Source organism: Corvus moneduloides, chromosome 3, assembly GCF_009650955.1.
Source record: "Corvus moneduloides isolate bCorMon1 chromosome 3, bCorMon1.pri, whole genome shotgun sequence".
Classification (NCBI taxonomy): Eukaryota; Metazoa; Chordata; class Aves; order Passeriformes; family Corvidae; genus Corvus; species Corvus moneduloides.
In genome coordinates this window covers 90,108,677-90,229,986 of record NC_045478.1, presented here as the reverse complement: position 1 = coordinate 90,229,986, position 121,310 = coordinate 90,108,677, and the positions used below count along the sequence as shown (strand labels likewise).

At 54.2% G+C, this 121,310-nt stretch overlaps 6 protein-coding genes and 1 long non-coding RNA gene across 19 annotated transcripts; 3 read left to right on the top strand and 4 right to left on the bottom strand.

Moving 5' to 3' along the window:
• The first annotated feature begins 12,430 nt into the window (after nucleotides 1-12,430).
• Nucleotides 12,431-24,235, top strand: TCTE1 (t-complex-associated-testis-expressed 1). Its single transcript, XM_032102722.1, has 5 exons — nucleotides 12,431-12,668; nucleotides 16,764-17,022; nucleotides 19,526-20,094; nucleotides 21,167-21,616; nucleotides 23,513-24,235. Exons 2-5 carry the CDS (start codon nucleotides 16,839-16,841, stop codon nucleotides 23,687-23,689), a joined length of 1,380 nt encoding a protein of 459 aa, XP_031958613.1. The 5' UTR covers nucleotides 12,431-12,668; nucleotides 16,764-16,838; the 3' UTR covers nucleotides 23,690-24,235.
• LOC116441128 lies at nucleotides 13,495-16,498 on the bottom strand. Its single transcript, XR_004238905.1, has 2 exons — nucleotides 15,759-16,498; nucleotides 13,495-14,592 (listed from the first exon to the last, which is right to left on the bottom strand). It is a non-coding gene; the product is annotated as an uncharacterized LOC116441128 (long non-coding RNA).
• A 469-nt stretch (nucleotides 24,236-24,704) lies between the features above and the next one.
• Nucleotides 24,705-44,809, bottom strand: TMEM151B (transmembrane protein 151B). 6 transcript variants are annotated; one of them, XR_004238900.1, is made up of 3 exons: nucleotides 44,505-44,809; nucleotides 34,794-37,249; nucleotides 24,705-29,910 (listed from the first exon to the last, which is right to left on the bottom strand). XR_004238900.1 is itself a non-coding variant. In XM_032102721.1 (3 exons), exons 1-2 carry the CDS (start codon nucleotides 44,595-44,597, stop codon nucleotides 35,813-35,815), a joined length of 1,530 nt encoding a protein of 509 aa, XP_031958612.1. In that variant the 5' UTR covers nucleotides 44,598-44,809; the 3' UTR covers nucleotides 24,705-35,190; nucleotides 35,801-35,812. The 6 variants fall into 6 exon arrangements, 2 of the variants coding, with proteins under 2 accessions (XP_031958612.1, XP_031958611.1); XR_004238902.1 differs by having other exon boundaries at nucleotides 35,074-37,249; XR_004238901.1 differs by having other exon boundaries at nucleotides 35,093-37,249.
• Nucleotides 44,810-53,848: 9,039 nt separating this feature from the next.
• Nucleotides 53,849-67,247, top strand: NFKBIE (NFKB inhibitor epsilon). Its single transcript, XM_032102712.1, has 6 exons — nucleotides 53,849-54,559; nucleotides 64,789-64,891; nucleotides 65,416-65,647; nucleotides 65,819-65,907; nucleotides 66,191-66,439; nucleotides 66,759-67,247. The coding sequence occupies exons 1-6, from the start codon at nucleotides 54,216-54,218 to the stop codon at nucleotides 66,822-66,824; spliced, it is 1,083 nt and encodes a 360-aa protein (XP_031958603.1). The 5' UTR covers nucleotides 53,849-54,215; the 3' UTR covers nucleotides 66,825-67,247.
• A 2,029-nt stretch (nucleotides 67,248-69,276) lies between these two features.
• On the top strand, nucleotides 69,277-76,074 carry SLC35B2 (solute carrier family 35 member B2). Its single transcript, XM_032102711.1, has 4 exons — nucleotides 69,277-69,325; nucleotides 72,029-72,222; nucleotides 72,513-72,673; nucleotides 73,950-76,074. The coding sequence occupies exons 2-4, from the start codon at nucleotides 72,045-72,047 to the stop codon at nucleotides 74,886-74,888; spliced, it is 1,278 nt and encodes a 425-aa protein (XP_031958602.1). The 5' UTR covers nucleotides 69,277-69,325; nucleotides 72,029-72,044; the 3' UTR covers nucleotides 74,889-76,074.
• Nucleotides 76,075-77,958: 1,884 nt separating this feature from the next.
• On the bottom strand, nucleotides 77,959-84,905 carry HSP90AB1 (heat shock protein 90 alpha family class B member 1). Of its 2 annotated transcripts, XR_004238895.1 has the most exons (13): nucleotides 84,798-84,905; nucleotides 84,538-84,684; nucleotides 84,151-84,357; nucleotides 83,681-83,840; nucleotides 83,361-83,494; nucleotides 82,568-82,879; nucleotides 81,962-82,127; nucleotides 81,578-81,768; nucleotides 81,159-81,306; nucleotides 80,623-80,891; nucleotides 80,411-80,517; nucleotides 79,863-80,196; nucleotides 77,959-78,534 (listed from the first exon to the last, which is right to left on the bottom strand). XR_004238895.1 is itself a non-coding variant. In XM_032102701.1 (12 exons), exons 2-12 carry the CDS (start codon nucleotides 84,682-84,684, stop codon nucleotides 78,425-78,427), a joined length of 2,178 nt encoding a protein of 725 aa, XP_031958592.1. In that variant the 5' UTR covers nucleotides 84,798-84,904; the 3' UTR covers nucleotides 77,959-78,424. The 2 variants fall into 2 exon arrangements, 1 of the variants encoding a protein (XP_031958592.1); XM_032102701.1 differs by lacking the exon at nucleotides 80,411-80,517 and having other exon boundaries at nucleotides 84,798-84,904.
• Nucleotides 84,906-87,141: 2,236 nt separating this feature from the next.
• Nucleotides 87,142-121,051, bottom strand: SLC29A1 (solute carrier family 29 member 1 (Augustine blood group)). Of its 7 annotated transcripts, none has more exons than XM_032102706.1 (14): nucleotides 120,910-121,051; nucleotides 114,800-114,964; nucleotides 94,717-94,799; nucleotides 94,180-94,261; nucleotides 93,769-93,941; nucleotides 93,399-93,538; nucleotides 93,057-93,191; nucleotides 92,807-92,904; nucleotides 92,388-92,478; nucleotides 92,171-92,259; nucleotides 91,927-92,035; nucleotides 90,564-90,649; nucleotides 88,698-88,897; nucleotides 88,042-88,153 (listed from the first exon to the last, which is right to left on the bottom strand). In XM_032102706.1, exons 3-14 carry the CDS (start codon nucleotides 94,743-94,745, stop codon nucleotides 88,042-88,044), a joined length of 1,344 nt encoding a protein of 447 aa, XP_031958597.1. In that variant the 5' UTR covers nucleotides 94,746-94,799; nucleotides 114,800-114,964; nucleotides 120,910-121,051. The 7 variants fall into 7 exon arrangements, with proteins under 7 accessions (XP_031958595.1, XP_031958597.1, XP_031958599.1 ...); XM_032102708.1 differs by lacking the exon at nucleotides 120,910-121,051 and adding an exon at nucleotides 120,162-120,233; XM_032102704.1 differs by lacking the exons at nucleotides 114,800-114,964; nucleotides 120,910-121,051 and adding an exon at nucleotides 95,492-95,606 and having other exon boundaries at nucleotides 87,142-88,153.
• Nucleotides 121,052-121,310: the final 259 nt, after the last annotated feature.

The window sequence follows — 121,310 nt, the reverse complement described above, 5'->3', positions numbered from 1 at the left end:
CAGATACAAGTGTGAGGGCTCAAAGGCAGAAGGAATGTGGAGCCTTTAGGGGCTGGTGGTGCTCCCAACTGTCCTCCCCTTCTCCCCCAAATCACTGACAGCTACAGCAAGAGTGCAGACCTTAAGCCTTTGGATCAGTAAATGCTGCTTCCAGACAGGAAGCTTAAAGCAGGGCTTATTGCAAAGGGATCTGTGAGCCAAGGTCTCAGGGCATCTGCCCCTGCTGCCAAGAGTTCAGCCATTAGAGGGGTGCATAGGCCCCTTTCTTTCATCACTGCAAGTGGGGCAGGTTGCTGCTCATCCCAGAGCCTGCCTGCATTCCACTGTGGCAGAGCAGCTTGGTGTCTTCTCAAATTTCTTTCCATTTCTGGACGCAGTGGTGCTACTGGTGCTCTTAACATCCCTGCATCTGAGTACTGGGCAGAGCTGGAACACCTAGCCCAGTGCTTTGGGTCCCTTGTGACAAGGCTGGTAGGGTGCTGGAGAGGGTGTGTGGAGTCCCAGAGGATGGCTCATGCCATCAGCTGAAAGCAGCATCGGTGCCCGGTGTTGCACAGTTCCTGTGTTTGACTCAGGCCACAGCAGCACCAGGAGGGGGTGGGAAAGGGCGCTCTGTGTTACTGGGAAAGCGCTTTCCCCGCGTGCTGTTGTGTTACTGTATTAATAGCTGCTACAGGAGATGATGTCTCCTCTAGGTGTTGGAGAGTAGGTGTGAGGAGGAGGAGAGGAATGCTGGCTTGAGCTGCTCCTGCATGATGCTCCAAAAGCAGAGCCTGAGCTTGCCAGCAGCAGCCTTGTGGAATTAACCCGCTTTGGCTTGATTGTTAGCTTAAAAGCCACTGACCTCATAGACTTTTGCCCAACCCCTTAAGGGGCAGAGGTCTGGGTGCTGCCCTTACTGAGCCCCTGACATCACTCTCCTGGAAGGCCAAGGGCTGCTGCTGGAGGTGCCACAGAGCGGTGGCTCTTAGAGCTGTTGGAAGGAGATCCATGTCCACTGTGGGAGCTGCTGAGCTCTCAGCACTGTGTGGTGAGTGAGCAGCAAAGACCTGATGCCTTGGCACTCCAGGTCTGTTTGTCCCCTCCTGTGTTCCATGGGAAAATGACTCTCTGTTCCCAGGGTATTTGCAGCAGCCTCAGCACCTAACACACCCAGGGCTGCTGCATCCTCTGCACCACCTTCCTATAAACCTTAAAAACCACCTGGTCCGTAAGCAGGGATGCAGCTTCTGCAATGGTGCTCTTCTGCCTCAGCTGGGGCAGTCTTGGGAACCCAATTTTCTTCCTCCTCTTTTGCTGCTCTTGGCTTTTATAGACATGAAATTTAGTATTTCCCGTATCCTTTCTGAGCTTGCAAGAATCAATGACATCACAGCATAACCAAATCCTGATTCTGTAAGTCCAGTAGCACTAAAACTGCTCTGGAATTGAAGGAGAAAATGGATCTTACCCTACCAAAGAGTGATTCTGTGGAGGCATCCGTGGTGCCCATATCATCTCAGGCTGGTAAAGTGGGTCGCTGCAGTAGAAATGCTGGCGTTTGTGCTGCAGCCGTGCCAGGCTGCTGCTGATCCTAGGAAAGGCCATTTCCTGTCGTTCTCCCAGTGAAGTCCCAGTGTGCAGACTTACATCCCATCCTCCTCTTTCCCTGCTGCAGGAGGACAAGACATTCACATCCTGTGCTGCAGCTGCAGGAGCTGCCACATTTGTGTCTGGCGTGCCCTGTATGTCAGCAGCAGGGCAGGCAATGCTCAGCTGGGAAGGCTTCAGGAAGTGAAACAAGTTTGAAATAGAGTTCTCTGGCCAAAATTGCAGCCTGCATTCCCTTACAAACACCAAAGAGCTAAGGTGCAAGCAGCATCCTGGGCATACATTTGCACCTCCAAACACAGTGCACACAGAAGGGACAGCAGGAAGTGGGAAACTAATTAAAAGATGATGGGGTTTTTGCTGTGAGCGTGTGCTGTCAGGTTGGCAACACCTTCATAAGGCCAGATGGACCCCGAGGTCCCTTAAGGGCACCTGCAATGCAAGGGCTTGCCAGCCTCAACCCCAAGCAACTACCTGACATTGGCAAAAGGGGAGCAGAAAGTACTTGCACGTCTCTTCTCATGCACTTGGTCCAGGAGCTTCACTCTCAGTAGCCTGGGCTGAAGAGTGGGAGGTTGGCGCACAGTGTCTGGGAGAAGCCCAGCTCTCTCTAGGCACCTCTGCCACCCCAAGCCCTGGGACAAGCTGCTTGTCCCAAGGGCCTTGACATGCTGCACCTTGGGTGCCATAGGACTCCCTTCAGGAAGGTCCTGGGATTGTGGTGGTAGTATCAGGGCTGAGCCATGTTAACAGCTTGCTGAGCCACGGGCTCAAAAGCTGTGGGGCTTGGTCCCTCACAGCTGGAGCTGAGCCGTCTCCCAGAGACACCGAATGTAATGTAGCGTGTCCAAGCTGAGCCCTGCAGGGAGAGAGAGCACTGCAGGGGCAGGGAACCAGAGGTGACCTTTAAAGGCTCTTCCCAACCCAAACTGTTCTATGATTCTGTGATTCTGCCTGCGTAGTGGTAGTGTGCACTGAGCTGGTCACATCCCACATGTACACGTGTAATCCAGGAAGCCACACATCCACGTATCTGTGGGATTCTGGGTTATGTTTGCAGGCTCTCACCCTCACGCTGCCCTGCACTGCGAGCTCCCTGCTCCTGCAGCAGCCAGCACCCACTCGTGGGCAGCTCCTGCACAGCACACACGAGGCTGCAGAGGGGAGCCATGGACTTGGCACCCATGGTGAGGCGAGAGTTCCCATCCCTTGGGAGCAGCTCAGGGCTACGTAGAGCTGGTGCTGCTGCTCACCTTCCACATCCCAGATGCTTGGGAAAGGAGGGAATGGCTCTGTGCTAGAGGAATTCAGCTGTGGGACAGGCACCATGGGCTGGGCAGGGACAGGCCCATGGCTGAATCACCCCTCCAACCCTGGGTCCCCAGCTTCTGGGGAGCATTTTTGGGGAGAAGGAAGTTTCCACTGCAGGAGAACGCTGTCCACAGCCACATGCTGAGTGCCCAAGGAGGCAGGAGAGGCATTTCCTGGGGAATCCCAGCAGCCCGCCTTTGCAGCGTGCCCTTCACGGCCAGCTGGTTCCCTGCATGAGAGCACTGGCACTTTGCATTCAGCTCCTCAGCCTGGATTGCAGCTGGCGTTTCCATGCCACTTGCAGAGAGGCGTGACTTGCTCAGCTGCATCCCAAACCTCCTCTCTCCTCCAGAAAGCACCAGGTAAACCCATAGGGCTGGGAGAATGCTTCTGCTTCCCCCTACATCTGCTCCCCATCACCACCCCAACTGTTGTCAGGAGCACCCTGCTACTGAGCCCGCCCTCCTGACAGGGAGCAGCCCATTTCCATCGAGGCCTCAATTTTGATTTATTGATGTCATTCTGCGTCACTGGAGGGTGGCTGCGGGGTCCCAGTGTGTCAGCACAGAGGGAATGCAGAGAGGCTGCCATGGTATTACCCAGTCTGCATCCAGAGAGCCACGTGCTGCTGCATCTCCCGTGCACTGCAGAGCTGCTCATCCTGCAGGTGTGCAACCATGGCAGGCCCCAGTGGAAAGATGAGCAAAGCTATACCCAAAGCTATACCCACAACCCACCCCAGGCACTGGGGTGCTGCTGCCCACCACATGTAATGGCTCCCTTGAGACTGGGTGGGGGGTGGAAGGTGACCCTGTAGGGTCTGCTGTGGTGTAGACTACAAGGAGCTCCATTGTGCCTGAGTCCCTATTGCACCCAGTGCCTGTGTGTTCACTTTTGTAAGCTGGGGAGTTTCTGGAGTTGTGAAGCCCTACCATACAGTCACTTAAAACTCCCATGGGGGCTGTCAGTCTCAAAGTACTGCTGTAATTCCAGTCCAAAATCCTAACCCAAAACCCCTCCTGTGTTTTCAGCTGGCTGTGGGATCCCTATCCCAGAACTATTGCCATCAGATGGTCTGGTTTTTCTGGGACACTCCACCCTGAGCCTGCTGCAAAAGTCCCTGAGGCTATGCAGACACTGGGTTACTATTCCAGTCCCCAACCAAGATCCCTGCATCTCCTTCTAGTCCCTGCCCAGCCTCATGTCACGCACTTTCCTCTTGCTTTGCATCAGAGGTTGCCTGGGCTTGAGCTCCAGGAACAGGAAGATAAATCTGAGCCTACGTAGACCTTCTTTTCACATGGTGAAAAATTATTTACACTCGGGTTGGGATTTGCTGCTCTACTAATTTTGTTGTCTCTTCGTTTGCCTGTTTGTCCCACATTCCACACAGTGTTTCCTCCCTTCCTCCCTCCCCCTTCTTTCTCTCACTGCTGTCTTTCCTCTCTCCTCCTCCTGGCTGGCCAGGTTAGGCAGGTGCAAGAAGAAGACACCCAAGGAAGATAATCCACCGACTCAAATATCACTGAGTTTCACAGAAAAAAGGGGAAACAGAGGCAAAACTAAATGACCTTTAAAACAAGCAAGTTCTCAGGTTCCCTCCCCCACCCAGAAGTGGCTTCTCTGCTCTGTTATAACCTTCTCCTCCCTGTCCCAGCATTTATTTATAAGCACCATCAATAATTAAGAACCTGCCTGCCTGCTTGTTTCAGCTGCAGTGTTGACAGAGGCATTTCTGACATTTCCTGGCTCAGCCTGGCTGCTTTGCTCACTTGGGCTTTTAATTTTCTTCCCCTGCCTTGTTAGAAGCACAGGAATCACCCACCTGGAACAGACCGGACATCCAGAGAGCCAGGAGAGTTTCCTGCTGGAGCTGCTTGCCCCAAGAGTGACCCAAGAGTTGCTGGCTTTCACAGCACTGCAGCAGCAGGATGAGCTGGGATGTCTGGGGTGTCCCCACCATGGGCACCACCACTCCCTGCCAGAGGGAGGGTCTGGGAGAAGAGACCCCCCTGTCCACATCTGAGGGCCATGGAGCTCGCACACTGGCATTTCTTTGTTGAAAAGACAGCAAGTGAGGGCTCTGCAGCTGGGGTTCCTGCCCTGGGGGAGCAGCATCACCCCGGGCACTCAGCCAGGGAGATGGAAGAAGAAGAGACCCACCAAGCAGTGCAGCCAAAAACCACAGCTGAGCAGGATGAGTTGGCCCTAGCAGGCAGAGCCACAGGCCTTGCAGTAGAGGGGGACAGCTGGACTTAGAAGCAGGGATGGAAAGGAGGGAGGAAGCACCACAAGGCATAACCCAGGGACAGACGAGGCACAGAGGCAGCAGCTGGGCTTGGCACATTGCTGGCACTGCAGAAGTCCTTGGGAACACTCCAGGTTGTTCCTTGTGGGTTCAAAAGCACCCTGCAGGCATCAGGCAATCTCTGACCCCTGAACAAATCCTCAGATGTAGGGTTTCCAGACAGCCTGGTTCAGCAGCTGCAGGCACAGCCTGCAGCGTGTCAGCCCAGCTCCTTTGCCAGTGTAATCCGGATGCAGCGATGGGGCACAAGAGGGAAGCGCAGTGATTCTCCCTGAGCTGCCCTGCAGTGCTGCTGGACACGGCAGAGACTTTCAGGGAGGCAGTGGCAGAGAGTTGGAGCAGGGGGCATCTGGCAGCGGGCACCCAGCTCCCCACAGCACACAGCAAGATGCTTTGGGGCCCTGCTCCACCAGCCTCGCCCTGAAAGGGAACACCAAGGGGACTGTGGCTCTGCCATGGCCCCCAGCCCCTGCAGTGAGGCCAGGGAGTGCCCGGGAGCTGGGTGCAGCAGCAGGAAGCAGATCTGTCACAGAGCATGGCTCTGGAGGGACAGTGATGGCAGCTGGCAGCTCCACAGCTCCACCGGTGCTGGGCTCCGCTGGGTTGGGAAGAGGGCACCAAAGGACAGTGCCGACTCAGCAGCCCTTGGCTGTCCTATCCCATCAGCGTCCAGCTCCCACCACAGCGACCGCCCCGACATTGTTCTCGCTGTGATGGAGTGAACAGGGTCCCCTCCTGCTCCTGCAAGTTGCCCTACACCAGGCCCTGCAGCTCCTGATACAAGATACATGGAGCTGCTCCTGGGGCACACCAAGGCTCTGAGAGATGGAAAATGTGCCTCCTTCCCCAGGTGCCCCCACCTCCCCAGCCCACGCAGCCCAGCTGATCCCCTTCCCACTCCTCTCCTTCTGTGGGTCAGGATCCAGGGAGCATCCTCAGCTCCAAGGGAAGGGGTCTCTACCTGTGAGGCATGTTGGTTGTCTCTCTGCACGGGATATCACAGCCAAGCTGGCCTTGGAGGTAAATAAGGCAAGCAGGGATGTTGCCCTCATTTCAAATATAACCAGGACCGTAGACCTCTGAGCTGCTTTCTGGTTGCCACACAATGGAAGGTGGCTGCACTGCCTGCCCTGGGGTTTTCATGTGCACTGCCTGTGCTGTAGGACCTGATCCTTCTTCACATCCCTCTAGAGCACCTACAGGCTCACAAGCACTTGGATTTATCTAAATATAGCACAAAAAGGAGAGGTGGAAATTGGGGTAGGGAAGGGAATGACACAGAGTCACAAGTTAAAATGCAAATCATGGACCATCCTGTGGAAAAAAGGGACCATGCAAAACCAATGGATCATCTCCATGAGAGTGCTGGGAAACAGCCTCCCACTAACTCTCATCCCCAGCCTGGTAAGGGAAAAGCTTCACACCTGCTCTGAATGTCGTGAAGTCTGCAACAAGCCCAGACAGGAATAGAACTCACTAACTAGAAGCTTTCCCTCCTCCAATCAAATATGCAGCCAGCTCTCCTCTCCCGCATGGCACCCCAGCCTGGCTCACGCGCTCGCTGCCAGGTTTGTCGAGTGCTGATGCCTCCATGTCACAGAGCCCTGCAGCCAGCAGCCATGTGGACAGGGCAGGGCAGAATGTGACCAGCACAACTGAGGGAAGCTGGCCACAGCAAGGACACAACAGCACCCCATCCACCAGGAATTGAGGAGGAGGGCTAGCAACATCTTGGCGTTTCTGTATTAACTACTTCCCTCATGACCTGCCCTCTTGCAGCATGATGCATCTCATATCTTCCATGCATGTCTCCTCCTGGACTCTGCTAAGGGATGTGTCTTCCACATCCCCTCCGAGGAGCTGAGCGACAGCAACCTGGCAGTGAGGAGACACATGCTCCAGGGACAGGACCTGTGGGGATTGCTGTGACACAGTAGTGACAGCAGAGACCCTAGAGCCCAGGCATTGCTAATGGAGATGCCCATCCCTGAGTATCAAGAAGAACCAGGAAAAAGTGCCAGAGTCCCTCCAGGAAAGGAGGGATTACTCAAGGGGCCAGCCAGTTCTGAGCCAAAAGCAGCAGACACTGTGCTAATGCAGCTATCTGAAGCAGAAAGGCTGGGAATATCTGAGCACATCCTTCCCAAGTTCCTTTTGCTGTCCAAACACAGCCCCATGCTCCCAGCAGAGCTCACAAACAGGGTGTTTCTGCTGCCCACAGCCTCTGTAACCCACTTTCTGGTAGGAGAGTTGCTCTGCTTTTCCCCTCCTCCTCCTCATTTCAATATAGGGGGCCTGGGCACTTGTCCTGCCCAAGAGGAGCTTGCTAAACTTTCAGACCTGCAGACCTGCACCTACCCTTGCAGCCAGTTACCCAGTGCTGGTGAGCAACCCCAGACAAACAAGAAATTTTCCAACAAGAAAGGACGGAAGCAGGGCCAGGGGAGCATGGAGGAAGCAGTGGCTGTGGCTGTGTCCCCGGCATCGGTTGTTAGTTATAACACAGAGCTGGGCACAGAGAGGAGCTTCAGAGTAGGTCCTCTCTTCCCTGGCACCCCTTGCTCCAGGGTTGTGCCAGGATGTCCCATGTCAATCCCACCACAACTGGGGCTGAAGACCACAGAAGCTGGCACAAACACGGCAGCCTGAAATCTGGCAGTGCTGGTTCTCTGTCTCTTTTCCGTAGATTGAAGGGTGGAGAGAAAGGGAGGGGAGCCTGGCACAGCTCCTTCCTGAGCCTAGAGGGCCATCTGGCACTTGGATGTAACACAAGGGGCTGAGTGGGAGTCAGCAGAGGGACTTGGAACTTCTGGTCTGACGTTGGAGGGATCTCAGAGAGAGGGAAAAAGAAAGGGCTCCAGAAGCAAGGGGCAGGGGTTTGCAAATGGGAACCAGTAGGACCGTGGGCACAGATCCTGCCTGCAGGAAGCTTTTTTTGATTCAGTCAAGAAAACATATGATCTGGAAAAAAAAATAATTAAAAACTAAGAGGCAAATAAACTGTCTTGCCTGGGAAGTTTCAGCTTGGCAAGATGGCACAGCCTTTTTCCTCTCTCCCTGCTGCAAGCAGCAAGGGTCGGTGAAGGGAAGGGGTTCCCATGGTGGACAGTGTTACCAGCTGCTAAGCCGAACCAAGTGAGGAAAAATCTACGTTTTCAGGGAGCAGTACGGATACACTGAGGCACTGTGGCTGTTCAGGTGGGCAGGACAGCACAGAGGTGGGGTTAATGAAGTGCAGCCTTAGCAAGCATCTTGGGCAAACACTAATGCAGAGGATGTCCTGCCCAGAGCCAGAGTCTGGGATGTACAAGAAAGATTTAACAGCCATCTACATTTGCTTCCATCTACTTGGAGGTGATTCCTAGGAGGCACAGTCTCCCACTAGATGGAGACGACCTCCTGCACTATTTATGCAGTGTTTTTGAAGTAACCTGAATGGAGGAAACCTTCCACCTTTAGAGTTCAGGCCAGAGGTGCAGTGGTGTGAGAAGAACAAAACCACCCCCCTCGTGCAGATCATATCCTGATTGACCCTACGGCAGCTAGACTGTGCCCTGTGGGAGATGGGGGCAAAGTCGAGGAATATTCTGGGACTGGTTTTACACCAGCAAGGGAGGAAGGATACCTCTTTTCACAAACCTTGGGGTGATGCATGATGATGGGGATGCCAACCATAGCACAGGCCAAATCCCCTGATTATTCCCCCGTTTTGTTTCTTTAATTAATCTCAAAGAGAGAGCATCCAAGCCACCTGCACCCTCAGCCTGGGGTGGGATCCTTTATCTCACCCCCCACGGGGCTCCTGTGTGCCACTGGAAAGGCCAGGCTGAGGGGAGCTGCTGCAGCCTGTCAGCTGGTGGGCTCTGCCTCCTGCCCTGTGCCCAGCATCCACAAGCAAGGCCGGTGGGATGTCCCGGGGAGATGATCCTCCACTCCTGCTGTCAATCTTTGCTCCCCACAGAACCAGTGCAGGCAGCAGATGGGCTGGTCTCTCCCTGCCAGCACAGGCAAGGGGGCTGGAAGGTAGGAGGTAGAACCAAATCCAGTCTCATTAAGGGTAATTACCATTCATCCCAGGAAGCAGTAGGAAAAAGAGCCCACGTTCTCCCCATCTATTAATAGCTGTCAGCAGCTGCATGGTTCCTGCTGGGACCCAGGGAGAGCAGAAAGCTTTGGGAGAGCAGCAGCACAGAGAGCATCCTTCTCACCCATCCTTCAGCACTGGCTGTACAGGGGCAGTTTTCCTCCTTCCAGGATGTCATTTGTTTTGCTGCTTCCCCCAGGACTCCAGGAACTGCTAGCTGCTTGTAAGCAGTGTTTTTCAGCAAGAGCTGCAGGGAGCCAGCCAGAGGAAGGCCTGGAAATAGAGCTTTGGAGCCAGTTCCTGCTCCTCAGCATGCTCAATTTTCTGAGTCGCGCCCAGTTTTGGCAATTTCTATGCTCCTCATTGAGAGGGTAGAAGCCATTCATGAAAGAGGACAAACCTTGGCTCCTACCCTAATGAATCCCTTTGGTGTCAGGCAGACATCAAACACCAATGGGCTCCTCTCAAACCTGACCTTCAGCTGTGCCCATGGTTCTTCCCCACGGAGAGATGAACCACATCTGACAGATGGAGGTTACCTTGCTAGGGGCATCAGCTAGAGAGGCTGCCCCACATGGAGTACAGGACTCAAATGAAATTACATCCTGGACTGGTTTGGTGACTTCCGGCCATCATGGTGTGATGTGAGGACACAGGGGGCTGCAGGAGATGCTCTAGCAGAGCTGACCAGGAGGACATGTGCACAGAGAGGGGTTTTTTCCACTCCTCCTACCTCCAGCTGCCACTGCAAACAAACAGCCTGCTACTTGCTGTGGGCAGAAAGCTCACCAGACATGTTCCTGCAGTCCCTGAGGAGACAGCTGGTGCTGGTGCCACTGGAGAGAAGAAGAGAGGGAGAGAAGGAGAGAAGAAGAGGGAGGGAGAGAGAGAGGGAGAGGGAGAGGGAGAGGGAGAGGGAGAGGGAGAGGGAGAAGTGCTTGGCTGCAGGGTGTGTTGGTGGCTGGGCAAAGCCAGGGAGGATAACGTTTCTAGCCCATCATGCTGGGACACTAAAAAAGGTTGTCACCCTACAGCCATAGCTCTGTTTCCAGAACAGCACCTGAACCTTCACATTAGCAGCAGAAGATGCCCTGTGGGATATGTTCCTCCGACACAAGGCACTGCAGGACCTGGCTTCTGTCCAATTTATTTGTTGTGATATGAGGTTTGACTGTTGTTACACTGTCCTCCGACTCCAGGCAAAGCTGGCAGAGCTGATAATGCACAACACCATCACAGGTGCTCTCTGGGGGAAATCTGAGACCTGGCAGCTGGAGGGATACGGAGGGCACCTGGGGTCTGCTGGTAGGACATTGCTTTAGTCACTAGGACCAGGAAGCAGCACCTTCCCTCATCCCCACTCTCAGATGTCAGCAGTGGGGATGGGAATGGATGCAGTGTTTTACGCTGCATCCCTACTCCACAGCATTTAAGGAGCAGCTGCCACTGCACACCCCACTGGGAACAGCACTTATGTCTACACTCCTTTTGACAACAGACCATAATATCGGGCACTGTTGTCTCTGGGAATCAATGACTGGGCAGACTCCATGGGACCATGAAGTGTCCAAAACATGACATTTGCATTATATTAGCTGTGAGGTGGGCTAAAAACCTCAGTGTTGATGGTTTGCTGAAGGCTCAGCTCAGAAATTGATCATTGTTATGCAGGCAACTCAGGGGGGCTATTTCTCTGGATCTAGCTTGGCTATCTCCTTTGCAGTTCAGGAGTCTGGCCAAATGTGTACATGGAAATCACTGCAAGAGAAAATATCTCTAGTTTTATGTTGCTCTCATTTCTGCTTTTCAAGGTCTCAAAAGCCCTGGAGATGTGTTCCCAGGAGTAACATGGCCAGTGTGAGGCCAGCGTTTGTGAAGGGCTTTACAAGGCTTCTGACACCCCCACTGTGTTCAACACCAGCTTGACTCACAGGTGCTGTCACTGTCTTCTGGGGAGCTGAGTGACAGAATCAGGCCACACCTAGAAAAAGAAGTACATTGCTGCCAAGGTCTAACTTCCCATCTTTGAAACTCACAAAGGAAGCCTCAGAGTCTTGACCCTTTTTGTTTTCAATCTATGCCTCTTTGCATTTACTGTTTTGTTGCTGAGCCTTTTGGGTGATCTGGGATCATGTTTTTAAAATCTTCTTCATGACCAGGAGGTAAATTTTATATGAAAGTCAGCACAGCTTCCTAAAACTGCCAGCTATTATGGGACTTGCAGGACTATCATGAGAGCTGGCACCAGTGTTATGTATGCTCCCACAGGGCACAGGCTGGCTGCACTCCTCTTGTGCCCGCTACTGAGTGCATCAGCATTCCAAAGAAGTAAAAGAAAGACACGTTTCAGGCTGGCAAATACTGCAGTGCTTAGATATGGGAAAGAGGAGATGCATGTTTTCATCCTTTTGTTTACTCTGTATATTCCACAGCACGGTATGTGCCTTGATGAAGGTTCTGGTCTTCCCCCACCTCTGTAGAGGATGCTCAATGGCAGAATGAAAAAAAAAACAGGTCAAGGAGAAGAGACAAACATGCAGCAGATGGACCAAGATCTTCTTGCCATCAGTGGAGTTCTCAGATTTGCTTTCCTCCCCCTCAGACCTGCCTATGATGTCATTCTGCTACAAAATATGAGGCCTTGAAGCAAGCCCATTTTAGGCACAGACAGCGTACCTTTAGCAATACAAACATGCAAGGAAACAGGTATCTCGAGGACAGCGATGTATTCACCCTTTGAACACTGCCTGGTACCGAACCATTCACAATACATACCTTGCCCCATTCTTTCCATGATGCCATGGTGTCACAGCAGCTGCTGTTGCTGCAGGAGCGTCCGGGACTTCGGCAAGTGCCCCCCCACCCCGCCCAGCACTCGTGGAGCGTGGTGGTGAGCTCACACATCTCCTCCGTGCTGGAAAAGGGAGCCGGCACTAACTCTCAGCAGCTGCAGCGGGGCGTGGTGACGGGCTGCGCCATCCCAAATCCCGTCCCTCTGCCTTCCTGGTGGTTCTTGCCGCCCCGCAAGCCCTGGCAGCGGGCAGGCCGTGTGGCAGCGGCCGGGGAGCACCGCGCCCTGCGTGGGCTTGGCCCGGACCCGGCCACGGGCCCCGCTCGCCACGGGCCCCGCTCGCCACGGGCCCCGCCCCGGCAACGGCCGCGTCCGTGGAGACAGCGGCGGTGGCGAGCGCGGGGGCCGGGCTGGCCCTGGTCCCGTTCCCTGCCCCGCAGCAGCAGGACAGAGCCGGCAGCCGAGTCCCCAGGCCCAGGGGTCGGGAGGGACCCTCGCGTTTGACGCCCCGGTGCTCTCGCCGCGTTGCCGGGGCTGGGGGCACCCAGTGCCGGTGGCCGGGCTCTTCCCCCGGCAGTTCGCAGGTCTGATTCGTAACGAAGCGGCCGCGCTAAGGGGTTTTCTTCCCTCTCGGGGTCTCTGAAGAAGAGCTTGGCTGGCAGGGGGGAGCGCAGGGCCCGCATCCCATGGAGCTGGGCTGGGGGGGCTGGCGGGGGCCGCGGCGTTCAGCAGCATCCAGGCGTTCTCCGCGGCCGGGGCGGTGGGCAGTGCTCAGGCCCGAAAGGGCTTTCGTTTTTCTGACATCCCGCTGAGGCAGTGGCTCTTCCCAGATCATGCTAAGAGAGATAGATCGAGGACCAGTTTTGGCCCTTCACACCGCCTGGATTACAGCAGTGACATTAACCAAATTCCCAAATGGCCAGCTGGCCTCACTCTGCCCAATCTCCCATTACAGACAAATTTCATTATATCTGAAGCTAAATAGATTCCTCATTTGGTCCTTTTTTTTTTTTTTTTTTTTTTTTTTTTTTTTTTTTTTTTTTTTTTTTAAACTCACTTAAAGCTCATTGCAGTGTCTCAACCCCTGGATTAGCCTGCAACATGGTGTCCTAATGCACACTTAGCATTAGGCTTTGGAAGTGCCACAGAGCATGGCAAGTCCCCACAGGTGTCAGTGGGATCAGTGGTGTTAGCCAGACTCAGGCTGGCTTGCCTGGACTGCAGGTAACAGCACAAAGGCCAGCACACCTGCAGAACAACTGGCATTTTCAGGGTGCTGCTGCAGCGGCATAAGAGCTTCCTCAATTAATGGGCAGATGGAGCTTCAGTGCAAATGCAATCTTGGCTGGAGCATAACCACCCTCAGAAATAATTTATCCTGCTCTTACAAACTCTCCAGTAAACACAGTGTTTACAGTTGTTCCATTTATTGGGTCTCTGTAATGCTGGTAGGAGCATCAGCCAAAGGTCACCAGTTTCCATGCAGCTCTTCTTTTTTGGTCTCTCTGGGATTTGGTGTTAATGAAAAGAGCAAAAATCTTTTAGTTCCAGATCAAAACAAGTTCAGCTGAAGAAGGTTTGTTAGGCATGTTAGTAGCAGCATAATTTGATTGTGTCAGTAGGTTTCTGTTCAGTTCTGTTCAGTTTCTGTTCAGTCAGTTCCTCCTGGGGAAAGGAAGTGTGATTTCCTTTATTTTTTTAAGAAGTTCTAGCATTATTTACTTTTCAGTCTGATCTGGGTGTTAAATGACAAAACCTGGGAATTTACTACATGGTTCCATTCATTGTATATCATCTAATAAATCTTTTTTAGGATAGGTGACTGATAGAGCAGGTGGGAAGGAGCGTGCATTAATGCTGTTGGCTTGGTTTATTGACAGTGAATTACAGTGCTTCCCGGTGTTTAAATACGTGCTTAGCAAACCTGGCTCTGGAAACTGGCTTGGTGTGTCAGCTCTGGCTGGGTGAGACTCCTGCAGCCAAGGCAGAGAGGGTGTGCAGTGAAGGAGGCCCTTCCACTGGTGGTGAGGGCACCTGGCAGGTGTGTTCACCATGCTGGCGTGGTGGCAATGGATATACTGGGAGCAGTGGCTCAGTGTCAGACTTGGCACCACAGACATGGGGTTGATCTGGATGCTTTGCAGCCTTGTTCCTGTTGGCCTTATAGTGAATGACAAGTAGGGATGGTGGAGTCAGCTGAGCTGGCTTGTTCTGGGGCTCAGATAAGGGAAAGCTTCTCAGCAGCCTGGACAGCTCTGCCTCAGGGCAGCTGTGTCTCCTGCCTTGACTCTTGGAGCCCACTCAGCAGCCCTGCATGTGCCATGGGTTACCTACCCTCTGAAAATCAACCTGCCTTCAGTAAACAGGCAATCGGATCATCTGCTGGAACAGACAGGGAATAATCCTAGGCCACCAATGCTGCACTGGCTCCCCCCAACAGCTGGCCTTTAGTGATTGTTTCCAAAAGGTCAGGAAAGCCATCAGAAGCTCCAATTAGCTGTGATTGGCCTGGGGGACAAAATGATACAGATGCTTTTTGAATAGGACAAAGGACTGAGCAAGGAGAAAACAATTTTCCCAGTCACTTCTATTAATGCCACCTCACTGCTTTCTAGCTGTGTTTTGCCCTTCCACTGAAGTCCCTCAAGCACCAGGAGCTGGTTTTCAGCTGTGTTAATGTGCTGTGGAGAATCAGGCCTCTTCTCTTCCCCCTGAAAGGTGGCCCATCGTCGTAGCACCTTCCTTAGGGCATGAGGAGCTTTGCAGGGAAAGGACTCCCAGTCTATCCTCACAGCTGCCTATCACTCATTCCTTCTCCTTCCACATCCACCCTTCTTCAGATCAGGCTCCCTTTTTCTACAGCCTTTACCTTTGTCATCTGTACACCACTGCCTCCCAGGAAATACAGCCTCCCTGCCCTTAGCACCCTTCCTCCTCCTGCTCTAGGCCAGAGAATGCCCTGCCACTGCCATCTCCACCCTTTCCTGACTGTCACTCTCAGGCCTGCCTCAAGTGCATTTGAAGAAGCCTTTGCTGACATATTTGCAGCATGAATCATTTGCTCCTCTCCTCTAGACCTCAGCATTTCACAGATCTCCTCTCTTTCTTCTTTTGCAGACCCTTCCTCAGACGCCTTTTGGAGGGGGAAGGAGCAGAGGGAATAACACTAGCAAAGCCAGCTCCAAAGCTTTCAGGGAGAGAGAGGGCAGTGCTGACAGAAGCTGGGAAGGCAGAGGTGAAGGGAGCAACCTTGTGCAGGGGAAGGAAGGACTAAAATGGTTCGTCTAGGGACCACTGTGTGGGTCACATCCCTCACAAAGGAGCTGGTTGGGATCAAACCATCCTTCAGGTGAGGGATATGGTGGCCAAAGATACTACATGGCAGTTATCCTTCCACAGGATCCTTTGACCCTATGGTGGTGCAAGGCCACCACTGCCCTGAGGAATCCTCTTGGTCTTTCAGGAAGGTGTTCTCACCTCTGACATTGCCATCCACCTCTGTCTCATGATTCTTTTAGGTCTCCTGCGGCAGGGCAGGGCAGCTCTGGTGAACTGCCCAGCCCTGTGCTGCAGCCATGTTAAGTCCAGTTAGCCCCAGTAAGGATCAGTGTGGGTCTGTATGCCCTGGGGGATGCTCACCAGACCTAAATGCTCTTGTGGAACCCAGAACTCACGTGGATGATTCCTTCCTGGTGTCTTTTCTGCCTCTTTCAGACTGGCTGGTTAGAGAACCATTAGGACTTCCAGGCAATAACCACACATGTGGGATTCTGATGTCTGAGAGTGCAGGCCTTGAGGCTGCAATAGGAAACAGCAAATGGAAAACTTTGGTCTGGGAAAGCTCTGCAAAGTTAATAGGACCAGGCATCCTTCCTTCTGCTCCAGGCTTTTAGCTCATATCTGCTTAGGCTCAGTGTGGTCTGAACAGGTCTGAGCCATCTCATCAGTTAATGGATATTTGGAAGGAGTTCAGCTGGAGAATAATGAAGAAAGCAGGAAAAGAATACACTTATAATGTATTCACCTGTAAAGCATCTGTCTTTAGAGAGTCATTAGAACAGGCATACTGGATCAAAGCAGGGGATAGCTGGCCCAAACACCCATGTCTGACAGTGGCTAGAAACAGACACCTAGAGAAGAGTAGAAAAGCAATGCAAGTGTGTGTTCTTTCCTCCAGCACTCTCCCCACCTCTGGCTGTGTTCAGCTGCTCACTCTGAGCCACATGACTTCTGTGCATTTCATCCTTCTCAAAGGGTTTCTCTTGCATGGACTTTTCCTAGAGTCTGCACAGACTCCTAGCATCCACAACATCCTGTGGCAAGGAATTCCCCAGTTCAGCTGCAGCCTGTATAAAGAACCCTTTGCTTTACACCCAGCTCCTGCCATCTTCCCCTATTACTTTTATTGGAAAGACAGTAAACAATCAATTCCCGTCCATCCTCTTCAACAACACTCTGAATTAGCACCACGTTATTATCTCCTTATTGCATGTGGTGCCTAGAGACCTCTTTGCACAGGGCAAGGTATAAAGATGAGGCTGAGTAATAGTTGTTTGGCTGCAGTGCTTCCAGCCCAAAGCAGAGGAGGCAGGCAAAGGTCAAGTGCATTACAGGACAGCAGTGTGAGCTGACCATTCTTATTGCTGGCTTCTTTCTAAAGCTGCCTTTTTCTTTTGCAGGCAGACACGTGGTGGTGACTCTCTCAAGGAATTTTCCCCTCGCTTCTCCTGAAGGAGAACTACGTCCTGAGCAGGATGCAGCAGCCAGCAGCTGGTGACAAGAGCACAGCCATTCCCCCATCATGTCCACCTCAGGCCAACCTCACTGATGGCTCATTCTACACACGCCGCTGCATCACTGAGGATCCCAGTTGGTCCCTGGTCACTGTCCCCCACCTCACTGAGCTCTGCATCCAGCACATCGTTCACAATTTCGAAAGTAAGTGGGAGCACATTTACTCTAGGGCACATGGAGAGAGAGAGGGTCAGTCCCAGAGAGCAGAGGGTCAACAAGGCAGGCAGATGCATCTGAAAGGCAGAGTGTGGCACCCAGCCCTGCCAAAGGAACAGATGGGGAGAAATATCCCCTTGGGCAGCCAGTTAAACAAACTGTTTAGTTGCTAAGTATGCACTTGTATACTCCAGTGATGGCTGTAGTCCTCTGGGCTGCTGTCCAGGATGGGACTCTGTCCTGACCTTGTTCTATCACATCTTCTTCCATCCATGCTCTTTTGGACTCACTTCAACCATGACCGGGGCTGTGGAGTTGCTGTTTCCTGCTCTTGATTCATATACACATTAGGGCAGCGCTCGAGGATGGAGCCCTGTACTGAGTGCTGTACAAAGAGATGGAGAATTGCTCCCTGCCCAGAGGAGCTATCATCTCAGTATTGTACTCACAGGCTCAGCCCTCCTCCATGGCTTTTGGTGGTGATGTGACAAGTTATATCCTCAGGCAGGGAATGTGCTTTTGAAGCAGGTGGACTGATGAAACACAGCAAAACAGAAGAAGCATATCTCGTCTGAGAACTGACTGGGAGGGGGAAGAAAGGGCCTACCTGTCTTTTTGACTGACTCAGTGAAGTGGCAGCAAAGACCAAAGATAGTTTTAAGGCAATGTCCACACTGGGACTGTAAGACAGTACAGAGGAGCTCAGTGCTGCCTTATGCCAGGAGCTGATGGTACTTGAGGGTCTGTGTGGAGGGCTGGGAGCCCTTAGCACAAGAGCCCTCTGCTCTCCCTTGGAGAAGAGAGGTCTGAGGGCAAGATGATCTTCCCCAGAGACAAGCAACCTTCCTCTGGGTCATGGTGAGAAAGTGAACCACCCCCAGCATGCCTTGTTTCTATATGGTGATAGCCTGAACCCAGTTGACTAGTTGGTTTCTACCCCACCCCCTGCCTACCCCATATAACCTCTGCCCCCTAGCCCTGATGTAGGCAGCCTTGTCCCTAGCCACCCCTTCACAGGGGCTGCTGGACAATAAAGGCTACCTCTGGGGAACTGCTGTAAAAGGCTCCTGTCTCTCTGTCCCCGAGTTCGCCTTGGGTGGTTTCACAAAGAGCTGAATCACAAGAGCTGGTATCACTTGTAGCTGAGAAATCGCTACACTTGCTGAAATCACCTGCTGCCCAGGGAGGCCTGCCACCACTCCTGGAAGAGTTGTTCCTTGCAGGACACTGCTCCTGGAAGAGTTGTTCCTTGCAGGACACGCTTTCTAGGAAGGTCGTGGCACACCGGGTTGCCCATCCCCCGGTCTCCTTGGAAGCAACAGGTCTGAGCTGGGACACCCTTGCAGCCCTATCAGCCTGATCATTCAGTTTGATGCCAAATGCATGGGACCTGCATTGTGCACGCATAAAAGCAGTGTGCTCATTGTCATGGGGACCCTCATGCTGTTACCTGAGCTGTGAGGCTGCACCTTGCCCACAGTGTGGCCTGAGGGAGCCCGAGTGAAGCTAGTCCAGCCCTGCCCCTATGTGTCCCACCTCTGCTTGTGTCGTGGGACTCAGCAGAGAAGGTCACTGCAGTGTCAGCTGTAGGACACTGAAAAATAGACTCCAGGAAGAGGCTGTGGTAAAACTGTTAGTGTTCTTAGGAAGGGAATGCCACAGAAACAGAGGAAATATAAAGCTAACCCCACTTTGTGTTTCATAATCTGGTTTCCCATGCACAGACAGGTCTCTCCACTGATGATTTCTGTTACTCAACACAACTGTGTGTATGTAACCAGATATTCATGGTGTGAGTACAAGTGGCTTTTCTCTGGCATTTCTTGTCACAAAGAACTTCTACCAGAAAAGACATCTGAGATTTAGGGCAAGCACTGGGAAAGAGACTCAGGGGAAAGAGTACCTGGGAAAACAGAACTTTTATTTAAACAAGGGGGACCTAAAAGCTAGGAGTATGCCTCAGCAAAAAGGAACAGGAATCAATTTGAGATGAGACCAATGCTTTAGTTAAGATAAATAGGCACAAGGACCTGCATGCAAAGCACACAGTTGTTTTCAAATACTGCTCTTCAATATGCTTAGAAATCAAAAGGGAGAAAGTTCAGCAAATGGCAGGCCAAGCTCTCCCATCTCTGTAAGGCTGAATTAGTTCTCTTGGGAGCAGAATTCCTGCTCTGAATACAAACTGCATTCAAACTAAGTTTAAATAGGGAGCTCGGTTTCTGGCGCAGTTCCCAAATATTATGAGAGTAAACTCAATTACGCTGATGTTTCATTGTAAAAGTTAGAAATCGTATATGGAGATGTACAAATGAATCCTACATGTCTTCTGCCAGCTTAGCTCTATACTCCAGCCTCTAGCAGCCGAGAAGAGAGCCAGTATCAGCAGAGGGGAGGGCATGGCCACACAGCTGGGGGCCCGGGCAGAACCATAGTGCCAGCAATTGTTCCTACACCCAGACTAACCTCTCATTCTTTTTATCCCTTCCAGAGAACCCTATTTTGAACTATCTTCTGCCTGAGCACCAAAGGAAGGTGGTGGACAGGCTCTCCACCAGCCTTCCACTCACTGTGACTGCCAACATAGTAAGCCATGAGGACTACTGGAAGAGGTGCTGTATCGAGCGCTGGCAAGTGTGTGACGTCTCCAACTATGGAGACAGCTGGAAACGGATGTTCTTTGAACGTCACCTGGAGAACATTCTGAAGTTTTTCATCCCCAGCACCACGGACCCCAAAAAGGTCCTAGAGCTCGTCCCGCTCTGCAAAGGCTATGTGCGGAAACTGGAGATTGATCAGTTCCTGCCACCTGTGCAGGTGGATGAAAAGGAGGAGAGCAATGACCTCACTGACACAGAGGAGGATGCTAACTTTAATGAGGCCTACACGCATCACTACGACCTGAAAGATCTCATTACTGCTCTCCCTCACCTTGAAGAGCTTCATCTCACTTATGGTGTGAAGAGCTGTGGCATGAACTTTGAGTGGAGCCTCTTTAACTTCACTGAGCAGGACTGCTTCAGCTTGGCTGCTGCCGTGAAGATGTGCCATAACTTGAAAGTAATATACCCCAAACTGAACCTAACTCCCTCAGCTAGATCTTCAAATTGCCTGTGCATAGAAATACAGGGACCAGTTTTGCTTGCTGGTAACACCCTTCCTTTTGCAAGTTACAGAGTCTGTCAGAGTGCAGAGATGTTAACCTGCTGGCCTGGTGCTGAGTATCTTGTTCTGCCATGTCCTTGTTAGAACAGGTTGTCAGAGGATCAGTGAGAAAAATACTTGCTCCCACAAAACTTGTTGCTTGTAGCATAAGGGACAGCAGCACTCCACTGTGCTAACTCCTCATGTAGTTCTGGGAGGGAGGAGAGGAGAAGTCCAGAGGGAGCCTTTCATAAGGAATTTTTGGTAGTTTTGCTCAGTAAATACATGTCAGCCTCTCCCAGAGGAGCAAAGACCCCCAAGAAGAGCATGGGGAAACACTCACACTTACCTTAGAGCAATGAGGGATTTTCCTCCTAAGCACTAACAATATCTTCAGCTCTGTGGGAACTGCAGTGCAGATACTCAGCCCCCCCAAAACAGCAACGGGCATTGCTATCCAGAGTGGAGCCAGAGTGAGCTGCATGTACTCCCCACAGATCAGCAGGCTTTGGGAAATATGTCTTCACGGCTTCCAGAAGAGAAATTACCTCTCTTGTGACTATTAAGATGCCCTGGCCACACAGGACATTGCACTGTGGTTACCACTGGTGCACATGTTCATTCAGACAGGTTTGACTGTGAACTGGAGTGGGTTCTGCTGCTAGTTGCTGCAAGCATTTGGACAGCTTTATCTTGCTTTAATTTAGCCTCCAGTGAGAGATCTTTTGCAGTCAGAGGAGGGGAACACGCATTTCCAGGAGACAAATCCTTTTTCCCTAGAATAGGCATGGGACATCAGTGGCATGCCCTGCTTGATGGAAGTATCTCCCCACTGAGAAAGCAACTACTTGAGCCTGCTAGCTAAAGGTGTCTGAAGTGAAGGGAGATGAATCCTGTCTGGTGGACCATAGGTTTAGCTCCCTGAGGGTTAGGGACAAAGCTCAGTCCAAAGCAAGTGCTTTAGTGACCCTGGGTTTTATGCCCACAGGTTTTCAAGCTGACACGAAGCAAAGTGGACGATGACAAGATCAAGCTCCTGGCCCGTAACTTGCTGGATCATCCTTGCCTGTTGGAGCTGGACTTGTCCCACAATCTCATCAGGGACAATGGGGCACAAGCCCTCGGCAAGCTGATCAGCCACAGCAGATTAGAAACCCTCAATCTGTGTAACAACCAGATCTGTCACCTGGGAGCTCAGGCTCTTGCTCAAGGCCTGGCTGAGAGCTCCACCCTGACCTCCCTGAATCTGCGCCTCAACTTCGTGGAGGACAAAGGCGGGGAGGCGATCGGCCGTGCCCTGCTGACCAACACCAGCCTGAAGTCCCTCCATCTGGGAAGTAATAACCTGTCAGAGCCAACCGCTGCAGTGTTCTCCCAGGTCCTGGCTCAGAACACCACTCTGACAAGCATCAACTTCTCATGCAACCACCTGGGGCTGGTAAGAGAAGCCTCTTCTCCCTCCCTCTGTGAGCCTGCGTGGTGGCCTTGCAAAGCAGATGCTGAGCCTGTCTCAAAGCCACAGAGGCAAATGCATCCCTCACTTTGCATTCTTGCTAGGATAACAATCAGTTGTGAGCAGGGAAGAGACTAGCAGATGTGAGGAAGGAGAAGGACATCTTCTGTGCATGAACATGCATTTACCTCACTCGTTACATCTAGCTCTGTACATCATAGGGCTGAATCTGTCTTTGAGGCTTTGGGCTTTTGGGCAGAGAGGGGTTTTCCCCCCAGGAAACTGAAAACCAGGAAGCATGTCTGGGAAGAATCACAGACGCTTCGCACACGTGAGCGTAGTTAATGATAGGCGGCATGAGATAAGGGTCTCACGCATATCCTCTGTGCTTTGGATCTGCTGTGCCATCTGTCACTCAGCAGCACACAGATAGTGTCACCCTTCCCAGAATTTCTCCTGTCCATCACACGCTCAGAGGAGACTGTTAGAAAATTGGCTTGGTTGTTGAGCTTCTCTAACTCACCCTGCGGCCCTGGAGCGGTGCGGTGGGTCAGGGGTGTCGTGTCTGTGTGCTTGTAAGTGGCTCCTAAAACACAGGCTTACATTTTCTAGACAGAAGAGCATCCACAGATCTTACTACATCCCTAAGAGCTGCAGTATGCAACATGCCCACAAACCAGACCGCTTCTCTTCTGCTGATTAAAAAGAGCTTTAGAAATCTGAAACTAGACAGCCAAAAGCAATCATGCTGGCTTTTAAACTTTCTGCGCTGCCTCAATTATTCTCACTGTCAAATAAAGAGACAGCAAGACCAGCTGTCCCTGCTGGCAGGAAGATTGGCATCAATGTGTTTGACAAGGGTTTTAAAAGGATTTGATGGCAGAAAACCTTTTGTGAGTTCTGAGTTTTATGGTCCGGGATGTGGAAAACCATTTGAGTCTAATGATACAAGGGGGCAAAGGTTGGAAAGGATAGAAGGACTTTTGTTTAGTAAATAATAATCTCTGTGTTTAGCATCCTCCTTCTGATGAGCTCTCCTGTTACCCATTTGTGAAGTTTCATGGCAGCCCAAAAGCTGGCTGGTAGTATTATCTTCGGGAAAATTGGGGGTTTTGCTAGAGATGCATTCAATTCTGACCTCCATACCCCATTAAAAAGAGACCTCTTCCCAGTCCTTTTTGCTCTGCCCTTTTTGGCAAAAGGGCTAAGAGGCAGGGTGTTGGGATGAGGGGACCATCTGGATGGAGGATATGGGGCAAGAGATGTATTTGGTACCTGAAAGAGAACAGCAACAGCGGGAAAAAGTTCAAATTGTCACATCCCTAAATACAGTGCTTCATGGAAGGGGGGGGGGAATGTCTCAGAGCGAGTTGCCTCCCTAAGGCTACATCACATTTTCTGTCCCATGCAGGCTGGTCTTAAGTTACATGAGATATTCCCCTCAGGAAAGCCAACCCAGCCTGGGAAATGGCATCCAGGCAGAAAACTGCCAGTACTGGGCCTCTCACCACTGCCAAGATGAGGAGCAGCCCTCTAATCCATTTGTCCCCAGCCAGCAGTAAGCTGGGGGAGCAGACTCCTCTCAGGTTATCATTGCCAGACGTGCTATTAACCAGCCTGAGCCTGAGAACTCCTGACATCGTACCCAGAGGGACTCATTAGCATGTGTCATATCACAGAGAGCTACATAAGGTTACACTCCTCCTCTGCACTTCTGTGAGCAACATTTTGGACGTGGGTGAAGGCCTTTATCCCTTTTGGCACCATCTCATGCACTTCCAACTGACAGCAGCAGAAGTTGCCCTGGGGAGGAGGGAAAAGGAGCAATACACTTCTTTTTTGGATGTCCTCCTTTAACCATCCCCTCTCATCCTTTTGCAGGATGGTGGGAAGCAGCTGCTTGAAGGGCTGGCAAACAACAAGACTTTGACCAAGCTTGATCTCCGCCACACAGAGGTGGAACAGGAGACTGGTTTCCTCATTCACCAAATTGTGTGGGCCAATCGGGAAGCAGCGAGGCTGGGATCTCTGCAGCACCCCACTGCTGAACCCCTCTGAATAAAATGCTCCAGGGAGCAATGAACTTTGGGTGTGCAGTCTTGGAAATACTTTACTTCAGGGTCTTGGTTTTGTTTTTCTGAGAAACACTTAACTTGTGGCTGCCACAGCAGCCTTCCCCAGACCCCCATCATCCAACCTGAGACTTAATTGGAGACAGACATTAGATCTCAAGACACTGTAGTGGCACCACAGAGCAATCTGCCCCTTAAGCCCTCTCTCTCACTGCGCCCTAAATCTCACCTCCTGTGATGCTTTTATATGCTCCAGCAGCAAGCTTTCTTCAGGCAACTGAATATTGTTCCACCTGTAAAGCAGCTAAGATGAAGTCTCTGCCACCTAAATGGTCTAGTCCAGACCTAACTTTAAAGTTTTGCTGAGGAGGATGTGAGAGGCACAGAGGATTGAGGGAATGTTGTTTCTAGTTCCTCAGCAGCTTTTTCTGGCTATTGCTCTGCTCAATAATCTATTTGTATTTATAGTAAAATCTGTCTGGAGTCTGATATGGGTGGTGAACAGTAAATAGAAATAAATTCAATAAATCAAGAGGTCTCACCACCATGGTTTCCTGCTTTGGGTTGCTCTGCTTTTGATCAGTGCTAGCCTGCTTTGCAACAGGTGAATTCCTTACAACCAGATGCTTACCTTACCTACTAGTGCTCTTCTGTGCAAACCTGTCCAAAACAATCTCTGTTCTGCATAACTTCAAGCTAGAGGGGTCCTTTCAGGACTGCTGGCCCACATAGCTCACAAGTTTGAAACAGTGCAGCTTCCTTGGGCTTGGAGCAAAACGGAGCAGCTTCCTTTTGCTCTACAGGCTGTGGTCACCTGAGGATGGGACAAGGCACATGCTTGACTGAGTCGGTCCTTTGACCACCCTGCTCAGGAGATATCAGGGAATTAAGCAAGTGGATTGACTGCCATCCCCTCCTGCTCTCTGAGCAATGCAGGAGCTTCCCATGCCTCCCAGCCCGGCCCAACACCAGTGCTCACAGACCCACTGCTGGCAACCACCTCAGTGAATCATCTGAAACTTTTATTACACCGATTTGGTTTACAATCTTTGTACTTTGATATTTCCAACAAAAAAGGCAACATTGTGATATACTGTTTGTACATATATAGAGAGACAGACAGAGCTAGATCATATTGACAGAGTTGAAAAGTAAAAACTGTTTCCCAGTGTTCACAAAAGAATTTATTCACCACGTACCCGCTTCTGCCTTGCCCTGCCTGATGGATACAGACACCGACGGTGCCACCGGCCCCTGGCCAACAGGACCTTTACCTGCACTGTGTCACGCCCATATAGATCAGAAAGGATGGAGTGCGAGGCTGCCCTGACAGCAAGGGCCACACAAGGGGTGCTGACAGGGCTCAGCCCCAAGCCCTCACAGGTTTGTGTAGCTCCCTTCCCAACTATTGATGGATGCTCCAGGGGCTACGTCCAGAAGAATTCCTAACCAGCAGTAGCAGCTGTGAAACCTCCCTACCTGGGCATCTCCCACTACTTGTTTCCCATCCTCGAGACCGAGGTATTGAATATACTTAATTTATTTTTATTTGCATTTACAAAATATTTTCACTGGATGACACACCTCAATGAGATGAGAACTCATGTTCAGAAACAGCAGAAACGACCCAGATCAGCATCAGGCTGATGAAGCAACAGCTCCAGCAGCGAGGGTGGGGGTTTCATGGGGATGGCCTGGTCCTAGGCAAGCCTGCCTGTAGCTCCAAGGACAGGGCTGCAGCTGGTCAGCCAGTTGTGCAATGAAAGCTCATGCTTGGAGGGCAGCAATGAGATCCTGCAGCCATGCTAGCAGACACATGAGGAGGAATTGGCCACCAAAGCCAGTCAGGACAAGGGAAGGAAAGAAAACAGCTTGGGAAAACATGTCATCACCAGATAAACTGCTGACTTGCTTTCCAGGATATTCACTGCTCGTTTTCCTGCAAACAGCTGAGACTATTAACACCACTTAAGCGCCCTTCAAACCCACTCCTGGGCTGCCACACACAGGAATGCCTGGACAGATAGCTGTTGCCTGGAGAACTCTTTGCCCTCTCTCCCATCAATCTCTTGGCCAAAAAGCAAAGTCCAAACCAAGCAGCCTGCACCACTTGCTCACACCCAAGAGCAACAGTCAACTATCTCCCAGTCTGCAAGGGTTGAAACCATTTCAAATGCCACGCACTCTGGCCAGACAGCAACAACAGATTGTTGGAGTGTGAACATTCCTGCTGTTGGTGCATCACTTGTCAGCTCCAGGTCCAGTTACCACAGGGTGGGCAACTGGTAACTCTGTGCTGAGTACAGGGCCAGAATGGATCCCTTAGCTCTCCCATGAGCTTTATCTCCAAGGGGCACTGGCAGGCTTTGAGGAGGGGGGGGTCATTTGTGGGCCTCCATCTAGAGGAGGTAATGAGCTTGGGTAGTGCCACCACCCACCAACGCAGCATGAGCAACACTCAGAAGAGGGACCCCAGTCAAGCTGGGAGCATCCCCCCACCCATGGGTCTGTGCCAGAGAGACCAGGAGAGACGGGGTGGCCGGAAGGTAAAGAGGGGGAATGACACGAGGGCTTGCACTTGGGCTGTGCCGGTGGGTGTCCCACTGGGCTGGAGCAGGGGCACCCGGCTGGCTCCCTCCCGCAGCAGATGGTGAGGCCGGCTTCTGCTGCTCTGAGCAGAGCGCACACGGCAGCAGGAGACAGTGGCCAGCTTCCCAAGCCTGGCGGTTTCTGCTCACAGAGACGCAGGCATCGATTCGCAAGGTGTCACACTGGCATATGTCACAAACAGGATGGCAGGTTGATTTCCAGCACCGACTGGGGGAGGAGGAGCAGGCTGCCACAACGATGAGCACAGGCTGTGCACAGAAATGGTTGCTGTGTTCAGCCTCCCTTTGCTCCCATGGAGCTGGATTTGTCCAGGCTGAGCTGTCCCTGCCTGTTTGGAACCTGCTGGTCCTCTGCACAGTCAGCCAAGGTGCTGGTGGATGGGGTTCCACAGCACAGGGGAAAATGGGGGTCCTGTGCACTGCCTCTGGGACAGCATCGTAGGGTGAGGAGGAAACAGCACGCCTCTAAAACACAGTGCCAACCACTCCTGGCCTGAAATACACCCAGACAAGTGACACAAGCTCTCCCGATCGCTGGGGACCCAGCGCTGTATTCATCAGCCCTACAGCACCCGTGCCCGGTGTGCAGCAGCTTCCCTCCAAACTCAATCACCAGCTAGCCCCATGTACCACCCTGCTGACAGGGCACTTTTGGCTAACCTAGATCCTTTCATTCTTCTTCAGTTGCAGTGAAGAGGGATGAAGCCTAAGCTCACGTGGCTGGGAAGACGGGAAGTGGCGCAGAGCCAAGCCCTGCATCGGCTTCCCTAGGTGGAGGGGACGGCTCAGAAATGAAGCGCTCCTCCTCCCTACAGGGTACGCCTGAAATAGCCAGGCTTGTCAGAGCCCTGTCTCTGGCTGTGATGGATTAGCCTCTCCAAGGCACAAGGCAATTTATTCATTAGTGACATTTACACCTTGTGGCTGCATTACCATCGTGGTTGGTGACACGTGCTCGAGCTGTCAGCGCTGGGCTTGGAGGCGACATTGCTGCTCCAACAGTGCAGCGAGACATGGCCTGGGCACTTCAGCTTAGGAATACCTCCTGCCCGTCTCCTCAGCCAGAGCCTGCACGGATTGCTTTGAAAGCCCACTCTGTTCCTGAGCTTCTCCATCAAATGCCCTGCTCCGTTTCCTCCCCACCCTCTCTCCTTGCAGCACCGTTGCTCCAGCACCGCATCCTCCTGCCCCATTTTGCCTTCTGTCTCCTGTAAAAACCACTGCCTTTGCAAAGCCTTTTACAGCTGTTCTCAACCAGCCCTCTTCTTCCCGTGTCTTGCCAAGCATTCACATGCTATTCTGCCCTCTATCAGCTGCCCTCGGCCCCAGCAGAGAAGCACAGAGCCCGTGTCTGGAGAGTTCTCCAGCAGACATGCTGCTTTCACCACGATGCTGTCCCCTGTCCTGCACTGCCACAATAGCTGACCTGTCTCTCCTCTCCTCCCTGGTCTGGAGACCAGGACCACCAAAACACCAAGACCTTCTGTTTTCTCACTTCAGACAAGTGCCGTGAAATTCTCTGGGAAAGCAAAAGTGATGCCAAAGTGAAGCCAGGATGTGCTGTGGTTGCTCTGCACCAAGCAAGCGGTGGGCATGCCAGGGCAGGGAGCACTGCTGGAAGGCTGTGAACAGGCAGGGTATGGTGAGGTCTGGCCACCAGCATGCCTGTGGTCATCATGCATCTGCTGGCATTTCATGGCTGGCCCATGGCACCCAGCAGGGAGGGGACCAAAATGATGTGAATGCACAGCCTCAGAGGAGTTCAGGCAAGGGGAGTGCTTTGGCTAGCTCAGAGGAATGATACTTTGCACATCGGGTTTGGGGAGAGTGAGAAGAGCTGGAAAGCATTGTCCAGGGAGCAGATCCGGCAGCTCTCCAGTTTCAGGCAGCCAGCAATGGATCAGCTTGTTCTCAAACATAGCTTGCTCCATGCTTTTATCCCTGCTCCCTGCCACTCGCTGCAGCAAATGTGACACTTCACACCATCTCTTCACAGAAACCAGGTCGGGAGTTTCCTCTCACGAGGAACAAGCAATGCTCTGTCACCCTGAAAAAGCCCTTGCCCCAAGGCTGGGTGGGTGTCACCACACCAAAGCCACAAACATATCACCCCTCTGCAGGGCCACAGATCCCAGCTGTGCAGGAGCACGCAGAACCCCACCCTGCCACATGCGGGTGGATGGCCATGTCACACCTCCAGGGGCAGAGAAAGATCTTAAACTCCGGCCTCTGTTTCTGACCAACCTACCCCACTGCAAAGCCACAGGGCCACCATCCTGATGTGCCTTGAGCATTCCTTCTCTACCAGCACAGCACATTACTAACAGAGATGGATAACCCAGATAACCCACATTATCACCAAAAATCCTTTTTTTTTTCAAGCAAGGAAGAGCAATGTCTCGCAGCTGTTAAGGCCTTCTAGTTGCATTTCAGTTTGAAAAAGCTGTTGGCATTTCCAAAGTGAAATCCTGTTATTTTGGGGTCTAGTTGTCACCACTGTTTGCCCAGTCAGCTGAGCAGTGCTGCTCCATCAGACACACTGCTACTCTCACTCCCCTGTGCTCAGCCCCTGGGGACAGGCTCTTCCTGGGGGCAGGTGCAGCACAAACAGAGCCCACCAGCTTCTGCCAGGGCTGAGCAGGAGGTGATGCCTGCTTTCAGCTGATCCTCCCTCTGCATCTGCTTCTGGAAATGTGCATAGACTCAGGCTTGGGATTTCCCAAACTTTCACCCTGACTGGTCCATGGGCTGCCATCCAAAGTCTGAATTCATGTCACGGCAGCTGACGGCGCTGCTAATGGACGTTGGGACCATGGGACTGATACAAAGTAGTACATCACCTCACCACATTCTAGCTAGGCTTTTTCTTTCACTAATGTGAGTAGCTAAGATCGCAGAAGCAGCTTGTGCTGATGGAGAGTGAAAGAACCTCATGTGTCTGTATGTGAAGTTATTTTGTTCTACAAAATCCACTAAATTATAATCACAGTAGGTGATCCATCCATTCACAGAGTTCGAAGGACTGGGGAGGGTTCAGGATGGGCACCAATTTCTCACAAGCTTCATTTCCCCCAAATGAAGTTTATAAAAACCAAACAAATGAACAAACAAAATGGCCCAACAAAAAGAGTCTTCCTGGGGAATGGGGGAGGAATAAAACCCACTTAGCTTTCCAGCAGCCACTGTGCTTATTCTCAGTGCTGGATGGCCATGCTGCACATTGTAATGGGCTCCTGAAAATCTGGCAGCTTCTGGAAGAGTTGCATAGGTGGATGATATACCTTTTAGTAGAGCCTGTTTACCAGCCGCAGGAAGAGGAGCTTGTTGAAGTCCACAGGGAAACTGTCCCTCCCCCAAGACAGACATGAGGTAAGGAGGGAAGGAGGAAGGGCAAGCCACGAGGCCATGGGTCTTGCAGGTTCAGTTCTGTCCTTGGGACCTCTTTTCCCTCAGAGATGGAAAGGCTACGGTCCTGTGGGAGAAGGCTCCTCTCCCAGTGCTGTGGAGGTACTGTGGAGGTCAATTTGCTTGTTAGCTTGCTTTTGAGGGAGTTGATGAGATCACATCCATAGGCATAACGTTCCCCTTGGTGGAGCAGCTGTGATGGAGGCAGTAGAGCAGAACAATTCAACCCACTGCTTGTAGAAACTACAGATATTCAACATTCATTCGTGTTGGCTAAGTCCCAACACAAACTCTATGCATCAAAGCAACACTGTGACAGATCAATTTTTCTGGACTCAAGGATGGACCCCTCGGAGGAGCTGCTAAGCCAACCTCACATTAGTATAGAACCACTGGCTTCAGTAAAATTACACTAGCAATGAACATAGCCCATTAATTTCTACCTGAAGTGCGACTATGCCCTCTTTCCACTTTTTCCAGAATGCCCACAGGGAAAACAACCGTAGGCAGGCTCAGCCCCAAGTCCCCACTGGAGTCCCAGGTCCTATGAACCAGCCTTTGGTCCCATGCATACCTGGTCCAGTGGAGAGTGTAGGCCCAAGTGCATCACAGGAGGCAGCAGCACCAGACAGAGCTATCACTTAAACTGTGTCTCATTTCTGACATTACCTGGATCCAGATCACATTGCTGCAGACTTTATTCTAACCACTGAATATAAATGAAACATGATCAGAAGGACACATCCCAACTTGAGACTTACAACTCTTTGGCAACACAACATCTTGGTGGTGGTGTAGCATTTCAGACCCAGTCCCTACAGCGACTGCAGCAGAGTAGGAGCACATTGCAGCAATCTGTATGCTGCTAAAGGCAGCACCCTGGTGACATTAGACAGCAGTACTGAAGCTGTGGTTGGAAAGGCTGGAAGGAGACCTTAAAAGGCATTATTCGTCCCACCTGCTAATCAGCAGGTGCTGTTTTACTGGCATTGGATGCTACATAACTTTCTTAAACTTCCACTTAATAAACCTTTACCTGCAGTTCTCTCTCCATGGGCATCCATCAGTTATTAAACATCTCTGCAGCCTCTTGAGTGAATGGACAACAAAGAGGGCAGAGACCAGCTGGATCCCTAATGTGCATTTTATAGGGAGTAGAAAGGAAGGGGGGTGCACTTGCTTGACAACAGATGAACAGCAGCTTCCTCAGCCCTAATACTGCGCATTTGCCTGGAAGGCCTGGCCTTGGCCATAGGCTCAGATCTCCTCTCCCCACCCTAACAAATGCCCCTACAGCTGCTCACCCTGACAGGCCTCTCTGAAACCTCCCTCCTTGGTGTGGAGTGAGACATGACACACAGTGGGCTCAAAGAAGTACCACTTGGCTGGTTGGTGTCATTGACAGGTTCTGCACAAGCAAAGGGCTAGGCACTATCTGGGAAGCTTCCACGGTGCTGAAAGATAGATAAATGGGTGGTGATGTGTCTTGATGATCACCTAATCCAGAGCTTCTCACACACTCCTCTCTCTCTTTCTCTCTCTCTCTTTTTCTCTAGTTCAGAAAAGCTGGAGAGCTTTTAAGTACCTGACAAGTATACCGACAGCAACTGGAAACACCAAATAGCCCACACTCATTGTCCAGCCTTGCAGCAGTAAGGACTCAGCCCTCTTCTGGGTTGCATTAGCACCGTGAAGGGCCACAAAGAGGAGCTGGTAGCATTCCTGCCTCCCTTTTGGTATGTGAGGAAAGCCTGCTGCTGAGTGCAGTGCTGAGCCTGACTCTCAGCCCATGGAAAGCTGCAATGTTTGAATGATGTATGGAAAAAAACAAAGCCATCTGACTGCAGAGATCCTCCCAGTTATTGCCCCCATCATACTGACAAGCATCCAGCTTTGACCTTCCCAGAGGGTGATGTGTGCTGCCCTGCTTTCCTTGTGTAAGAGGCCAGCAGCTCTGTATACTCCGCTCACTTTGAGAGATCTTCTGCACCAGAAATGAGGACACAGCCACCCTGACAGACCAAGGCATTGCTTGCACCTTTGGTCCTCTCCCCTTGCCTGGGCCAGGCTCAGAGCAGGAGTGACATACTCACTACACAGTGAAAACTTCTGCATCACCACTCAAGCCAGGGTCTGGTGAGGGAGATCAAGACTCTGGGATTGGTGAAGAGAAGGCTACAGATAATAGGCTTGCTTGTGTCAGGAAGGCCATGAGAAAAAAGAACAGAGCAAATTAGACTCACCAGTCAAAGGAGGAGAAGTAATGGGATTAAGATACAGCAGGGAGAACTCAGGTTAGATATAAGGGAGAAGGCTATCCTGAGAGGAGCAGATTGGGCCATCGAATGACCTGCCAAAGGAATCATCACCACCAACACGGGTACAGCAGAGAGCAGACACAAGTCTCAGGAAGAGCAGACACCTGACCAGTGCTGGGTGACGTGTATGTGCCAGGAGATGGGACCACTCCACCATGGAGAGGCTGTGCGCCAGAACAGGGACAGGCCATCTCTGGGTATCTGTGCTCATAGCCTGAGCCGTAAGGAGAATTATAGCAGCTGCCCTTGGCCCAGGGCACTACGGTCTCTCACCAACCCTTAGGAGGAAACCCTCTTTGCCAGCAGTGTCCCATGCCAGGAGACAGAAGGGAGAGCCCAGTTTTCTGCTCTGAACTTTCCTGCCTGACTAGACATGCCAGGATGAACCCTAGTTTCAGTCTCTCCTCTTCAGCTCCACCACTTCTATGTCAAGCCACCAGGCAGCTCCTGTCCCTGTTGCCCAGCTCCCCTACCATGTCCAAGTGCACCATCCCCCTTTCCTGAGCCTGATGCAGGGCACAAATGTCTTCCCCCTTGAGAGAAGGGAATTGGATAGACCAGGGGGGCAGCTCTACCAGGTGCATTGGGGTAGCAGGGCCAAGAATATGAGGGAGGGGATCTCTGAGAAATCCTGGCATGCAGTGGGGAACACTGGCTAGAGAGGTCCCACTTCTCAGGGTACTGTGGGTCTGGAACAGCCACAGACAGCAGCATTGGGACTTCAGCTGGGACCACACCTGGGACCTGGCTGCAGCTGGCACCATGTACATGGGGAAGGTGTTCAGCAACAGGAGGACTGTATGGATCCCTCAGGTCAGAACAGCAGCTGTGCCTCAAAGATCCACCTGGATAGACCACCTCCAGAATAAGATTTCATAGGTGAAAATGGGGCCAGAGGAACAAGGCAAGGCATTCCCATGGAAAGCCCCAGAAAGAGCCAAGGACACAGTGCCTGAAACTCTGCTGCAGGTGCTAAAAGCCGGGGGGGCACAGAGACCCTGCTAATCTGTCCCTATTGTGAAGACTGTCTGCCCCAGGGAACTAAAAGGCCTGCCAAAACTTAGATAAATCCATCTGTCCATGGCACCTTGGAGGCTGGAGATAGAAAGATGAGCCATTACAGCCTAATTTAAGCAATGTGCAGGAGACTTCAAAGAGAACACATCAGGAAGGACATGTGGGGATCTCATTCCTCACTAATGACCCGTTGCAGTTCCACTGTCTCAATTCACTGGGACATACAGGCACACGCCATTATCTCCCCAGAGTCACGAGAACACTGAGCATTGGCCTTGGCTTACATTAGACCCTTGGAGAGAGAAGCATGAGTGCACAGCAAGCCAAATGTCATTACTAAGCATGGAAATCCCAGGGCTGCTTTCACCCAGTCTGAATCTGTGCCAAAAATAATGAGAACAAAACGCAGAGAGGGATGTGCCCACACCGGAGACCTTATGCTTCTCTGTCCTCCAAGGGACCCTCTTCTTTAAGCCAGCATCTAGCTCTGGTAGTGAAAGTATGGGCAGATGCTAAGACAGAATCATAAACACAGTGAGATTTTAAGGAACTTCAAACCACCGCTGTTTGTAGTTCAGCACCCGAGATCCAGGAGGACAAGGTGACTCGGAGGGCAAGAGACACTAACCAGGATACGCAGGGCATGAAGAGCAGAACAGACTGCTCTGGGGAAAAGACAAGTGGAGCCCTACAACGCCCACAGGTGCTGACCACTCCAGGCTTGCCAGCAAGACATGACTTTCAGAAGAGGACCAGTGTGGTACATCGGGTGCATTTGCAGCCTCCTCAAGACCTGGGAGGCAAAGCAGTACAGCAGCACGATGAGAGAGACAGACTCCTCATTAATAGCTGGCAGGAGGAAGACGGCTGGACAAAATACAGTGCCTCACTGTTTGCCCTTCTGCGACAGATGGGGAGGCAGACACCAAGCTCAAATGCCCAGGTGCCAATGGACTTGCCCTTGTCACCCAAGACCTGCTGCTCTTAGCTGTTGTTCGCCCCAGCTGATGAGGGAAGCGGGGTGAGGCTGAGGAGTAGTGCTGTCTGGAGAAATCGCTGCCCGATTTGGCATGCACTCCCGCAAAGAGCTGACTGGAAAGGAGACAGCTTTTCTGAGAACAAGGACACGAGACCTGGGGATGTGTTGCTGAAGGAGGAAAAGCTGGGTGTCTGCATGCTGCAGACACTGATGCAGCTTCAGTGACACAAGGGCTCTTTGCCCAATGTCACTGAGATCCTTTCCATCAGGGTGGAAGGGACAGCACAAAGCTCAGACCAACCTGCCCTGACAAGAGCAAGGCAGAAGAATCCAGTAGCTAATGAGCTACACAGAAGTCACCTCACTTCTCACAGCCTGACACCTCCCTGCAAAAACCTCTGTCATGCAAAATGTTGAGTTTTAATCAGGTTCTCCTCTAATGTATCCCTGGCCTCTGTTCTACAGAGCAGCCCTCTTGGCAGATGCCTCCTGCACAGGTTCTGCACCAATAGTGGGGTCCCACAGAAAGGGAATCCTTGTGCTGCTCCTCCTTTCCCAAGCCCAGGTTCCCAATGCTCCAGCATGCTTTTGCATTTGTCCCTCCTATCCCCTCAGAACTCTCTGCCAAAATGAGGCTTCCAGGAGCCTACAGCTCAGAGACCCCAGCCACAGGCCCAGCTGGATCTCATGCAAAATTCACTCCTGCAGACATGCACCAACCTGCTGCTCCATTATCAATAGGTGAACTGCAGCTGAACCTACCAGAGACTTCCTTGATGCTTGGCTGAACCAATTAGCACTCACTTCAAAGCCAGGAAGGGTCCCCAGCCACTTGATGTGCCACCTGATACCACGATGTCTGTCCCAGTGCCATCCTCTTCCCCTTCCCCAGCTCACCAGGGGCCTCCCATTTTCTCTTTCCAGCTGAGCCCTTCTCCAGCAAACACACCAGCAGCACTGCAGATCTTTGCTCTTTGCTCCATCTGGATTTGCACATTCATCCCTTCCCCGGTGCTGCATGCCCAAACAGAAAACCCTTTACCAAGGGGATGCTGACTCACAGCTGGCACGCCGAAGCTTCCTAAGGAGCTGAGCCTGGGATCCTCTGGAGGCAATGCCATTCCCAGCAGTGAGAACAAAGTAACAGTCGGAGCATGGTCTAAAAAAAAAGTGGGGAGGGTGGGGAATGGTCAGGGGGGAAGGGGAAGAGCTGGATTTGTGGCTTTCAGCCTTTGCTCTAACCTGCCGCTCAGCTCCATGCGCCTGGGTACCCCTGACCTTCCGTCACAGGCAGCGACACCCTGCTCCCAGGGACCCGTTCTCCTCCCCTCTGTGAGGGGTCTTGCTCCAGTGTGGGAAGCAGGGTGGGCAGAGGTGCAGCGAGGTGCTTTTTGGTGGCTGCTGGTTCCTTGGAGCACGAGCCAGCCTGGAGCCAGGGCTGGGAGCCAAAGCCACCCCCTCCCTGCATCGGGCCTGTCATTTTATTCCCCCCTTTGGGTCTTGATACCATGAATTACGGTTCTGCGGTCGGTTTGGTTGAAATTTTTTTTTTTTTTTTGCATGTGGTCTAGAGTTCTGTGCCGTGTCAGGGGAAGCATCAGCATCCAGCCCTCTGGGAGGTCAGAGCCACAGCGGGAGAAGCTTTTGCTGGCTGCTGGAGCAGGATGCCATGTCCACTCCATCCTGATGTCCTCCTAGGCTACCCCCCTGTGCTCTGCTCCCCAAATCCTGCACTGGCTCAGGCCAGGCAATGGACAATGAGATCTCACCGCCTTCTGCTTTCACAGTGAGGTCTCCACGCAGGACCCATTGCGATGGAGGTGACGGTGGTCGTGGTTCAGGCAGCCTTCGTTGCGGTGTACAATGAGGACGGGGAAGTAGAGGGCATCCTGATAAGGAGGGGGGTCTTCCTCCTCCACAGTCACCTGGCTGGAGAGGCGTGTCTGCTCGGTGGGGCAGCTCTGCTCGTTCAGGCTGCCACTCCGGCTCTGCCAGAGGCAGCTGCGGCGCGAGCCGTACAGGCGGCCCAGGGAGAAGCGGCTGCTGCTGAAGGGAATCCTGGGACTGCCATTGCAGATGCTCAGAGCACTGCGGGAGAAGATGGAGGAGCTGCTTATAGTCCTGTGGCACCGCTCGCAGTTCTGCCGGTAGCCCCCGTAGCGGCAAGCAGAGTAGCTGGTGCAGCTGGAGAGCCCCACCAAGTCCATCAGGACTGCTTCCGAGTAGCTGGGCACCAGCTGCTGGTTGGATCGTATGTGCCACTCCAGCTCGGTGCTGTCCACCGTGTTGACACGGGGCATCCTCCGGCAGAAGGAGCGCTCCTCGGCCGGTGTCACTGCCACGTAGTCGAACCCAAAGAGTTTTTCCACGTGGTAATGGACATAGGAAGTGCGGTACTCATTTAGCACCCGCAGGGGCCAGGATAGGGTCAGCAGAGCTGCCACCCAGAAGACGTAGTGAGATACGTACCAAGGCAGGTTGTCTGGGTCGGAAAAGGCCACCATGTATTCCTTGAAGTCCACATTTTTGAGGTGCATCCCCTCCCTGGCCTCCATGTAGTCATCTAGGCCCTCGTTTTCCGTGAAGAAGCGGGCCCGCTGGGTCAGATAGGAGTTCTCGGACTCCACATTGGCAAAACTGAAACACTTGGTGAAGCGGAGCCGTGTGGCTGGGTAGCTCTCCAGGTCAATGAGGTCCTTGGAGATGTCCTTAACTCCACAGTTGGAATAATCAAACTCAGCCTCTGCCACGTGGGTGTTGACTCGCTCGTGGTACACTTGGGTGGTGGTGTAGGCGTCCCCGTTGCGATAGCGGGTAACCTGCCGAGTTCTGCGCACGTAGTGGTAGCTGATGGCCTTCCACCAGATGCAGGGGGTTGCCTGCTGCATCCGCTGCACACGCTCGTGCACACTCTCCACGTCTACCTTGTACTGCAGCTCGTTGCGTGTGTAGCAGTGCCAGCACTCCACCAGGTACACCACATAGAGCATCACCAGGAAAGCCAAGGGGATGTAGACGTAGCCGTTGGAACAGGGGCTGTCGTGGTACATCATGGACTTGCCCTTGTAAGCACTGTCAAAGGTCAGCCGGGTCACCTTGGTGACGTGGCACCAGGTCATGGCTCCCATGCAGCCATACATGAGGAGGGACAGCAGCAGGCATTTCCAGTGGGACTCTCGGCACAGGGACTTGCTGAGAGACTGCTTCACCGGCCGCTGCTGCTCCGGGGGACCAGGGAGAAGGAGAAAGAAAACAAGAGAGGAGTCAGTAGGCTGCAGCGGCAGGGGAAGGGGAGCAGGCAGCAGGGTGCTGAGGTAGCACCTATATCTCTGCGAACAAACAGCAGATGCCGTGGGGCTCCCGGCCTCGGCGGGCAGGGCAGAGGCCCAGATCTCTCACAGGATGACAGTCATGCAGTGCAGGCAACTGTCACCCCCACTTCCCTTTGTGGTGCTCTGCCCCTCCCTGGGAGACAGAAGGAGCCCAGATGGACATGGGGGAGAGTGGCAGAGGACAGCTCTGTCAGCCACACCCTGGGCATCCCCCTTCTTCAACAGGGAGTAACCCCTACCATCGCCACTTCCCAGGGAGAGGTCATGGAGCACAAGAAAAGAGCCTGGGTGATCTCCTCCACATTCCTCAGCTTTTGCACCCACCCCACCAGCACAGGGTGACGGGGGTCCCCTCTTCTACTGCCTCTGCCCTGTGCATTGAGAATGTCTCCTTTTGCTTCACAGCTGGTTGTGAGTCGTCCCCTCCATCCCTCTCCATGCATCCCAAGCAGCAACTGCAGGTGTGAGCCCCCATTTCCGTTCTCCTCAGGGGCAATGTCAGAGGCTCCAGCTCTAACTGATGTCATCCCACCTAAACCCCTCACCACAGCTCATCCCACTGCACAAGTGTCTCCCCTGCTTCCCAGTAATGACCAACAGCAACATTCCAATTTCTCCCACCGGGGCAGCACAAGCTGCCTGGGGTGCTTGTAAGATGGAGAAACAGACCTTCTGCAGCTGGGAACGTCTGTGTTTGGTAATGACAATTCCCACTACAACACTTGGCAGCCTAAGGAGCTCTGAAGTGCTTCTCAAGTGCTTCATAAACCACACCAATGAGAAAGTACTTTTCCATGATTGAAATGCAGTCACCTCTGGTAGGAGAGAAAGCAAATATGGAGTAACATCCTAAAAAGTGTCCAGGCTGGAAGAGAGGAGCATCATACCAATCTGCAGCAGCAAGGAGAGCAAGAGGCCACTCACAGCTGCTGGCAAATATCCCTGCTTGCACTGGGATTCAGCTGTGACAGCCCACACTTCTGAAAAAACTGCTCTCAGGTCTTTCATGGTGAAGAAAAAGCAAAACTTCAGCAACAGGACTTTTTAAAGGGATTGCACTGGTGCCTTTACCATAGGAACAGTGCAGAGTTTCACACAAATCCACGAAAAAACTTGGTTAAGGAAACCTCTGTCTCTCTGCAACACTCTGAGTCTCAAGTATTGACCCAGCTTTGTCTGTGAGACGTAACATCTCACCCAAAGAAAGAAGAAGCAAAGAAACTATTTGCTTTCTTACACAAAAGATTTCATCCAGCAATCTCCAAAGGTGCAACCTGAGAGAGGGGGTCAAGAACCCCAGCCTTGCACAGATGCCACAAAACTCACTCAGAGGCTTTGAGCTTTGCTCTCCCTCTGCACCTGCAGGCAGCAGCAGCTCCTGAGATCACCTCCACCGTGGCAGGGGCCAACACCAGCTGGAATGACACCACTCAAGGTGCTGCAGTCCAAGCCTGGCTCCATTATTCTCCACTCCTGAGCACGCTGGGCTGGAGAGGTCTCTCATCCAGGAATCCCAAACAACTGAATGGGCTCACACTGTTAGAAAGTGGGAGGGGCACTTTCACTCTGGCATGAAAAGGAAAATTAAAGCAAGAAACAGAGATCACAAGGCCACCAGCAGGTCTAGGGACAGATCTGGGCCTCTTCTTTCCTTTAAGAAATGCATCTTGCTCTCCTGAAGAGCCCCTCATTCCTGGCTTGGTGCTCTAGAGCCCCACAGGCCAATCTTTCCTCCCTGTCCTTGTCAAAGCCTGCCAGTGGGACTTCTGTCACTGCACTCAGCAGGGCTGGATCCAGCCCAAATCTCTAGCAGAGGTTTCTCTCCTAGAAGCATGGAGCTCCCCTGTCTGCCCAACCCAACAGCCAGCCTGTGATGAGAAAAGCAGGTGGCACAACCAGAGAAACCACTGTTGGCAAGGGGAATGGTGGTACATCCCACTGGCAGTCCCGAGCATCAGCTGAGCTCCCCTCTTTGAAGCCACCAGCTGAGAGCAAGAGCTGGAGACAGACAGAGCCCAGGGCTGGCACACAGGGTCGTGCTGGTCTGCAGGCAACTCAGAGAGGTGCAGGGTGGCTCTGCTGGCAGTGCTGGAATGAACACACGTGCAGCCCAGTCTTCCCAGTGCAACTGACCACTGCAGCAGCCTCAAAGTCATGGGGCAAGAAGGGAACCCCAGCTAAGAGAAAAAGGAGTGAGGAGAAAAAGAGAGGGCCTTTCAGGAGACAGAGCCAGCCAGCTGAGCTGTGCTCTCCCTCCTGAGGTCAATGCTGCAGTTACAGGAGCGAGCTCAGATCCCTCTGTCTTTGCTTGGTTGCAGCACAGCTCTCCCATGCTGGAATACTGTACCACTGCCCAGGCAGCTAAAGGTTTCCTCTCTCACTGCTGCCTTCTGCGTTGCAGGCTTTCCCTGGCAGCGGCAGCTCTGACTGTGAGGATCTAAAGGAGCTGCTCAGCCAAAGGAGGAGCATGGGGAGGGTCTGAACAGGGGCCTTGGAGTGGTACACACCAAACCCAGGGTGTCTGTGGGGTGTAAATGCTGAGAAACAGCACCTTGTTCAGGAGGCAGCTCTGCAAACGGAGCACAAGGAATAAAGCAAAGCATCCAGCTCATTCATTTTCCAGCTGAGGAAGGGGCACCGGAATGACAAGTCTTTGGACACGTCTGTCTCAGAAAAGCAAATTCCACCTCACAGTCACTCCCCAGCCCTTCACATTCCGCACTGCCTGTGTTGCGGGAGAAGGGCGATGCTGGCTGTCACCCTGCAGAGATGTAGGCAAGCCCCATTGCGGTTACCCACCCAGGGCAGGGAGCACGATGCAGCCCAGGCTTGGTTCCAGGAACTGTGTTAGCAGGGCTCTAGTCCACGCATTAGTCTCCTCCTAGGACTACGCAGTACTTAGATACTGCGGTGCTTTTACGGGGTCACACTAACCCCTGCTGTAAACTGTTTACAACCCGGTTTTGTCCTAGGCTTTTGAGGTGAAACACATACACCTCAGCGACACTGGTGGGGTTTCCAAAAGCTGATCAAGTGCCAATGACGGGATATAACCACAGCAGAGACGGAGGAGGAGCCAGATGCAGAGTCTAATCCCAATAGGAACTGCAGCATCCCTGCTCCTCTCCCAGGCTGCATAGGGCTCACAGGAGCAAACAACCAGCTCCACAGATTCCCCCGCAGAAGCAGCTGAATAAGGTTGTCTCCTTGAGCTCTTAACCAGCCTCGGATAAGTCCAGCATAGCAAACAAGCAGATGAAAAAGCTGGGGAAAGAGAAATCTGTCTCAGAACAGTGTCACTAGGAGGAGAGCAGGCACTGATATAAATGCCATCGTCATTTGCCATTGCTGCAGTCTGATGGAACGAGGCAAAAGACTTGTCCTACTTCACCGCAAACAGGGTTTCCCTCCATCACCGGAGCCTCCCTCACTGCTCAGACTCCAGCAGTGGAGAGTGGTAAGCAAATCTGCTACTGCAGGTGCACTGAAACATCCCTGCAGTGCTAGGGGGTAAAGCTGGCCATAGCTTGGCTGAACCTGTCGTGGGATCTCAATCGGCTCCCTTCTCTGTGCTTCAGTTCACCACACAGAACGCACGGGGCAACCCTTAGCAGGCGCTAACTGTGACACATCTCGGGAAAGGCAAGTAGGCTGCTGCTAGGGCCTCCCCTCCCTCCTGCCTGGCACTGGCCTCTGACATTGCCCCTGAGGAGAATGGAGATGGAGGCTCACACCTGCAGTTGCTGCTTGGGATGCATGGGGAGGGATGGAGGGGATGGAGGGGACGACTCACAACCAGCTGTGAAGCAAAAGGAGACACTCTCAATGCACAGGGCAGAGGCGGTAGAAGAGGGGACCCCCATGACTGCTTGTGCTAAACTCCTTTGAGATATGGGGGATCCTCTTCTTAAAAAACAGCCTCAAGGGGACCAACATGCCCAGCACACCAGTGGTCAAGCTCATGGGTCAAAATCCCTTAATCACCCCTGCAACCTTGACCCTGCAACTTTGAATACTGAAACCCTTCAAGTTCTTCAAGCTCCTCTCTGTATCATCAGCCTGGCCCAGGTCCCATCCACTGTCCCCTTTTTTAACATGTGTTTCCATGCTATCACCTCCCATGCCTCTCACCCGCCTCTTCCTGCAGAGACCTCCATGAAATCTCCGATTCATCCCCAGAATGCTAATCCTTCATTTCCCGAGATGGCCTAGGGTTCAGAGGGTTAGGTGTCCTAGAGACAGCCCCTCTAGAGGGCTGAAAAAACAACCAAAAGAAGCCCCAGAGCAGCAGCCCAAAGGCCCAGGTAGCTCCCGAGTGCCAGGTGGTGGCAGCAGCTTGCAGGGGACTCCAGAGGGACTCCTGAGCATCAGTTTCCATGGCTCTTCCCTAGGATTCACTTACATCATACAAGAAATGAGTAAGCCCTGATCCCTTTGACCTCAAATCCCCAGAATAAGGGAGGTAGGGAGGATCCAGTCATTTCTAGGAATTACCACTGTCTTCCAAGGCTCTGGACAAACACTGGCAACTCCTGGCCAGGATGGTCCCAGCAAATACCCACATCACATACCCCATGCCTACAGCCCCGGTTCAGGAACTACCTGCCTAGAAGAAAGAAGTGGCTCAGTCCCAGGCTGGCAGTGTTGCCAACTGCAGAGGACAGAGGAAGGCTGAGCATCTACAAGCCAGGGAATCCTGCCAGCAGTCAGATCCTGCAGTGGTACCAAGGTCTCCATTTTACACAGCAACTTGGAGGAGGACTGCTTCCTTCTATCAGATCCCACCTGAGCAGCAGGACAAGGACATATTTTTGCTTGTTCCCAGGCTGAAGACCTTGTCCCTTGACGTTTCCTACCCTCCAAGTACGAATTGATGAGTAAAATTCAGTTCACCACCACTAAATGTAGGTGTAGGCGTGTGATGCCAAGAGGGAACAAGGGCTCAGTCAGCTCTGGCTAGTAGCTCTTGCTACTTGCCTTGCTGGGACAAGCCGAGGAGCACCTGAAGCCCTGCCTGGTTTCCTGGCTCCTAGACACAGCAACCTGATATCAAGATGAGGCACCTTCAAACAGGACAGAGCACATTTCCCATTTTCCAGACATCTCTTCTGGCTTCCCACTCACCCTGGCCAATGGACCCTGACATGTGGGATTCAGCCACACTGCAGGGACATTCAGCAGTGCTGGCACCAGCAGTTGGTTCTGATGGAAATGAGGACATTGCACAGCCTGTATGGCATTACATAGGAACTAGAGGGGAGGAGGAACATTCTCCCCTCCTGATAGTTCTGAAGACAAGAGAATTGCACTAGTCAGTCCATGAATCCGAGCTCGCCACTAAAATCTCTCCTCATTGCATCAGATGAGATGCCAGCAAGCATGGCACTGTCAGGAGAGGCTGCAGCTTCCCTCTCCTCCGTCAGCTGCTACATGCAAGTCTGCAATAGCTTCTGGCCACAGGAAGGATGCCCTTAGCCTCAACAGAGCAGGTCATGGACTACAGCCTTTCTGCCTGCTCCCATGGAGTATTACAACACTGACACCATAGTGGGCAGCCACCGCGGACCAACCGAAGCCTGGACAATCTCATAATCCCTGCAAGCCATGGGGCACTGTAGGTGAGGGAAACTCATCTGGGTGCTATCCCTGCTACACTTCTTTCACCCAAACTGGCTCTTGCTCTGGCACCCTGAAAAGTCTGTGCTGTCTTCAAAGTAGCACCAGCACTGCCAGAGCAGCAGCAGTAAGAGACCCCATCACAGCATGGCACAAGCATATCCTTGTGCTAAAAAAGCACCTCACAGTTTAGCTACCCTCATCAGGATCTGTTTGAAGAGCTGGGCTCAGGTCATCAGCAGTTGTTGAAAGGAAGCAGGAAGAGAGGAACAGACACAGAGCAGAGTATACAGTACTTGTACAGCTTCACAGTCCTTGAACTTCAGCATTCCTCTCATGCAATTATTTATATCTAAATATAAATCTGTATATATAGAATAACTGTGCATGGGTATGCATGTTCTGCCCAAGCCAAGGAGGCAGAGAATACCAGGATTATGCAGCACTCACAAACTGCAGCTCCTCAACAGCAGAAGGGGAAGTGATGCACCAGCTTCTGAGTACCCCCCAAGCTGCCCTTTGAGCTGTGGTCTCACCAGACAGGACAGCCCACCACACCAGGAGAACGCTGCCCTTCCTACACTGCCTAGATGCTCTCCATGGGTCAGCAGCCCCATGGCATAAGGTGAGTCTCACTAGTCAGTGCAGTTGCTCTCTTCTTGGGAAGCCCAAGCTGTAAGCAGGAGCTGTAGAGGCAGACAAAAGGGCTGGCACATCTGCCTCCTGGTGCTGCTCCTGAGGCACAGGACACCCCACTCGTGACCCTGTATGGCATCTACTGCCTAGACTCCAGAAAAGTCATCTGGTGAGCGAGACTGCAGCACACCTGGAGGCCAGGCTGCGCTGTACCTGGCCTGCCCCAACCTGCACCTTCCAGTTTCCCTAGATAACCTCCAGCTGGGAGCAGCCACCAGCAACAGCCCTTGACTTTGCCATGTCCCCAAGCCCTCTACCCTGCTGCCCACCGAGTCTTCCCTCACAGTGCCCCAGGCAGCTGTGCCACATTCCGGATGCCCCCAGAAGCCAGCACACAGCAAGGAGGGGGTCTCCACGTCCACTTCTCCCAGGCATAACAGGCTCTGCCCGTGGCAGTAAGCCCAAACGGTGCCCCGCGCTTCCCGTTTGTGATTTTCTCCCTTCCTCCTCCATCCCGGCCACTCCGGCCCCGGCCCCCGCTCCGGACGGCGCTGGCTGCTGCTTCCCTTCCAGCCCCGGAGGCTCCGCGGCGATGCCCAGGTGACGGGCGAGCGATAGAGAAGCGCCGGGGCAGCCCATCGGCTGCGGAGACCGACGGGAGGGTATCCTCGCCCCCCAAAGCTCCCCCCCGCCCCGCCCCGCCGGCCCGCACCGCATCCCCGGGGCCGGAGGGGGGCGAGAGGGGCTCTCAGCGAGCGGGTCCGTACCTGTGCGGGCAAAGCCCGGCCCGGCCCGCGGCGGGGCAGTCAATGAACGCGCCATGCAAAGCGGGCGGGGAGGGAGGGTGGTAGGGGGCAGCCCCGGGCGGGGGTGCGGCCGCTCTCCTCACCTCCTCTCGGGCCCCCTCCGCCTCCTCCTCCGGAGGCACCGGCGTGCTGCTGCCTCCCTCGCTGGCGGCGGCCGCCGAGGCCGGGGGGGACATGGCGGCGGGGGCGCCCCGCTGGCGGTGCCTGCGGGCTGGGCAGCCGCATTATCCCGCCCGCCGCCGGGCGCTGCCTCGCCGGTCGCCGGGCGGGCGGCGGGGCGGCGCGGCGGGCGGGCGGCGCGGCGGCATCGCCCCCAGCCGCGGCTCGGCGGCAGCGCTGGCCGCCCGCCGGCCCCGGCCCCGGCCCCGCCGCAGCGCAGCGCCGCTACACGCGGCGGAGGGCGGGCAGAGCCGCGGTGGGAGGGCCGCGGCGGAGGCGGGGGGAACGGCGCGGGGATGGGGATGGGGATGGGGATGGGGATGGGGATGATGGAGGCACGGCGGGATCCGCGGCCGCCCGAGCGGAGCGGCGGGTGACCTTGAAGCGCCGGCCGGCAGCAGAAAGGGAGGCAGGCAGGGAGGGAGGGAGCCCGATGTAGCCGCCCCTCCCGAGCCCCACCGGGAGCGGAGCTGCCGCCCGGCGCTGTCGGGGAAAGCTCCTGCTCCCAGCCGCGCCGAGGGGTCGTCGGGCTGGCTTCAGTCCCAGCCGGACAGCTGATGGAGAGGCGAGGGGTCCCGTGGGTTTTCCTTCCCTCGGGATGAAGCCGGAGAACCAGGAGCACTTTGCATGTGTCCCGCTTTTCTAATCTGCGGGCACCCCAGCTGGTCGGGGGAAGTGGGGTAGTGGTGACCGTCAGTGCTGATGCTGGCACTCAGGGAAAACCTTAGGCTGGCAGGATCTTCCCTGCTATGGTCTCCACCGGACTCAAAGGTTCTCAGCTAGCTATTGTAGAGCCAGCTGCAGCGTATTTCACCTACAGAGCTAACCTGCTTGGTTACAGGGATGAGTGGAAAAGTCTCTTCAGACCCTCAATCTAAACTCACTGGAGGGACACACACAAAGTTTGGGAAGGCTCCATATTTGCTGAGGTCCAGATATTGCAGGTACGGCCCAGCTCCCTTGACAGTCAGGAAATCAGGTGTCTCTGCAGGTGCTTCCCTAGATCCAAACTGGAGAGAAACATAAGCAGCAGAATTTGCTGGAAACTGCTTCACTTTTCCTGAGTTCTGAGGCTCAGCCTTGGCGATGGGATGATTGGCATGCCCTTGTTCACTGTTGCCTGGGATGAGGAAGAAACAGTGTGTAGGCCTGATGGTCTCACTCAAGGAGATGCATCCGAGGGGAATTGCCAACCCCTGCTTCTTGTGGGAATAGATGTGATGGCCGGGGGTGCTGCTGAAGGAGCTCATCTTCAAAAGAGTCTGGGGATGTGTTTCCTCTCGCCTTTCCCCTGTTTCCATGGGAACAGCAGCAAGCAGGAGCAGCCTGCTTGGAATTTCGCTGCCTACCACTCAGACACCCCCTATCCAATTATCCCGGCAGACTTTGGCTCTTGAGGGTTTCAGACCCATCCTCAAGTGATGGATCCCATGCCTCCAAGGAGAGCTCACCGATGCATGTGTGTCATGGCAGAGCAAGGCAAAGAGGCACAAGCCCAGAGCTGCCAGAATTCCTGTAGCAGCTCTGCCTGATATTCCACACACACTAATAGACAGTTGTAAATGATTTGCATTCCTATATGCATTTCTGCTTTTTATAGGATGTGACCTCAGCTAGACCAAAAGGCGCCTGAGGGATGATCACCCTCCAGGAACAGCCCTGGTTTTACCTCAAATATGTGAATATCACACAAAAAGAGCAAAGCAGAAGGGTGAAGGGGGGGGGGGGGGAAGGTGATACAAGTTTATGTCTCTGCATATAATAGCCCATGGTGTCTTTATGCAAGGAATTTGTCCATTCACTTTTGAAATTTTTTTTTATTTTGGACTTGTAGATGCTTCATGCATTCTGTGCCAAGGAGTTTCACAGCACACCCATGGACTCAAGGAGCTTCCTTTGGTGTGCCCATTTTGGGCTTTCTATCCACTAGGATTAACCCTTGGGAAAGCAGACTGCTGCCATCCCTATGGAGCTACCCACAATGCAATTTATCCTCCACTGGTGGAGTCGGTGGCTACTGGTGAACCAGAGGAAGAGTTTTTTGTGTCAGGCATCTTTGATACTGGTCCTGGCAGCATATCTTGGAGACAACACTGCCAAACACATCACCAGCTGTGCTATTTTTGAGATGAGGTGGCACAAAAGAGGTCATGTGCTCTGCTTTGTCTGAATTGAAGTTGAATAAGTTCTCAGCCACTTTCTGGGGAAAACAGGCATGTGGCAGACTTCGACCCTTGGGTCGTAACCCAAAGGCACGGCTGAAAATGTGTTACAAAGGGCACAGGATTCCCAGGAATGGGAGAAATAAGACTACATGATGCTTAGGCCTTTCAGAAACTAAAGCAAGATGGCCAGCATCCAAGACTGTGTTCTGTGTCATCATCAGAAGGAGAACCCAGCAGTTGTAACTACAACACACTGCCCAATCCACTCAACCCTCCTTCTCTTGGCAGCAAGAGACAAAAATATGTGAGATTTCTCTCCAGTTATTCCAGTAGGTTTCAGGATGCTCTACTGGAAAATCATGTTGGAGAGCAGGACATTTCTGGAATGGAGGCCTTTCTGATGTGACAAAATGGTTGAAGGAAGCAGGGAGGCTTTTAAAGAAGACACAGCAACAGAAGTAGAGGTGGTGCCCTTACCAGGATATCAATAGGTTTGTTCTCCAGAAACCCTGTATCTGCCACCCTGCAGAGACATTCATATCTGTTCCAAGCAGGCATAAAGCATGACATCATATTAGCAGGATTCGTTCACTTTCCATAATGCATCAAACCGCAAAAGGTCTCACTCTTCTGTCTCTGGTAGTTACAGAAAATAGCCTTTTAGTTCTTGCTTAAATATGGTTTTAGTTCTCACCCATGCAGCAAATTTGCATTTAATTTCTAGAAAAATGTTGACGGAGGCTGCATTTTAAACCAGATGGCCACAGATAACCTATCCTTGTGCTGGTATTTGTAGCCTAAATATAAAAAAGGATTTTGCAGCATCATATAGATACATATATCATTGTGTTTAGCTTTATTTTTTCCAGTAGACCAAGTGTGATCAAAACTCAGTCTTTTGTTCCAAAGCAATCAATGATTCCTAGCGGTGTGCTGCTTTTTGTCTCTTTAAAAGATGTGTCGCAGAGAATCCCCTCGTGTTAGGATGCAGGATTTTCTACGCTCAGAAATTAACGCCTATTCAATTTAAAAATTTCAAGGATACTTTGTGCTGGCTGCCTGAGCCTTCCAGAATGTGTCACTCCAATTAAATTATTCCTTATTAATGCAACAAGGGGAGCGTGGGTGAAGGAACACGCCTCTTGCTCCAGTTAAACAGCATCCCTTTGCCAGTGTTGACTGGTCAGTGGTGTTGACTGTCTGGGTGCCATCTACCTCTGCAAGCTTTGTCCCCAAGGAAATATGTGCCATTAGTTATGTTTTCATCTGCTACACTCAGACTTCATGTCTGCTGGGAGGAGATCCAGGTGTGCCTTTTTTATTGTGGGAAGGAAACCCCCAGAGGTCATGAATTTGTGACTGGGAGCTTGTTTCTGTTTAGCATCACTAACGGGGTACACATCACGACTGTGGTCCCCAAACACCCAAAATCCTAAACCTCACAAAGTAGGTGGGTTTGTAGCTGCTGCTCTGGGGCACATTTCACAGAATAGAATTGCTGTCATTGAAAAGTCTTTGATCCCCGCTCTGATCCTTTCTTTTCCAACAGGCTGCCTGCATACAGTTTGTTTGTTTTCCATCCAGCCCCATGAGAGTCTATTTTGTCATCATCACAGCTATCTGTGAGGCTCCACAGAGGTTTCTGGGTCAGGTTAAATCACTTTCCTCTCTGCAGTAGCCCAGCAGGATATCCAGGGCCCTCCCTCACATCCCCCCTAGAAATGAAAAGCGGATTCAGCACTGCCCAGATGCTGTTTGACAGTCCTCGGGACATTTGTCAGACATAACTCCAGAGCAGTGGCAACTGCCCCAAGTGCCTGGAAACTGAGCCAAATCTTCCCTTGGCAAATGTTTTGTTCTCACTTAAATTTTTGGCCCATCACCCCCAGAAAGGAATAAACCACAGAAACCAATGGCTCAGGGAACTTAGTCTGTCTCTAGTTATGGTCCCAGGAGTCACCTCCCTAAAAGAAGAAAATAGGTTTCTGTTGCAGTTTGCCTTCCCCATACTGAAGGCTTGGAGCTGACATACCCTGACCTGGAGAATCATCCTGTCCCACCAAGCTCTCCCCATGGACCTGGCTGGCAGGGAAGTTGCTGTTCTAGGGAAGGGGCTAAAACCCCCTGAATGCTTAGGCATCATTGTATAGGCCAGGTCTGTCAGTCTGGCCAAGGTCCTGGGGAATGGCTGCAATCCTACTTTCTGTGTGCCCCATCACCTGGGCAACACAGACTTAGTAATCACTTTTTCGAGGACTCAGAGCTGCTCTGTCCAAACGGATAGCCACCTGCTCCTGCTCAGCACCTGAATATTTCAAACAGCTCACTCATCCCTACCTCCCTCCTTGCCACCCCACTCACTCCTCTCTCCCAGCCCCTGCCTGGGCTCCTCACTTGCTTTCAGTAATGTGGCTCCACCAGACCTGTTCCCAACTCACTCTGATGCAAGTGTGGAGAGACACAAGCTCTAATTCAGTCTGGCAGCTGGGAGGTTTAACTCTCCTGAGAGCAGAGCCGAGCTTGCATGAGTAATACCTAACCACTCGGAACACTGACAGGAGACAGGGACTGGGCTAGTGGGGGTGCAGGGCTGCGCTGAGGGGCTGAGGTGACAGGGAAAGCAACTCAAGCAGAATCAACTCAAAAATGAGAGTTAACCCATCCTCCCTCCTACCAGCCATCGGGTCCAGTGCGGCAATGCTGAAGCCCAGGATGCAGCACTGGCAGCATCTGTCCTGTGCTCCCTGGCAAGGTGAGCTGAGGGATGCTTGGGTCGGTTGAGGTTTTTGTTTTGTCTTGGATAGTCTCTGCCAGATGAACTGTACTTAGAGAGTCATGAATAAATGATAGCCCGGCGATGGAGCACTGTCTTCCACAGCTATTCCATGGGGAGGGAGGAGCGTTCTTCATTATAGTGATGTGGCCAGACAGAGGTTATCAGAGCCACCCTCTGGAATTGAGTCTGTCTCTTCACTAGCTGTAAAGAGAGCCTCAGGTGACAAGATTTCTCACCTAGGGCACAGTTTCACCATCTATTTAAGCATGGGTTTATTATCAGTTCTCCAAGACCATCTGCCACCCCCTCCCCATTCATAACTACATCTGCCATCTCCTTAGGGAGAGCTCTGAGCACACACACACACACACACACACACACACACACACAAATACATAGCAAGGCCTCTCAGCCATGCAGTTGCCCAGATGCAAGCACAGAACATTGCTGCTGCAGCCACCAGGCTGACAGGAATTACACAAGAGGGATATAATTTAGAATGAAGTTTTGTTAAAATATCTGGGGGGTTTGTTCATTCACTTTATAAGTTCGAGGATTTTTAGCGCATCTTTGTACCAAACATTTTCTGTTTATGGAAGCGAATGCTGTGGCCGAGAGCAGAGTGAGTTAGGTGTGATCCCCATTCAAGGGATTAACCAATCCTCTTGCCCAACTTCCTACACATCATACACACACATACACACAGTGAACAACAGAGGAGGTAGAAACTTCCCTGTTCACTGTGGGACTCTGAGCAACAGTGGGAATCTTCTCAGGAAGGGCGTTAGCTGGGCAACTTGCCGACCACCTACCACATGCAGACAAACCTGATCCGCTCTGGGTTGTGTCACCACACTGGCATGATGGCTCCCATACATAACAGGAGTGCACAACGGAAGGATGAGAGGCATCCAACGCAGACTGCAAGGAGAAAAATTCTGGCTGGAAATAATCCCTTATTGAAAAAGCAAGCAGATGCCCAGAGCAGCATCCCTGGAGAGATTCAAAGTGACCCTGTGACTTCAGCCAGACTTACCAGGAGACAGCAGCCAGCGCTTTCTGGGCTGACTACCCCAGAGAATGGGTACCTGAGGAGGACCTGCTTTGCATTGCTCTGTTGGAAAGCTTGGCCTTGGTTCTGGGCACTGAATCTTGAAAAGTCATGTTCCTCCTTTCCTCTATTGGGGCAGAAAGTGAAGTGACCCAGTTTGGTGCACTACAGAATGGATTTGCTGTCAGATATATGGAACCACAATCAGAGCAGAGAGTCTATTGTCTTTCCTGCAACTTTCATCGCTCTTCCAGGGCTTCTGCTTCCCTTGAATGCCCACCTCACAGGGCTGAGCTCTCTGAGCTGGAGCTGGAGCCCCAGACAGAAGTCCAGGTTGTTGCTTGGGGTGCCCAGCAACGTCTCTGGTGGGGAGAATGCAAAGAGAGCTTCCTCAAATGGGGATCTAGCACCTTTCTTATGGACTCAGCATTTCTGATTCTGCAGATGAGGGAAAAGGGCTGCATCCCCAGGGAATGGGGCAGCTCAGTGCTCATGTGGGACCAAAGCTGTGCAGTGGACAGTCTGCATGGGGGGAAGGTAGCACCAGTCACGTTGCCTGCTGTGAATTATTGCAGCAGTAACTGTTTATCACAATGTCAGGTAACCCATGTTGCTTAAAAATTACAGAACCACAGCTGGTAATTGAAGGGCCATTATTTTTCCTCAGACCAGACACAGACTGGGTATAATCTCCCTTTCTCCATATCTCCTAGCTGCACTTCACTTATTTTACCCAGTTAACAGCTCAAAGAACAGCGAAGATGCTGGTGCCGGGCCAGGCCTTCGTTTCGTTTAGTAAATCAGAGGGCTGTGCTTGGGGACAGGACATTATCAGGGACAATACCCGAGGGTCCCGGTAGCCTAGGGACTCCTTCCCATGTCCAAGCTCTGTCCTGATGCTCATGGCATCACAGTGTGGAGGTAAAGCGCTGGTGCCTTGAGCAGCGTGTGTTGACACTGACCTCTAGTGGGAATAGATCCCTTCCTCTTTGGATTTTCCCAGCAGTTTTAACCATTTTAAGTGACACATATTAAAGGGGACTGGAGAGAGCCCAGAATCAGAGCTTCGTTTTAAAAACCCTCAAAACCAAATCAGATCAAGACTTGCCTTATATTACATTTAATTATTTTTAATCTCTCTACCACTACCTTCAATATATTATATATAGGCATTTATGCATGTGTATATCTCTCTGTATTTAAAGCCTCTGAAAATAATGGAAGTCCAAAACTTGTGCAGCCAGGCAGAAAAGTTTTCTATTAGGAAAACAGCATGAAAGGGAGCCCAAGCCTTGCAGAATGAGTAATAGAAGGCAAATAATGGGGCAAAGTGGCCAAGTTCCTCTTTCAGATTTTCCAGTGAAATTGTCTGAAAGGTTAATAGAAGCACAGCCAGTCGGAAGAGGGATGGCATGAGATGGTGCCTGAGCTGGGTGTTAGTGGGCGTAGTTGAAAGGTCAGAGCAGAGAGTGGCTAGCCATGGATGCCTGGGGGCATAGCTGATGTTAATGGCGAGTGCCTGGTCTCCCCTGCTCAGCTGCAGCCGACCACGGCAACACAGCCCTGGGAGAGCACTAGCCAGCTCAAAAGTGTTCAAGGCTCACCTTAAGGAAGCTGCAAGATCACAAGCTCCAGCTAATTTCACATCAGCAGCAGAGGAAGGCCACTTGCAGGGGCTACTTGATAGCCAGAGGCGTAGACAGCTTGCAATGGACCAGACTGTAAAGTCCCCAGTGGTAGATCTTGAATTGCCTCTTTGCAGAGCTGGTCCAGGGCTTACTACTCCAGGTTCTGTGCTTTGGCTGAACTGTTCCTGGACATGTGCTAGTCCTGGAATCAGGATCCACACCTATTCCCCAACTGGAAGAGTACATCACAATAAAATCAAGGTGTGACTGTTGCTTGATGGAAAGGTAAGCTGCAACTCCTTCACAGAAAAATGAAATCTTTGTGTATCACCACATAGATTTGTGCTGATTTGACCATTTTATCCATAGGAAAGTGTACAAGGAACCATTCCGTGATGGAGCTGCAGCTAGTATGTCACCAGAGAAAATGGAAAAAGGCATTTAGGAAGGCAATTGATGGGTAACCTAGTAGCAGTTGGGTATGGAAAGCTGAAAGAATAGAAATTCTGTGTGGGGATCAGGAACAACAGCTACAGGTGGAGCTGGGATGCAGCCACCACCAGGATGTGAGAGGGAGTGACATGGATACATGGCCCAGATCCCCAGACTGCACTGGACAGAGCTGACAGATGTGGGAGATGCTCCTTTCCCTTAGTAATTGTAATCTTGCAGCTACACGGAGACACAACTGGAGACACTGAAACAGATCCTGAGCGTGGAAGGAAAACCTGTGACTGGAAGTCATTGATGCCAAAAGAGACTTACCTGCCTCCCTGCTGCTGCTCTCACACCCCAAAAGCTTTCTTCCTACAAACCCAAAGTGACAGCTGCAGGGTGGGATAAGGATACATTTGTCGCTCTGCATGTGGTTTCTGCGAGCCCATCCAGTATCCATCACCAAGCTCTTCCCAGGGAAGCTTCCTTGCAGGAGATTGTTCCCCTCCTGCTCAGATGAACTGGAAGAATGGGGACCCTGCAGAGACAAAAAGACATCTCAAGCAAAAAGTGAAACTGATTTTAAAGTGTCAGGTGTGTTCAGAGCTATCTAGGTTGTCTTTTGAGGAAAGCCCATTGCTTGGGACACTGGCAAGTAATTACATGACATCTATGCAGATCCATGAGGAACAAACACCACTGGAGTTTTGGCACTGGGAGGAGAGCACTGAAATGCAGTCTGGTCAATCATTCACAGGCAGTGAACTGGGCCTTCATTTGACCTTCTCTTTTCAACTTTGATCTCTATGTCTTGGCTGCTCTTGTGTGAGCCCTGGCAGCCACTCTAGGCTTCGAAAGGATTTCTATTCGCAACACAGAAAGGTGATGGGAAGCGGCTGGACCAAGAGGCTTGTACAGCCAACTACCTCCTGGCTTTTCTTGTAAAGGCAGAACAGATGAGAAGGTGTCTCAGCGGGTGGAACAGTTTGATGTGTGCACATGGGAAAAGCAGACGTCTTGTTTGCACCTCTGCCACAAGTGACAGCCACCATATTGTTTCCCACAGAGCCTGTGGCTTCAGTCAGCACCTGCACACGCAACAGCATCCTCACCCACACACCGCCTGGTTTGACAAGGTCCCTCCCTCCCCTGGCAAACCTGCGTGCTATTTAAAGAACCCAAACCAACAGGACAAGGGAGGAGGCAGGCTCAGGGCGCACTGCTGTGCGCTGCTCGGCGCAGGGAAGTGCAGCGCGGCCGCTTCCCTCCCCTGCACACGCCTACGCTGCCGTGGCCACCGTAATCTGCCTCCCTCTCGGTGCTTCTGCGCTCCCCCAGACAAAGAGGGCGGGGAGAGGCAGCCCCTGGTAGTGCCGGGGCGGGGCGGCGGCGGGGGAATCCCGGGCAGGCGGGCCGGCCGCGGCTGAGTCAGTGCGGGCAGGGGCCGGAGGAGGAGCCGGAGCTGCGGCGCCTTAAGACTGCACCGGCCGCTGCGCTGTGGCTTTCCGGCCATGAGCCCCCCGGCAGCGGGGCCGGGAGCGGGACCCGGGCCGGGGCAGGCGGACGGCGGGCGCTGAGCCATGTCGCGGGCGGCGGGCGGCGAGTGCCGCAAGGAAGCGGCGGGCTGGGAGGGCGAGGACGGGCAGTGCGACTCGGGCATCGAGTCGCTGCGCTCGCTGCCTGGCGGCAGGGAGACCCCCGCCGCGCCCGAGGGCCGCCCTGAGGCCCTCGAGGAGACCCTCGCCGAGGCCGCCGCCGCCGAGGAGCGCCTGGATTCCAGCTACGGCTCCGGCGCCCTGCTTGAGGCGCTGCCCGGGCTGCCGGGGGCTCCGGGGGGCCGCCCCGAGGAGCCGCCGCCTCGGCCCGAGAGACTCAGCCGGCAGCAGCTGCAGGCCCTCTCCTACATTTCGGAGGACGGAGACACGTGAGTGACCCCCGGGGAGCTGCGAGCGCGGCCCCCCAGCCCCGGGCTGCTCCCCGTGCGGCCGGCCAGCGGCCGGGAGCTGCTGCCTAGAGATAAGCCAGGCTGTAGTGGTCCCCAGCCCTCTCCCGAGGAGCATCCGTTCAGCTGGGCTGTGAAGGAGTCCCCGTGCCCCTGTCCTAAGAGCCTCCCGCCTTGCCTTGCTGTGCGTGGATGCTTGGCATCCTGGTGTAGGTTTGGGTGGATGACCCTCCTCACCCGGCTGAGGGGTATCTGAGCCAGGTCCAGCAGAGTGAGCAGGAAGAGATGCACCCCAGGCTACATGGCACAGAATGGACCCACCATAGGAAGCCAGTTTCCGCTTGCCATGGGGGCTGCTAGCAACTAGAAGAAAGGGGGGAGCAAATCAAGCTCCCCCCCCTCCCCACTGTCTCTTCCTCAGAGAATGCAATGTTTCCTCCACAATGGGGGGAGGCTTGGCTGTGTGAGATGGCACATAAGCAAGTCCTGAAACAAGATTGGCTCTTCAGGGCAAGGCCTTGCAATGGCTGTGTTAGATGCTGCTCAACCGAGCAACCCAAGAACTATTTGTTCTCAGGTGGGAATCGCCTTGCTTTGCCAACTTGCCTGCAGAGCCGCAGTGTTTGGCACAGTTGTGACGCACACCCCGATGTGGGGCTGCCCTCCTGAGGTTCTGTGACGGAGACAAGTGTTTCTCTTAATGAGGGGGGGCTTCCCACATCTGAAATGCCCTCTCAAGGGTAGAGGCATCATGCCAGAGTTATTTGGTTTGGCTTCTGGTAATTACCTTCAGCTAATCACAGCGTTTTTTCCTGTTGTACATTCCCTCGATGGAAGGTTTTCATCATGAGTGTACACGCAGAGCATGAGCGAAGCGTTCTCACAGCTGAGGGCAAAGCTTTGCCCCAAACCCAGGCTGGAGTTTAATACTGAGTAATGGTGCAAGAGGAAGAGAAACTAAGAAGCACTGACATGAGCAAGCAAATGTCTTCAGTAGCGGGAATAGCAAGAAGGCTCTGTCCTTGCCTGGCAGAACACATCTGGACTGAAGCTGAAGATGAGCTGGGAGACAGCCTGAGTGTTTACTTCCCTGTTAGGAAGGAGTCTGTGCATCTGCTAATTAGTTCATTAATGCTGACTGTGGGATCTGTTCTGAGGATTGGCTGGAAGGCTCATGGCAAGCAAAGTTAGACTAAACCCAGCCTCCCACACTCCCCAGACAGGCTTTCTAGTCCTGTCCTATCTACAGGCTGATTCTGCCGCTCCTCAGAATGGAGGAGCTTCACCACTTTTCCTAGCCTGTAATGCTACAGCCAAGGTGTCCATGGAGGGAGCCAGGCATCTTTTAATCAGAGCTGTGGAAGTAACATTTCCCTGCTGGCTTGTCTGTCATGGTGTGCCCAGGGCTCCTTGCTTACTGCTTTATTAGTGAGCCCCATAGATGCAGCTGCTTGGAGATGCTTTTAGTGCTTGAGGCTGTCTTGTTTGGTGGTTGAAGCCCTTTGCCTGTCAGACTTGCTTGGAGAGACCTTACGCAAACATCTCATTAGCTAGGAAAACATTAATCAGTGGTGCCTTGGTTACTGTAGGCAGGAGAGGCTCTCAGAGAGCTCCCCAAACGGTTGCCTTTGCTCTTCTGTTTTCTCTCACTCACAGTGCAGTTCAGAAGAGGAAATCTGTAAAGAGTGAGGGAGGGAGTGATAGGTCTGCTGGTTGTACAGCTCTGGGTTTGCCGTGTCCGCGCAGGCGACAGCTTTCCTGGGATCTACTCCCACTGCTGGGAAAAGAAACTATTCTTGTGGTTAGAGTGGTGAGGCTGTGGATTTGTGCCTCCGCTATTCTTGTCTCTCCTCCTGACCCTGCGGCAGAGGTAGGTGGCATTTATATTTAGAAGTGCTGAACATCCACCGCTCAGGTTGATGCAAGTGGGGACTGTGAGCACCCATCGACTCATTAAACTGCCACTGGTTTTGTATGTGAAAACAAGTCAGGGCTGATAGTAATGCTAAAGTGTATGGTGCAATTGCTCATCCAGTGACAGAAGGTCCCAAGAGAGATGGGATCACAGGGCCACAGACTACATCCCTTTCATCAGCCAGACAAACCCATCTTCTTTTCTTCTTTTCATCTCTGTCAGCAGCACGTTTCCTTGTGTGCCTTTTTTGAATGTGTGCCACAAAACAGCTCCAGGCAGAGAGTTAAAATCATGCTATCATTATATTTCAGAAGACTTGGGCAACTACACTTTCCTGTAATTGTAATTTTGAACATACAAAAAGTACAGGGGTTTTGACCAAGTAGTTCCTGTTTGCTCAGATGCCCTGGCTGCTACTGAGCTGAGAGGAGCACTGGGCTTGCACAAAGGGAGCTGGCAAAAGTCTTGGCTCTACATCTGACAAAAATCTTCACTGTCCATAGCTCCCTCAGGCTCACCCACCTGTGCCATCTCAAGGTGTGCCTGTGTTTGTCAGCCTGGTACTCGTGGGGTAAGAACAGGAGGTGGAAGCAGAGGTGCTTGGACAGCTGGAGTGTCAGCAGGATCCTCCTTGGATACCTCCCTGCCTGCCTCCGCAGGAGAGGTGCGTCAAAGCAGGCAGGATGAAGCAATGGGGCTAAAACTGTCTCTCCCTGTGCTCCAAGTTAGAAGGAGTCTCACTTCGGCAGGAAGGAAGTTGGCTAGCAGGGAAGATGGGGGTGTGATGGCCAGTGAAATGCGTGGGTGCTGTCTTCCAAGAATTATTTGCCCAAATGTCACCCTCTCCATGACTCCCTAGTGCCACTGGCAGCCCCTCTGCCTCAGGGAAGTCAGAGCTGCAGTAATCGGGCACTGGTGCATTAGTCTCTGAGAGAGTGGCTCAGCTGTGAGGGCAGGAGATGTCAAGCATGAGGAGTGGAGTGGCAAGCGGAAGATAGTGGCTGCACCTTGAGCAGTGATCTGTACCCCGTTTATTGTGTGGGCAGGTAGAGAACAAACCCTGTGCACTCAAGCTCAAATGGTCTCCTCCAAGCATCTGTCTTTTCTATGTGACCCAAGACTCCAAATATCTGTCTCTTCCATGTAAACAAGCTCCTTTTCTGCTGACGTGGGTCCTGATGGGACTGCTCTGCGTGGAAGTGAAGAGAGGGGCTTTCCAGCTGTAGGCCTGGCTACCTCTGAGCAGACTACAGGCAGATTTATTGTTGTGCTCCAGACCACCTCAATCTTTGTTAAGATTCACTGAGGAAACCCCATCCCTCCCAGCCTCATCTGGCAGATGCACAATTCCAGCATCCTGGGAAAAGGATGGGGGTGGGACCAGCTCCTTCAAGGTGAAATGGGGTGTGAAGGGATCACCTGTTTTGTTCCAGCACAAGAGAAAACCTTCCCATTTCCTTGGGCTGATGTCAGCCTCTGCCAACTCTGGAGAGGCAGAGTTGATTCATTAGTGTGTGAAGTTAAAGCAGAGTTTCCTCTCTCTAGGACTATATCATCTATCTTAAAAATATGTTTCCCTTTCTGCTCGTGCTGGTCCTTGGGCCACACACCACTTTCTACCATTGGTACCTGATGCCGCAGTGATGGAGAGGCTGTGGGCTATGCCTCTGCTGGAGAGTGACTGTCTTCTGCATGGGGCCCCGTATGCAAAGCAGTGCAGCACCTCTGCAGCAGTAAAGGTCGGGGGACCCCAGCTTAATCACAGGAGGGAGACCTAGGCCTCCTTCAGATGGAAAATGGGACTGTGTGGTTTTGGTTGGGTTCGTGTTTCAGGGAGGGAGGGGAGCAGAGGAAGCCTGACTTCCTCCTTCCACCAGAGACAAGTAGTGCCCATCTGCTGATAAGAAATCACGTGCCAGTGACTCATGGGCTGAAATGCCTTAACAAGTGCTTGGGGACAGTTAATCGAGTAAAATCAGGGTCCCATGGGGGCTGATGTTCTGAACTCTGCTCCACATGATGGCAGTGAAGGGGCCTCCCTTGCCTGCATGGGTTGTTGCTGAGCACAAAGGCTCATCTTGAAGGGGCCAAGAGCCACTTCTAACCATTCACTGGCGTGTGCCAGTCATAACCCTCCCAAGTCATGTAGTCCTGGCCTGGAGATCTTCCCTGAGCAGGGGAATAGAGGTTGTCCCATTCAGGCTGTCTGCTCCAGTGTGGCTGTTTTCTCACTGCTGTCCCTGCTGTACAGGGGTGTTGCTGACCCCCTGTGCCCTGTGTGCCTGGGGGAGTGCTCAGAGTGTGACAGTGAAGATAAAAGAAAGGGAAGGAAGGAAGAAGAAGCAGAGTACTGGAGAGGCTCACTTTTAGGAGGAGGATTAAAGAAGTCTGATGCAGAGAGCACACCTTGTTGCTGGTCAGGCTGGGAGTCCCCCTGCTTTTCTGGGCTGGGCTGTTGCCAGCTGCCCAGCAGTGGGATGCCTGTAGTTAATGGGAAGTGGGGATGCTCCTGGTTTTACCAAAGGGTCTTCAGAAACCTCCTTGCTTGATTGCCAGGATTCAAGTCCATCTCAAGTTACTCCCTAGCATGCTGCCAGTTGTGGGGCCTTAGAGAAAGTGAGTCCTAACATGGGTCTGCCAGGAGGAAGAAGAGATTTTCCCGTGTCCAGCTCCCTGTCCCTGAACTCTCAGCTTTTCCTCCGTGCGTGCTCAGGAGTTTGGTAAAGAAGAGAGAGCTTGGTGTCCCTCCAAGCAAGGCCAGGCAGCTCTGCACAAGTTGCTTTGGGATGCCAATTCCAGCCAGGAATTGCTGGCTGCTGCAGGGGTCACGTACATACAGCCTTGGTGTAAAGTGGGTAAATCCTGGCAGCCTTCTGAGATCGTGCATGCGAGAGGTTTTTTTCCTTGTTTGGATGACTTCAGCCTGGCCTGGAGGAAGTTTCTTCAAACTTTCCGCCTGCCTAGGTTTGCCTCGGGCCTGGGGAGAAACACAGGGAACTTCCGCACAGAGGAAGGGAAAAAATGGCTGGAAATTTCCATGTCCTGAGATGCAGAAGCCTGGCTGTAACAGATCAGCCAAGATGGGGAGGGCTTCAGGTCCTTGCACTCTGCAGGCAGGCTCAACTGCTGCGGGGAAAGGGTTGGGCTCAGCTAATTTAACACAGAAATTTTCATTTTTTATTGGCTTGGGTTTGGGTTTTTTTAGTATAATGTGAATAAATGAGGAGTCAGACATGCCTGTGTAGGAAGAGGTTGTGGGATCTGAGCTGTCAGAGTGGTTACTGCATGCCTCTCAATGAGCTGCGTGGGATGCTCTCTGTGTCACAGCGTTGGGAAGCCCCTCTGACTGGGGCAGATACGCGGCTGAAGGGAGCCCCTGAGGTATCTTAGACCCACGGCTTGTGCCTCATTAAAAGAAAATCCTGGGACAGTGAGAATACCTGTGGGGTTGTAAATGCTTGCTAGGATGTGTTGTACAGGCTCTGGCAAAGTCCAGGCACTTCCCTGTTGTTAGAGGCTCTTCTGACCTCAAGATATCTCTTTGTGTACAGAAACTGTAGAATGCATTTGCCTCCCAAGGAGTGAGGTATGAGTTTGTTCTGTTTGATATGGATTAACCACAGTCAATGGATTTCTTGGGATGTTTACTGCTTTTATTGAAATTGTTCATCATGCTTCTCTGACGGTGACTGGCCCCTGCTAGGGTGGGCTGACCTGTTTTCTGGCTTGGCCCATCTGTGCATAGATGGTAGTACGGGAGAGGCCCCTTGTTTTGCAGGGAACAGCCCACATGCATCTGATGTTTAGTGCTTCTGCAATCCCAGACCCACCATCTGCTCAGAAATGGAGCAAAATTCTCAAATGTGTGGGTGCAGTCTAGAGGGTGTGAGACCAGGGTCGGGGCACCTTCTTGTCCCCACCTCACTGAAAAATGAGGCACCCACAGCCCTCCTGCAGTGCCTTTCCTGCCAGTCAGCCTCCAGCACTCCTCTTCCTCAAGCACTCAGACCAGACCCTCTGCAGAGCACCCCAGGAAAGGTGGGACTGTCTCCTCTGCTCACCTGTCGGTTCTCACCTCTCACTTGGGCCCCAGGAGCAGCAGGCTGGGAAGCAGCTGCTGCCCAGACTGGAGATCAGGAATGCTGAACCCAGCATGGCTGAAAGGACTTTGCATCCCTCTAGCTGCAACCTCCCTCCAGTCCCATCCCAACCCCCCCTCCACTCAAATTCAAGCTGTGCCCTTCCCAGGGAAGGGGCGAAGAAACCTGCAGGGCAGGAACACAGAACATGGGAGGAGGCAGCTGGGATCCGCTGCTCCCTTGGAGCTGACAGAAGGCAGCTGGAACAGCTTTATGGAGCAGGGCAGCATTGCGTTGCTATGTGGGGAGGAAGGAAGGGAGCCAGGCTGGGCTGGTTCAGGGCTGCAGGGCAGGATTGAGCTGTGCTTGCTGAGCCCGCTGGCAGAGGCTCATGCTGATGGCTGAGGAAGCGGTTAGCAGCGCAGGTTACAGGGCTGGAAGAGGAGAGCAGGGTAAGCGTGGAATTCCCCTGTTCTCCTCCTCCTTTGCTCTCCTTTCTATTGCTGCTGGGGCCATTTCCTCCCATGAACAAGTTTCTCTTGTGTGAATTGTTTGCATGATTTCCTACAGTTCCACTCAGCCAAAACAAGGAGCTGGGAATGAGCTGTTCCTGCTGCAGACAGGGACCTTGTCTAGAGAGGGAGAAAAACTTGTCAAAGCAAATTCAATTGAATGCTGGATCCCCTGATTTAGGTGCTTCTGAGGTGAGATGGTGAAGGGAGAGGCTGCTTTGAGGACAAGGTGTCTTCCTCTACAGATGGGGGGATCTGCATGGTCAGCTCCTTTTCTACAGAGGTGGAAAAGGATAGCCAGAGAACTGGTGGGGCTTCATCAGTTCTGCTTGTGTGTCAGAGCTGGGTGTCACTGTGGAAATGGATGCTCTACTGTGCTTAAGCTAGGACCACTTTGGGCATGGCATGTTCAGTCCCAGGGACATCCCCAGGGATAGCCCCAACCTCTCTGCTCCAGGGTTATCTCCATGATGATGGGTAGATCACTTTGTGCCAGGGATGTCCTGTGCCTTTGTGATTCAGAGCATTGAATCCCCTTATGCTAGGACAGAGCTGGTGAGCAAGTGGAAAAGCTGAGAATGAACCCAGCAGTCTGTACTCCTGCCACATTTCCTCTGCCCACAGCTCCTCCATCCCTTGCCCTCTCCAAAATTCCCCTTTGCCCTTTCTGACAGTTCCTGCTGAACACCCACCCCTGTGGCTGCAGCCAGGAGCATTGCAGGCAAGAGCCTGAGGAGGGAGGGAGCAGGCAAGTAGAGGAAAGCAGAGGAGAGATGTGCAGAGAGCCCGGGATGGGCAAGGATCTGATGGCAGGGCGGAGGGCTCGTTCTGGCAAGGGCACACCGCTGTGGCTGGGCGAGGAGCAGTGCCTGGCAGCGAGCAGGTGTCTCTCCATTGCCATGCCCTGGCTCTGGCACATCATGTGCCAGCATGTAGCAGCCCATCAGCAGCTGGGCCACGTGGCTGCCGTGGCACAGACAGAGAGGTATGCTCATAGCCTTGGTGGAAAAAAGTGGAGACTGGCACGATGCCTGCGCCTCATGTCTCCTGGGTGTAAGAGGTTTCCTGGGCTAGGAGAGAATCCCAGTTCCTGGTTGGCAGCACTGCCCGTGGCACAGAATGCCTCGGTGCACGTGTGCTCATGGTGAGCTCCTCCCAGCCCGCTGGCCTTGTCATGATTCCCCCAAGTAGCTCAGGTTCCTGCAGCCATTTCAGGAAGTTGAGGGTTGGCAATGAGGAAAGGCAGGAACGAATGCAGAAATGAAAGCCCAGGAGGAGGCTGCACCGGGTGGAGAAGGAAGAGGGGGGGAGAAGCAATGCTTCAAAGCAGGCACATCCCAGCTGCAAGGTGAAAGCCTGAACTCTGGCCAGGAGGATGATGGTCACCCTCGTTGCCTCTGCAGCATGGATGCTCAAACTAGCTCAGCCCCGAGCAGCTCCACTGTCTTGTTGAGCTGCAAAGGCAGCCCAGCCAGGAAAAGTGAGGTGCTGGCAGTGGCAGAGGGCTGCTCGGGGGTTTCCACCTCCCCGGGGTGACTGCCCCACTCGTCCCCACATGACAGTGCAGTGTGGTGTGGGTAGTAACAGAGGGGCCCGGGGGATTCCTGGGGCACGAGGGCTGTCTGCCATGGAACACAACCCTGAGCCCTGCTCTCTCCCCTGGGAGCCCAGTGTGGCTCTGGAAAGCGAAAGCACTGGCGGTTTAAAGTTCAAGCTGAATTGCTGTGGAAAGTCCCCTATTTGAGCAGTCTTAACTCTGCTGTACCTGAAAAAGGCAGATCCTGCAGCCTCTTCCCGCACGTGGTGCCTGGGAGCAGGTTTGGAGAAACAGGGGCTGTCCCTGCAAGTGTGCAAAGGCCACCTCAGCAGAGGTGCTGCCACAGGGACTGGGGCCTGATGCAAAACGCAGCAGGGAATATCCCTGCTCGGATCATACCCAGGCTAGGGTCAGCAAAGGCCTGATGAGGGGAGGGGCATTCTTGCAGCTGTTTGCCTTGTTCCTGGGCTGGGCACCTTGGCTGTGCCTCTGCCCCATGGACCACTGAGGGTGGCCAGACTCTGCCCATGGGGCTGCATGGCCCCTGCTTGCAGCCCCCTCCCCTGCCCTGGGAGTGCTGGCAGTGAGGGGGCACCCCGTGGCTGTGCAGAGGCAAGCAAATATGGGTGGCCTCCCCTTCCAGTGGGGAATTCCCCTGACTGGGGCTTCCCTGGGGACAAAGTGTCTCCTGTTGGGCACAGCCTGTACCTCGGCAGCAGGGTGGAGAGGAGCTGGCCTTGTTTCGCCTTCAAAATCAGGTTTCAACTGAAGATGCCTGGGGTCCCAGATGCTGGCTTGATCTTCAAGCAGCACTTGGGAGGAGGTCAATAAAGGACATTTTTGGGACTGGCCTCTGAGCTTCTCAGCACACTCATGTGCAACTGGCAAAAAGGCAGTCCCAGCCCCACTTCTTGTCTGCAAAGCTTTAGGGCCAGGTGTTGCCCCTCCTGCCTGTGGAGGGATGCTCTCTATCCCCCACATCACAGGTGGCATCCCAAAGCTGTCTGGAGAGTGTCTTGTCAGGGCTGGCACAGCTCTCACCCTGCATATCTTGGCCCTGTCAGTCTCCATCAAAGCAGCATGGGTGACAGAGCCCAGCCTTCAGTTTGGAGCTGATTCCTTCCAGAGAGAGAGGCCACCCAAGGTCCCCAGTGCAGTGGTGAGGAGGGAGCAGGAGGCTCAGCTCATGCCTGCCATGCTGTACAGAGTGGGAGCTCCTTGCTGCTGACCACAGTGGCCAGGTTTGGCCTGAGGGTGCTGCCCTATGGTGGGAGGATAGCCCTTCAGTGCAAGGGGCCTGGGAGACAGGAGGTTGGCAGGGGGAACTGTAAATTCCCTCTTGGCTCTGCCTCTGTTGTGGTCTCGCTCGTCTTCTGACTGTGCTGGGGCTGGGGGACTCTGGGGTGCCTGGCCACCCCATGGCTGTGAGGACCACAGTCCTGAGGACCAGAGCTCCCTGCTGGCCACCAAGCTCTGACAGCTGCATCTCTGGTGTCCTTCTGTGCTGACGGGCTGCGTGCAGCCCTGCCGTGACAGTGCTAAAAGGGAAGGATGTGGGGGAGAGAAGAGGAAATCAAAGTGGACCGGCAGGTCAGCTGGCATAGGGACTGTGCCATGCAGGTGATCTTGGACCAGCCCTGGGCTCCTGCACAGCTTTGACTCTTTGCCTTTGTGGAGGGGAAAGCAGAAGTACAGTGTGCAGCTGGCAGCAGGGAACTGGAATTCCCCAGGCAGCTGCCAGAGCCCAGACCTCCCTCCGCAGCCACCAAACCCAGCGCTTGGACTCTGGAAAACACATCCCAGGCTCTTTGGACCTACACCAGTTGGAGGTCTGGCTTTGGACAGTGGCAGGTTGAAATCCTACACATGCTGTGAGGTCTGAGGGAGGACCCTGTGTTGCTTAGCAGGGACAGGAGGGTCTGTTCCCCATGGGGATCAGAGTAAAGGACTGCCCTGTGGAGCCTCAGACCATGTTCCTGCCTTGGCCTTCTGCTGAGCTTCCCCAGGGAGAGGGCAGGATGGAGGAGCTCCAAGCTGGAGGGAGGGAGACTGGAGGAGGCGGGGGGATTATTCCTTCATGCAGCAGGAAAGGATCTCTGCTCCTGAGCATGGCACTCAGGACTTACTTTTCTTTTTTTTCTTTCCTGTCACCATTATCCCCTCTGCAGGTTGGTTCATCTGGCCATTATCCACTGTGTCCCAGCTGTAGCACTCTGCTGCATTGCTCAGCTACCCAGGGAGGTGCTGGAGATCCAAAATGATCTTTTCCAGGTATGCTGTTGTGATAGGCAGAAGATGGGAGGAAGAGAAATGCTGCAGCTGTTTCCTGGATAGATGCCCAATCCATCTGCCCTTTCCCCAGGACCCCACACCTGCTTCCCCCAGAGCGTGGTGAAGGTCCCATGTGAGCAGCCTCTTTACAGGGAGGGGAAGAAGGGAGGTGGAGATACCCTGAGAGAGAAGTGTGATAGCTCCCAGCACCGTGGGGTGAAGGGTTCCTTTGCAAGGCCCCAGGACATTGCAGACAGCTGTGAAAGAGGCATGGCTGGAGTGTGGCAGGGTAGATAACTTGGGAGAATGAGCTCTGTCTCCATGGGTGATCCCTGAGCTGAGGTGCAGGGGAACAGCAAGCCATGTGACCCCACCAGTGTCAGCCACATGTAACCTCAGGACAGGGATGGGGGTCTCCTGGGTGGCAGTCAGCCCATGCTGCCAGGCTAGCTCCTGGACACTGATGGGGCTCATCACACCTGGTGTCCCATGGGACATTCTCCCCTTTCCTAATTTCTCTCCAGACCCCGCTCCACCTCGCTGTGTACCTGGAGCAGCCCAGTGTGATCCAGGCACTGATCCAGAAGGGAGTGAACCCTGGGCTGCAGGACCGCAATGGCAACACCCCGCTGCACTTGGCCTGTGAGCAGCAGCACCTGCAGTGTGCCCAGCAGCTGCTGGAGGGCACAGCCACAGCGGATGGCACGACTCAGCCCCATAGGCACCACCAGGACCTGCAGCTCCAGAACTGGCAAGGTGAGACCTGAGGGCAGCCCAGTGGCAGAGCTGGTGGCCAGATTAGGGCAGAGATCATGAGATATGTATGCAGGGATCCAGGAGCACACAGAAGGGGAATGGGGCTGGGATTGGTGTGCCCCAGGGTGGTCTGAGCTGACTGTGGCTCTCTCTTCTGCCTCCCCATCACAGGCTTGGCCTGTCTGCACATCAGTACCTTGAAAGGGAACATCCCAATGATGTCTCTGCTTCTGGAGAGTGGTGCCAACATCGATGTTCGGGTAAGACTGGGCATGGTGTGATGTTTTATAAAGGCTGGGATGGTGGGTCTCTCCCTTGGGCACTCCCTTCAGCCCTGGGGAAGACACTGCTGTGAGGCTTGGGGGCACTGAATTTTGAGGGAGCAAAGAGTAAAGGTCCTTGAGAGGTTGTTGGGTGCTGTGACAGCTGTCAGGGTGGGGGCTGCCCTCTGCACCCAGTCAAAGGGGTGTGGGTGGGTGCTGCAGGGCCCAGCTGAGAGGACCCCCCCCCCCCACCAACACCCTTGTGACCTTTGGGTTGCAGGAGGGCACAAGCGGGAAGACCCCATTGCACCTGGCTGTGGAGTGCCACAACCGCAGGGCTGTGCAGTTCCTGCTGCGCAATGGGGCGTACGTGGATGCCCAGATGTACAACGGGTGCACTCCGCTCCACCTGGCCGTGGGCCGCAAGGATGCTGCCATCGCCGCCGTCCTCTCACACTCTGGGGCTGACACCCTGCTGAGGAACATGGAGAACGAGACAGCTCAGGACCTGGCTGATGGCAACGACGATGTGAGTCTCTGTGGGGGGAGGCCTGTGGCTCTGCAAGCGTGTCAGGGGGTGCAGGAGTTGGATGATTAGAGGGGACCTCCCTGGAAGAGTTTCTAGCTGTTCCTATCCTTCCCTATAGGTTGTAGGCACTGGCTGTGTGGGGTGTGGGTAACTGCCTTTTGCCTCAAGCCCTAGGAAAAGCCCAGACAGGGTTTCTTGGCACTTCCCTGGGGAGGTGGGAGGCTGCAGGATTGGGTGGGGGGAAGGTTCGGGCCCTTACCCCCGCTTGGTGGAGACTCAACCCTGGATGCTTACATGTCCATACTCTTGGTCTTTGCAGCTCCTCGCCTTGCTGCCCTTCGATGACCTGAAGATCTCAGGGAAGCCTGTTGTGTGCTCTGAATGAGCAGGTGGACTCCTTTGGCCTGTCGGGCTGCCTCCTTCCTCTGTGCTGCTGCCCACTAGGATCTCGCCTGCCTGCAGTTCAGTGGGAGCAGAGACACTTTGGGAGACTTACCCCACTGCCCCTCCCCTCTTTGGAAAAGTTTTGTTTGCCTCAGGCTGCCTTCCCAGATGGAAGAAGGTGGCATTATGAGCACTACACAGGGGAGGCTTTTCTTTTAGTATCTGTGCACTGCAGCAGGACTGAATTTCCCCTCCCTGACATGGGTCTGACTTGTGGGGATCTCCAGCATACACAGGGAAGGAGCAGGAGAGGACTCATTTTCACACTGTAGGCCGGACAGAGCATCCTCTGGCACCCCATCAGAATTAAGTGTGGGGTGAGGAGAGTCAACACTCTAATAAATGTTTGTTGTTGCTGTGGGCACCAGAGGTCTCATGTGATCTAACCCACCCACAGCATCAGGAGGCTGCGCATCACCGCGGGGGCTTGGGGACGTGAGGGCTACAGGGGTTTCCCCAGTCTGCCCGCTCCCTTGGGTCCTTCACACCGCAGAAGGTGAGTGGGAGCACAGGGATTTCCCCACTTGCAGAGCCTTTCTACTGCTCAGGGCTAAGGCTGGGGGATCCCAGCCTGGTGCCCTATTCCCATACTGTCTTGCCGAGCATCTGGCTTCAGGGCTGAAAAAAGGGCATAGGAGATGCTGAAGACGTGGTTGTGGATCCCTGCTTCTGCCATTGTGCCTGACACCTTGCTGCTTTAGTGTGCTGTGGTTTCCTTTTTCACAGAGGACAGAAAGATCCTGCCCCATCTCCTGGCTTGGAAGGGGGCTAAAAAACTTAGGGCACAGATCTTCCCTGGGTTTTAGATTCTCCCAGGCTGAAAGGGGAGGAGGTGGCAGCATTATCTTCCCATCCTTTCTGTTGTTCAGCTCACCACCCTTCCCTGCCACTTCTCCAGCCAGTGGAGCACATGTGATGCATTAGGAAATCAGCCAAAGGTGCTGTGGGAATGGATGCACAAAGCTTCCTTACCCCATCTCAGCCAGGGAAATTCCCCACTTGTTGCCTCAGAGCAGCTGCTATTGTTTGGGACAAATACTGGATGGTGCAGTTGACCAGGATGCTCTGGAGTGAGCTTTTGTCTTCTTCCTCCGTTCTTGTAAGGGAATGCTGCCAGGAAAGCACCATAAGGGACCCCCCAGGCCTCTCTGGACCTTGCCTGATTTCCTCAGCAGTCCTGGGCTGGATTGCTCTGTTTCTTCTGAATCTTTGCCACTCACCTTCTGGCAGGGCATCAACCCTGCTGCAAACCCATGGGGCTATTTCAAGGACACCTTCACAAGGGACAGGAGACATTTCCAGGCTGCCCAAAGAAGGAATGACAGATGCTGCAGGGTGGTGTGGAATGGTGCAGCCAGGGCTGTAGCTGGGAGCAAAGGGAAGGGCAGAAACATGTGATCTGCACTTTTTTGTTTGTTCTGTTATTTAAAAATAAAACTATTTGTTATAAAAAGATGTTTGTAAAATGTTACTGGGTGGCTATGTGATAGCTCCAGCTGGCCCTGCAGCCATGCCTGGGGCTGGGATAGGGGATTTGGGACTGGGGCTGGAGTAGGTGCCATCCTGCCCTGAACCCTTCGAGCAGCACCTGCCCCAGGGAGCAGCTGTGTCTGTGCCCAGTGCAGGGCTGGCAGCTCAGAGCGGGTTGCCCTGAGCCAGGGGGCAGGGATGGGGGGATGTCAGGGCTCAGCTTTGAGGGCTTCTAGTTTGAATCAAGAATAGCATGGCCATCAGGACTAGGGATGTCATTGTCCCTCTGCACGTGTGAGGCCTCACATCGAGTCCTGTGTCCAGTTCTGGGCCCCTCACTCCAAAAGGGGTGCTGGAGCATGTCTGGAGAAGGGCAAGGGAGCTGGTGCAGGGTCTGGAGCGCAAGTTGTATGAGGAGTGGCTGAGGGAGCTGGGGCTGTTTAGTCTGGAGAAGAGGAGGCTCAGGGCAGACCTTGTCACTGTCTACACCTCCCTCAAAGGAGGCTGCAGCCAGGTGGGGACCGGCCTCTTCTCCCAGGCACCCAGCGACAGGACAAGAAGGTATAACCTCAAGCTGGGCCAGGGGCCTTAGGTTGGATGGTAGGAGGAATTTCTCCACAGAAAGGGTGATTAGACATTGGAATAGGCCAGGAAGCTGGTGGAGTCACCGTCCCTGGAGGTGTTTAAGGAAAGACTGGTCATGGCACTCAGTGCCACGGTCTAGTTGAGACGGTGGTGTTCGGTCATAGGCTGGGCTCGATGATCTCAGGTCTCTTCCAACTTGATTGATTCTGTGATCCTTTGGTCGCGGCCCCCTCCCCGCCCCGCCCGCCGCGGTCCCTCCGGAGCGGCAGGGGCGCTGTGGGGCGCCGAGCGCCCCCGCTGGGCGGGGGTTGCGCCGCCGCTGCCGCCGCCGGGAGCGGAGCCGAGGGGAGCCGGCCGAGACCGGGCCGGGCCGGGGCCGGGCCGCAGGTGGGTAGCGAGGCCGGGGCGGACGCGGAGGGCGGGCCGGGCCGCGGGCGGCAGCTGCCCCGCTCGGCGAGGGCGGACGAGGGCCGCCGCCGCGCTGCCGGCCCGCTCGCTGCGAACGTGGCCGCCGGGCAGGGAGGCGGCGCCGGGGCCACGCTCGCCCCGCACCCGGCCGGGCGCTGCCTCTCCCGCGGGCCGCCGGAGCCTCGGGCAGAGAAGCCCCGGAGCGGCAGGCGTAGGGCTCTCCCCGCCGGGAGCCCCGGGCCGTGCCCGCCGCGGAGGGTGCCCCACGTCCGGCGGGGAGCGGAGCCCGGTGCCTCTGCTCGTGGCCTCTGGGCACAGGCGGCGGTCGGCCCTGGGGGGACAATGGCAGGCACCCCCTGCGAGCCGGCTGCGTGCAGGGACAGGGAGCAGACACGAGATCCCGAGGTATTAGCATGGACGTGTCAGCTCCAAGCTTGCATTTGACCTCAGCCCTTGCAGGCGCTGGAGGGGCGCTCTGGAGTATCAGGGCTGTAGGCAGAGATCTTTTTCAGACCCGGGACCCAAATGGTGCATCCCAGGCAGAGGGCTGGGTGCCAGCCCGGCTCTGAAGCGGTGCGTTTGAGAGCTGCCCTTGCAGTGCCCAGGGGAGCAGCTCGTGGGTTATTCCGCAGGTCCCAGACTAAGGGTCCTTTCATGCCTCAGCACGTCGCCTGCTCAGCCGCCCCCCTTTCTACCTGTAACACTGGCGTCCCTGTTCCTTCCCAGCCTCGGCAGAGAGGGCAGGGCCTGCTGCACTGAGTCAGCTCTCGGGGCCTGGGAATTGCTAGCGCAGGCATAGAGAACCATTGTCCCTCTATAGCCTCCTCTTCACGGTCGCTGTGGGAGAGCAGAGCTGATTCTCCTCCCATGGCAGCGCTGCAGGAGCTGGCGGGGTAACAGCAGGCGCAGTCGTGCTGAACGGAGCTTGCAGTCCCTGTCAAGTTGCAAATGTGGCAACAGACCCTGTCGTTTATATCTGACTTCTGCAAAAGTGAGTGGCGTTTCTGCACCCCACCATCAGCCAGGGTTACTTAATACAGGCAAACCCAGGAGCACACGGGCAACTTCAGCCGCAGGTGCCAGCCCCGAGCCCTGTTTTTACATCCCACAGCACCTGTACAGCCTGTGATGATGCCCCTGCAGCAGGAGGGATGGAGTGGAGGTGTCAAACTGTCTTTTCTGGTGAAGCGGGGGGAGGGTGGGGGAGAGAGAGGAATAGCAAGCAGGCAAAGAAACCCATCCCTAGCCATTTGCACTTCTCCCTGGGCTGGGAATTTCTGTGTACTTTAAGTCACAGAAGGGAGATTTCTGGGTGAAACACAGCCTCAGCTTTGGTCAGGTTATTGAACTCCAAGGGCCTGGCCATAACAGCTGAGGATGAGAAAAGTCCCTGAGGTCTTTTCCAAGGGGACAAGAGGTTGGTGGGAGTGCATGCTCGTGAAATGGCAGGGGACTTTCTTGCCTTTAAAGCCCTTAAGTTTGTAAATCTCTGAGTTTCATGTGAGGGCTACTAGAGGTCAGAGCTGTACAATATTGGGGCCAGGTACACCCCTAAATGTTTCTAGGGGAGGAGGAATTAACATCTCTATTCCTTTCAGTCACAGGAGCTTTTCTGGTGTGTGTTTATGTAGCCAGCCCTCAGCACCCTCACCTGGCCCCCAAGGCAACTGGGAGGCTTTCTCCACTGATGACACTGAGGCAAGGATGTAGCATGGATCAGGGAAGCCTTCTGCCCTGATGCAGGAAGCTGCAGGTTGCTGTGTGAGGGAAGGATGCAGGTGGCCTTGGGTGTAGGAAGTTCTTGCCTGGTTGCTCATTCTGTTGAGTACCTGGTGCCCTTGAATACTGCATGTTTGCCTCTGTGAGGGAGAGGACAGTGAAGGGAAGAACTCCTTCAAGGACTGACTATTAAAGCTGTTTTAAAGCTGGATAGATCACTTCCTACAGCTATAGCTGAAGAATATCAGCTATACCTCACTGGATAGTCCTGGTAAAATCCCAACCAGACAGCTGCTTTCCTGTTCCTTTCCAGCCTTGCTTTCTGGCTGTGTTTTGCCAAGCCGGTGAACCCTGGTAATTTCGTCTGAGCTGTGGGGAATGCCTTGGCACACTTCCAAAGCTGCATGGGAAGGTGGGGGAGGCTGGCAGCTCAAATCCCCGCCTCTCTTCCACTCACCTGGTGTAGCTGGAGGGGAAAGCTCTGAACTGTTTGCTTCCAGAGGAAGGCTGCTCATGGCCACAGGCTAGAAACATGAGCTTCTAGGTAGGAGTCAATTTTTCCATTCAGTGACCTTTTCCTTTTCCACCCAAAAGCTGTGCTAAAGTTTAACTTGCAAAGGTGAGGTCTGAGGTGCTCCTTGCATTTGGAGTAAGAGTGTAGTCAAAACCAGATGTTTACTGCAGTGTTCTCTCTTATCCTGGGAATCCAAGGTTCTAAGTCCATATGTTCCAGAGCAACCACCTTTAACAGAAGCAAACGTAGATGTCTGGCCTGTGCTCTTCAGCTCCAGAGGAGTTTTCCTACTCCATGTGCTGCCAGCATCACAGTTGTGGCTGCGGTAGGGTCTGGGTGGCAGTATTACAGGTGGTGAGGAGCAGGCTGGGTGGTGGGTGTTACAGGCATGTGGAGTGCAGCTGCCCATGTACCAATAGCCCACCACCTGCCTCTTCCTCTCTCCGCAGATTTTGCCTTCCCTTCATGCTGGCTTCCCTCCCTGCAATGGCTGCTGGTGAAGAGATCACCCCTGCCCTGCAGGACTCGTGGGGGGACTTCTGGCTCTTCCGTTTCTTTGTTAATGCTGCTGGCTATGCGAGTATTGTGGTGCCAGGATTCCTCCTCATCCAGTACTTCAAGAGAAGGAACTACTTGGAGACAGGTAGGAGCAGGAGCTTCCCTTCTACATCCTGCATCCCTTGGAGCTCTCTGCCCCCACCTCGGTCTACCCCACTCAGGTTGTTTCCCCAACCTGCTTTGTCAGGCTTGAGCCAATCACAGAGCTGTGTCCCCATGCTGTCTAGGTGCTATCCTGAAACAAATTTTTCTGAGGCCCCCACGCCAGCAGATCTGGAGGCTAGTGAGGAGGGAGGCCTCACCTCTCTGGCTGGTGCAGCTTGTGGTGCCCAGGCTTTGGCTAATTGTGTCTCTATCTTCTCTTACCCTGTTGAGGCCGAGGCATTTGCTTCCCTGTCATCAAATCATGCGTGTTTGGCTCTGAGGTGAAGTCTGTACACCAGGATGATGGCTCCCTGCCACCCCGGGCAGAGCCCACGGAGTCCTCCACAGCCCGACAGGTCTTAAAGCTGCTCTTCTGTGCTGCTGGCCTACAGGTAGGGGTCCTGTGCATGTGTGGCTGTCCCATTCTGGAAGGAGGAGGTGGCCAGTGGGTTAGTGACTGTCAGTTCCTTGAAAACCAAGGATGCAGTGCTGTCCTTGATCAAGGCAGGGTTGGAGGCTGGGACAGCCTCTCAGCCAGGATAGCACACCTCTAAGGGCTGCAGAGGTCCATTTAGCTTTTGTCATTTGGGTTGGAGCGTCCTGTCTGTCTGATCACAGTCCTCTAAAGCCATGGATAGGGAAAACTCTGAAAATTCTGTGATTCAGCAGATTGTTAAAGTTGCTTTTGTTCTGGCCCTGATGTGAGATCAGCAGATAGTTTGAGCCCTCTTATCTCCCAAGCTCTCCCTTGGGTCAGTGTCTGGGGCTGATGCGTTCTGCCTTGATGAATTGGAGTACTGGAGAGAAAATACTGAATTCAGCTACAGATAAACAGGAATTTAAAATCTTAGATTCCCTAAGTCTCAGCTACACCCTGAGCATCATTAGGAAGGGCAGCTTTTTGGGTCTATGAGGACAAAAAATAGCAATGTGGGCACTGAGATGGCAAAACCTAGGTGTCCTGCAGCCAGGAAAAGACTCACTCTCTGGCCTACTCCCCCAGCCCATTCAGACTTGCTGTGGGCCACCAAATTCTTCCATCTCCCTGTGTCGTAGTTTTTTGGGAGATGTGTAGTGATAGGAAGCCTGTGTTACTTCTGTGAGGGGCTTGGTGTTGCTGCACCAAAAGTAGTGGGGATGGAAACCAGGACAGTGATCATTCTTTGTGGACAATTTTGTCTGCTGGGTTTGAAACTAGAATTGATTTGAATGTAAAATCTAAGGCTGGGGAGTTGGAAGTGAAAACCAATGCAGAGGCCACTGGGAAAACTGCCAGGACCTGCCGCAGGGAGCTGGCACAAAACCACAGCTGTGTATCAGTAACATTCCCTGATTCTGTCAGTCTGGTTCCACAGGCTTAAAGTAGCTCAAAGAGTAACTGCTCGCTCTCCCCAGGATGTTTGCATTGTGGACTTTTCTCCCCTGTACACTGAGCAGGTTTTGTTTGGAACAGGATGTTCCTGGTTGTAACCACATGGGACAGCGGGTTCCCTCAGATGGGTGGAGTGGGGGGTGGTCGCATCTCCCATCGTCTCAGGGAAGCATTGCCATGCAGAGAATGATGCAACACTGGGGAAAGGAAGGATCTCCTGGGCTCAGTTCTTCCTGTTGTTGCTGGCAGCTGCTGTTGTGGGTCCTGACTCTCCCTGCGCTCCTGCTGCTTTACAGGCCTCCTACCTCACATGGGGTGTCCTCCAGGAGCGTGTGATGACGAGAACATATGGTGCCACTGAAACAGACCCTGGTGAGAAGTTCAAGGACTCCCAGTTCCTAGTGTTCATGAACCGCATCCTGGCCTTCACAGTGGCTGGTCTGTACTGCGCCCTGACCAAGCAGCCACGCCATGGGGCTCCTATGTACAAATACTCCTTTGCCTCCCTCTCCAACATCCTCAGCAGCTGGTGTCAGTATGAGGCACTCAAATACATCAGCTTCCCCACCCAAGTGCTGGCCAAGGCCTCCAAAGTGATCCCAGTGATGATGATGGGCAAACTGGTGTCACGCAAGAGTTACGAGTACTGGGAGTACCTGACTGCCGCCCTCATCTCTGTGGGGGTCAGCATGTTCCTGCTCTCCAGCGCTCCTAACAGGACGGTGTCCACTGTCACCACTTTCTCTGGCATAGTGCTCCTGGCTGGCTACATAATCTTCGACAGCTTCACCTCCAACTGGCAGGACGCTCTCTTCACCTACAAGATGTCTCCTGTGCAGATGATGTTTGGCGTCAATGTCTTCTCCTGCCTTTTCACCGTGGGCTCGCTCTTGGAGCAGGGTGCCTTGCTGGAGTCGCTGCGCTTCATGGCCCGCCACTCAGAGTTCACCGCCCACGCCATGCTGCTCTCCGTGTGCTCTGCCTGCGGCCAGCTCTTCATCTTCTACACCATCAACCAGTTCGGGGCAGCTGTCTTCACCATCATCATGACACTCCGACAGGCCTTTGCCATCCTCCTCTCCTGCCTCATCTACGGGCACACTGTCACTGTTGTGGGTGGGCTGGGCATAGCTGTTGTCTTCATGGCCCTCTTTCTCCGTGTCTACGCCCGCAGCCGCATGAAGAAGCGCAGCAAGAAGCTCCCGCCAGGCGAGACCCCTGTACAAAAGGTCTAAGGAAGCTGAGGCCATGGCATTTAAGCCATGCCAGCTGTCCTGCCTCCACTCGACAGTGTTCGCTTGATTTCTCAAAACCCACTGAGGAGAAGAGTGGGGTATGGATGGGCAAGACCAGTGACTCAGTTTTCCACCTGCTTTTCCTGGGAAAGGGGCTGGAAAAGCCCAGGAAATGCTCTGGGCTGATGCAGCTCCAAACCTTTCCATTTGCCTTAATAGGTCAAAGACTTAAGCCAAGGCACAGGCCTGGGGGCACACCAGCATGGGGCTGCTGGTATTCCTGCCCCACCTCTGTCTTGTGGCTTCTCCCCAAAGTCACTGATGAACAAGGGAACTCTTCCCTGGTACTGTCTTGCCTCTGGCTAATGCTCCTCCATTTCTGTTAGTACTACAGAGCTTGGCAGGAGGAAAGGGCAAGCAAAACACTAGGTTTCTTTTTGAAACACCTCTTAAGTGAGGCAAGTCCCAAGCTGAGCCCATCGAAGGGTGGGGAGTGCTCTTCCTCCATTCCAGGAGGGGCTCTGGGTAGTACAGGCACAGCTAAGGGAAGGACTCCCAGCCTATCCTACCCCAGGCCTGGGATCTGCTCTGGGAGGCCACCGCAGTGAAAGCCAGTACCTCCCAGTTTGGTTTTATCAATTCTTCACCCCTGCTCCAAGACACTTTTCTTTGCTCCCCTCAGCCCAGGCTGATTTTTATGCAGCACCTGAGCTGGCCAGTGCAGTTCCCAAGGCTTGCCAAGTCCTTCGAGGTTGCTTTTTGGTTTCATCTGCTGCTGTTACAGGCCAAAGGCTGCGCTGCCCAGAAGCCCCAGCACCACCTCGGGGTCCCTCAGTGCCATGGTTTCTGGGCTTTGCAGTTGCCATTCAGACAAGCACAAACAACCCCTCTTTTTCCTGCCATCTGGAGGCACTGGCCCTGGTTTTCCCAGGGGCTGGCCAGAGTCTATGCCTGGAGGGTTGGGACATGGGGCAGAGCCCGCTTGCGGTGCCTTGTTCCTGCTCCACAGACAGCAGGGGATGGAGCAGTGAAAGCTGTTCTTCGCCAGAAGCCTGGGTTTTATTCGTCAATCCTTTTCTCGTCAACACAACCTGACTGACAAACCAGCAGGTTTTGGTACTTTCGCAAGGCAACTTTTTTTCTCTTTTTATTTTATTAAATTAAAAATATGCTGCATATAGTGCCATGGGCGTAAATGTGGGGTTTTTTTGGCTGGTTGGGGTTTTTTCCATGTACCTGGAAGGAGGGGAGAGACTTTGAACTCTTTCTGTGTCCCTAGTCTCTCTGGGACAGGAAAGTTGTCTTTCCATTCACAGGTGACTCTCTGTGTTTGCCAAGGCTGGTCTCAACCAGGGTTGCATTCAGAGCTGCAAAGCCTGACAGGAGATTCTTGCACACACAACTGGGGAGGCACAGCCAGGTTTGGAATGCTGCTTACGCTGGTGGGCAGGTGGAGGAGCCATTAGCCTGAGCCTAGTTTGGCTCCTGGGTTCCCTGCGTGGTGCAACTTAAGGAAGGCCCAGTGGGTGTTGCCACAGAGAGGTGATGCAGAGGCCTGCTGAGCACCTGGCAGCCAGGGCCACCAGTGCTGTAGCACTTTGTGGGGTGTAGCTGCAGCAGCCAGGGCCAGGAGAGGCTGGAGGTGTGGATGGTCCATCCTACTGGTACATGTGGGAGGCCTGGTGAAAAATGGTGTAGGCTAGGGTGAGTCTGGGGTCAGAGACAGGACTGGGGCCTAAGAGGGCTAGGGAAAGGGGAGACTCAGGTGAGGGTCACAAGAGAAACAGAGGAGGAGACTAGGGACAGTAGTGACTTAGCTGAGCCTGCAGGCATACCAGAGCTGGTGCTGAGCACAGCCCAGGCTTCAGAGCACTTGGCTCTCCAGCAGTTTTACTGTGCTCCTTTTCTAGCTCTGAGCTTTTGGAAGTGCCTGTGCAACCTCACAGCTTTTCATCCTGCCCTACAAATTGGCCCAAATGTCTGCAGCCACCATCTGCTGACAGACTGAAAATGGAATGAGATTTCCTTTGATTAAAAAAACCCTGAAACAACAAAAACCCACATTGCCAGGTTAGGAATAGGATACAATGGGATAACCTTTCTAATTTAAATGTAGATTTTAAAAAAACATTAGTGGAAGAAGAAAATCCCAAACATTAAAAGTTAATTTTTATTAATTCAGCATTTAGCAACACCTTCCTATCCAGAGAGAAATCCTACTTTTAAACCATTTGCTTGCTCAGCTCCAGCACTGCCTTCGCAGGCTGCACCCACACAGCTGCCACACTGGGAGCACAGTCAGTGTTTTGGTGTGCAGCAAGGGATTCCAGCAGGCTCTGCCTCCTTGTTGGAAGATGGATACTGGCTAAAGCCCATTCTACTTTGTGCCTGTGGCAGCTGGCATGCAGGCAGCAAGAGAACTCGGTGTCACTTTTCCCTGACAAACCCCAAGAGCCATTGTGGCCAGGGCTGACAAACCTCACAGGGTGTGAGCTCAGTGCAAGGGGCAGCTCAATCAGAGGTGATGTCCCAGGCTTGTCATCTGGGACACAGATGGAAAGAAGCCAGATACTGCCAACCACCCAATGGCTGCAGAAGGCCAGAAAGGGCAGGCTGGAGGGTGGGAGGAAAGGAGCTGAGTCTTTGGCCAATAGCTGAAGAGAGACAGCTTGACTACAGTCCTGAGCTGTCACTCCACACCCTGCTCCACGCTGCCATGAACAGGCAGATGGCTCCTGCCACAGTCCTGCCCCAGAGGTGCTCAGATCAAACCAGGCCCTGGCACAGCTCACCCAGCTGACCCATGCAGAGTGGAAGTTTGCTCCCAGGCTGTGGGGCATGCAGCACTGCAGGTGGAGAACTACTGTTCCTTGGAGATGACCCCACCTGCACAGCAGGTCATGTGTTCCTTCCACCCACTTCATCTTGCCGTGGAAGAGGTAAAGATCACCTAAGGCAGGGCTCAGAAAAGCAGTCAGGGCACAGGAGAGACCAACAGTCCAATGCCCTCAGGCACAGGCTGAGACAGTTTCCTCATTAGAGTAGGCATGAAACACAAGGGACCCCGCCATGTAAATCATCAATTCTTTAATTCCAGTAGAACAAAAAACAAGAAAAATAATCAACCAAAACCCAGCCAAAATACATTATGCTATCCTGGGGCTTCAAGGAGGCAGCAGCTCAGAGGAAGGGCTCTCCCACCCCAATGGAATAAGGACAGTGTTTGATGCCTACTGGTAACATGGGACACTCCATGAGGGGGAGAGGAGAAGCCTGATGCCTCCTCACACCTCCACTCCCCATCAGCTGTTCCTACACAAGCAGAAAGACACAGAACAGACAGGCCTCAGGCTACCTGAATCACTACTAACAAACAGGGAATCATGCCCTCCTGCACCCTGCCAAAAACAACCCCAACCAAACAGAGCCAAAAAAATAGACACCACCAAGGAGTCAGTAGCAGCTGGTGGGAGCAGACCATCTTCTAAGCAGACATGATACAGAGGTCTGGCAGGTGAAGGAAGAGCCTTCCTCCTTTAGTCTACCTCTTCCATGCGGGACGCATCTTCATCTCCCTCCAGAGGGGGAATTTCCTCAGGGACAGCTGCACTGGGCTCCTCTGCAGTCATCTCATCTTCATCAATGCCTGGGAGAGGGGAGGAAAGGAAGAGGTAAGGCCTCCAAATGACACCTGATCCCAGATGTCCAGCCTCTCCCTGAATAAACCTGGCTCCTGCCCCCAGCCTGAAGAATTGGGCTATTAGCATCCAGTAGTTCACAGAATCATAGAATATTCTGATTTGGAAGGGACCCACAAGGATTGCTGAAGCCCAGCTCCTGGCTCTACACATGACAGCTCCAAAGAATCACACCCCGTGCCTCAGAGTGTTGTCCAAACTGTGACCATTTCTCTGGGGAGTCTGTTCCTTGGCCAGCCACTCTCTGGGTAAGAAACCTTTTCCTAATATCCAACCTAAACCTCTCCTGACACAGTTTCATGACATTCCCTCAGGTCCTGTCACTGGTCACCAGAGAAGATACCAATGCAGGCCCCTCTGCTTCCCCTTGTGAGGAAGCTGTATGCTGCAGTGAGGTCACCCCTCAGTCTCCTTTCCTCCAGGCTGAAAACTTAATAGAATGCAAGTCAACATTGTTACAAGTTATTGTCAATTCCAGCATTAATCCTGTATCAGTAGCATCTTCCCAGTAACATCTACACTAGTATATGGATACTACCTGTGCCATTAGAGTGCACTCCTTAGCCAGTAGAGATGAACTACAAAAGACTTGTCACCCAGCACCACAAAACCCTGGAGTTTAAGCCAGGAGAACGTGGTTTAAGCCATGAACATTTCTCTAGGAAAAAAATGCAGTAAATCCTGTCAAGTCACAACTAAATCAGTTGCAAGACTCGTAGAGCTCATCAGTTTCCAACACTGCAGGTTGCTGTTTCAGTGTACTCTGAACAGAAAATTGCACCATCATACAACCCCCTTACCTGCAATTTGACTAATAGAAGACCCTACTCCTACTGAGACTAGACAACACAGAGTTACTAACTTAGTTGTGCCAAGCCACAGCATCTTCTGACTTATATTTGTAGCTAAATAGTGAATTTGGAGGAAAAGGCTGTGTGCAAGCACAAGCTGTTTCAGCAGATGGGTCACATCACTCATGACAGACATTTCACACTTACTCTGAAGGAATAAAAAGCCTCAGCTTGTCATCTGAGCATCCTGGTGGTGGCTCCTGGTGTTGTGGAAGACAGGGCAGTCCACCCAGAGCCCTGAGCCCTCCTGAAATACCTTGTTCCACGTTTACACTTTTCTCCTGGCCACCTTATGTACAGAGCCACTTTGGCACATCACACCAGCATGGCTCACTTACTGGCCTCGCCCTGCCCCAAGACATTAGCCTGACCAGTTAACCTGGCTTTCAGGCCTGCTCCAAGCTTGAGAGGTTGCAGATACTCACCAAGCCCGAGTTTGATCATCCTGTAGATGCGGTTGGAGTGGGTCTGGGGATCTTCCAAGGAGAAGCCAGAGGACAGCAGAGCAGTCTCAAAGAGTAGCACCACCAGATCTTTAACAGCTTTGTCATTCTTGTCAGCATCAGCCTTCTGGCGAAGGGTTTCCACAATTGGGTGGTCAGGGTTGATCTCCAGGTGCTTCTTGGCCATCATATAGCCCATGGTAGAGTTGTCCCGCAGTGCCTGAGCCTTCATGATGCGCTCCATGTTGGCTGTCCAACCGTAGGTGCTGGTGACGATGCAGCAGGGAGACGAGACCAACCGGTTTGAAACGGTGACCTACCAACACAGCCAAGGGTTAGCTGAGCAAGGCTCCCATAAGCCCTGGACTGGGCCCAGCCACAGCACACTACAGCCCAAGTCTTTGCCCCTGGTTCACCTGGGGACACCCTGAAGCAAGCAGAGATGCTCCAAGCAGCTCCAGGACTGCTGCACAGACTAATCTGGACAACTCAGCCAGCACTTAGAGCACCCACTGCATTCCCACACTTACCCTCTCCCATAAATGCACGTATTTGGGTCAGTGCCCCTCACCTGCAGCCTGGCTGCTTAGAGCAAGATGGTGCATGCTGGGACCTCCAGTCTCCTTTAGCGGCTCCTCTGCAGGAGATGAGAGGCATGCATTGAGTGGGGGCCCTCACCTGCAGCACGGAGGGCCCAGCCCTCCTCCCTCCAGCCCAGGGCTAAGCTCCCTGCCCATCTCACCTTCTCCACCTTCTTGTCCAGGATCTCCTTCATAAGTTTGCAGAGGTTCTCAAACTTGGCCTTGCTCTCCTCCATCTTCTTTTTCTCCTCCTCGTCCTCAGGCAGCTCCAGCCCCTCTTTGGTGACTGATACCAGGGTCTTGCCATCAAACTCCTTGAGCTGCTGCACGCAATACTCATCAATGGGCTCTGTCATGTATACCACCTCAAAGCCACGCTTCCGCACACGCTCCACAAAGGCCGAGTTAGCAACCTGCTCCTTACTCTCCCCTGTGTTTGTGGAGGGTAGAAATGAAACATCACCAAGATGTAAGAGCTGGTTACAGCAGGACAAACAGCACCAGTCACCTGGGACCCCTAACATAAAACTGGCAGCAGCCACGGTTCTAGGCCTGGTGGCCTTTCCCCAGCCCCCAGGAATGAGCTGTAATTCAGCAGGGATGGCCTGCTGAAGGCAGCAGGAAAAGTTTTAAATTAGGGTTTGTACACAGGTTACCTGCCTCTACTTTGCTAGGGCTGAGAGAAGCTGTGGCTCACCTGTGATATAGTAGATACTCTTCTGGTTCTCCTTCATACGGGACACGTACTCTGAAAGCGAAGTCACCTCATCGCCTGACTGGGACGTGTGGTACCGCAGCAGCTCCGAGAGGCGTTTTCGGTTGGTGGAGTCCTCATGGATGCCCAGCTGGGGGCAGAAGAGATGCATGAAGTCTTCAGGATAGGACTTGGATGCACTTGGCCACCCCTAAGGCACAGCCATCTGCCCACCTCCTGATCATTTTGGCCTAGGGCAGCCAGAGGGGACAGCTGCCCGCAAAGGCACTCGGAGGCATTCGTAAGACCCACTCCCTTTATCCTAACATCCATGCAGAGGAAACACAGCATAGGAACAAGATTGCTTCAGGCATATGGATCATGGGCCCTTCCCTCCTCCAGGTGTAGGGTGCCCAGCTCACCTTCAGATTCTTGGAAAAAGCCTCGTAAAATTTCTTGTAGTTCTCTTTGTCCTCTGCCAGCTCAGAGAAGAGCTCCAAGCATTTCTTCACAATGTTTTTGCGGATCACTTTGAGGATCTTGCTCTGCTGGAGCATCTCACGAGAAATGTTCAGAGGCAGGTCCTCTGAGTCCACAACACCCCGGATGAAATCTGAGTAGGGGGAATGAAAATGGGCGTCAGGTTAAGGATTCTGAGCTTATACACAGCAAGAAAAGAGCTAAAACACTGACTGCTATGCACCACACCAGGTAGTGCCTCATCCAGTCCCTTTGTACTGGAAGTGGTACCACAGGCTGTGGGGATGCCAGCTCTGCGCTGGGAGGCTGAGGCAGGGGGTTCTTACTCAGGTATTCAGGGATGAGCTCGTCACAGCTGTCCATGATGAAGACACGCCTCACATACAGCTTAATGTTGTTCTTCTTCTTCTTGTTCTCAAAGAGGTCAAAAGGGGCACGGCGCGGGATGAAAAGCAGAGCCCTGAACTCCAGCTGCCCTTCCACGGAGAAGTGCTGTGGAGATGGGAAAATACAACAGCTGCTGGGGTGCTTCACTTCTACTCCTTTCCCCAGTTCCCACTGTAGGGACGCTGAAAGGCCATTCCTCAGCACTGGGGCTGGCAAGGGGGCACAGCAGCATCTCTAGCATCCAAGCAGCCTGTATTTCCTCCTGCTCAGGCCCACTATCCCCTATGTGCCAAGGTTCTCTGGCATCCAGCAGGCTCAGACTGAGAAGCCACTGCTTCTCTGAGATCCCACACCCTCCTGTCTTGCTTATGGACTGGCACTGCCAATCCTTCCACCTGCATGGGAGCCACAGTGCAGGCTGCTCCATCACCGAGTGGCCTGAGAGTGCTCAGTCCCACAGAGGCAAAACCATGTGGTGACTCTAGATAAGGGCTGGAAAGGGGCCCTCTGCCTCTCCCTGGAAGGCAGGGTAGCCCAGCACCCACCTTGACAGCTAAGTGGTCCTCCCAGTCATTGGTGAGGCTCTTGTAGAACTCGCCATACTCCTCCTGGGTGATGTCATCAGGGTTGCGGGTCCAAATTGGTTTGGTCTTGTTCAGCTCCTCCTGGTCAATATATTTCTCCTTGATTTTCTTCGTCTTTTTCTTCTTGCCTTTGCTTCCTTCCTCCTCCTCATCAGAGCCCACATCCTCAATTTTGGGTTTCTCTTCATCTTTGGACACTGACTCTTCCTCCTTCTCATCTTTCTCCTCCTCTGCCTCATCATCACTGATCTCTTTCTCACGTTCCTTCTCCAGCTGTGGAGAAAGAAACAAGCAATAGTCAGGTTTAGCCCAAAGTTACGAAGAATCCTTTTGCTCCAGGTGAGAAAAATGGTGTCCTCCAAGGCCAAACAAATGCATCATCTGGAATCAAAGCTTCTCTTGGTAGCAGTCCTCAAAAGCCCCCTCATCATGCAACCAAAAGCTGTGTCTGAGAAGAGACAAGCAGCAAGAAACCCTCCTTTTTCCATGGCTGGTTTAAGATGATCCTCAGCTGCAGAGACCAAAGGCCTTTAGTGTGGCTGGATACCCACTTCCTCAACCTCCAGTAAGCCCCCAGCCTCAAATCCTTTGGCCACAGAAGCGAGAGCACCACTGCTCAGTACCCAACACCCAGGAACTATAGAATAGACCCGAAGGGATCGTACACCAGGCCTTTTCTGTGCTTGTGTTCCCAGCACCACCCACCCCTGCCTCCAGCTTTCCAGCTGGTCCCCACAGTCCTATCCTTACGTACATAGAGCGTGATGGGGTAGCCAATGAACTGGGAGTGCTTCTTCACCACCTCTTTCACACGACGCTCCTCCAAGTACTCAGTCTGGTCCTCCTTCAAGTACAGGATCACTTTGGTGCCACGTCCAATGGGCTCACCTGCAGTGTGGGGAGAGAAACATCAGTGTTCCAGGGCAGACAGCAAGCAGGGCCAGCTCCTTGAGCCTAAACATTAGAGGATACCCAGCATTAACCAGTGTGACTGACAATGCAGCACAGCTCTAGGGAGCACCAGCAAAAGGGGTGCCTCTGGAAAACATGCTTGGTTTTTTGTACAATACGCACCATGGTCAGTTCGGACAGTGAATGAGCCCCCAGCTGATGACTCCCAAGCATACTGCTCATCATCATTTTGCTTGGTAATGACAACCACCTTCTCAGCCACCAGATAGGCAGAATAGAAACCCACACCGAACTGCCCGATCATGGAGATGTCTGCGCCAGCCTGTGAAAGCAGAGAGCAACTGCTAAGACCAGTGTGGAGATAGAAAATGCCTGTCACTGATTCACAGCAGCAAAGAACTGGGTCAAGCACATGGAGAAGAACATGCAAGTGCCAACAGGCAACCAGCTCTACCCTCAGCTCCTCCCTGCTGCTGGAAAGGTAGGGGAAGCACACTTGGGTTGGCAAACAGTTCCCACAGCAAACAAGGCAGCGGGGCCTTTTAATTATTTATTTATTATTATTATTTGTATGTTCAGCGCCAGCCTGTAACTCAGGCCCCAAGGAACCCATGCAGCCAAAAGCAACCCACCTGCAGAGCTTCCATGAAGGCTTTGGTCCCGGATTTGGCAATGGTGCCCAAATTGTTGATGAGGTCTGCTTTTGTCATCCCTATGCCAGTGTCCACCAGGGTTAGTGTGCGGTCCCGGGGGCTGGGGATGATGTCAATCTTCAGGTCTTTCCCACTGTCCAGCTTTGAGGGGTCGGTCAGGCTCTCATAGCGGATCTTATCCAGGGCCTAGGAGAGAGAGGGATGCTCGACACGGCCTCCCTACTCGACAGCCACCTCCGTCCCTCCCCTGCAGAAGCCTTCCCGGAGAGCCAGGAATCGGCCTCTCCCCGGGCATCCCCGGCAGGGCACCAGCCCGACCCCGAGCCCCTCGGCACAGGAAGGAGCCCACTCCCGGCCCAGGCTCACGTCGGAGGCGTTGGAGATGAGCTCCCGCAGGAAGATCTCCTTATTGGAATAGAAAGTGTTGATAATGAGCGACATAAGCTGGGCGATCTCCGCCTGGAAGGCGAAGGTCTCCGCATCCTCCTCCTCGTGCTGCACTTTCTCGGGCATCTACAAGGCAAACACAGGCCTATTTTCAGCGCATTTTCAGGGCACGAGCACCAGGGAGGGGGCGGTGGGAGCATCAGGCCCAGGCCCACCCCCATCCCGCATTCCGCCCCTACCTTCCCGGGCGTGAGGGACCGGCAAAAGAGCTACACCCGCCACCGGCCGGCTTTTATAGGCACGGAGCGGGGAGGCTAATTGTATCCTTCCGCCTTAAAGGGGTCTTGGTCAGCGAACCACAGATGGAGGGTGTATGGGAGGCATCGGCATTGCCGTTTAGCGGCGGCCATGGCGGGCGCGGGCGTGCAATGAATGCTCGGCTTCATGCAGCTGCTGTGCGGTCACCAGCTGGGGCTCCCCGCCGCTCTTCGCCGCGACGCTCGGAGGGTCGCAGGACCGGGACCTCTGAGCGCCACGGCGAGGGGCGGCGAAGAGCCCCGGCGAGGAACTCTTTCCCGCGCCCCGTCGCGGAGGAATACAGCTACGGGCAGAAAAAGCACTTCCAGAGTATTCCACAGCGGTTATGGTGGCGCCTCTTCGGCTCCACGGCTGGGGCAGGGAACCGGGAATCCGCCCCAGCCTCCTCCTGCAGCTCCCCCCGAGGCCGGGAGCCGCGTAGGTGTGCCGGCCTGGGGCTGCGTGTAACCGCAGCACAGCAGAGAGGGGGCGGGGACAGAAGGTGTCCGGGCCCGAGTGTAGGGTAGGCCTGGGGCCCCGTTGTAAAGCCGTGTTTGGAGATGTTGTCTTTTCATTGTCCAAGGGAAATAATAAGATTAATCAATCTTAAGCCTTACCGTTCTAGTATCTGGAGTACTCTGTCCAGTTCTGAGCCCCTCAGTACAGGAGAGACATGGAAGCCCCTGGAGCTGGTCCAGGAGGGTAACAAATATTACTAAGGGACTGGAGCAACTCTCTTAAGAGGAAAGGCTGAGGGAGCTGGGCTTATTCAGCCCCGAGATGACTGAGAGGGGAACTCATCAATGTCTATGAGTATCTCAAGGGAGGTGCCAAGAGGATGTTTCCAGGCTCTGCTCGGTGGTGCCCAGCAATAGGACAGGAGGCAATGGGCAGAAACTGATGCACAGGAAGTTCCACCTGAACACGAGGAAGAGCTTCTTTACTGTGTGGGTGACCCAGCACTGGAACAGATTGCCACAACAGAGAGGCTGTGGAGTCTCCCTCAGTGGAGGTACTCGAGAACTGTTTGGACACAATCCTGTGCCACGTGCTCTAGGATGGCTCTGCACGAGCAGCGAGGTTGGACCAGGTGAGCCACTGTGGTCCCTTCCAACCTGACCCATTCCGTGATTCTTGTGTTGAGGCTGTGGGTACAAAAGTCCTGACCAGCAAAGGAAGCTGAATTGCGATGAGGGGACCCGAGCCCCCACATGGGTTTTGATGCCTAGTGGTGCAAGGAGGTGATGGCTGTGAATGATGTGGGACAGAGGGAGGGGGATTCCCACTGGCAGACAGGTGTAGTTCACCCCAAGAGCAGGAGGGGGCACTCCGGCTGTTCCCCGGCACAAGGAAAGCTCCCAGGTGCTGTGCTGCAGGTCACTGCACCACAAAATGTGAAGGTGCATCTGCTCTTTATCAGAGGTGTTGGTGGTTCCCTTGTGTACGTCGAGGGCAGCATCCCTGGGGTGCTGATGGATGAGAGACTGGCTATGAGTTCACCATGAGCACTCACAGCTCAGAAAGACAATCGTGTCCTGGGCTGCATCCAAAGCAGTGTGGCCAGCAGGGTAAGGGACGGTTTTCTGTCCCTCTGCTGTGCTCTGGTGAGACCCCACTGCAGTGCTGCATCCAGCTCCGGGGTCCCCAGCAGAGGAAGGACTTGGACCTGCTGGAGATAGTCCAGAGGAGGAACACCAACATGATCAGAGGGATGGAGCACCTCTCCTACAAGGAAAGAATTGGGATTGTTCAGCCTGGGGAAGGCTTTGGTGTAACCTGATTGTGGCCTTCCAGTACCTGAAGGGGACCTACAAGAAAGATGGACAGGGAAAAAATGTATGTAGGACAACGGGGAATGTTTTCAAACAGAGGGAAGGTTTAGATATTTATTATTTATTACTGTGAGGGTGGTGAGGCACTGGAATAGGTTGCCCAGAGAAGCTGTGTATGCCCCACACCTCAAAGTGTTCAAGGCCAGGCAGGTAACCTGGTGTAGTGGAAGTTGTCGCGGGCCATGGCAGGGGGTTTGGAGCTGGATGATCTTCAAGGCCCCTTCCACCCTGATCCATTCTGATTTTATGGTTCTACAATCCCCTTCCCACACTGGCTGTGTCCTCACAGCTGGGCCTGACTGTGCAGGGCATGCCCACAACCATTTCCACATCTGATGCTGGTTACAGGGGACCACCACATGCCAAGGAAAAGCCAGTGCCTTCTCACTTCAACCCTTGTCCCTCCACAGCCCCTCTCCCCTGTGGTGATGGAGACAAAAACACATACCCAAAGGAGCATTTTGGTCTTTTTATAGAAAATGGCAACTGTATAGACACATTTACACGACAAGGGACAGGAAAGCCAAGGGAGAGGTGAGGCCTCCCTTGCAGCACAGGTGGACAGGGACAGCAGCTTTGTTGGGAAGGGAGTTGCTGCCTCTCCTCTTGTAGCCCACAGTGGAACCTCCTGTCACACAACCAGGAGGCTGAAAAAAAAACAATGGCAGAATCACCAGAACAAAAAAGGGAACAGAGGCAAGGAGAGGGGGAGAAGGTGGGGTGTGGAGACCTCCTCCTCCCTCAGCCTAGCCACAGCGTTGGCTCTTTCTGTGGCTGGGACACAGATGTCTACACTCTTGGGATACCACTGGGCAGGGGGATGTGCGTCTAGCAGAGAGCAGGGATGGCAAGGCTGGCTGGGGCTCTCCTCCCCATTTACAAGTCTTACCAGCAGGAGGAGGGGTGTGGGGTATTTCCAGGCCCCCTAGAAGGAGAGGAGAGAATCTCCTAGGTGCTTTGGAGACAAGGGCAAGAGAAGGACTAACACTGGTTACCAGCCTTTCACTCTGTCAGAGAGAAAGAGGCTGAAAATGGCTTTTGGCCTTGAGCCGGGGAAATTATGCAGCATGGGAAGCAGCTGGACCTCTCTGAGATCCCGGGGGGTCTTGCAACACACACAACACAGGGAAGGAGAAGGCACGTAGGCCTGAAGGCATCACACAGCCGAGCATGGCAGGAACCAGGCCAACCCTGCAGGAGTGGAACCGTCCCTGGGTGTAATGTCTGCTGTGGCAGTGTGATCTGGCAGGGACAGGTGTGAGCTGTTATTTCCCCACAGTGCTGAGGTGTCCAGGGCCTCAGTGAAGGATGCGGAGCCATCTCTTGGTGTCCCTGCACCCTCTGTGTGCCTCTGCTAGATGAGAATTCGGACCAGAAAGGAGATGGCAGCTCCTAGGGCCAAACCCAGTGACAGGAAAAACGCCATGACAGCTCCAGCTGTCTCTGCTTCGTGCGCCAGCACTTTCCTAGGGGAGAAACAGGTGTCAGAGATCCATCCTCAGGATGCACATCCTGTGCCCTAGGAGGCTCGTCTGCAGCAGAGGAACGGCAAGAAGAAATCCACCTTGGCTCCCAGAGCCACAAGAACTCCAAGTCTCCACCCTGTGGGCTCATAAAGTGCATCAGGGTGGCCACCCTGAAGCTGCTGGCACTAGGGACATCCCCCTCTGACCCCTGTGGGACTCCTCGTGCTGCCTGTGCTGGGCAAGGCCGCTCACCCTGCTGTGGGCACTGTGCCACGCTTTGCTCCCCTCCAGATCCCCGCTATATCCAGCCCATTCCCCTGCGTGGCAGGTGGGGAAAATGGAGAGCCCAAATAGCTTCCTCATCCCGAGGATATGGAGGCACAAGCCTAGGAGATGGGACACTGGGGGTAGTGACAATTCCCTTCTGTGCCTGTGGCCTCTTCTCCAGATGCCAAAGCTGGGCAGAGGCAGACTCCAGGAGTCATGCCAGGGCTGGCATCTGGGGGAGTAACCAACCCTTCCCTTGTCCGCAGCTCACACTCACTTTGGCCCGAAGCACATGCACAGGCTGGCCAGGTAGCCATTGGAGATGGAGAAGAAGATCATGAAGATGATGTACCAGGCGTCATGAGAGAACACAACGGGCAGGTAGTAACGGGGTTGCATGTTGCACAGCATGAACAGAGGGACAAAGATGACACGGAGGACCACCATCACTGGCAGGAGGCAGCTGTCCTTCCCGGGCTGGGAGAAAAACACAGATCGCTGAGCAGCTGAGAACTGGACATTCCCCATCCCATGGCAGGGGCTCTACAGAGGCTGTCCCTACTGCGCCAGGGCTGTGGAGGAGCCACAAAGATGGCAAAGCTGCTGAGAGACTTTCTCTGCCACAACAAATCTCAGCATCACCACCTGCTGTAGGTTTTCCTAGGTCTGAAAGCCCTGTTGCAGGTGACTTGAAGCAGCACTAGAGCCAAAATACTGAACTGGGCTTGTGGGCAACTGTTAAGCCCTTGCTGGCAACAGGCAGGCAGGCAAGAGAGCTTTGTGCACGCTCATGCAGTGAGCCAGCGTGCAGGACAAGGGTGGCTGAGGTAAATCCCCTGTGGCACCTCACTGCCTGCAAAATGGGCTTTAGCCAGCTTTTCAGCGTCCTGCGCCATCCCGCAGCCAAGCAGGGCAAGATCCAGCAATCTGGGAAAGGGATTATGCTGGGGTTGTTTTGGAATGTGCTGGGAAAGGCACGGACCAAATTACAGTCTCCTTGGATCCTACCAGAGTTCCTGAGCGACTGAGGCAACAGTCCTGAGGGACAAAGAAGGAGGTACCACCCCCTGTGTTGTCCCTGCAGCTGGGACCAAGGCAGCCCCTGGAACGAGACAGGCCTCGTTCTTTCTGGGGTCCCCTCAGTGAGGTGCCAGGTTCGTAGATGACAGGGCTCACTGGTCTGAGGTGAGGAGAGACCCACAGCTGCCTTGGGAGCTGCTGGGCTGGCGTGGCCACAGGAAACTCCATGAACACAGGAGGAAGCTGAGGTTAGGCCAGCTGCCATGTCTATGGGGCAAACTGGAGAGAGCAGTTGCCTCTCCTGCTTGAGGAGAAAAAGAGCGAGCAGGGCCCCAACCAGGGAAATGTGGCCCAAACCACATGCAGTCAGACTTTCCACACAGCCTTGTTTTGGAAATGTCTCCTGCTGGGTCTTCCCACCATGGAGGCTGTGGCCTGGACACCAGGCAAGGCGGCTCACGGCCAAGACCAAAGGCAACAAGCAGTGATAGCCAGGGGAGAAGCAGCTCCAGGCCATGGGGAAGTCAGGCCCAGGCAGACCCCATATGGCACGTGGTCCTGAGGAGCTTCTCTAAACAAACAGCCTGAACAATACAGGGGGAAACAGCACTTGGAGGGTGGGTGAAGGGGCAGGAAGAGACCCAGACAGGACAGCCCCCTTCCTTGCCCATTCTGGGGAGATCAGAGCAAGGGGATGTGGCAGGGGACAGTTTTGTAGCCCACATGGCATGGCCCTGCCCTGCTCTCAGGACAAGGGTCTTTGAAGCAGCTGTGTCCTGTGCTGAGGCCAGAGGTTTTATTTTGGGCTGCCCTGTCTTTCACCCTCTTTCCCTGTCGCCATCCTGTCTCGTCGTTTGCATAGCTGGAGTGAAGGTTTGTTTACAGAGAGGCTGAAATGGAGGAGGCAGCTTCATCCAAGCCATGTTGAAAGAGGGGTGGGAGGACAGAACAACGCTGTGGTTCTTGACTCTAACCCATCAATCTCCACTTAGAACTTAAAGCAGGAGTTAACTCTGCACCTCCTTCCTGCTCCAAGCCATGGATGGCAGCCTCACTGAGAGCCGTGGCTGAGGGACCTAGGGATGGACACTGCCTGGGCATTTGCTCCCTGCCCCATGCTTACCCACATGAAGAGGGCAGTGAGACTCCGTCCCGTCCAGTCAAAGACATTAAAGAGCAGGAAGCAGGAGACAGGAATGAAGTAGAGACCTGCAGAAGGGGGAGGTCAGTGATGAGCTTAGTGTGCCCCAACCCCTCATACCCATTGCACAGAGACTGACTTTCAGGCCTAGGTCCTAGCAGTTTCCCACTAAGGCCTGGAATGGTCTCCCAGCCAGGCTGGTGTTCGCATCCAAACCATCATGCACAGTGGTTCCTTCTTCCCTTCAGGCATTCTGTATTTGGTTTGTGTGGCAAGGTTTTGGTAGGGGGGTGAGCTACAGGGGCGGCTTCTGAGAAGCTGCTAGAAGCTCCCCCAAGTCTGACAGAGCCAATGCCAGATGGCTCCAAGACAGACCCACCACTGGCCAAGGCCATCAGTGACAGCGGTAGGGTGATATGGGATAACACACTAAGAAGGGGAAAAAAAATCTCAACTTGTGCAGTTGCAGCCAGAGAGAGAAGTGAGAATATGTGACAGAAACAGCTCTGCAGACACCAAGGCCAGTGGAAAAGGAGGGGGAAAAGGTGCTCCAGATGTCAGAGCAAAAATTCCCCTGCAGCCTGTGGTGAAGACCATGGCGAGGCAGGCTTTCCCCATGCAGCCCAAGGAGGTCCACAGTGAGCAGATATCCACCTCCTGCCTCTGCAAGACCCCACTCTGAAGCAGGTTTGCTGGTAGGACTTGTGACCCTGCAGGGGACCCATGCTGAAACAGTCTGTTCCTAAAGGACTGCGCCCCATGGAAGGGACCCAGGCTGAAGCAGTTCATGAAGAACTGCAGCCTGTGGGAAGCACTCACATTGGACTTCATGGAGGACTGCCTCCCATGCTGGAGGAGGGGAAGAGTAGGAGGTGTCCTCCCCCTGAGAAGGAAGCAGCAGCAGAGCAAAGTGTGATGAACTGACTGCAACCCTCATTCCCTGTCCCCCTGCAGTGCTGCAGAGGGAGGAGATAAAGAAGTGTGAATAAACTTAAGCCTGGAAAGAAGGGAGGGGTGGATGGAAGGTGTTTTAAGATTTAGTTTTTATTTCTCATTATGCTACTGATTTGATTGGCAATAAATTAAATTAATTTTCCCCAAGTTGAGTCTGTTTTGCCTGTGACAGTAATTGGTGAGTGATTTCTTGCTGTCCTTATCTCCACCCAAAAGCCTTTTGTCCTATTTTCTCTCCCCTGTCCAGTTCTGGAGGGGAGTGCTGGAGTGGCTTTGGTGGGCACCTGGCATCCAGGCAGGGTTACCCCACCACACATACCTTCAAGCCCCACTTTCTTTTTACCTTGTTCTCAGTTTTTCCCTACCTCACCCCCATCCCTGGCACACTTACCCCATTTGTTTCCCTCTCCAAGGACAGTGGACACCTTAGCTGTGATGGCAGGAAAGACGCTGATGGTGACAGTGAAGACGAAGCAGACGGACAGGGCCATGACCCAGAGCTAGGCAGATGAAAGAAAAATGCTGGTACCAAACACAGGGCAAGAGACCAGTGCAGGGCTGGTCTCCTCTCCCCATGCTCTCCTACACCTGTGCCCATCCCGAAAGGAAGGGCAGGACGCTGGCAACTCACAGACCTTCTTAAAAATAGCAATGACAGAGGGCTGCTCATCAGGGTTGTGGATAGGGATGATCTTTGAGTTATTCTGCTCCATCCCATTCTCATCTGCAGGGAGAGACACAAGTAGGGCATAGCAGACCCCACAAAGCTGGGATCTAATTCAGTCCTTCTATCTCGTTCTTTCTTTAAGCTTTTTCTCTTTCCCTTTTCTCTTCCTTCTCTCAGCCCCTCACCTTTCTTAATCAGGTCTCTCTTGGTCTCCAGCTCTGCATTGTACACGCGGTACTCTGTCTTGTCCTTCATGGAGTAGTATCGGAAGAAATCCTGCAGAGAGACAGCATGGAGGACTCATTCATGCGTGCAGAAAGAAGGCTGCCAGGGGCTATGTGACAACAGCAGATATGGGCAATATGGGCAAAGTATTCCTTCCAGTTATGTCTGATATTGATGGTTTCCTGCTCACCAAGGGACTCAGATACCCCAAGTATTCTGGGGTATCTGTGGTGGGAAGTATCCCAGAGTGCTCCCTCGGGACACAGGAGAGCCTGCCCTGACACAAGAGTTGGAGGCTGGTAGGAGCCAAGGCTGGGCTGCTGGGATGTGCAAAGGTCCCATGTCCCCAGGCCCTTCCCCACCAGGACAACAGTCTCACCATGTGAGGCAGAACTACGTAGGAGACGATTGCCAGCACGATTGTCACACAGGCCGTGGTGAAGTAACCGATGAAGCTGTCGGGTTGCTGGGCACCAACTGAGAGCACAGGAAGGGAGGGGAAAGGAAGATGATGAGGGCTGAGAGGAGCAAGGCCCTGCTGCCATCTCCCACACAGCATGACCCCAGCAGATCCTGTGACAGCAGTGCTCTGGGAAGGCCCTGTCACCTGCGAGGCAGGGATTACTCACTGGCAATACTGAAGATCATCGCCAAAGCAGCGAAGGTGCCTGCCAGACCCTGCCCGCTCATGATGGGGGCTGTGTAGCTGGCAGGCAGGAGCCCTGCCAGCCCAAACAGGCTGCCCTGCAGAATGGCACCAAAGGCTGCAAACAGGAAAGATGAGCAGACATGAGAAACCAGAGGCAAGGACGGACTGCACCTGTGCAGGGAGCCAAGGCCCCCGCCCTGCAAGGCAAGGCAAGTGTCCCTCCTCCCTGGCTCTCCCACAGTGAGGTTCATGCTTTTCTCCCAGAGGGATCAGCCCTAGCCATGGGGCTGTGTCCCTTTCCTTCCCCCACTGCTTCACTCACAGTTGATGAAGATAATGCTGATCATGGTAAAGACGAAGAAGGGAAGAGGCTCCATGGGGACTTTCACCATGATTGCGGTGACTAAAAACACCAGCCCAATGGCCACCAGGCTGCCCGAGATGCGGATCTGCTGGGGAATCCTACAAAAGAGGGACTCAGTGAGGATAACCCAAGCCCCCCAAAAACCTGTGGGGCTGAGACCAAGCTCTAACTGTGGGAATCCCAGCCAAACCCTGAGACAGGAGACCAGTGTTTTGTCTTAGACTTGACCAAATGGGCTGTAGCTTGGCTCAGTGCTGGGACAAGAGAACAGGCCAGGGCTGGGTGGACCTATGGGGGCTGGCAGGGGCAAGGACAGAGCAGGGCTCACCGCTGGTGGATGAAGGAGTTGAGGCAGGTGAAGATAAGGAGGGGCACCATGGCGCAGAGAGTCATGAAGTTGTCAAACACAGACTGCAGGTAGGAGGGTGTGACGGTGGCCTCACCAGTCTGGTTCCTGACGTGGCTTGTCTCCTCCGGGTCCACAAGGCGGCTGATGAAATACTGCAAAGGAAGGAGCCTGGTGGGGCTGAGATTCTGCAAGCCCTTCCCAGGCCATCCTTATTCTTTGTCCAGAGCCATGGCCATCCCTCCTGCTGCCTCAGTGCCACTCATCACACCCAGATCACACACGCTTGTGGTCCTCTGCATGCTGTGCCATGCTGCCACATCCACACCATGGTCCCTAGACATGACAGGAGACAATGAGTGTCATGGACAACAGCAGGAGGGAAGCCCTCACCTCCCTGGCAGTCATGAAGAAATTCCATGGCAGCAGAGTTCCCAGGCCAAGGATGAAGAAAATCAGCCAGACAGCCTTGTACCTGTGAATGGGACAGAGTGCTTTAGAGAGGAAGCTGGGCAGTGTCAGGGAGAGGTATTGCTTCTGACCCTGTGGTGGGAAGCACCAGACAATACTTATTGCCCTGCCCCTGCCCCACAGCCCTTGCTAGCCTGGGCTGCCAGAGATGTGGCACTGCAGAGGGGCTGTGGGAGGCCCTCCCCAGGAAGGTACAAAGGCAGGGAGAGACTGCTCATCGGCATGTGGCAGCCAGATACACAGCATCCATCAGGAGATATGGGAGGGAGTTAGGCTCCCCAGGCATGCTTACAGGAGACTGTTTTCAGCCCATTTGCTATGGAAAAGCTGAGAAAGAAGGGACAGCTTGGTAGCCCAGTAAGCATGCAGGAGAGAGGGACCCCCAGATGCTGGGTCCCCCTGTCCTCCCTCACCTCCTGGTATCCTGGATGTGATAGCTACATCAGAAACCGTCATTACCTATCTTGGGGCCCATCTCTTGCTGTCATCTTGTGTGGCAAGAGTCAGCACAGGTCCCAGCAAGTCTTGTGGCTGCTCTCCGTCTGGAAAGCAAACAGAAGATTTTATGAGAAAGTGAGAGACACAAGCCAGGCAGGGGCAGCACTGGTTTTAACCCCAACCCATGCTGCCAGGTAAGTGCTCCACAGTACTGAGAGTCAAACACCAACCCAGAAAACAGCCACACACTTATTCTGCTGGCTGGGCACACAAAGCCTTCCCTTCGAAAGGAAACTGCTTTCCCGAGGTACCCAGACTGCTCATGCTGGCTGCCCAGCTGCCTGCAGCAGGCTCTTAAGGGATTTGTGAGCCTGCAGCTCTCTGTCCCCAATCCTGGGGCTGTGAGTGAAGCATGTGCGCAGTGGGCTGTGTCTGCCCCCGCTGCCAGCCCCAGCTCCCTCCAACGCCCGGGGCTCGGTGGCACAAAAGACACATTTAATTCAGCAGCCTCTCCGGCCAGAACCAGCAAATCCCCCGTTTTCAATTCCACTTCCCTGCGGCTCTCACAGCCCTCTCCTGGGTCACCTTGAAAAGCCAAGGGCGTCCCTGGCACTGCTGTCCCCTCCCGGGCGCCCACCGCTCCTTTTTCCCCGTCACCACCTGCCCAGGCGCTGCACCGCTCTGAGAGCCCCAGAGATGCGGCCCCCGGAGCACCGAGAAGGGACCTTCCCTCCCCGGTCACCCCCTCTTCCCGAGGCAGAGGGGGATTAGCCGCCCGGAGGAACCGCAGGCCTGCCTTGTCCTTTTCCAGTCCGGGCGGCGCAGCATGGGGAGCTCCGGCACTTCTCGCAGGGCTTCACCTGCAGCGGGGCTGCCGGCGCCGTGTCCCCGGCCCCCCTGGGACATGCCCCGCGGACGCCCGCTGCAATGCCGCCTGCAGCATCCCTGCCCGCGCCCTGCCAGGTAGGGCGGAGGAGGAGGAGACAGGCAGCAGCATGCTGGGATCTGTAGTCCCTTCCAGCCCCGGCATGCATTAAAGGCAGCGCAGCCCGTCCCTGGCGCAGCTGCCCGTGGGGTTCTGGGCACAGCTCGCCTCCTCCCCCGGTAGGATCCTGCAGGCTGGGGAGCCTGAGCTGTGATGGAACCGAAACATAGGCGGCAGGATGTGGAGAGGGATTTTGGAAGCCCCTTGGGCTGCTTGGGAAAGACAGAGCAGGACAAAAGTATGCCTGCAAAGGCTAGAGGGCTCTACCAACCCGGCAGGTGCCACCCTGTTTATGTCGGAGCCATCTGCAGCACCGCTCCCCTGCCTTCCCACACAGAGAGCTTGGGGGCACGACAGCTCCTGCCTTGCCCTTCTGAGCCATCTGGGCTTCCAGACAAAACATCCCAAAATCCCCTCCTGGCAGGCTGCCGGTGCCTCGGCGGGGAGGAGACATCCTGACCCGGGATTAGCAGAGGGGTCTGCAAACACAACTGCCATCCCCTTGCACATAGAAACCCCACCAGGGCATTGCTTGTCTCCAAGCAAACAGATCTCAACCCAAAATAGGCAAGAAAATCTCAGCTTCCCCCGTGGGTCCCCAGCAAGCCCTCAACATGCTTCCCCTTGCCAGCCAAGCCCCTGATCCCCCTTCCAGCCCCCTCCAGGTCATATCGCTGTCCCAAGAAATAGGGGCAGGGACTGACCCCACGGACATACCTGAGGAGAGAGGACAGAGCCAGGGTGAGCCCTGTGTTCAGAGTATTTGAAGGCAGTGTGTCCCCCTGCGTCCACACCCCCGCTCTTGGGGGTGAGTGCCGGGCCCTGGCTCAAGTCACGGGGGCTGGAGCCCTGTGGGTCTAGCGGCACCCGCGGAGGAGGAGGAGGAGAAGTATCGGGTACCACAGCTGGCACACAGCCCAGGTCCCGCTGCCCAAGCATCCAGGGAAGGGAGGAAGGCAAGTGTGCCGTGGAAGGGATGGCAGGAGCCGGGGGTGTTGGGGAGGAGGCAGGGGAGGTCGGGAGTGAGACTCTGGGGGTGCTGGGGCAGGGCGCTCCGCCATGCTGCTTTCCCACCGCCTCCTGCTTCCGTCTGGAGAGTGCCCACATCCCTGCGTCAGGAGCCCGGCCTTCTTGGCAGGCACTGCCCGGCCGCAGTCTCCTGCCTGCTCTGTTTGTTTTCTGTCTCACTTCGCTAAATGCCTCCTAATTTTTTCCACAAAGAGACAGTGCCTGCCAAGGGCAGCAGTCATTACAGTGGGAAACACTTCCAGCTGCTGTTATAAAGAACCCTACAACAAACAGAAAAGGTCACAGGAATCAACACCAGCAACAGGTGGCAACCCTGCTCCCTCTTGGGGGGAGGTGCCCTACCCGATGGGACATGGGAACAGATGCCACTCTTCCAGCCGGCACAGCTCCAACCGCCTCCCGCAGGAGTCTGCTGGTGTTTAGCCCAGCCACCAGCCTCTGCTGGTGGTGGCTGCACATCCTGAGGGACAGGGAAAAGGAGGAGTGATGTGGGGCCTTGGCCTTTTCTTCCTGGGCATAGAGTAGTCTGTCTTACCCCCACAGAAGAAGCAAGATCACAAAGAGTGGGCTTAACAAACCATAGGCTACAACCTTTGAGCAGGTTCAAACAAGAGATGGCACAATTTTAATTGTCCTTTCATGCCACACAAAGACTGTGACAGATGCTAAGTGACACCCTCGGTGGCCACGTGCAGCCCCACTGCCAGCCAAGCCCTGGGAGCTGACGGCAGGGCCAGTTGTCACCAAAGCTGCCTAACCTCTGCAGAAAAACCCGCACTGCAGGACAGCCACACCTGCAGGCAGCCATTTGTCACCTGGCTTTGGACACTTCCCTACCTCTCCCTTTCCCCACATCTCCTTTTTCCCTGCTTCTGCTGCCTTAGCCAAGGGCGAGTGCAGTGCATGCTTAGCTTCCCACTTGAGCAATTCCCTGGTGCCATGTAGGCATGCTATGGCACCATGGAATTACACCCAGAATCACCAGCTCTAAAGAGAAGCTGTTTACAGCACACCAAGTGTAGAAGTGTCCTGGCAGTCCATAGCCAAGGGGCTGCCAGCAGACTCAATGACAAGCACCTCGTGTCCTCCTGACACTACTTGTCAGCGGATCACTTTGCAGGGATAATATCAGTACTTCCTCCAAGCACAGCCAAGATGGGACAGGACCAGTTGCCTCACCAGCCTTTCACCCCATGCCCTACATCTGCTTGCCCACTGGGCAACACCGAAGTTCTCCTGTCAGGAAGGCTGATCCAGGGGCCCCTCAAGGTTTATCTGCAGGCATGAAACAAGCCCAGCACAGGTATGCAAGTCACACGAAACCTTGGTGGCCATGACTCAGCTGGAAGATAGGAAGCACTCATGAGACTGCCCGTTTCATGAGATTTCATATGCGTGCCTGAACTCTGACCATGCTGCTTGCGGATCCTCCTACCTTGTGCCGGGGTGCGGGGAATCAGCGTCCTGGGCAGCGTCCTGCCCACCTCCACCATCAGTCACTGGCTGCGAGGACACGCGCTTGTATTTCACAAGACAGATGAGTTGTGTGCCACCACTGCAGTGCTGAGAGAAACACAAGCCCTCCCAAAACAAGGGTAGGAAGGTGCCTTGAGTCAAAGCAGAGGCTGGTCTGGCTCCAAGCTGGTCTCCACCAGAGGGCAAAAGCAGATGCTAGGAAAGAGTAAATGTGGCACGGGTACGGACTAACTGCCTGACTGTTCCCCCAGCCTCTGAGCTGAAAGGGACACGATGTTCATGTGTTTTGTAGCCATGGTGGGTTTCACTTCTGTGAAATCCTGCTTACCCCTTCAACTCAGGAGCTTCTGAGAGGGGGCAGCAGCTCTCCCCACATGCAGGGCCTCACCAGGGCTCCCTTGCCTTCGACATCAAAGGGTGGATGAACATTGGAGTGGCTGCTTTACAGACCTGGATTGTATCCACCCAACAGCACATTTTCCAAACCGAGAAATTCTAGCTCACTTAGTCATTCAGGCATGGCTCCATGCCTTCGGTCCTCCTTGTTGCTTTTCTCCTAACCTTTCCTGGCTCCTCTCGATCCTTCCAGAGGTGCTGATTCTGGGGGCACACAGGGACTGTGGGGGGGTGAGACACCGATTTGAAGAGTGGCACAAGGCTTTCCTGCTTTGTTTCTGCTTTTTAACTGGGAAAGATGATGCAGTATGTGTTTTTATGCACACTGAGCTATCTGAAATAGCCCCAGGCCTTGCTGTGAGTGGCCGGCTCATGGCTGGCTCAGTGCATAATCTTGTTTGCAGATCTGGGGCTTTTTCCCTTTCCCCCCTTGTCTATCACTTGATATTTATCTAAACTGAATTTCAGTTGCCTGGTGTTGTAATGGTTGTCAGTACTCCTCCTAGCTGGCACTTGTCCCCATGAACCTGAGTAATCCAATCACCTCAGCAAAGCCCTATCATCTCCTTGCTCATTCCCTTTTCCAGGTCACTCATGAATGTGTTGAAAAAGCATGTGACCAACGCAAAGATATCTTTTCACTGCAAAAACTGACTGCTGACTCCTACATCCTCCTTCCTGTTTTCATACTAATTATGGAGCCAAGTAAGGACTTTCCCTCCTGACCAGCAAGTTCCCTTAAAAACTGGGCTGAAAGCTGACTGGAATTTTTTTTTTTGGAAGCAGTGTGGGCACTCTGAGCCCAGACTCCCTAGGACGTGCTGCTCCAGTCCTGGGGGCCCCTCGATAGGAGCCTCCCCACCTGCCCACAGGCCCTGTCCCTGCACAGACACCCAGGACACGCAGCAGATTCAGCAGTCGGCTTTTCCCTGAAGTTCCTTCCGCCCTTCTTAGAAAAGAACGTCATCTTTCCCTCCTCCCAGTCCCTGGGGGCTGGGGCAGTTGTGAATGAATGACTAGAGGCCACACAGTCACAGCGAGCCACTTCATCCTCCCTTTCCTTCTGGGAAACATTGCCCAGCCCAAGACACTTGTTGCTGTTTACCTTTGCTTTCTAACCTTGCCTCTGCAGATGCTCTGAGGAGCTCCCCAAAGGAAGGTGGAAGAAACTGCTCAGGCTCTTGTGGAGCTCACAGAGGGGCAAAACCTTCATCTGTCTTTTCTGCTATGGTCTCTCTTTCTCTGATCCCTCATCTGTCCAACATCCTGTAGCAGCTTTCCTAGTCCTGGAGTGCTTTGTGAGCGGTTTCCATCAGCAAGTTGATATTCTTCTTCTCCTTTCTGCTTCTCAGTAAACAGCCTTGTGATGCCATCCGCTCTCCCAGCCCTACTCCATGCCTGCATCCTGAGGAGAGAGCTTAGCAGGGGAGCAGGAGGGAGCAGGAGGGAGCAGGTATTTCTGCCTTCTCCCTTGACTTGCTGTCTGCAGACAAAGTCCACTGCTTTGCCTGGGCTTGGCCAGCAGAAAAAAACCTCTTACAAGGTGCTCTGTGCAACACCCTCACCCCACAGAATGAGGGTCCCTGGGCAATGTTTCTGACCTGCTTCACCTCGATCCCTCCACTCCTCCAAGGACAAAAGGAGAGGCATCTCTAGACCCCCTCTGCCTCCGGGCTTGCTGCACTAGCAGACAGCACAAACTCCTCGTAGAGCAGCAGCTGTGGACACTGATGCCGCTCCCAGCACTTGCTGTTATCTCGGATGCCGGGTGGTGCAGGGGGAGCATTCAGCCCTGGTGTGTTCTGAACTGCGTAGACCAACCAGCTGCGAAGTCCCTTATCTGGAGAGTTAAAGGAGCCCTGAGAGGCTCCCTGGGGGCCCTTGCCCCTGGCAGGTAAATCGATCTGGCTGGGCAGCAAATTCCCCAGGGCCTGTCGGGACTTAAGCACTGTTGCTGAAGGGTTTCCCATCAGGTAGAAGGCAGAGCCAGTCTTAAAACTACCCTAGGTGACATTACTGAGTCCCAGGAAGCCCTGGACATCCACCTCTCCAGCGGGGCAGCTGCGTGGGTTCCCAGCCCTGACTATTACTGGTCAAATGCCATCGATGGCAGTCCCATGAAGAACCCACACACCTCTCTCCTCAGCATGTGGTGAGTGCCCAAGGCCAGGTGCAGTCTGGTCCCTGGCCAGAGAAAACCCCTCCAGGCACCCATACAACCCCCCAGGAGCAGAGATGGGTGCTCCCACCCAGCATCCCATCAGACGCTGCAGGGGGACATTGTAATGTCACAACAAGCTTACCAGAAAGGCAGGGTGGTCCCAGCCCCTTGCTCCTTGTCACTTCAGGCCACAGGACGATGCAGGGACAATGCCGCCTTGGGAGAGGTAGGAAAAGCCCCACAAATATTGGAGCCGTTGCCTGCTCCAGGGCCGGTGGTTTGGGGATGCAGGAGGAGATACAAGAGCCTGGGGGAGGGCAGGAGCTGGGGGGGGGGGGGGGGGAAACGTCATTTATGAGCAGGCGTCAGAGGAAAAGAGATAAGCTGATGTCAGGAGATTGTTTGCAGAGACGGGATTCTTCCAAGAAGCTAGTTTCTCTGATGGCACCCACTTAGGCTGCTCTGCCCAGGGAAAGGACCATCCCCTACAAGCCAAAACCCTGACCTGCTTCTTGGGAGGCTGTGGAAGGAGACATGTTTTTCCAGGGCTAGCTTCAAACTCCATTTGTTGGAAATTTACTAAAACAAAGACCCTTTCTCCCAAGGGCAAAGGGAGGGATTTGCTCAGGGCTTCACTCAGTGCAGCTGCAGAAGCCTCCAAGCCCAGGCAGAAACCATCTCCAGGACTTGGATGGTGCTTCCAGGCAGCTTTCAGCACCTCCAGGAACTGCAAGAAGGTGGGAAGGGGCAGAGGGTGACCCACTGTGGGCATGCACAGCTCATACCAAGCTCACAACACCTGACCATGGCTTCCTGAGGGACCATCATGGGTTTGGGGAGAGCCTGGGGGTGCCTCACCGCAAACCTTCATCCTTGCCTGGCATCCTCAGCAGACCCTCACAGCCCATGTCTGCAGGGCTGGTCCAAGCCCCAGGGGTGCCAGCATGGCCAGTGGAGGTGCTGCCTGGGGGCCACGGGGAGGGGAAGTGCTTCTGGAAGGGGTGCTTCCCTGGAATCGATCTGGGGGCTGCAGCAGGAAGAAGCACAATGGGAGGAAACCACGTTTCCGCTTCCAAGTGGAGAAAACCTTACAGGACACCTGGGGAGAACAACCGGACATCATTAATGTAAAATTCAGCTGGGAGCACAAGGAGCAGCCAGAGGCAGCCCCGAGCTGGAAGCAGGTCCTCCTTGCACAGAGGAGCCTGGGTCTTGATGCAGTAGTGGCACAGGCCAGCACATGCCAGGACAGCCATGCACAGAGGACAATGGCAATCCCAACCATGCACAACACAAAGCACAGCTATGGCTCTTGCCTGCCTGCAGCCTGGCTATCCCACAGCCTTATTTCCACACGGGTGGGAAGAGGGATGCTCCCTGGTGGGCTGGGACAGCGCTTAGGTAAGACCCCTTAGGATGTGGCTGTCAGATGCACCTCTTTTGCATTAGCAGCTTTTGCCCTCTCTGTGTTCAGGCTTGCTCAAGAGGAATCCCTGTCTGTCTGCACTGATGGTATCTTGGTTGGCCACACCTTAGGCAGCAGCTGAAGCACGTGAGAGGGGTGGGCTGAGCCTACAGGACCATGTCCCACTTCCCCCTCATGTCTGCAGCTGAGGGGAGCGAAGAGGAGCTTACAGCAAAACAGGACCAGAGCAAAACAGCTCTTAGCCAGACAAGTCTGAAGATAAGGACTCACTGAATGCGTGGGAGGAAACCCAGGGGATAGAATCCCACAGCCAACGAATGAAAGAGGGGTAAGATGAATTTTTCCGTAGCCTGCCTTCTCCTGGGCTTGGTAGGGTCATATCAGCCAATAACACATGGTTACTCCAAGGTCACTGCTTGGGGAGCAGCACCAGAGAGGAAGAGCAGGACTGCAGGAGGCCACCTGCCCCCAGCAGCCCCCAGGGTACTGGGATGTAGAGTGGAGATGATTCCCCCTTCATTGCTTCATATTCCTGGCTCCAGGACTGAGCTCAGAGCTGGCAGACCCCAGAAGGAGTCAGGCCAGGAACAACATAAAGGAGCTGAGCATGGAGAAACCTGCAGTGAAGGTCCAGAGGAGAAGGATGGGGACAGCTTACATTCTATTTGAGAGGTCCTCAAGACAGTCCTGCAGTGAGGGGCAAGGCAGAAGGGGCTTGGAGGGCTCAGCTCAACCACTCTCCCACCCCAAATGCCACCCTGCACTTTACAAGAACTCCTTTCCCCAAGGAGAGCCTGAGCCCTCACTCACTTGTCCCCAAAATGGGGATGCTTCTAGAAGAGCAGGAAAAGCTGGCAGCCAACCAGCAGTGAGAGCACCTGCCTGCAGCAACCCCCTGCCACCTGGCCACCTCCTGCACCCCACGGCACCTCCACCTCCCAGGAGAGAGGCTGTCCTTCCAGCTCTGGCTTCTTCCTTGATGGAGCCAGATTCAAAGGTGCAGAGCTGGCAGGACCCTCAGCAGGCAAGAGCTGCCCAAACCCAGTGGGAGCTGCTGAACTGTTGTCCCCCGAGCAGGTGGGAGAGCATCCCCAGGGCAGGACAAAGTGAGCCCTGCCCTCACACCTGGACAGCCCAGCAGAAGGCCTACAGCAGGCTGCCAGCCCTGTTTGAGGTGCAAAGATCATTTTGCTCCCCCTCAGCAGTTTTTTGGAGGCTGGTCTGGGCTGCACAGCTGTTTCCAATTTAGTGGAGGACACAGAAATGAAATCAGAGCCAGAACAACACAATCTTCCCTTGGTGTCACGATCACCCCAGCTTCCAAAATTCGGAGAGGCAATTCCTCCCCACTGAGCAGCAGCCCCCTTTGGCAGAAGCTGGGACAGACATGCAGGAGCCAACTACCACTGGCCTGTGGCGAGTCGAGGTTGGCTCAGTCCTCTGCATGTCAGCTGTGCCCAGTGGCCAGGACAGAAATACATGGGCTATCTTGGGTCCCCACAGACCAAAGGGGCCTTTCGCTTGTAGGCCAGCTCAGAATAGGGGCCCTGGCTGACCGCTGCTTTTGGCATTAAATGTCTGCAGCCCTGCTGAGAAAGGGGATGGTGAGCACAGAAGCAGGTTTTGGGACTTGTTGGGGTCCCGTGCAGTCTGTCTGCCAGCCACCCGTCCTGCCAAGATCCTGCTCGCTGCCCGGACAGCCACAGCATCTTGCAAATCCCGAACTGGCTTCAGATGCTAAATGCAGCTATTTCACAGTGGCTCTGCTCCAAGAGACAGAGAGTGTCTATCCCCCCTCACCTCAAAAACCCGCTTTGTCCCAGCCAAGGGGCACCCCACAATCCCCAGAAACAAAAGAAAGGGGAAGGGATGGATGTCCTGTCTGGGTCTGCTTGTGCCAAATCACTCACTTCCAAAGCTGCAGCCATCTCCAAAGAGTGGGGTAAAGGGGTCCCCACAAGTCCCAGAAGCTGAAGGGACTCGAGGAGCCACATACACCTGCACATTTCCCAGCAGGAAAGATGCTGCCTGCTGAAAGTTGGGTTTGCCATATCCCTGCTCTGTGGCAGACACAGAAGAGCTGTGTGGGTAACCCACAATCCGGGGACCAAGGAATGGAAAGCCAAGGAGGCAGCATGCTGTCAGAGATGTGGTGCAAGCAAAGGAGTTGGAGCAAACACCCAGGGCAGAAGCACCATCTCTGGCACCCTCTTCCCTGAATAAGTCAGCTTCCCCAAACAGCCTGGCAGGACTAAGGTCTCACATGAGGAGCCAAAGCAAGACTCGAGGCAGACACCTCCTTCGGAGCAAATAAGTCAGAGCCCAAACCTCCCACCCTTGGCACTGGCCTTGGCTAAACAGCAGCAAAACAGGGAAATCTTTATGCAAGTAGGATCAGGCAGGGAGAGAAAACAGGAGGTGGGGACAGCTGTGTCTGCCCAAATCCCATCAAAACAGAATCTCCCACACAACCAATAATAATAAGCCCAGCCACAAGTTGGGAAAGAGCAAGTCGCGTCCCTTCCAAATCCCAGCCTGTGCTGCTACATCCGTGCAAACAGCCACCGCCCAGTGTGCCACAGCCATGATATCGCAGCCTGTCTGGGACCCTGAGTATCCTCAGGATATCCCAGGGAAGCATGGAAAACTCTGGATGCGAGCCACCAAATGCTCTGCTCATGTGGAAATGGCACTTCGCAGCCGCTAGCATTGGCTTGCAGGCTCCACCAGCCTCTCAGCCTCCCCAGATTAATGTGGGGAGCAGAGGAGATGAAGGCAGCTCTAGACACCCTGCTGGGAGACCCAAGGTTACAGCAGCCTCACTGAGGTGGGCTGGCCATCTGGCAAGGTGTCCATCAGGGCTTGCCTGGGTGGATGCTGATGCACTCCCACAGTGATGCCAAGGGATGGGGAGCCCAGGGGCTGAGCCCTGCTGAAGCAATCCCCTCTGACACAGTGCATCCCCCTCACAGCCACAGCGAAGGAAGGGAGGGACAGCTGGTAGCAGATAACTTGTGTGTTGAGTATCGATTGCCAGGCTATTTACTGATGCTGTTTTGTTTCTGGTCAAAGGCTCCCCTTTTGGAGGCAGCCCAGCTGCAGAGCCCAGGCAAGGAGAACGCAGTGCTCTTCAGCACCTCCCTCATCCCCCGCAAGGCATGGATTCTGCATCATGTGGGCACCCCGTTCCCGCTGCCTCCGGGGTAACAGCCCTGTCCAGGAACACACTGGCAGATCGATGTCCTGATGTGGTTCACTACACAGACACGCCAGCCTTGCGTGGCCACAAGGAGTGGGTGTGAAGACGGGAAGGAGCAGCTGCAGGGTAGGGTGGATCACTTCATAATAGCTTGGTTGCATTGCCGTTGGTCTGTCTCCTCCTGTGGTTAATGGATAACACTCCTGCTCTTGCCAGGATGCCACGAAGACCCACCCAACCCTGCCATCCTCAGCCACAGCCCAACACCTACAAACCTTAATGGGATGAAAGCACTGTGTGCGTCCTGTGGCACTGGGCTCCCTGTGGGGGCAGAAGTCCAGTCCAGAGCAAATACCATCAGGGAGCTGAGCGTACAGCACTGAAGGAGGATAAAATATGGAATTGCCTCCAACTTGGTCCTGAGGCCAGGAAATAACAAGGCTTGTCACATGCAGAGCAGGCAAGGCAGATAAGGCTGGCATCTCCTTCAACCCTGAGCCTTGGGCAGGACTGAGAAGCCAGATCTGTCACCAGTCCCTCCTGCCACCCTGGCTGTTCTCCAGGGGTTATCCCCAAGCTTAAAACAGGGGAGTTCTTCTCATGAGGGTTTACTATGACCATGAACAAAAACTCTAGCAAAACTCCAAAGCCCTCAGGGGCTGGAGCCAGGTGAGCAGGCCCTCAGCTGCAGGTGTAAACTGGCTCTGTGTCCCTGCACAGTGTCAGTGGTTGGATGTGCAAGGAAAAATGAACCAAGCAGGGATGAGGACCATGTTTGGAGCCACAGCTTGGGCAGCAGAGAAGCCAAGCAGGGCAACCCAGGCAGGACAACCCTCTCCCCAGCAGCCTTGCAGGAGGCTGGAGCCACTTCAGTGTCAGTCTGGGGACGCAGATACACATTCAGGTTGATGGCTTGCCCTTGGCACAGCACGGCTGATGACACAGTCCTGCTGCCGTGACTGAGCCTCAGTACGTGGCCAGAGCAAGCTGCTCAGCACATGGGAGGCCGATGGCACGACCCTCCAGTCCCACTGCTGCTGCCCACTCAGCCACATCTCTCCCAGCCCTGCTCTTCACCTCCAGCCCCTGCCTGCCTCCTCCCTCTGCAGCTTCCTGGTCTGCTCACTCCATGAATTTCCAGCTGGAAATTTCACAGCGAGGTGCCTTCCTATCAGACTAGTTCTAAAGCAAATGAACTAAAGCAAGTCTCACTGGCAGTCGTGTGGTAGGAAGCAGCAAGAAGGCCCTGCGGAAATCTGCCTGATTTCCTGCTGACAGCTTCTGTACGAGCTGCCAGGCAGGCAATAGGTCTCTGCTCCCTTTTGGCCCCAAGGAAAGTTGGTCTCCTGGAGATAAAACCTGACTGTGCTCACCGATGGCTTAACCAAGAGGCTGAAAGAGAGCCTTGAGCACTGCACCCAGAACGCCGGGCTCACCAATTTGTGTCACAGTTAGTGCATGAAAGCCACACACACAGAGCTTTGAGCCTCCCCTTTCTTGGGGATTGGCAAGACCAGGAAAAAGCCTGCTCCAAGCCAGAGCAGGACCAAAAGGTCACAACAGTGATGTTTTTCATATCACCTCCATCAGCAATGAAATTAAGAAGGACTATTAGTGTTATTCCTACACAACAGCTTCCCTTGTCTCATGGGAACAGCAATCCTCAGAAGCATTCCTCATGCAGCATCACAGCTCTTCTCCAACACGGGGACTCCAGAGCCCATATACAGCCCCCCAGCTAGGTCTGCAGAATCTGGAGTGGGAAAATGGGGTGCAGTACTGTGCTGCTGCCTCAGCTGGGGCACTGAGACCCTCCAGACCACGCATCCTGATGTAACCAGACCCACCCAGGGTCTGCTCCTACTCTGCACAGTTGTTCCCCATCCCACATCTTGCACACTCTTAACCTAAGAAGCAATTACAGCTTCCTATAGCACTGCTTAATCAAATCAAAATAGCTGTGTGGCTGGTAAAACCCTGACTTCTGCCTGGCTGAAAATGCCTGTAGCTCACTCCACATAGTGCTCTGGGCCTCAGCTTGTTGGCAGCTGAGTAAGAGTTAGCACAGAGATGAGACTCTGGGAGCTGGCAGTCCTGCAGCCCCAAGCAGCACAGTGCTGGGCTGGCAGGTGTCTCAGGACAGAGCTTGGTGTTGGGAAGGCTCAGGAAGGCACAGGGAGGTAAGCGAGGTTTACATTATGGGGTCAGCACGGAGCTGGCAAGGACCACTAGAGAATGGAATTCTGTGGATGAGAGCAGGTGCTGCAGCTTCCGTAGCACTTGCCAAGGGCCTGGACATTACACTGAACAAAAACAACCAAGATCTACATGTGTCCCGTGAAAACCACCAGAAGCTGTTTGCTGGCTTCCCAAAGCCAGTGGCTGGTGCCTTTCCACTTGGACAGGGCACACAGGTGGTCCTGGGCTCCCTCCATCCCAATGGGCTGCTCCCTAAGCCCTGCCTCTGCCAGGAGAGCTGGGAATGAAGCTGGGCAGAGTGAGGAAGGTGCAGCATGGGAGTGGGTGAACGGGCACCTTGTCATCCACACCCTGGCTTACCCCCATACCACAACAAGGAATAAGACAGGTCAGGCCAGGGCAACAACAAAGCCCATGGCTCATCTTTAAAGAGGAAGAAGCTCATTAACACCTCCCAGCCCAAGATAATGAGAGCACGGATGCCATGCTGGGAATTGATGCCAGTAGTTAATTATGCAGCTTGGCAAGGACTGGAGAAAAGGGACAACTGCAGGATGCAGGTGCCATATTGTCCTGTGTGCTGGTGCTACATCTACTGATTCAAGCTGAAGTGAATTTCTTCAGCCTCCTCACTCCAGGTATTTGATACAGTGTAAGCCTCCACCTCGTGTCTGTGCTAGTTGTGGAGGGAAGAGTCATCCTGCAAAGCATCTTCTGGGTCTGATGTTACAGCCCTTGGTGCTGAAAAGAAGGTGCCTTTGCTCTGTGAAAACCTTTTTGGTGAGCCAAGAGCAAGCCTACCTGTCTTTTCCAGGAGCAAAAAGCAATGGCAGGAGCAGGAGTGCTTTGGAGGGCATACATGTGGTGTCAGCACCGGACTGACACTATCAGTGGCCCATGAGCTGCACAAAGTGAACCCAAGGGAAAAGCATCCCTGCACAGCCACATCCTGAGATAGCTTTGCAGAGGAGGCAGGCTCGAGGGAGCCTGAGGCCGTCCAGCACCTTCCAGGGGCTGGTGAGTGGAAACAATGCCACCAAGCTGGGATGCAGTGCAGAAGGAGAGTGGGATTTCCCATGTCGGCACTCACAGAAGTCCCTCAACTGTGTCTGCTCACAACAGGGAACTGAGGGGCTGTTGGGCTGCTTTCTGTTTCAGAGCTGCCGGGAAGTGCATCCAGCTGTGGCCAACAGCTGCACAAATTCCTCCTGTAGCCCCTAGCCCTGGGGATCAAGGATACAGGCTTTACTTGTCTGCGATCCCACAGCTCCGGGGCTTAGCCGCTGTTGCCTTCCCACACAGTCTGCAGTTCCACAGCCCATTCCCAAGAGGCAGATGGGAGTGCTGGTGAGTACAGGCAGGGACTGTGTTGGTCTGGCAGTATTAGCATCCAGCAGGGGTGTGAAGCTCAGATTTAACTACAGGGGTGAGGAGGACAGCACAAAAGGGCTCTACAGGAGCTCTTGGTGCTTCTGCTTGGACCAGGCTCTCCCTTAACGCTGACGGTTTGCTCAGGAATGGAAAGAAACACTCATTGAAATCTTCCACAGCATCCCACAGCCAACTGGGAGCATTTTCTTGAGCAGGACCTGAAGCAACCCTGACCCAGCAGTTTTTCTGTCAGCCGAGGGGGCTCTGCCCCACTTCTCGCACAGCAGCACACGACACCCTGCCCACGCGCCTGCCAGCGGCTCCCCACAACACCCGTCGGCTGAGGCACGGTGGCAGACACTGCCTGCCGTGCACACGCGCCACTGCTCGGCAGGGATGTGCACCTCTGCGGCCGCAGGAGCGCTGCACAAACCCCTCGGTGAAGTCCTGCGTCCCAAGTATCAGAGCATCGGTGCGCTTTGCATCCCCAGAGCCACGTGCTGGCCGCTCCACTTCGCATCCCCAAAACCACATGCTCTCCCCCCGGCAGGAACTGTGAAAGGGGATTTGTAGTTGCCGTGCAAGGTAGCAAGGAAGAATCCCCCCCCAAAAAGCAGTATCTGTGCATCTTACACCCCTCCGGCCCCCCAACCCGCGACTCGCACGCCGCCTCTCCCCACGCTGTGGCGCCGGGTTCTGAGCTTGGGGCATCCCCCGGCTTCCTCCGAGGGCTGCCCACGCACCCGGCAGCTTTGAAACGCCTCGTGGAGCCTCGGAGGGAGCCGGGGTGGCCAAAAGCTCGGCGACTTTGAGCCAATACCTGGAACGCAGGCGCCCACCGCTGCCTGCCGGCTCCGGCTCCTTCTCTCGCCGGTGCGGATGAACCCGCCGCCTCCGTCCCGCTCTCTAAACTCCTCCTTCCCCTCCTGCCGCCTTCAGTGCCACGCGGTTCCCGCGTGGGAGAGGCGGCGGGTTTCCCCGCTTCCCGCCCCTTCCCCGCTCCCCCCCGCCCCCGGGAGAGAAAGGGTGAGCAGAGCCGCGACCCCTCCGCGGGCAGCCGTGCGCACCTCGGGGGGAACCCACCTGCGCCGCGCTGTCCGCGCCGCCCCGCGTTCTGCTGCTGTCCCTTCCCCTGCCCGCCCCTGCCCGCCCCCATTTTTACGCCGACTGCAGCTCCACGCCCCGCATCTGGCGGGAAAACCCCCGGCCGCGGGCCGCCTGCTTCTTGGGAAGAGAGAGCAGAGCAAGCCCTCTCTAACTCCGGAGCCGCACCCAGCGCCGGGTTTGCGTTAATCTCCATGCGTTAGTAAATATTATAGCTGTAACGGGAGCTATGCATTAAAGTATGGCTCTGAATGGAGTGTGAACTGGCCCCTAAGTTTGCTACGTTCCTCACTTGTCCCACATGCTGCGTTCTAATCCAGACAAAAACACTCTCTGCTGGCACTCACCACCTAAGGGTGTAATATATATCCTTATTATACATATACGGATGTGTATATATACGTACACATATACATACACAAGCGTATATATACATACGCATGTGTATACACATATATAAATAACTGTCTGGAGTAAGTGATCTAGTGGGTGTCATCCCTGCCCATGGCAGGGGGATTGGAACTCAATGATCTTCCAACCCAAACCGTTTATGATTCTATAAGTCACAGAGAGGATTAAAGACAGCTTTTTGCACTGTGTATTCGTGGTGGTGCTACCCAGGATGGCAGGCAATGTGCAGAGCCCTGTGAACCTTAGCAATCCCCCTATATTCGGAGGATATAAGTACCGTGTGTATGCAGTATCCAAAGGGCAGGAACAAACTCTAAGATGAGTTTTTTCAGGCTGCCGCCTCCAGGCTCCTATCTTTCCAGAATAAATATCTACTCCGCTGTGATAAAAGCCTGTTGCTCAGCTGAACTGCAAACGTGGAGGATTCCTCAGGTACTTTGTCCACCAGTAAAGGGGAGTGCACCTGTTTTTAACCTCATATCAATGCAGTTAAACAGTCACACAAGTTTGGGGGTTTTTTATGTAGCTGGGTGTTTAAAGGAAAACAGGGCACTCCTGGCTCTCTCCATTCACTGTACTGTGCGGACACAGGCAGTGGCACCAGGAAGTCCCCGCAGCAGCTTTGACCATGAAAACATTTGTTCCATTAATAAACAGCCTCAGAAAATTCTCTGCAGATGGTGATCAGTTTGGGTTAGAAATTAAAACCAGAAGTTAAACACCCCCGAAAGCTCTGTCAGATTCTCATTCTCACGCTCTCTCAGCAAGATGATCTCTAACACACATCTTCCTGCAGAATCCAAGCACCAAGCTTGTATTTTAAGACAGACCTACAAAACATTGCCACATAAGCAAAAAGTCCTCAAAGCCCAAGAAAAAGACAGTGGTTACAGGGCTGAGACAACTACCAGTGCTTTCTGATCTGCAACGATGACACTGCAGAGTGTCACCCTGAGGAAGAGACCTCTTCACTGATCTGCTCAGTAGCAGCCTCCACAGCTGGATCTCTCCCTCTGTGCTGGTCAGAGATACTTGTCATGGTTATGGGCTTCTGGGGTCAGATACGAGGGTACACTAACAACATGAAGGGAGCAGCAGACAATGCTGCCAGATAGTAAGACAGGAGGCTCTTCTCTTAAATTTAAGATCCATATCAGATCAAATTAAATTTAAAAGCTCTCATGTCCAATTAAAGCTCCCAGGCTGCATCTCCCAGGCAATGACAGATCCAAGCCTTGGGCCTGCCTTTCCTCAGGCCCCTTTCCCTAAGCCATTCTGATCTGGAAGGTCTTCTGGTTAAGCTACAACACAGACAAGACCTCTCTTCTCCCCACCTTGCCTCACCTCGTCTTTTCTCTCCTCTCCTATCGCCTCTCTTCTCTGCTAAATCTGAACAAAACAGAAAAGCAAGGTCGCCTGCTTGGGATGTCTCCTGTCACCTCCTCTCTAGCTCTGAGATGTGCCATGCTGTCACCCACAGAGCCCCACAAGCCCCCTTGGTAGTCCCTGGAACCCAGGATGCCACAGCAGCTTGGGTGCCGTGTTTCTCCTTGTGATGTCCACACTTGCTGCTAAGCAGCATGAGCATCTTTACAATTTTATTTTTCTCTATATAAGCTCCAACTTTAGCACAGACTAAAAGCTGTGAGAACCAACTCCCCCAAGAACTTGAGGACAGGGTCCAGACTGGCGTTGCCCAGCCAAACTGACACTGTGCTTCCAGAAGCCAGGACAAGGCTCTCAGCATCATTATAACCTCAGATCCCATCGGGAGGAGAAACACCACAAAATTTACCTTTGAGTGGATATTCCAGGAAGTCTCTCCTTCAGGACAGGGTGGGTGTAACCACTGCCTCACCCCAGGCTTTCAGCAGCAGGGCTCGTAGCACTTACCATCACCAAAGTACAGGATTAAATGTTCTCTAATTTGCAGCTCTGGTCCTGTCTGCACAGCCACTCCCCCAAGCAGGGGAATCAACATCTCTCAACAGAGACGTCTGTCATTGGCGAGGGGGGGTTTGAAATCCATTAGCGCTGAACAGTGTCCCAGCCACCGGTGACCGCAGGCAGACAGGAGGCCAGCAGACAGGCCCGAGGGGAGGCACGGAGAAAGGCAGCTTCCAGCTCCTAAGTACAGCACGGGCTGCTGGCTGCTTCCCTGCACAGACCTGTGCACCAACCCATCACCAACTTGCAGGACGGGGCCTAATGATGTCTTCTCTTGTGTAGGTAGAAGACCTGGAGCGAGCAAGACACCATGGGGTGAAGAAGGCTAAGTCTGGGAGAGAGTGAGTGTCCTTTAAAATCCAGCCCTGGCTGGTGCAGGACAGGAGACATTTCACTCAATGTTCTCTTCTCTGTAGAGGCACTTCAGCCCCTCAGCGAGCACGGCTGCTCCCAAGAGTGATGCAAGTCCTTGGGTTGTGTAATGTCAATGGCAGCATGCAGTTTCAGAGGGGTGACACCCCCTCTGCGGTGTATGGGAAGGTAACAAATTGCACAGCCAATAACAACTCATTTATTGCCCCACAAACATGAGCACTTGCTGCAGGGCCAAGCTGCCTTGCTTCATCTTGGCAAAGGTGTTGTGTTTGAAGAACCCTCTGCTCCCAAGTGACTCTCATGTTATCATCTTCACCTCTGCGTGTACAATAGCAAACCTCCCAGAAAAAACAAACAGCTACGGAAACAGTCTCTGCTCCAAACTGGAAACAGCTGTGCTTTGCCCAGCACTGGTACTGGGCCCACCACTGCATGACCCACAGATCTAGATGTTTCTCCCCAGTGTAATTTGGGCAAGGAGAAAAGGCAGCCTCAAGTGTGGCCCAGGGGCTTGCTGCGTTCCCACCCTCTCCATCCCCAAAGCAGCAGCACAGTGCCAAAACACGCTGCTGCTGTTGGCAGATTGCTGCGCTCCCCAGAGCAAAGGGAGAAGGCAAGGGAGGAAGGCAGCCAGCAAAGCCTCTCCCTTACATAAGGCTGGGAGTCCCATGGACATGCTTCCCAGAGCATGCTGGTGGGGCTGAAGCTGCCCAGCCCTTTGAGTTTTCTTTCTGAAAACTCGAACGTGCACTGCGGGCATTGCGACGCCGTCACCTGGAGCCCAATTTGTACGCTCTGCTCACAGCTAGTTTGTAACAGGCAGAACAAACAGGCGAAGTGCTCTCCCTTCAGTGATGCTTGCTGCCAACCTTTCACAAAAGCTGGGTTTTTTTTTTCCTTCCTCCCTTGTAGCAATTCCCTGCTTTAACTAAAGCTATGAAATCCAAAAGGGGAAAACAAATAAACAGCTGGTTTGGAAAGCAAGAGCAAAAAGGGAGATTTATTCCGAGCAGTGGATAATGCATCACATGAGCTGAAGGAATATTTTTGGTGCCTCTTGGGCAATATCTGAGTTTTAGGGCCTGAGGAGCTAGGCAGCATTTGCAGGCACTTAATGTTTTCAGAATCCTTTACACTTGGCACCCACGTCGACCGTTTTCCTTGGAGATTTCCAAGCACTTTGCAACCATACATTAATTAACCCACCAGCCCTCCTCTGCAATGAGATTTCCCTTTCCCTGTAATGTGCCTGTGCTAGGGACAGGGGAAACTGAGGCATGGCAAGGCCATCAGCCTGCAGCAGGGCTGAGGCCAGGGGGCTGCATGCCATCCAGCTCTCCTTTCCATTGCAAAGCCACCCTTCCCTTTGCAAGCACGACCCACAGTGACAGTGTTTCCCTCCGTTGGATGCTGCCTGCCCCATTCCAGAGGAAGGCATGGGCAGTCAGCTCAAAGAGCCTCTGCACTGGCCCTCGGTGCCATGGAGCAGAGAAACAGAGAGCCAGTATGTCTGAAAGGCAGAGCAGGCAGGCAGGAGTGGAGTGGCAAGCAGATTAGCAGCTGTATCCAATTGCCTGCGTGTGTGAGAAGGCAGCCCTATCGGGAAAGGGGGGAAAGGGGCATTTTAATCAGTCACATGGAGGGAAACATAGAAGGTGCCGAACCTCTGTCAAGTGCCAGCGCGTTATTAATCTATTAGCCAACGGGGGCAAAAAACCCACTGCAGGCTCCCAGGAATCCAGTTATAGTGAGACTACAATGATCATGGATGCTTTGTTAGTCAACAAAGCATCTCAGCCTGTTGCTGAGATCAGCAAATGGCTCGGGGACCGATTATTTTAGTTTTCCTCTTCCCTTGCTGGTCCCAGCTGACCCTGGAGCAGGGTCCTGGCTGAAGAGCTGCTGGCAGACCCTTTTGGGGCGGGAGATCTCCAGTCATTGCTTGCAGGACTCCTGATGGTAACCCCTGGGCTCTCGGTGCCCTGCATTTTGGGATGAGGTGGTTAAGGCAGAGGTCATGCTCACCTGATGGCCTGAGCCTTGTTGGGATGAGGTGGGTAAGGAGTGGGCTGCAATACTCTCCTGAACTCTGCCTGTGGCACAGAGATCCAGCTGGTACATCACCGCTTGCAGGGAGCCACGCAGACCTCCAGCATCCTGTCGTCCCTCTGCTTCCTTGCACGATCCGGCCTGCAGGGATAAAGTCAGGCAGCTGCCTGTGACTTCTTCACTAGCGGGCTGAGGGCAGCAGGAGCTCACTGCCAGCAGCGGAGCAGCCCTTGGTGAAACCCTCCAAGGAAAGGCAGGGCAGGGGGAGGCTCCTGCTCCCAATCAGCCTCACCATCTCCCCGTGCTAAGCATCCACCTTTGCTGGTAGCACTGAGATGCAATGTGGTGATACCACTACTCCTAAAGCACTCACAGCCCTGGTGAGCAAATGGTCTGGAGACACGACAAGGAAGGGCCTCCCAGCCCAGTGGCAAGGCCATGGGTGTTTTCCAGCTGGGCAAGCAGAAACAAATCCCATTGTCCACTGATTGGTCCTAGTTCAGCAAGGGACCCGTGGTGCCCACAGGGCTCCTGGGACCTGGCACGGACAGTGGGGTCCAGTCAAACTCCAGCCCCCTCTCAGGCTGCTGGAGGTGGGGGCAGCCTGCCCCAGTGGAACAGCAGCATCTTTGGGACACAGGGCATCCCCCTGCTGTCAGGATGGGGGGACACAAGCCCCTCTGCCCAAGCCACTGCTGAGGGTCTCCCATCCTCACCATCTTCCTTCGCACAATCCTTCCCTGGCAATCCATCCCCAACCCTCTGCCTCCCTCCCTGCACTGCTGCTACCCTCTCCCGAGCTCCAGCTGCCCATGTGCTTTCTCCTACAAGCATTAAGGGAGTAAATACTGACTAATGGCACCAATTACCAGCTGAGCTGCTGGGTGCTAGTTACTGAGTGACAGCTGTGCCGCCACCGGCCAAGGGTGAAATGTTACCTCACAGCAGGCAGTCTCCGCCTGCCAGAGCCCAAGCTGAGGCCTGGATAAACTTAAGATACACAGTTCAGGCCCCATTTGTACCAGAGGAGACAGGGTTAACCCCTGGCTCATCGACAGGCAGGAACATCCTGTGGCGTTCAGAAATGGTAGCCCCGGGCACAGACCACTCCAAGCACCCGGTCAGGGTGTCACACCAGGTCTCCTTGGCGGAGGATGGAGCTGGGGCTGGCAGAGGGAGCCACACTATAGTCAAGGTCATCTGGCCCATTGAAGCAGCGCCGGGGGCACATCCTGCTCCTTAGCTGGCAGCACCAGTCTCCCACGATGGAGCACAGCCATTAAGGAAGGAGCTGGCTGGCACTCAGCCACACTCGTAAAACACCGTGGGGGAGCTGTGGACTGTTGGGAGCCAGGGAACCTGGCAAGAGGAAGAGGGGTGGCAGCTGCCGTGTGGTCCTGTTCCCCCCTCGACAAAGTCCATCCACACCCCAGTGTAGCAAGGTGCCCAGCGACTCCCAGAACCATCTAAAAGGCAGAAGGCGGCTTTCTGGAGGATGGGTGAATCCCAGCTCTGGAGGATAGCCTGAAGCAATGGCTCCCCATCAGCCTTCCCGAGGCACCTTGGTGGCAGCAGGCAGAGCCATGCTCCGGCACTCAGGGAGTGCTGCTGCAGCCAGAGTCTGCCCATCCTGCGTGGCAGGGCAGGGCCAAGGTGCCCACCTGCTCTCCCAGCCAGCCTGCTCCCGGGCAGTCTCTGTGCTCACCACGGGGACCATGGCACATGGCCACCTGCAGAGATGAGAGCTCCAAACACAGGTCCAGGAGTTCTCACAGCCGTGCCAGCCCTGGTCTGTGCCTGGCCCGACATTTGCTGGCTGGTGTGGAGGAATTCCGCTCTGTGCAAATGTCTGGCAAAGCTGACTAAATCCTGTCTGGAAACTAAGTCCATCCAGTCATGCTTTCCCCTTTGGGCGAATCAACAGCGGAGCTGTGGCTGAATGCTCCTAAACATCCCCCAGGGAGGTCTCCAGGAGGGCCCTTTCCCACAGCTTCCAACAGTACCAGCCGTTCATCATTTCTTCTCCTTGCCAGTCATGCTTCCGCAGGTTCCCAAGCTGAAACGAGGCCCCCAGGCCACCCAGTGGAGCACAACCATGGGACATCAAAAGAAGGGCAGGCCAAACCCATGACCAGCAGCCCAGCTGCCAGGGTACCGCTGGGACTGCCCTCCCCCCTTTCCTCAGCCCCTCTGCAAAGCTGAGTCTCCACCCGTGGGCAGAGGATGCTGTAACACGGACCAGGGAGGAGGAAACCCTCGGGGGGTCCTGCACCCCTCACACGACGGGCTGGGGTACGTGGCTGGGAGCCTGCAGCGTCCCGCGCCCATGCCGCGGGGGGAGCGCGGCAGAGTTGGCCTGTCGCCGGGGGGGAGGCACTGTCCCCTGACCCCTTCCCACCCCTCTGCAGAGCTGCCCGACCCCGCGGGGCCCTGGGGGGCTCTGGGGGGCTCTGGGGGGCCCTGCGGGGCTCTGTGGGGCTCTGTGGGGCCCTGCGGGTCTCTGTGGGGCCCTGCGGGGCCCTGGGGCCGGCCCGGCGCTGAGCACCCGCAAACTCATCGGCGGGCGGGCCGCGGCTGCCCCCTGGCGGCGGCGCGGGGCGCGGGCCCTCTCCCGGCGGGAGCGGGAGCACGGGGAGCCCACGGGGAAGGAATTAGCCGGGCGCGGGCTTAAGCGGCCCCGCGGAATGCGGCGGCGACGGCGGGGGAGCAGCATGCGGGGATCGCAGCTGGGGCGTTCTCCCAGCAGCGGGGAGCTGGTGGCTGGTGGGAAAGGGTCCGGCATTCCAGGGTGGGGACGTATGCCAAGCCACCCCTCGGGCGGGGGGTTTAGGGTAGGGTAGGCACGGGCCCGAGCACTGGGGTCACCATGAGGATGAGGAGGCAGTGAGCTGCAGCAGGGAGTTGGGGGAATAAATGGCACTGGGAGCCAAGTGCACAAAGTGGGGCAAGGCACCCCGAAGAGTGGGCTTGTTGTGTGTGCTGTGCTAATCCGTGGGGGGACTGGAGATGAGCGGGAGCTGGGAAATCTGGGAGTAAGCAGGGAAGTCCAGGGCAGAAGCAAGGGCTTTTTGTTTGAAGGTGGTTTAAAGAAACCGAGTTTGCCTGTAGGTAACACACTGTGCAGAAGGGCAGGGATAGGAATCAGATCTCAGGGTCAGGATGGATCGATCACATGAGGACACAACACTGTGACAGTCACCCTGAACATGATAACTATCATGCGGGGCTGTGCTTGCTGCTCAGCTGCAGGCCACAGACGGAGTCCTGGCTAGTCCCCTGAGAACCCCAAGTTCCACAAGGACGGGATGGGAAAAGGCATGAAGTGCACCTCCTCAGCATAGGTTACTTCCCAAAAGGCAGCTTGCGTCCCTCTCCCCTTCATCCTGGGCTGTGAGGCATCCAGAAGCACCCTTGTGCCACTGACCCAGTGCCCCAGGAACAAGAGGGCCTCCTGGCACTACCCTCCCCTGGACTTATGGCCTCAGGCTTACTCTATACATGCATACTCAGCTGATAGAGACTCAGTCTCCGGGGAAACAGCCTGCTCTTCTAACACTGCTACCCAGACCCAGTAAATCTCTTTTCTGGTAAGCCAGGTGACAAAAGTCAGCCCTTACAACACTGGTGGCTGGCTTCCCACAAAGATCCCTCTTCTGGGGAGGAGCTGCAGACATCACCAACCCCCTGTCTTCTCCACTCTCCACACAGGATCTGCCATCTCCAGAGGATGCAAGCAGGTGGGAAAGTCTCACCTGGCTTTTGCTACTGCAGTATCCTGGGATGGCAGAGCTGGGAAGATCTCAGCAGAGCTGAGCTGCTATGCAGTCCCCAGCAGTGCTGCTGCTGGCCCTGCTTTGCACTTGCAGTCATGGAGGTGCTGGGTTCCCTGAAAAAAAACAGGCTTCTCAAGAAGGAAAAAAGCTCCACAAAAGCCTAGCTTTCTGGAGATCCCTGGAGGGTCTTGTTGCTGGCAGTAGCTCAGGGCAGGGCTGCTGTCTTTGATTCTGGACAGGCTTCTCTGCCACTGCTGCCCGTATCGCCCATCCTGCTGGTCCCAGTGCAATCCAGCTTGCCTTCAGGGATGCTCCAACCATTCCTGGCAGTGAATGGCAGGATTTCTTATATGTCTGTGGACAAAACAGCTGGTGGAGCACAGCTGGTGCTCCTCCACCACATCCTCCATCACCTTCCCTGCACAAGCCTGAGGATCATGACAGATAAGTTTCACTATCTCCTACCACCCAACTGTGCCAACTTCCCTCACTCCCTACATTTTCTGATCCATTCCAGCCCCTACAGCACCCACTCCCTCCCAGGACAGCATCAGGGCACTGGAGGTATAAGGACAAAAAGCAGCAGTGGGGACCCTGTTTTCTCACCTCTTGCATTAAGACCTTTACTGGGGCAGCAGGGCAGTGCCCTGACCTTGAGAGGCACCACTCATTTGGGTCAAGGGCCATGCTACGAACCCTGCTCTGCCTGTACCTTCACCTCTCTTCCGCCTGCACACGAGGTCAGGCTCCTGCAAACAAGCCTTGGGTCATGCCTTGGACTCACAACGCAGCCAGGACCTCTGCGCTGGGCCAAATCACACCGAGGGCAGCCAGGGAATGGTGCCTGGGGAGAAAGGACCTGCATGGGGAATGGTGCAAGGGGGGAGGGCAAGCTTCCAGCGGTCACTCTACAAATAGAAAGGGTCATGGGAGAGTGCCCAGCTACTACTGGGGCAAAGGGCCTGCAAGAGGCGATTTGGGCTGTAGAAGAAGCTCTGGCAGGGAGGTGAGCGGTGGCACAGCCCCAAGAACCCCAAGAACGTGGAGGGCTCCCTGAAGGTGTTCCCTGTGGTGCCGGCAGCCCTGGGGCCGTACAGGAACATGTGACTGGCGGGGCAGGGAGGGAGCCAGCACTCAGAGAGGGCTGGGACTGACACAGGAAGATGACGGGGCCAGTAAGCGGCGGCCGTGCCAGTGGTCGGGTGACATCTCCACGGGCAGGGTAACCAAACACCGTCCCCAGCTGGCTGTATCGGGGGATGGCGAGAGGGGAGGCGTTTCTTGCCCCGTGGTACTGCGTTCCCGGGACAGCCTCCCTGACCGGCCCCGCGGGGGTCCTGTAGATGGAGGGGAAGGGAAGGCAGCAGCACCCAGCACCGGCAGGGTCGGAGCCCCGGTCGGACAGTCGGCCACCTCCGCAGCCCCGGCCACCTCCGCAGCCCCGGCCGCCGCGCACGGCCGCGGGACGCCTGCCAGGGCTTCCCCGAGCGCTGCTGCCGGGGGTCCCGCTCCGCCCCAGCGCCCACCCGCACCCGAGGCAGCCGGGGCACCACCACGTCGCTTACACGTTTCCCCGGGAGCTGCCGGCTCCTTCCCGCGGCGCCGCCGCCCGCAGGGCACGGTCCCGTCCCGCACCGCCCGGTGCCAGCGCTGCCGGCCGCGGCACGCCGGGTCCTAGCGCTTCCCGCCGCGCCAAGGGCACCGCGCGGGCGGGCTGGGACAGCCCTCGGCTCCGGGCCCGCCGGACTGCAGCCCGGTGCCCCCACCCCTGCAGCCCGCTTTGATCCGGCCCCCCCAGCTGCATCGGCCGCACCTGCGAGCGGGATGCTGCTGGGGTCGCCCCGCTACCGCAGCTCCGGCACAGGAATGCCCGGTGCTCTGGCTTTTGCCCAGTGTCTCCCCTCTTCCTGGAACAGACAGCTGGCCCTACTGCCCCGGGAGGGGGGCATAGCCGCGCTGTCCTTTTGCCTAGGCAAGGAGGGCAGGGTGCCGCAGCCAGCCCCTCCACTGCTGCTCCCCCGTTTCACTCCCCTCTGCGCCGGGGTCAGGCTCCGAACCCTCCTTGCAGCTGGGGACTAGAAAGCTCCGGACCCTGGCTGGGGTCCCTCAGTGTGTGATGGCTCCAGAGCTCAGCACAGGCTCCGGCTGCAGGGTGACCTTGCAGCAGGACTGCCGAGCAGCCGAAATGGAGGACAAGACCTTGGCTTAGTGAAGGGGGTTGGAACCAGACCCTCTCCTTGGTAGCCGGCAGAACAAGGCACATCAGGGACAGTGCTTACTCTCGTCACCTCCCTGCCTGCACCCGGCCCTTACCTGGATAGCTCAGCTCTCCTGATGCCAGATGATGCTGCCTGCAGACTCCTCACTGCCTGGTGCTAAGCAGGGTTGGATTTCCCACGGCAGGAGGACCAGGGTGCAAAGGCTTTGCCACCCTCCAGGCTCTGCAGCCGGAGTGGGTTTCAGAGCCCTGGTGCTGGCTGGGGCTGGCTGAGCACGGCTTCCGCTGGCTCAGCAGGTGGAGGCTGCATGCACGGGCAGATTAGTGGGGGGGGAGAATTGGCTTCTGCCATAGGAACTAAAGGCGGGATTTGTCAGCGGGTTGCTGTGGGGCCAAGTGCCAGCACAGGGGAGGAGAGGGGAAGGCTGTGGGTGGGCTGTTGCCTCGGGGGTACAATGAAGCCCGTACTACAAGGGGGGTACTGAAAATGGTGCTG

Excerpts from the sequence above, each read along its gene's own strand:
- TCTE1 (XM_032102722.1), top strand. The coding sequence starts at position 16,839 with ATGCAGCAGCCAGCAGCTGGTGACAAGAGCACAGCCATTCCCCCATCA. Across the intron at positions 20,095-21,166 it reads AGATGTGCCATAACTTGAAA|GTTTTCAAGCTGACACGAAG; the intron begins GTAATATACCCC and ends TTATGCCCACAG. Across the intron at positions 21,617-23,512 it reads CATGCAACCACCTGGGGCTG|GATGGTGGGAAGCAGCTGCT; the intron begins GTAAGAGAAGCC and ends ATCCTTTTGCAG.
- TMEM151B (XM_032102720.1), bottom strand. The coding sequence starts at position 44,597 with ATGTCCCCCCCGGCCTCGGCGGCCGCCGCCAGCGAGGGAGGCAGCAGC. Across the intron at positions 37,250-44,504 it reads CGGAGGGGGCCCGAGAGGAG|CAGCGGCCGGTGAAGCAGTC; the intron begins GTGAGGAGAGCG and ends CCCCCGGAGCAG.
- NFKBIE (XM_032102712.1), top strand. The coding sequence starts at position 54,216 with ATGTCGCGGGCGGCGGGCGGCGAGTGCCGCAAGGAAGCGGCGGGCTGG. Across the intron at positions 54,560-64,788 it reads ATTTCGGAGGACGGAGACAC|GTTGGTTCATCTGGCCATTA; the intron begins GTGAGTGACCCC and ends TCCCCTCTGCAG. Across the intron at positions 66,440-66,758 it reads TGGCTGATGGCAACGACGAT|CTCCTCGCCTTGCTGCCCTT; the intron begins GTGAGTCTCTGT and ends TGGTCTTTGCAG.
- SLC35B2 (XM_032102711.1), top strand. The coding sequence starts at position 72,045 with ATGCTGGCTTCCCTCCCTGCAATGGCTGCTGGTGAAGAGATCACCCCT. Across the intron at positions 72,223-72,512 it reads AAGGAACTACTTGGAGACAG|GCCGAGGCATTTGCTTCCCT; the intron begins GTAGGAGCAGGA and ends TACCCTGTTGAG. Across the intron at positions 72,674-73,949 it reads TCTGTGCTGCTGGCCTACAG|GCCTCCTACCTCACATGGGG; the intron begins GTAGGGGTCCTG and ends GCTGCTTTACAG.
- HSP90AB1 (XM_032102701.1), bottom strand. The coding sequence starts at position 84,684 with ATGCCCGAGAAAGTGCAGCACGAGGAGGAGGATGCGGAGACCTTCGCC. Across the intron at positions 83,495-83,680 it reads CACTGTCCGAACTGACCATG|GTGAGCCCATTGGACGTGGC; the intron begins GTGCGTATTGTA and ends CCCACACTGCAG. Across the intron at positions 82,880-83,360 it reads GCTACCCCATCACGCTCTAT|CTGGAGAAGGAACGTGAGAA; the intron begins GTACGTAAGGAT and ends CTTTCTCCACAG.
- SLC29A1 (XM_032102706.1), bottom strand. The coding sequence starts at position 94,745 with ATGACAGCAAGAGATGGGCCCCAAGATAG. Across the intron at positions 94,262-94,716 it reads AGAGATGGGCCCCAAGATAG|GTACAAGGCTGTCTGGCTGA; the intron begins GTAATGACGGTT and ends TCCCATTCACAG. Across the intron at positions 93,942-94,179 it reads TCTTCATGACTGCCAGGGAG|TATTTCATCAGCCGCCTTGT; the intron begins GTGAGGGCTTCC and ends CTTCCTTTGCAG.